The sequence below is a fragment of the Meles meles genome, chromosome 3, assembly GCF_922984935.1.
Source record: "Meles meles chromosome 3, mMelMel3.1 paternal haplotype, whole genome shotgun sequence".
NCBI lineage: Eukaryota > Metazoa > Chordata > Mammalia > Carnivora > Mustelidae > Meles > Meles meles.
Window position 1 is genome coordinate 171,293,086 of NC_060068.1, and position 144,179 is coordinate 171,437,264.

At 41.5% G+C, this 144,179-nt stretch overlaps 1 protein-coding gene across 1 annotated transcript; it reads left to right on the plus strand.

Annotated features, from left to right (window-relative positions):
* Window positions 1-16,239: 16,239 nt before the first annotated feature.
* Window positions 16,240-115,581, plus strand: MARCHF11 (membrane associated ring-CH-type finger 11). Its single transcript, XM_046000639.1, has 4 exons — window positions 16,240-16,782; window positions 18,013-18,168; window positions 93,168-93,360; window positions 115,176-115,581. The coding sequence occupies exons 1-4, from the start codon at window positions 16,240-16,242 to the stop codon at window positions 115,496-115,498; spliced, it is 1,215 nt and encodes a 404-aa protein (XP_045856595.1). The 3' UTR covers window positions 115,499-115,581.
* Window positions 115,582-144,179: the final 28,598 nt, after the last annotated feature.

Here is a 144,179-nt window from a genome sequence, read left to right on the forward strand (position 1 = left end):
AGACAAGGTCTGATAGGGAAAAACTATACTCTAAGATGGCCGACCAAACCAGCAAGGGAATTCCAGTCCCTGTCTCAAAGCCCTTCCAGGTTCTTCTTTCCTACCCAGTTTCCGCGCGTGTGCCAAAGGTATTAAATATGTGGAAGTAGAAGGGTATAAATCCTCCTCCCTGCTTGTGCTCAGGGCTCAGACCTTTTGAGAACAACCTCGTTTGTGCCCACCGGTGTTAATTAAATCTCCGATCCTCCAAAGTCTCTGAGTGCTGCTTGGTTCCTCCACCAGGATCCAGTCCATGTTCCGTAACAGGTCAAGGGCCTATCTCAGCAAGCATAACTACAGCTGCTGAGAAATTCAAAGTTCAAGGTGAAGCTGTCTAGAACATTCAAGAAAAAGAAGACTCCGACTGTATCAGAGGAGAGTGAAGAGAAGGACGTTAAGGAAACAGACGTGAACATTCAGGCCATAGAACTGATCATGCCATAAACAAAAATGTTAAGTGCGCAGACAGCTAAGCCCTGCAGAACCACAGTAATGGCATCGTAGATGCTATTAAGGAATTAATACAACCATTGAAAAAAGTACTCTTACTTATTTTGGTGCTTCAAAAAAGTGACTGTCACTTGGTTTTACACTTGTACCATTTCCATCATTAATATAAATGTGGCTTCTGTTCCAAACTGATTGGCCATTTCGTTGTTATAGAGTGATTCTTCTTTAGGAAATCATCAGAAAACATGGAGAAAATTTTCTGTATTTATGCTTACACAAATATTACTGAAATATGCAAAAACAAAATAACAAGGACAAACACGGGAAAAAAGTGAAAAGAATGAACAATAAATACTCTTAATGTTGTAGGAGAAAAAAATAAACGGGACCTCCATATAATGTAGCGTCATTTTGATGCAGGGTCGTCGAGCAGGGTCGTGGAACGCAGTGGTGAAGAAGGAATTCTTGAGACATTTTATGGTGCAAATAGGTAGTTTTATTATAGCACGGGGACAGGACCTGTGGGCAGAAAGTGCGGCGCTGGGATTGTGAGGAGTGACTGATTATATCGGTTTTTCTATCCTCTGGAGGGGAACTTGACGTTAGGACTGCAGGAAATTGAGTCTATAGGTTCTTCCTGGAGGTCTGGCTATTATTAAGCTTGTGTTTTACCTGTAAGTCATTAAGATAGTTACAGACTGTGATGGAGTTTCATGTCCTGCAGGACCGCGATCTTCATCAGTTTACCATTTGTTTAGTCCGGGCCCTTTGTTCTTGGGCAGTCTCGGGTGCCTGAGGAAAGGCACGTATATTGCACCTTCGATGGGGCGGGATGGTAAGTGGGGTGTCACCTTGCCTTTTGCACTCTCATCAATCTCACCATTAAAAAGTATATTTTAGAAGGATGTGAGAAAACGATCAAAATACACTCTCTATAGAGTGGACTTCCCTTAGCTGAGCCATAGGGTCTGGGAGGACTAAGGGGCTTAGTTGATTCACTAGAGGGGAAATCTCTCTTAAGTATGCATTCCTAAAAAGTAGGCTGTGGAGAAGATTTCATATTCTCTTAATTACCTATTACCTATTACCATATGTAATACCAAATTCCTATTACCATAAAGGTGTTCTGGGTCCCTGTGTCCCCTCCTATAGAACTCAGTCAGTCTCTCTCTGGCCCTACCCTCACCCCATACCAGACCCCCTGGGAAACCCCTCTTCTGTCTTTCCCGAGGGTGTTGAAGAAGGGCTGTGATGCTTCCAGCCCTTCAGAGAGAAGCATTTATGAAACAAAAAGAAAGCATTTATTCGCATACCCTACCTTGCTCTCTTAGCAGAGACCCCTCTTTGGCTTCCCCACTGTTGTATTGTTATTCCAATGAAGATTATGCCTCTTTTCCTGTTCTTACCAAAGACCCTTCCTAGGAAGGGATTTCTGGAATGGACAGAAAAGTTCCAACACTACAAAGGCACGTTTGTTATGCCTGGGTAATAGAAGCAGTGGTCACTGTTTTTTCTATTTTTGTTTTCTGTATTTTTCAAAATTTCAACCAATAACGTGTAGGGAAGGAAAGATAAATTTCCCTCTACTCTTCTAGGTTCTTGGCTGAGAACGCCCCCCACCCCCAAATAAGATTAATAGAAAAACAAACAGAAGTTTAATCCTGTATATACCTGGGACAGACAACCCTCTCCCCCGTCCCCACCCCCCCCCCCACCAAACATCCTCTTAAAGCTAAAGACCAAATGATGCTTTGGGGGATGTGACCAGGAAACGCTCAGAAAATAAGGTGAGATTTGTTATGTAGATCTAAACTGAAGCCTTCTCCATTGTCAAGATTCTCCGGATGGGATTTAGAGGCGTCTTTCCCGGAGGGAAATACCCTTACAGATGCAGATTTCCCAGGCTAAATTATTGTGAGTTCATAATTCTTTAAGTCTGAATTTTAGCTTTTGTAAAGCTAATGTCAAAACCAAAATATTCTTTGAAATCAGTAGGAGGTTTGTTCATTAAGCACTGGAAAAGATGAAAAATAAGCCCAAAGTGACTCACCCGTTTGTGAGGGGTTACCTTTCACACAGGCATTACTTTCAATCTACCTTAAATTAGCTCTTTAAGTATGTGTTCTTGTATTGTGCATTGCTGGTCCAATTAGTCTTTAGACCCTGTCCTTCTTTCCTAATTGTTTGTACTTCTTTCAAAATTAAAAAAAAAATAACTTTAACATTTAACTTCTCATTTTTTTACTTCTGAAAATTCTCAGAATATCCTTCTTTGTGTAGTTTATAATTTCCTTTTCAGGGTTGCTTTTGTTGCGGAACCTGGACTGGATCCCGGTGGAAGAACCAAGCAGCACTTGGAGATTTTGGAGGATCCGATGTTTATTTAACACCAATGGGCTCAGAGGAGGTTGTTCTCCAAAAGTCTGAACCCTGAGCGCAAGCAGGGAGGCCAATTTATACCCTTTTACTTCCACATACTTGGTACTTCTGGCACACGCGTGGAAACAGGGTAGGAAAGAAGAACCCGGAAGGGCTTTGAGACAGGGACTGGAATTCCCTTGCTGGTTTGGTCGGCCATCTTAGAGTACAGTTTTTCCCCATCACTTTTAAATTTTTAACTTTTTCTCCTATGTTACTCCTATGAAAACTAGTGTTTTCAGAAGAGTTTTGTAATTTTTTGGGGTGGGACCTTGGTATTATTGACGTCTGAAAGGTTTTTTTGAGGGAGAAATTCTCTGTATGGTAGGTGATTCAGCAACACCACAGTCGCTATCCAACTCCTCTTCAGAAGCACCACTTGCTGACTGTGACACACCAGCACATCTCTGTGGCATCTCTCCCAATCAGACAGGGGCCCCAAATGTGGGGCGACCCAATAGGGTGGAGGGCAGCAGCACCAGTGGTGAAAGGATTCACCCAAGGCAGAACAAAGGAGCTAGAAGTTTACTGAATCCATCACTAGAGGATGGTGGGGAAGGAAGGTGAAGAGGTATGGGACACATGCAATTTTCTTTTTTTCCTTCCTTCCTTTCTTTTTTTGTGCCTGTGCCTGGTTGTAAGTAGTCCCTTATGGATATTTTGAGTGGGTTGCCTGATGGGCTTGTTTGTATTCAGCTGGGGGGGGGGGGGGGTCACTATGGGCCTTTTTGCATTGATCAAATTTCCATTGCTCAAGCCAGTTGCCTAAAAGCAGCCTCTACAATCTCCAGAATGGACAAATTTTCCATGGGGGTGGAAGATACAAGTGGGCAAAGTTGCTCCCAGTGGAAAACCACAGAACGAGGGTGAGTTTTAGGCTTGTGTTGCCATTTTTCAATCATGATGTATAAATGAATTGTTCTCTGAAACATGAAAGTGACTAAGCCTTTTACTCTTGGATATTTTTTTCAGGCAGTACACAGGTAAGAGCCTAAGAAGTATCATACTTACTCAACTCAATGACTCTTCATTTCTGTTATTTTCTCTCTGCCACTGGCATCAGAACACGATTTGGAAAGAGTATGGCCATGATACTTCCTTCTATCAATCTCAAAAATCTCTCTATCAATCTCAGGCATATAATACTCCCACCTCCCCAGCGCCCTATCCTAATACTCCCTGATACTCAGGAGCAGAGCTCTGAAAATGTGGATGAAAGTCAAGTTTACCTCTGTTAAAAACATCAGGCACCTGGGGTGCCTGGGTGGCTCAGTCATTAAGTGTCTGCCTTCAGCTAGGTCATGATCCCAGGGTCCTGGGATCGAGTTCCGCAGAGTCCCGCAAAGTCCCCTATTGGGCTTCCTGCTCCTTGGGAAGTCTCCTCCCTCTCCCCCTCCCCCTGCTTGTGTTCCCTCTCTCACTGTGTCTTTCTCTGTCAAATAAAATCTTTAAAAAAACAAAACACATCAGGTCCCAAATGGGGGCCTGATCTTATGCTAATCTTATGCTAAACATGGCATCACCAATCTAAAATTTAATTATGGTTTCTGTTCTTCCGGAAATGGAATCCTAAACCTGTCAATCAGGAATCTCCTGCTCAGCAACAGTCAGGTTATCTGCCTGATAGACCCCTGCCAGCCCCTAAGGGAAAGTGACCTTGCAATAACCAACTTGCTCTTTTGCCCAATACAACTTTCTCGCTCCTGCTCCCTCTGCCTGTCAAAATCTTTCATTTCGTACAGCTTCTCAGAGCTCCTTTCTATCTGCTGGATTGGGTGCTACCAGATTAGTATTGATTTTTGCTCAAACTCAACATTTTTAATATACCTCCGTGTATCTTTTAACATTACACTCCCATGTTCACTTCAGCATTATTTATGATAGCGGAGATCTATAAATGGATGGAGAAAATGTGATCTCTATACACAATAGAATATCACTTAGCCTTAAAAAAGAAAAAAATCCTGCCATTTGCAACAACATGGATAGACCTTGAGGATATTATGCTAAGTGAAATAAATCAGACAGAGGAAGACAAATATTTTATGATCTCACTTGTATAGGGAATCCAGAAATGCCCAACTCACAGAAGCAAAGGGTACAAGGGTGGTTAACACGGAGGATCTTTTTTTTTTCTAACGTGGTGAAGCTACATGGATGATCTTAGCCACTTCTAGCAACAGAAATTTTCTTGGTCTGCTATGAATTAGATAGCACGAGACGCATGTAGCAGAGTAGTTCAAAGGATGGGCTTGGGAGTCAGGTGGCTTCTGCAGCTTACTAGCTGCCTGAATGGACACCACTCACTGTCTCTGGCTTGGCTTTCCCCATCAGTTGAATGAGGATAATCACACCTGCCCCAAGGCACTGTGGTGAAGATTCAATAAATTAACACATGTTCAGCACTTGGAATGGTGCCTGACCCTGTAAATGATCAATTTCAGTTCTCATTGGTAAGTGCAAGAGAATTGTTCATGTAGTTAAAGGTTCATTCATTTGTGGCATAAATCTTCTTTAAAAGTGCTACGATCACTTCATTTCTCTTGTTCATTATATAAAATTTTTTTGGCTACCCATTACATACCAATGCACTTGTACTTAGCACTGGGAGCAAATCATAAATTTCATATGTATATAAATGATCTGGCTTCAGTAACTTATGATCTGCCGGTGGAGAGAGACAAGCAGAGAGTTTAGAGGAGGGTGGGCTGCGGCCTGGGCTCCCAAGGGCCCTGCGTGATCCCCACTCCACTCGGGAAGGGGACAAAAAGGGCTGCCCAGAGGAGTCAAGAAAACTTTTTGGGGTGCTGGGTGGCACAGTCAATTAAGCATCTGACTCTTGTTTGGGTTCAGGTCATGATCCGTGGTATTCAGCCCAAGCCCCGTATCCGGTTCTGAGTCGGCTTGAGACTCTATCCCCTTTTCCCTCTGCCCCTTCTCCCCACACTTTCTCAATAAAGAAATAAATAAATCTTAACAACTACTTACTCTGGTTACTTTAAGTGGCAGAATTTTTTTTTTAAGATTTTATTTATTTATTTGACAGACAGAGATCACAAATAGGCAGAGAGGGGGAAGCACGATCCCCGCTGAGCAGAGAGCCAGATGTGGGTCTCAATCCCAGGACCCTGAGATCATGACCCAAGGTGAAGGCAGAGGCTTAATCCACTGAGCCACCCAGGTACCCAAGTGGTAGAAATTTGTAAGTAGCAAAATTGGAAGGGAATCTTCTGAGCACGTGCCTCATCATTCTTTGCAGATTGCCCAAGCTGTAAACTTTTCTTGCAGATTCACGCCCTTTATTACAAATACCAGTGATTTATGCAAGGCTGCAAGGCATACGCACCTCCAACAGCTTAATAAACTGTGTATAGAGCTGTTGGCTCTTAAATGAACTCTTACTGCTATGATCTTTATTTTCATTTATTTTTATAATACCTTATTTAAAAAAATAGTTGTTTATTATTATTATTATTATTATTATTATTTTAAGTAATCTCTACATCCAACGTGGGGCTAGGACTCACAACCCTGAAATCAAGAGTGACATGCTCTTCTGACTGAGCCAGCAAGGCACTCCACTGCTAAGATTTTTAGATTATTGGGTCTGTTTCTTTGGGGGGAGAACTGGAATGTTAGCTGTTGTTTGGTGAAGCTCCTACTCTACGTACACTTCTAAATTTGTTGTTTATAATTTGCTGTGGGTAGGGAAATAAAGCCTAGGTATTAGGATGATATTTAAAATCAAATATAACAGATCCAGTGGTTTCACTTGATAAGAAAGTAAAAGCATTGGTAAACGTGATTGGGTGGGCCGCAGTGGTCTTCTGGAGGCTGATTTGTTTATTTCACGGCTCTAGGTTGCATTTGATGGAATAGTGACCTCTTTGTAATTGAATTACCAAGAATTATCTAAATTCTTCTATACTGATTATTTTTCCAAGAGAAGGAGTGCTCCTCTTCCAGTATTGCAGTATGGAGTAGGTTCACCTTTATCCTGCTTATCACTGCCTTTATTTCTTATGAACTTGAATCGTATCCTCAATCACCCTTCCTTGTCTCTACAGTCCTCATACTTAAGTCTGCCACAGCAGTTTCTCTAGCTTCTTGATTTTGTTAGTTGCTGAGATGGAAGAAAACCTGGCACACTCCTATCTAGCCTTCAAAGCCCTGTTCAAATGACCCACTCTGAGAAACTTTTTCTTAGGACAGTCATCTTTCTTATGCAGATTTGTTTATATCTCTACTTCCATCAGGCTTTTAATCTTTCTACTGTAACTCTTAATTTGCATAACACATTTATGTCTATGTGCCTATATTTTTATTTGGACTATAGCTCTTTTGAGGTCAGGTCCATCCACCTCTCAAAGTCCATTACACAAAAACTTGTCACTTGGTAATTGGTGATTTTACAAAATACGGTGTTTTGTGGTTTGCACTCTGTCCTTTTTTGATAATGCCTATCATTTGTGGGATCCTTCAATTCCCCCATCCTCTTATCCCCCCCACCAGCATATTGAACTCATGCTTATAGCATCAAAAATTATTTTTTAATTGTATTAACTTAGTTCACTTATTCAAAACTCCTGCGTATAAGAAGCCTTGTATAGAACTGCTGTTTATAACTCTTGGTTTTGCATTTCAATATGTTTTGGAGTGAAGTTTCATCTTATTGCTTTAGCTGGCAGGGTAAATTTGGAAGTTCTCTTGGCCAGGAGGGAGGAGCAGACAAGAACTGTATATCGAATGGGCTAGAAATCAAATTCCAAGATGTGGGGAGGGCTGACATCTGTTTGTATCTGTCAAAAAGTCGTTTCCCTGGAAACACACTTCTCTTCCTTTGAGGAGTTCTGTTTGGCCATACCAACCACGCCAATCTGTTTAAGTTTAACTTTGGTGATTGGTCAGCAGCTCTTGATCCAGACTGAATCATAGTCATTTTCTGAAACTTCTAAAAAGTCTGGAAAAGGGGTGGGTTGGGGTAGGGTTGGAGGTGGGACATGGCATTTGTGATCTGGTGTAAACATGGAGTTGTCCCCTCCTCTTGTCTGAACGAGGACCCTCTAAGGGGAATAAGAGCAGACTGGTACCCCTCATGCAGGCAGAGGCCCTGTAGAAGAAAGAGAGAGCTTAAGATTCTTTGAGCAGGGCAAGCAAGGTTCAGGTCAGTATCCAGTGGAAGCCAAGCTCCAGCATAGCATGTTCGTATGTTTGTATGTTTCTGGTTTCATGACTCCACTCTTCTCAGAATGGTGGGAAACTGACTAGGTATCCAGGTGGTTAAGAGAAGTATACTGGGGGCACCTGGGTGGCTCAGTGGGTTAAACCTCGGCCTTCGGCTCAGGTCATGATCTCAGGGTCCTGGGATTGAGCCCCGCATCAGGCTCTCTGCTCAGCAGGGAGCCTGCTTCCCCCCCTTCTCTGCCTGCCTCTCTGCCTACTTCTGATCTCTGTCTGTCAAATAAATAAATAAAATCTTAAAAGGAGAGAGAGAGAGAGAGAGAGAGAGAAGTATCTTGAGGGAGAGTGGGCAGGGAAAGGGAGAAGAAAAAGGAAACGTGGGTGTTTCACTGTCCTTACTTCATTAATTTATTTAATTTTTAAAAAGATTTTATTTTTAAATAATCTCTACACCCCATGTGGAGCTCAAACTCACAACCCCAAGATCAAGGTCACATGCTCTACTGACTCAGCCAGCCAGCTGTCCCTCACTGTGCTTATGAATCTTGGACTGATCCTTAGGGGCTCTGCTGAAGGTATCTGTAGAAGAGTTTGTCTCTCCAGCAAACTAATTTTCTGCTCTCTATTCAAGCATCGTGGAAGCATAGCTATCTTTAAGTGATTCATGGAACTCTATCAAAAACTTTTAAAAAAGTAAATAATCTTTCTTTTGAAATAAGATTTCAGTTAATATACTTATTTGATCCACATTTATTGAGTGCCCACTAGTATCAGCCACCATAGTACATGTTTCAGAGAAAAGGTCCATTTAAACAGACAGACTTGAATTCCAGGTAGCTTACAATGTAGCACAAGAGTGAAAAAAGTCCCGATAAGTGCATACCCAACCACAATGCAAGGTATAATGCGATAAAGGTCATAAGAAAAGCTATCTAATTTAACGTGTGAGTTTAGTATAAAAATAGATGATTTTTAGCTTAGGAGAATTAGGGCTGGCTTTATTCCAGGTTCTTGGAAAGCTCGGGTGGTCTTATTGGGTTATGCTGATTCAACTGCATTCCAGATCTTAGGCAGGTTTAGGATATTCAGTGTATGTAGTATTTCAACATATTTCTATGTCTTCAACTTGTCTAGTAAAAATCCCTTCTGGATTACCAGCTTTCAAGGTAGCATGACCAAGAGAGAAAATAATATTTTGTTTTATAATTTTTAAAATGCAATAAGATTCTTTACAAATCAGATATACCCTTAGTATATTATTTTATTGTTTTTTGAAGTTCTCAGGGTATTGGGGAAGATATAGGAAGGGATTGGGGTAGAATTTAAGAAGCTAATTATCTCATAGCTTTGAAGATTTTGTCTGCAGAGTTTAGGCATCTGTTGAGCATCCAGAGAAGATACCAGGTTCTGGGAGAGCTGACATTCAAAGGAGGTTGGTTAAAAATCAAGGCACCTACGAAAGGTAGAGTGAGGACCAGCCAGTCAGCTTAGATTTGGAAGCCTTTAGGAATGGACGAGCCAGCAAGAACAGAGGACGATGGAGAGATGGAAGAGGCAGAGATAGAAAGACTTGAAGGAAAGTATGGTACTAAACTTACGAGTAGAATTGATGAATGCTAGAATGCAGTTTTGTGTAATATCATGTGGGGTGCATCATGAGTGATCAATTAGACTGGTTAGATATGGAGACTCCTCCATCCATATTCCTTCACTTTCCTTTAAGACCAGTGGCATGCATTTTCAGATTTCTGACGTCTTCGTCTTCATTGAATATCAAGGTGTAGTGGGGGCGATATTTCCCCTTCTTCCCTTCTAGGTTCTTTTGGCTGGTCCACTAATTAAAGTAAGATAAGACAGATTAATAGAGGAAAAACAAATTTAATGAGGTAGGTATGGGAGCCGCATAAAATTAGGACACCCAAAGGCAAGAGAAGCAGTTGTGGCTTACAGGCCATCCTGAGCTAAGGAATGGAATAGGGGCATGGGGCATCAGAAGAGTTGAGGGCAAGTCACAGGACAATACGAAGGGAAGATGTTTTCTAATTAGATATTTTCCTTGCCACCTAACTTTTAGAAAAAAGTTATCTCTGATAATAGTTCTCTTTCTGGGCCTTTATTTAAACTCTTTAGGTAGTTAAGGGAGAGGTAAAAGTTTTTCTTGAAACTGCTGGGTCATCGCTGTCTTCACCCCAAAATAATGCACATGCCAAAATGGCATATTTTGATGTCTTATATTCTTCTGTTCCCCATCAAAAGTCAATCAAGACTTTGATTTCACTTCTACATTGTAGCCAATGACTAACTAGTGACAAATTGCTAAGAGAATAAGAATACAAGTATAATTTTAGTTAATTTGGTTAGGAAATGGAAAAAAATGTGCTATATAGTACCATATATCCTTCATTGTCCTACCGATTGCAATCCCACCTGGAAACTAGGGTTTAGCCGGATGCACAGTGCCTTAAAGACAGAGGCTAGTTAGTGATCACCTGGCTGATTGACTGAATTATTCATCTATCTGTTCCATAAAATTTGGCTGAACATTGCTCTGACCAGGCACTGTTCTAGGCATTGGGAACAAAACAGTGAACAAAAGTCTCCAATGAAGCAAGTGTTTCAGTGGAAGATGATAAGAAAATAAGCAAACAAAATACACACAATATGTAAATGCAGGCATAGCTCAGAGATATCATGGGTTTGGTTCCAGACCACCAGAATAAAGCAAATATCACAATACAGTGAGCCTAATGAGGTTTTCGGTGTCCCAGTGCATGTAATAGTTATGTTCACGCTATACTGTGGTCTATTAAGCATGCAATAGCAGAATGTTTAAAAAAATACATAATTAAAAAACTTTATTGTGTCAAAGTGCGAGCCATCATCTGAGTTTTCAGTGAGTTGTAATCACTGATCACCATAACAAATATAATAATGATAAAAGTGTTCAAAATACCGTGAGAATTACCAAAATGTGAGAAAAACGCTAATGCTGTCGGCAAAAAGGTGCCAACAAACTTGCTCAGTGCAGGATTGCCACAGTCCTTCAGTTTGTAAAACACAGAAGATCTGTGATCCACAATGAAGTCAAGTGAATATTAAGTAGTGGAGGCCCCATTTCCCATAGGAAGGTTAAGGAAGGTCTTTTTGATGATGTGCCTCGGAGCGGCTCTCTGAGTGAAGTGAGGGAGAGAGCCATAATGACTGGAAAGAAGAGTGAAGAGGGAGTATACTTGGGAAACTGTAAGCCTGGGAATTCCATGTAGTAGCACTGAATAACAGAGAGGGGGATGGGGTGGTAGGGAAGGTACAGATATGTCTTGGAGATGTAGCCAGAAGCTAGATGTGAAGACTTGTAGGGCGTGCTAAGGTTCTTGATGTTGCAAAGTGTGATGGGAAGCCATTGGTGTGCGGTGTGCGTGATTAGGCTTACGTTTGAATTGGATCATTTTGGCTGCCACGGAGGATGGATTCAAGAGTAAGAAGCAGAGTGATGAGAGGCTCCTTTGATCTTCCTGAAGCACCATGATGGTAGTTTGAATTGGGATGTTGGGGTGGGGAAAAGTAGTAGTAAAATTTGGATTACATTTTGAAAGTACGTCTGGAAGAATTTTTTGATCCCCCGATATATGATGTGAAAAATTCAAGTCAATGCTGACTCCAGGGATTTTGGCTTAAGTACCTGGATGAACAAACGACTAGCTTACTGGCATAAGGTAGATTGGGAAATGAGCAGGCTTGGGATGTTGTTTGCTTTCAGACTAGGTTAGTTTGAAATGACTCTGTGGCATCCAAGGAGAGCAGTCAAGAAGACACTGTGATACGTGAGTCTGAGGTTCAGTGGAGAGGTTAGAATAGGAGATATAAGTTGTGGACTGGTCAGCACAAAGCACGTGTTGTAGGATACTGACAATGTTTTAGTACTGATGTACAACAAGGCTACACTCTGCATTGAATACTCACAATACACAGAATGCACTTCACTATCCTCTTAAAAAAAAATCACCCTCCCATGATACAGTTTAACCTGATTGCTCTGTAACATCGAGTTCTTTTTTCTCAGACATTTGAAGGCACTTGAGAATTCTGTGTTGTACTCAGTGACCACAAAGACAAATTAGTGCACCCTATCCAACCAAATATTCTCTAAAACATTTTTCAAATATATGTAACCACTACCATGTGTCCCTGCATATATTTATTCATCTTTTAATCACTAAATTATTCAATATGTATTATATTTGCCATGAATGTGTATTTACAAATACGGCATAATCTATAGCTTAAAGAACATTTGTCATCAGTTTGGAAAAGAGAAAAATGTCACCATTAAATAATTTTGTGTAAATGCAAGACTATCTTAAATGTCAGGATTTATGGCATAAATAAAAAATAAAGAAGCTAAAACACCCAAAACAAATCAGTGCACCCCAAAGTTTCCAAGTGTACAATTCTGGAACACCTTGAAGAGCTTAACTTAAAAGAATTGAAAAGTAATTCTGAAGTGCTCTCCAGACCAATTCTCCTATTTCTAACCCTCCTATTGAAGAGCATTTCAAGATCATCACAAACAATGTAGCTTCAAGGTCATATTCTGAAACCATTCTGACCTAGTGTAGCCTGAATTGCTTTCTATCTAAAATCCCTAAAGTGACTCCAGAGGACAGATTCAGGATGTGGTAACAAGGGAAGTTCAAGGAGAATTCCTAAAGATATCCACTAATACTTTTTTTGGACATATTTTTTGAGACATACAACTTTTTGGGACATACTTGCCTGGGCCCTTTCCTCTCTCCTTCATTCTTGGATTCAGCTCAAGAAACTCTGGGTATCTAAGGGGTTTGCAACTTCATAATGAGAGACCTGTTTTGGTGAAGGGTACATTTCACTCTGTGTGTGCGTGAGGGAGGGAGACATAATAAGGGAGATGCCAAGCATTTGTTATGTTATTTTTTTTTAAAGATTTTATTTATTTATTTGAGAGAGAGACAGTGAGAGAGAGCATGAGAGGGGAGAAGGCCAAAGGGAGAAGCAGACTCCCCGTGGAGCTGGGAGCCGCATGTGAGACTCAGTCCAGGGATTCCCGGATCATGACCTGAGCCAAAGGCAGTTGCTTAACCAACTGAGCCACCCAGGCGCCCCTTGTTATGTTATTTATAGCTTTCTTCTCCATATAGGTTGAAGCAGGTTGGATGTCCCTTCCACTATTTACTCAAATTGATAGAATTGCCTCTCCGCTCATTCATTTTTTAGTTGGTAGATGGATTTTGGCTACTGTATTCCTGTCAGTGGCTGCTGGTTCCCTGATGTTACCAGATGTCTGTGTCTCTATCATCTCTTTCACTTGGATGCCAGCAGCTAGAGTGGTTCATCCTTTCTTTTTTTTTTTTTAATATTTTATTTATTTAACAGAGAGAAATCACAACTAGGCAGAGAGGCAGGCAGAGAGAGAGGAGGAAGCAGGCTCCCTGCGGAGCAGAGAGCGCGATGCGGGGGGGGGGGGGGGGGGGGGGGGGGGTCGATCCCAGGACCCTGAGATCATGACCTGAGCCGAAGGCAGAGGCTTTAACCCACCCACTGAGCCACCCAGGCGCCCCTGGTTCATCCTTTCTGTGCTCCCCAATGCTCTATATTTCTACAGCAGAGAATGCTTTCAAAGTTACAAAGGTATTTTCCCTTGATCCATTTAAGATTCACTGAGTTAACTGAAGAAGGATCACACGAACAAATAAATTTCCCTTTTTCAGGAAAGGGTCAGCTTTGGAGGTCATAGCTGGAAAAAATAATGTTCTTATGTGGCTTCTCAGTGTATCAATGAAAATTAATTTTCTTTTACTGGAATTATTTTTCAGAAACAATCAACCAAGAGGACACATCCAGCACTGTGGCTCTTTCCTCCTTTTTCCATGCTACTCTGCTGTCTGAATCGTTCCATGTTGTTTTTATACAGAACTCACAACTTCTAGGCTGTCCTTCAAATAATAATGGACTGTATCACATTGGGTAGAAATTTACTAGATATAAATGGAATTATTTAGGGTTTTTTATTAAAAAAAGACAATTTAGATAGTTTTAATTCAATAACTTAGGATCAAGGCTTCTATCACAAGACTGTGGCAGCATACAAACGTGGCAATGTCATTTTGACAGGTGCAGATTGAAAATGAAAGCTTATCTACAACCAACATTTCTTCAATGTGATAGTTCCCAGGGCATTCAGGGATTATTTTAAAAATATGCTTGCTGCCTGCCACTCTGGTACCAAAAATAAGCTAGTGGGGGGGGGGGGCGCTAAGTGTTAGAGGACATTCCTGGGAACTATTTCATTCAGGACCATTTGTGACAAAGCATTTCTGAACTCTTTACTACCTTCTTTCTCTACTTTGCAGCCAAACCAGTTTATGTCAAAAGAGCTAGGACTGTTCTTTTTGCTGTTGTTGCTGCTGTTGTTATTTTAACAAATACACTTTTTTTTTTTTTTTTACTGCCAAAATGTGTAATGGACAAATTAAGCTGGTAGTTTGTCTCAATCTTTTCAGAGCATCTATTAATGGGAGTCAGCGCCATCAAACATACCATGTACTATAATACTGTTTTAGGAGACACGATAAGGATTGGGGGTTAAATCATTAGGTGTTTTGAGCCAGAAAATCTGAGGTCAGGGAGCTCAGAGGTTCTTGGTTAATAGTCAGGTGACCTTGAACAAGTTACTTTGCTTATCTGATCCTGGGTTTTCAGCTATGAAATGCAGCCCAAAATGCCTGCCCAGAGAGAGCAGATTGTGCCAAAGACGTTAAATTGTTAGGACAGTGAAAATCACCATTGATTTGGATAGGCACATTGCACTATATAAATCCAGTGTTTCATGAGTTTACACTGAACGGATTTGGAAACTACTGCATGTGCACGCTTTTCCGTTCAGTTTCATGCAGGTATGGCAGTTTATTTTCAGAAAAGAACTGAGGGGAAAGTTGCCCTGCCCATAGAGCAGTCCCAAAGAGATTTTGCAGAGTGGAGGTACAGAGGCTTTGGGATGCTTAAAATCCCGACCGGAGGACACAGCCACTTCTCCAGGAGGAGAGGTGTCATTCGAATCCTTTATAAAAGGGCAAGGATGAAAGTGACCACCCGCCACACAACGTGGCACCAGGGTTCACTAGGAGGAACCATTCCAGGAAATGACCCAAGATTGTGACAATGTCACCAAGATATTTACAAATAAGCCAGGATACTCACTGCAGGTAGGAGGGGGCGAGGAGGACGCGGGGAAGATTCAGGGGCGAGACGGACAGAGGGAGGATATAGGTTCCAGAGGCTTCAGTTTTTAGGGCTCTAGTGGATCCGTTGAGAGTGCCCTTGAGGAACAAGGTTCTGAGAGGGCTGGGAGCAATCGCCGGTGAGCCCAGGGCACCAGCTTGCGCCCCCCAACTCCCACGCGGGTCTCGGGTTCGACCATCCCGGCCCCACCCAGCCCGGCGCAGCCGCATCCCACTTGCCTTCCCAGTAACGGTTTCTGGACCCGTGGCCTCCGACCCCTCCCCCCTTTCCAGGCTCCCGAGAGCCGCAGTGCCGCGCCGCTTGGAGAGGGGTAATCCGCCCCGGAACCGACGTGAGCTGCCCCGGGGCGGGGTCCGCGGAGGCGGCTCGGGGATCTCCCCTCCCTGAATTCCGGCCCGAGGTCTCCGCACCCCAGCCGGGGTTCGCACCCGCCGCCTCCACATCCCCCCCGCACTCCCCCGGAACGCCCCCTCCGCTCCTCCCCGTCGGCCCCGCGCCCGCTCCCTCCGCCTCCTTCCCCCGCCCACCACCCCCCCCGCGGCGCGGCTCCAGTCCCCCTCCCCCTCCCTCTCCCGCCCCCCCCGCCCCCCCCCGCGGCGCGGCTCTCACGCGCAGCCGAATTCGGCGCCGCCTCCATCAGAGCCGAGCCGGCGGCTCCGCCGAGCAGGAGCTTCTGCCGCCGCCGCCGCCGCCGCCGGGCCCTCCGCTTCCCCTCCCCGTCCCGCCCCCCAGCCCCTGGCGCCCGGGTCCCCCTCCCCACCCTCCTCCCTCCCTCCACTCCCCCGTCTGTCCTCCCGCCCCCTCCGTTCTCCCTTCGGCTGCCGCCGGAGCCCGGCCCGCGGGCTGGGCTGGCAGGAGGGCGGCGGCGGCACCACCATGAGCTTTGAGGGCGGCCTCAGCGGCAGTCTGCGCCGCGGGGCGGAGAGCGGGGACACCGAGCCGCCCCCGTCGCCTCCCCCGCCGCCGCCGCCGCCGCCGGGAGAGCCGGCCTCGGTCCCCGCGCTCCCACGCTACCTGCCACCGCTGCCCGCGCCGCCCGCGTCCCCCGAGCGCGCCGCGGGACCAGACGAGCCGCCGACGGAGGTGGTCCCGCGGCGCCGGGGCGCGGACGAGCTGCCGCCACTGCCCCTGACGCCCGCCGGCCAGGAGGTGTCCGCGGCTGGCGACTCGGGGGAAGGTCCGAGGCGCCTTCCGGAGGCGGCGATCCCTGAGGCGGCGGCGGCGGTGAAGGGCGTCCCCGGGGAGCCTGAGGCCGGCGCGGGCGGGGAGGGCGAGCGGCGGGGCGCCGGCGACCAGCCCGAGACGCGCTCGGTGTGTAGCAGCCGCAGCAGCAGCAGCGGCGGTGGGGACCAGCGCGCCGGGCACCAGCACCAGCACCACCAGCCCATCTGCAAGATCTGCTTCCAGGGCGCGGAGCAGGTAAGGCCCTGGGGGACCTCAGAGCAGCTGGCAGTGGGCTCTGGTCTGGACTGGACCGGCTCCTGCCCCGGACGGTCCACCTTTCAGCACCGCGGACAGCGCTCGCCTCCGGCTTCCTCGCCAGTCGGGCTTGTCTAGTCCGGCCAACTGAGCGGCTGCTACTTGTGTTCCCTTTTCCCTTTCTGCGAAGGCAGATGAAAATGTCCCGGTGGCGAATGCAAGGTTTAATTTGATCTATACTTATTTTTTTTCCCCCACCTGCTTTGCAGTTACGCATTCCTCAGGTGCTTTAAGGATCATGTCCTAAGTATCTTTTGCAAATTGCTAAATGGATTTTGGTTTATAGAGAAAAACAAACGTATATCCCTTTTTCTACAAATGTGTCCTGAGGCAGAGAGTCTTAGAATACAAACTGGGGGTGAGTCATGCCAGAACCAAAAAGGACAGGGTCTTTACGTATTGCAAATAATGTTAACTTAATCTCACTGATGTGAAGAACATGTTACAGTTTTTACAAGAGAAATAGGAATGTACTTTGACCTTGTGAAAGAAAGCCTATTTAGCTAACAATGTATTTTGTATTTTGTTAGAAACATAAATTAAAAACTAAAATTAAAAACTCCATTAGAGGTGCATGCAAACTTATATGAGAGTAATCATAGAGACAAGAGGATAATTCGTCTCTTACGTGATATGAGAACACATTAGGTTTAATATTTTTAAAAGTAAGGAAATTGCATAAGAATATGCAGGCTTTCAGGAATATAGTGCCCTAAGTCAATATTTATGATGCTACATTTAGAAAAAAATAAAAGCATAATGCTATTGCAAGCTACTTTCTGGGATGCCACGCATTTCTTCTTTAGCGATGATTAAGAATAACTGCAGAGGAAATGCATCTGACCATCCACTTAAAAGTTATTAAAGAGATTTAATAGTACAGCTTTCCCCCAAGGGTATTGGGAGCTATATCTTGCAGACATTTTGTATGTTGGTAGAACATTTATGTCATAAGTCTAAGCAATATCTTTGAAATAGTTTTGCGACTTTAGTTTCATTCCCACCAGAGGTATAAAAATTTAACTTTATTTTCTAGGATAGTTTGATGCTGGTATCCTTCCGGGTAAATGGCTTTGAAAGAAAAGAAAGCAAGTGTTGTGTTGTGTTGTTTTGTTTCTTTTTAAATTGACACACAAGTGTAAATATTCACATGAGCTATTTTCTTTTCAGGGGGAATTGTTAAACCCCTGCCGCTGTGATGGGTCAGTTCGATACACACATCAGCTGTGCTTGCTAAAGTGGATCAGTGAGAGGGGTTCCTGGACCTGCGAGCTCTGCTGTTACAGATACCATGTCATAGCCATTAAAATGAAACAGCCTTGCCAGGTAAACATCCATGACATTTTTTTTTTCCTGAAATGCTTTTGCTAAACATGTGTGCATTTGAGTTTAGTTACTACCAAGGATATTTACATATGCTACTTACAAACATTTTATGCAAATCAAAATAAGCCAAGATTTAGAATTTGTTGAGTTGTGCTTTGAGAAATTTGTGACATTTTTATCTGAGAAACTCAAGAGACAGTTTATTCAAGTGGTTTCCTTTATTTGTTGCTTTTTGGTAAAGTTATGCCCATCTTTGTTTCTAAAAGGGCAAGTTGGTAAACTGCATATGCTTCAATTAAATCAGTTATTATTAATTAGAAATATTACACAATTTATTTTAAGAATACTTTTGTTAATTTAAGCATTGAAGCCCAGAATGGGCTCCATTTATGGGAAACACACGCAAGTAAAGCAGAACTTTACGAGTCTGGAAACTTCAGTGGAATCTATTAGTTTTAATCTGAAAACTCTTTTCACTTAACTGGGCTCTTTTTCATATGATGCTGCATTTGGAAACTTTGGCTACTTTCATTTGCTGTGTTCAACTACATAGTGGATGCAGAAATATTTCCAACAGTTATTCTCAATAATACCACTGAAATTGCGTATATTCTTAAAATTTTTGTGTATAATCACATAAAACACAATACCCATAACCCTACAAATGCCCTTGGAAAAACAGGCTTTGGTTTTTTCACAGTGAAACTGATTCAGATTCCTTGAAAAGACCAGTGGGATGTAAAATTCAACATATTAAGAACGACATATTAAATTAAAGCAGAATAGTGTGTAATTGATGAGATCTGGTAGTAACATGTGGCTGAAGTTAAGCAGACATAAAAGATTAAGTTCAAAATAGAGACCAAGGTTGCAGTAGCAGGAAGAGGGGGAAGGGGACTGAAAAGTTAGGAGGGGAAGAAAGTCATAGAATCTAGTGTCCCTTGTTTCTGTTTAACAAATGTAGTTTGCATTGAGCAGTATAAAATAAGTGACACTGTTAGTGACTGCAGAAAGAAACAGGAAGCTGAATTACTACTGCATTAATAATTTAAATTTCATAGATTTTAATTTGCACATCCTTCGTATGGTTTGCAATTAATTTGCATCTCTGATAGTCATCATTTAAAGCATGATTTGCAGGCATGAGATAAAAATGTGGATTTTTTCAAGTTGACCAAAGGCTTATAAATAGTTTGGAGAGAAGAATAACTCATGTGGATAAGTGATACTATCATGCTGAAAATAGGCACAAACCTGACACTTGTTCCCAGAACCTCTAATTGATTGAACTACCTGGGTATCAATTTATAGATCTATCAAAGTTGTCCTGAAAAACAGATGGAACCATGTCTGGATATAAGGATAAGAGTGGTATCACTGGATCTCCAATAATTCTATGACTAGAAACATGCGGAGATGAGAAGGGGGGAGTTTGGAACTCTAGTGAAAAGTCCCATGGGAAGTGTTATGACCAGAAGTTCAAGAGCTCAAATAGAATGCTAAGTGTTTCAGAAACTTATGGCTATCATATATTAACTCATGTGGGATGATCAATTTTGAAGTCAACAGAAATAGGTCCTTGATATAATTTTAAAACAGAGAAAAGACAAAGGGCTGGGACAAAAAGTACTGTTTGGTAATTCTATAGCAAAATGAATTGACTTGCTATTATGTATTCTTCAATCATAAAACCTAATCATTCAATATCATTTTAACAAAAACATTTCCCCAAAGTGCGTGTACGATATGACCAAAAAATTTAAAAAATTACACTAACCCCCAAACTAACCCAGTGTTACTAATACACTAGAATTAATTTTATTATGACATATGCAAATACCACCCTGATCTCTAAGGTGACCTGTTTGTTAGACTGAATTACAAAATAATATTCAGAAACAAAGTTGATATGAGTGTGATGATGATAGCTTAGATCATGCTCAAGAAAATAACTTTTCAGGACTATGTTATATGCCTAAAAACCTCAGTACTTTGAATGAATGGAAATCAGTTATAAGGTTCTTAGAGTGTGGATTTTCTACCTAGGAGCAATTTATTCTCAGATGAAGTTTTATTAATTGTCTGATGCTTCTCTTATGAATCACCTACAGAATGAGCATTTACTCTGATTTTTGGTTTTCTTCCTTGCTGGTGTGAGGCCTATCAGATTCAGCATTTATCACATGCACACTTTTATGACCTGGCAGAAATCCATTTCTTCACGGTGTAGGATCAAACAGGAAGTATGTTTTGGCACCCCCCTTCACTTTCCTTATCTCTCTGTCCTAAGTATAGAGCCCTCCATAGCTGTGAGTGGGTGGTTCCTTGGATGTAGAACAGAAGAGAGAATAAATAATAATATTAACAGAGAACATTTGCCGCATACTTACTCTGTGCGAGGCACTGTTCTAAGTGCTGTACATATGCTGATACTGATGTTTCATCTTCATAACAAACCTATGAGGTAGGGAATAGTATAATCACTATTTTACACAGATGGAAACTGAGACAGACACAGAAAAGTTACATAACTTCTACGGGTACATATCTAGTCAAAGGCAAAGGCAGGATTCCAAATTTAGTCAGTCTGGCTCTGAGGTCCATGGTCTTAGCCTCCATGTCCCATATTAGAAGGTGATCTCAATCCCATCATGGCTTGTCGTGTGCAAAGGTGAGTCACTCAGGAACCGGTTTTACCCTGGGTCTCTAAAATAGTCTAGAAAGGCTATGACTGTTTATTGTTGTATAACAAATCACCTCAAATACTTAGTAGTCTGAACAACAATCAGTCATGATCTCTCTTCAAAGCCTGGGCTGATTGAGGTCAGCTGGAAGGTTCTTGTCCATATGTGGTGTCAGCGGGGAGCCATGGTCATCCAGAGGTTTGACTAGATTGGAGTACCCAAGATGGCTCACTTGTAGGACTTGTTCTTGGTGCTGGCTGTCGGCTGGAAGCCCAGCTGGGGCTGTCAACTGGTGCCTCAGTTCCCTTTCCCTGTTTTCACAGTACACTGGTGGAGTTCCAAATGCATACAGATTTCTTCAGGCCCAGTCTTGGAAGTGACACAGTTTCGTGTATGCTGCCTTCTCTTGATTACAGCAAGTCACAGGACCAGCCCCCGTTCAAGAGAAGGGAAGATAGACTTCACCTTTGGAGTCTGTCCTTTTAAGAGAAGCGCTATCTTTAATTCACAACAGGAGATAGCTTCTAAAAATAGCTCTATCTACCTACCCTGGTCTCTGCTTCAAGTACTCGTTGGGCCCAGATAGGTCAACAGGAACCATGACGTACCTCCTAATGCTCAGAAATAAGGAAACTTAAAAAAAAATGTAGGGGAGGTCGACTCCATCAGTGAAGCCTGATGCATACCCTGAAGCACTTTCAGAAATGATTACTACCGTGAGGCGTCTCCTGGTGCTCAGAGGGATATGGGGACAGAGAAGGGCAGCTAACCAAAAATTTGTGTGTGTGTGAGAGTGTGTATGTGTGCACGCGCACCTTGTGCTGCAAAGTCTAAAACTAAAGTTTTACTTGTTTTTTCCATTGAGATTAGAGTTCTTTGAGAACTTGGGTCTAAAACTCCCCATTTTAGTGATGTTCAGCAACATGACCCAGTAGAAAACCCGATGTATCCTCTAAGCATATTTAAACCTTAATTGCTGTGTCATTAGCAGTAGGAGTTAATTAAGACATTCCAAGTAATTAACATGCATTTACCCTCCTACCTACTTGTAGAATCTATTTCATTGGTTAACATATTCAAGATGGTGCACTAATAATATTTTAAGAGTAAAAGCTAATTCTGTTTTGAATCTCATAACACGGTATAAAATTAGTGGAATCTAAGTATATATCAGATCAAATTTATCTTGCGATGTTGGTAACATTAATTAAGCTATATTCAAGTTTATGGATGCTTTCAGTACTTTTTCAAGAAATACAGATGTTTGAAGAGATAGTGTTTATTTGGTAACATATTGTATGGGAAACTCAAGACTTGTTATAAAAGACTGAGCGCATTGCCTAAATAGAAAAACACACTATAAATGGGAGGTACTCCTGATGTTACCTTGCACAACTTACTTAACTCTTTGTGCCTCATTAGCTCATTTTTTAAAAGTGATCTCTAAACCCAACCTCAAGCTGGAACGTGTAACATTGAGGTCAAGAGTTTCAGGCTCTACCGACTGAGCCAGCCAGTTAACTCATCTTTAAAAGATCATAAGGGCACCTATTTTATCTACTATTTTGAGGACTAAATATATATGTATTTATTATAACATATTATATATGTACATATGTACATACATATGTACATATATAATATATACTATTATATATGTATATAATATATAATATATAATATAATGTAAAATATAATGTATTGTAGGTTTTGAGGACTAAATACATAATATATGTAAACTGGTTAGAGTAGTGCCCAGCACATACTAGGTGCCATTTTAATATTGGCTCTGATTATTATTACTTGTTTATTCAGCTAACAGATGGGGACCTTCAGTCATTCATGGGTCCCTGTCGTGTCCTTCATGTTACCAACATGAATTTAAGGACTTCTCGTTCCATATCATTCTTTTTCACTAGATGTTTACCCCTCCGCTTTTTCTGGGAGAGCCCATCCCAGTCTGAAAAATTTGTTTTTGTAAATAATGAATGCATCAGCATTTTAAAAACTCAGGGGCGTAATGCGATACAGTGTTCTCAGCACACATCTGTACTTTCCAGATACCCCGCCGCAGGGGTCCTTATTGAAGTCTGCTCGTAAGCGGAGTTACGAGATGCTTCCACAGGTGGCCAAGCACACAGCGCTGCTCAGCTTCTCAAGTGTCACTTGTCTACGCTGAGAAATCTCCCTGCTGGGTGGGACGTGTGTGCATAAGAGGAGGTTGAAGAAGCCTCCAGAGATCCCTGGGGAGCATCCCGAAGAGGCACAGAAAGTGGGCAGAGCATCAGTCAGGGTGAATCGTGGTGTCCATCAGCTTTCCTTCTTCCCGCCTTACTTAAGTACCGAAAGAAAGGACTAGGAAGGATCTTGCCTTGGAGAGCATTGAAAGTTGCATGGGGCCATATATACCTTTGTGAATATTAGGCCCCTGGACATTTTTACTAGCCTGTAACATTTTTATCTGCATTCCCCTTATGGCTTCTCCTTTCAACACTTAGAGTGTGCTGTCTGCAACAGGTCAGCTCATAGCAGTAAGAATGACGGGAAGGTCTCCTGGGAGGGAGAACAACTTGGGAGTGTTTTCCATTGTTATCCATATTCTTAAAACTCTGGGGTGCATCATGACAGTTTTCAATTAGAAAGGAAGTTGGCACCAGATAGGTTCCTCAGGGCTCATGTTTGGGGCATATTTGTAAAGTGTTTATAGAACTTTAACTTCTCGAGGACCAGGGTGTCACGAAAGGGGTGGTCTACCTTCAGAAGTGATGTAACCATTCTCATGATGTAGCTGATGCACTAGGAGAAGTTGACAAGTTATTCTAGAAAACTGAATGTGGTTTTTTGTGTTTTTTTTTAAGATTTTATTTATTTATTTGACAGACAGAGATCACAAGTAGGCAGAGAAGCAGGCAGAGAGAGAAAGGAGGAAGCAGGCTCCCTGCCAAGCAGAAAGCCCGATGCAGGGCTCGATCCCAGCGACCCTGGGATCATGACCTGAGCCGAAGGCAGAGGCTTTAACCCCCTGAGCCACCCAGGTGCCCCCTGACTGTGGTTTTGAAAATGTAGTAAGAAATCATCAGAGCATGAACTTTAGCAGTATTGCATGCTGTCATTTGAAATACTTCAAAGCATTTGCATTTTATGGCTTAAAAATGTCTGCATGCGTACAACCTGGTTGGCGTGGGGAGCCTCCTCTTTTTTTTTTTTTTCCCTAACTGTTGCTATTACTAACATTCTCTGTAGGTTTGCTAGCAAATGGCAAGTTGAGGAGAAGCTTTTCATTACCATGCCTGAACAACCAAGAAACAACATTAAAATGTAATATTTAAATGCATATGTTGGCATATTTTATAGGTAATTAAAAATGTCAAAATAAACAAAGAACACATCATGAGGCAATTTGCTCGCCTTTGAAATTATTTTCGTTTCGTTTGCTTACTAATTCTCAAAACACATGAATCTTCATTTTACTCACTAGAACAGATTAATGATTCTCTGCTGAATAAAATATGTAAATTACACTTTGTGTACTACTTATAAGCCATCTAACTTATTGTATAGGCCACATGTACTGGGATTTTACAATTTGCCTCAAAGCCAGATTGTTCTGAGATGATAGTAAAAAGAGATGGACTCCATTAAGGCGTTGTGTGTCAGCATGGGCCTCGACCCTTTATTGAAAGAGGATTGGGGATGGTGTCGCCCAGATGGGTGAAACTCTCCAGAACTCTCTTCTACACACATTTGCTTTTCTACATTTCCTACCTCTTCTTAAGTGTATTTCCATTTTGATATCTTCCTCTTCTTTACTCTCTTGGCCCCTCCATCGAGTTGCCTGTAGAAGAAAGAACCCCTGCCCACAACCCCCACTGAGATGGAGCTTGGGCAGACGTTTTTGGTCAAAGCAAGTTAGGGTGGCGAGAAAATTTGGGAGTGGTTGGGTAGAGGAACCTTGCTGTAGCTACAAAATGTCTTCGCTTGATGACATTTATCTTGTTATATAAACCAGAGTTTAGAAAATCTGTTCTATAAAGGGCCTGAGAATAAATATTTTAGGCTTTGAGGGTCTAAAATATTATAGTTACTGTCCTAACATGAAAGCAGTCATAAACATTGTATAAAGGGATGAGTGAGTGTGTCTGTGTTCCAATAAGTCTTCACTTGTAGGCCCTGAAATTTGAATTTCATGTAACCGTAATGTGTCAGGAAATCAGACCCTCCTTTTGTCTCTCCTCAACCCCAACCATTTAAAATTTAAAAACCGGGTGCCTGGGTGGCTCAGTTTTTAGGTGTCTGCCTTCGGCTCAGGTCATGATCCCGGGGTCCTGGGACTGAACCCCATATCGGGCTCTCTGCTCAGCGGGGAGCCTGCTTCTCCCTCTCCCACCACCCCTGTTGTGTTCCTGTTCTCACTGTCTCTCTCTCTGTCACATAAATAAATACAATCTTTAAAAAAATAAATTTAAAAACATGTGGACAACACAAAGAGGTGGTGAGCTGGATTGGGCCCACATAGATTTGGCAATAGTTTGCCAACCCCTGATTTAAACAAATTGAGTATCAGTAGGGACAAAGGTGTTTTCTGACCTCTTAGGAAATGAAATGGGTGAAGTGTTCCAAAATTTGTGTTTCTTTGGAGTTTTGAGTGAAATCATCATAAACCCCTATCATTCAGAAAATGGTGGCACTGTAGCTCCAAAAACAAAATGCTATTAACTTTTTAAGACTAAATATTAAAACCATTGTTTCTTCCAAACCATTTTTTGGTTGTGTCAGACTCAACCCTCCATTTCCAAGAGGAGCTTTAGTTAAGTTAGAAGCAGAAGGCAGAGATATCCCAGAGCAAGCCCTCAGCGTCCCTGGAATAGGCAATCTTCTCATCTCCTTGAGTTGTAGAATGTATTTTAGAGAGTGTTCGCAGATCCATTCCTAAAACAAGTCCTTCCAGACTATCTGCAACCCAACGGATATGCTTAGAATACCGCCTTTTGAATGCCTTAAAATAATATTTAGTTTGGTTGGGGTTTCCAAGCTTGCCTTCTAGGAGGGCAAGCTTATCAGCGAGTGGGATGGGTTTTAGAACAAATGTAACACAGCTCAACATAGCTTGGGAAAACTTCTCTTTCTTGGTCACTCTGTGGTCATGCAACCAATACTTGTAGAATGAGTGAATGAAATGAATGAATGCATGCTTAAGCGAATGTCTTAAAAGGTAAACTGAACCATGGGGGTTATGTTCCTATTCCTGTGGTGAGAACGTGTCCTAAGGAAAATAAATTGCCTTCTTTGCTCACACATTAGTCATCTACTGGTTGTTAGTTCTTAACTTGTTCTTAATTTGTCTTCTAAGAATTCTATTCTCAACGTGCTAGGGCAAAGTATGTTCAGTTCTTCAGACCACAGGAAAAAAACCTGAAGGGTAATAGAGGGATCTATTTTTAAAACCTAAAATTAAAAAAAAAAAAAAAGGTTCCAGAGAGACATGTCTGCTCTTTTCACAAAATAAAATGTCATGAAATGAGTCCCTGTAAATGTGGAATTACCCATGTGGAACACACTTGCTTTCTTGAGGTTGTCATTGGTTGAAGGATTTAATCTAAGGTCTGTCCTGAGAATTTGAATAATTTGTTGGAAATTTTGCTGTACGATCATGAGTATAGATCGGCTGCTAAGAATGTGTTCTTGGTAGAACTTTTTTGGCGTGTAATCTTTTCACCTGGCTGAAAACAAGGTGACTTTTTTTTTTCTTTGACAAAAGGTCTGTACAGTTGTAAGATAACTTCAAAGGTGCTTTTCCACTGGTGATAACAGTACTCCAACACAGGGAAATGTAGTAAGAGAATGGACTGTTTCTTCCTTGCTCATTTCCTGCTTGGTGTGTGGCTTTGTTGTGATGTGACTGATAAACTTGGCTTCCTTCTGTCTTTGGACCTCGTAAGAGTAGAATGTGGTACGACTGAGGGCAAGGCGAGTGTACTTCTGACCTTTTGGGGCAGCAGGGAGGGGACTGACAGGAGAGAGTTGCCTACAATTACCAGTAAATGGATGGTGGATTCAGAGTTCTCTCCAGGAAAAACTGCACTGTGGCTTGCGCTTTCTGTATCCTTGGATATTTGACAGCATCTCCCCTGCGAGCATAACTTGTAATTCAACAGCTGTTCAACAAGATTTATGGAAACGGAAGTCCCATGTAAGTAGAGGTGGACGGCCTCAGCAGGAAGCAGTCACGTGGGAAGACGTGCCAGAAACCTGGCAGCATTTCTCTATAGGCAAAGTCAGTAAGGGAATTTACTGAGGAGACATTTCTTATTCCATCCTTCCTCTTGGGTGTGGTATGCTCTGGAAACTACTGTATAAAACCATGCTCTCTCCAGTTTTTATCTCTTCAAGACAGTTGGGCAGTGTATCCTTAACATAGGAATAAAGTGCCCTTGCCTTAATGTGCCTTTTGGTTTTGTTTCTCATTTTGGTATGCTAATTCTGTGCAAGTGGCCAAAGCTTAATTTGGGCGCAGGGGGCCCTCCCATATGCATCTAGCTCTAATTACGGGAACCTTCTGGGCACTCCTTTGTTATATATGGACATGCACTTGTGCCGCAAAGCTCATTTGTGTCATGACTCTGAGTTACAATATAGTTCAAATAAACAAGGAGCTATTTCAAGAAATGTATACAGGCTCGCCTTGGTTTGTTCAGCCTGTTAAAAAAATTTTAAGAATGGTAACATTTCTCACAAGTATCAGGGGATTTTACTTATTTTCTTCTGAAAGAATACTCCAGAATATTCCAGGAAATACTTTTGTTCTTATGCTCTTTTCTTTCCCCCCAATATTAACTTCTTTTCTATGTTACATTTATAATTTTTTACATAAATATGCATGTAAGAGGCATCTCTTTATTAGTATAAAGAAAAAATAACTTAAAAAGTTGTAGAGTTGAAAAGAACATAGGGTTTACTAGGAATATATTTGGCATTCAATAAATATTTTTTTCACACTCATTCCATCTTTCTCTTCCTTTTCTTGACATCTTCCCTTATTATTTTAGTGGGAGAAGTAGATGGGAGCTTGCCAGGGGAAGCTCCCGTCCTTTTAGAGAGGAAAGGTTATTGATCCTTACCCACATTGTATCCTCTAAGACCAAGCTCAAACTTGGAAGTTGAAAGAAAATTCTGAATGTAAAATCACCTTTCCATCCTTCTGAAACTGTTTTTCTTTACTTTTATGGTGGACTCTCAGTCCTACTGCTCTAACTTCTATTAAAGTCATTTTCAGATCTAGACAAGACTTCTCAGTGATTTGAGAAGTAGAAAAAGAAGTGAAAAAATGCTAAGCCAACAAGATTTTAAGTAATGGTGCCAAAATTTGTTGGGTAGCTTTGGATGACATGATGGTTCTTAGACTATGGAGGGAAAGACTATTGGATATTGAGAACTTTTTGAGTAATTTGGTGAAACACGTAACAGTGGGTGACTCATCTCCTACTTCCTGCCTGGCTCTTCTCTCTGACCTGCATTCTACTGTTACAGAAAAGGAAATTTGAGATAGAAGATACTACTTTCATTTTGGACGTGATTAAGCTCTACTACAGTAAACTTTAGGGGGAAAACACCAACCATTCCTTGAATTGCTTGTTGGGAAAATTTCAGTGCTAAGTGATGATGAATGTGTAGAGGTTATTAATATAACAGGGCATAGCAATGGATTAATATGTGTTTATTTTTGGTCTAAATGATGATTTTACTCATGTCAGGGGTTAATTCAAAATATTCCATCTTTGTTATTTCCTATTTAGAATTATATAATCGATACTTTTCTGTTGATTATTTTTTCACACATCCAACAAATTGACCACCATTCCATAGGAGGCACTGTTTTAGGCCCTAGAGCTACAGAGTTAGGTGAACTTTGCTTCTTATTTTAAATTGTTGATGGTGAGAGAGAGACTGTAAAAAGGTAAGCAAATAAACATTAAAAAGTAGGTAATTATAGATTATGTTAATACTTCTACTGGAAATAAGCCGAGTGGTTAAAACAGGGCATGCTAGAGTGAGCCACATGGTCCTGGATTAGAGTTGGAGACATCAGTATAAATTCATGGTTTGCTCAAAATAGATATAAATATTTGTAGATATGTGCTTATGCATGGGTTAGTATACATACCTCCATTTCCTAGCTCTGTCTGCTGAGAGGGCCTAATGGTTGTGACACTCCAGTAATAATAAACTCACCTAGCACTAGATCTTGGTTTCCAATACCATTTTCCAATCAAGGGAACCGGTCACATACAAAATGGTGTTCTTACACAAGATGAGGCCGGAGTACCTCGTACTGGAAAGTGCAGAAGTGTTCAAAAAAACAAAAGGATGAGGAATAGCAATGCAACATAAAGACCAACCTGAAATGGCTAAATCTGGAACACTTTGAGCAATGAAATAAATAATGTAGTATTGGATGATAACGCAGACTATCATATAAACATCCATGAGTGCATATTGATATAAATAAATAAATGACTGAATGAGTGAATGGGGGAGAAGAGACAAATCTCCCTAACTGAAGAACTCCAATTTTTTTTTTTTTTTTTGCATATCGCATGATGGAGTTGTGTTCCAGTTGTACCCTCCTGAGTATGGGATGTACTAAGTGAATTGCTTCCCAAGAGTAGATCGGTTACAAGGTATAAGGAGCAGGGGAGTGACCTTCCAGTAGAGAAGCCTGGCAAATAACGATGTTAGCCAGGTGGTCAAGTTTAACATTGCTTGTGATGAGTCCTATTCATAACGTATGCTGTTGTTATGATGTGAATGAGACTATTTTACCTTTGTGGTCTTCCTCTTAAGAACCTATAACCTGGGTGCCTGGGTGGCTCAGTGGGTTAAGTCGCTGCCTTCCGTTCAGGTCATGATCTCAGGGTCCTGGGATCGAGTCCCGCATTGGGCTCTCTGCTCAGCGGGGAGCCTGCTTCCCTCTCTCTCTCTCTCTGCCTGCCTCTCTGTCTACTTATGATCTCTCTCTGTCAAATAAATAAATAAAATCTTAAAAAAAAAAAGAACCTATAACCTAGTCTAATAATGAGAAAAACATCAGCCCAAACCAAATTAGGAGATAGCCTACAAGTACCTGACCAGGGCTCTTCCACATTGCAAAGAAAAAATAAGGAAAGTCCCAGAAACTGTCACAGACAGAAGGAGCTCAAGGGATATAATGACTGAATGTACTGTTGTGTCTTGGATGGAATGCTAGAACAGGAAAAAAAAAAAAGGACACTGGAGAAGAACTAGAGAAATCCTAGTAAAGTGTGGAGCTTAATTATACTGATGCACCACTGTTATCGTATTGGTTGTGACAAATGTATCCTAACATAAGATGTTAATGAGGAAAACTGTGCGCAGAGTACATAGGAACTCTTTATACTAGTTTTGTAACTTTTATGTAAACCTAAAAATATTCCCAAGTCCATTTTTTTAAAGGAAAAAGTGATGGGGAAGTCTACGTCTATCTAGGTAGAGTGGGTAGAGAAAGTCTTTCTGAGGAGGCAACATCTGAGCTTAGGCCTAAAGGTTGATGATAATCCCACCTTTGAAAAACCCTTTGAAGAGCGTGCTGAGAGGGAGAGCTGCTGAACCAAAAACTCTAAGGAGGAAAGAGCTTGGTATGTTGGAGGCAATAAAAAGAGGACCATGATGGAGGAGAAGTGATATCATTGGGGAAGCAGGAGTGTACCTCACCATGTAGGCTCTCATGAGGAATTCATGTTTCCTTCTAAGAGCAAGGAGAAGACATTGGAGAGTCTGAGGTAGAGGAGTAATATAGTAGTAATAACAGTTGTCTTTGATTGCTTTGCGGAGACTGGGTTGGAGAGAGGCTGGGCTGGGGCAGGAATGCCGTTAGAAAGTTTCCTTGGTGGGTGGATGGGAAGGACATAATAGGTCATCATGACAGTAGAGACAAGGGAAAGTGGATCCATTTGGAAAATGTTTAAAAGTTGAAGCAACAGGTGTGTTTTAATTTTGTTTTGTTTTTTTGTAATTTATTTGAAGGCAAAATATCTGAATTGACTTGAGGCTACCGATGGTCTTTATCTAGCTATCAGTTAAGATCAATATTCATGTGTTTTGTCATAGAAATATTGTGTTTAGTTAATAGGATGTTGACCTAGACCTTGCTGACCATGTGGGAATGTTCCATTTATGTTGAAATGCACCATATCATATTTTAAAAATATGGACAATTTCAAATTCTGAAACATATGTGGTCCAAAGTATTTGGGGTAAGGGATTTTGGCCTAATACATGGTCTATCCTAGAGAATGTTACATGTACTTCTAAGAAGAATGTGTATTCTGCTGTTGTTGAGTGGTGTATTCTATAAATGTGTGCTTGGTATAGTTGATTGATAGTGTTGCTCAAAGATTCTGTTTTCTGTTAATTTTCTGTCTAGTTGAAAGTGGGGTCTTTACATTTCCAACTATTATTGAAATGTCTATTTCTCGCAATTCTGTCAGTTTTTGCTTTTTGTATTTTGGATCTCTGTTATTAGAAGCAAATATATTTATGAGTGCTCTATCTTCTTGAGACTTTGACTGTTTTATCATAACAAAACGTCCATTGTCTCTAGTAGCAGTTTTTATCTTAAAGTCTGTTTTGTCTGATATTGTTGTATCAACCGCAGGGATGGTATAGCCACTCCAGCTCTCTTTTGGTTACTGTTTGGGTATATACCCTTTTTCACCCTTGTACTTGCACCCTATTTGGTCTTTGAATCTATAAAGTATATCCTTGCAAACAACATATAGTTGGATTGTTAGTGGCTAAGGGAGTTTGGACCTGCATATGGTTGTTCCTGGAATAGAGCCTTCCGAAAATCAATAAATGTTGTTGAGCTTAGCTTCTTTGTGAAGTTATCAATTTAGGGAGAGTCTGTGATTCTGCAATCATGGTGATCATGTGCTAAATGAGATTATGTGTTTCAAATCCCTAATCAAATTTTTCTGTTAACCCATGTATTTGTGCAGTTGCCCTCTCCCGCAATCGTGAAGGAACTGTGTGGTTTTTCATTACCTTCTTTTTCCCCAATCACCTGAGACTTGGTGTGAGTAATTGAGGAATTGTGGGACTCTATGCTTTTCAAGTAAGTGGGAGATACTTACTACCATTCATAAATATTCAAGTGCTTCTTCTAAGGTCTCCACAGCCTCCCAAGTATGAGTATGTGGACAAATTAGCTTTTGTAACTTAAGCCCTTTAAAAAAATTTGTTACACATCTTCTAGAGGGATTGAGATTATATGAGGGTCAGTGTGATATAATAGAAACAAGCGTAGCCTTTAGCAATAGGCAGACCAGGGTCCACATTTTAGCTCAGCCACTTACCAAGCTTTGTGACCAACAGCAATGCCATAGGTCTTAATTTCATCGTGTTTTGGGAAGGTTAAATCAAGTAACAGTTTCAGAGTTCTTGGCATGTGATAGTGCTTTATTAATTCCAGACTTCTAACCTTGTTAGAACAAGAGTTGTAACACATGCAATTCTGCCAGATTTTGTATTTGTTGTTTATTGATTCTTTAAGTAATACAACAAATTTTTAATTACTAATTGATAGGCACTGTTCCAGGACTACAGAAGAACAAGAGAGTAAACAAAAGAAATAAAATCCCTGCCTTCAGGGGCATATAATCCAGAGAGGGATAAATAAATAAACTCTAAATAAAATAAAAATAAAATTAGTTAGTGGTAAGTGCTAAGGAAAAAAATATTGGGGGAAGAACAAGAGACATGAAATCTTGGGAAAGGATGGTTAAGTTTTTAGGTAGGTTGGTCAGAGAAGGCTTACCAATCCACGATCTTTGACTTTGATTCTCAGAATTTTTTAATTTATGGCTTTCTAGAGATAGGGTATGCAAATGAATATTCACCATGACTAATTTTCCCACTGAAACACATTTTATTCTGGGTTTCAGTTTTCTGTGAAGTAGCAAGGTCAATATTTATTGCCTATATTTTTATGATTTGTATCAATATATTAAAAGCCTCAATAGTGACCAATCTCCTAATCCATTCTGTTATCCAGGATATCATGGTAAAGATTCAGTATATTGGTTTTAGGAGCAAGGAAAAAGAGTATAATCAGATATTAAAAGAAGGAGGATAGTGAAGATTCTTCTTGAGTTATTCACTGTTCCATCTACAGAATTGTCAAGAGGTTAGGATTTTAAAATAATATCCATGGTATTTGAGAAATTCAGCTATTTCGGATTATAATTATTTTTTAAAATAATCTCTATGCCCAATGTGGGGCTTGAACTCAAGACTCCTCAGTCAAGAGTCGTACACTTCACCAGCTGAGCCAACCAGGCACCCCTGGATTATAATTACTTTTAATAATGATTTTTATAAGTATAGCGATAATAAAATAAGTAAAAAATGAATATCGGTCCAATTTTCTCCTAGTGTTGAAAAACATACAATTTTTGAGATGGATTGTTTTAAAGAGAAGCTCCATTATCTCATTGAATGTCATCTAGGAAACTTAGCTATTTGGACAATGAATGTTTGAGGCTGTGATTTTTAAGATAATATAATTGGGAGATACTGAACATAAGATGGCCACTATGAAAGTCTCACATTGACTTAAAGAGGGGAAATGACTTTTTATGTTGCTTCTGGAGCTACGGAAACTGACATCTGGGCTCCCAAAATCCATTTGAAATAAATGGCTTCCATTCATCGGTGCAACAGGATGCTGGGCAGCCCATCTTTTTAAAATCTCTGCCATTGACAGAGAATATGAATATAAAGGAGTTTTGAAGGGTGAACACTCCATAATATGGAGACATTTTGTTTGAGCTTGTGGTACTTAGTCAACAAAAATGGAATAATCAGTTCTGCAAATTTGATGGGAAATGCCATCTATAACGTACAACCCTTAGCTTTCAAAGGCCATAAGCGAAGTGGATTATTACAAATCCTTTATTCAAGAGAAAAGTGATGGTCATTTCATGGTGAGTAAGATTTGTATTTATCAACACAAGTAAGAGGTGAGATAGGTCATCCTGCGGATACGTATTGCCCATGGAGTCCTACTCTGGGTCTCCCTGAATTTGCTTGATTGCCTTTGTAGTGGATGAGTTCAGGTCATCTGTTCAAAGTTTAAAGTCTTTCAAAATAAGTCAGTTAGTGGCGGGTCTTGTCGATTTGTCTGAGCAGGCATCTGAGTGTAGGTATCCCCAGTGAGATGTCAGAAGAACTTCACTATGCAACTCCGCCCTCTAGTGTTTCCTGTTAACTCCACGTTCCTGAAATGTGTCTTAGGGTGCACAGAATTCCGTCATCTTAGAGACATTTCTCTACTTTTTGCATCTTGTTTGAAAATACATTTGGCCCAGGTTCCATTTACTTAATTGTCATCTGTTATTGGTTCACCTGATTTGTTTAAAAAAAAGCTGTCTTTTTCTATTTGATTAAATCAAATATTTGTTTTCTTTTTTTTACACTTTGCGATTTGAGGGAGTTAGATTTCACTCTGTTCAGAGATTTTGGAATAGCCACTTTTTATAAATGGTTTAAGTGTAAAGTATGTGAACTCGAGGAGAACGTTAAATCCATTTAAAGTGATTTTTGGGAATGCATTCACATTTTGATTGCCCATTGACTATCTAGGCACAAGTTTAAATTGAAGACAATTATAGCACCTAGTCGTCTCTGCCAAAATATTTGCAATATATTGATGATTAAACATTTTATAGATATTTTTGTCAGCAAGATGCAAAAATCCTTTATTTGGGTTCATAAATAATGAAGCAGAGTTTTTTCTTTTTTTTTTTTACGATTTTATTTATTTGACATTTGAGATTATAAGTAGGCAGAGAGGCAGGCAGAGAGAGGAGGAAGCAGGCTCCCCACCAAGCAGAAAGCCCGATGCGGGGCTCGATCCCAGGACTCTGGGATCATAACCTGAGCCAAAGGCAGAGGCTTTAACCCACTGAGCCACCCAGGCGCCCCATGAAGCAGTTTTTTAACTTGAAAAACAGCGAACTGCATTTTGGCTTTTTTGGGAGGGGGGTGTTGGCTTTAGTTTTTTTAAAGAGGGTCTATTTTATTTTACTTAGGGCAACATTTTAAAAGAGAGTTAGAAGAGAAGCAGTTTTCTTGATGTAAAACTTATGAACTATATTCGAAGATGAGGTTTTTAATTACTACTGATTGTTTTACTAATGGCAAGTCATCTTGCTTGAGGGAGAAAATTTTTCCAAGCAGCTTGAGTTCTTAGTTAACAACCAGAGGAACTGTAATTAAGCAGTAACTAGGCACTCACTGGCCATCTCCTGGGGTTCATCCCTGGTGGGAGGAGATGTGGAGAATGAATCTCTCGTTGTGAATCCCCAGGAAAGTCTCAGTTGCTCTGGAAATAACTGGAAACAACCAAGAAATGGAGGAAGGAAAAAGAGATATGTAGAGTTTTCTTTTTCTATATATAGAAATATATATATACAGATTATTTATTATATAATTATATAGATATAATTTCAGTTTAGAGGTATGGGTGTTTTAAGACCACTAACAGTGAACATTAGACAAATATTGTTTGTCTGGACTCACAGGCATGCCCTTTCCATATCAAGGAGGCTACAATTACTCTTGTTTTGATGCATAGAAAATATGACATATTAGTTACTAAAAATTAACAATGCATAAATACTCAAAGAACTTGGCTTGTAACACTGTCCCTGACTCCTTGACTGAGTAACTCTTTTATCAAATAGTCCAGGAGAGCATGGCAAAAGGTATAAGGAATGTTATGTTTGGTCAGGGAAAACCATTTCAACTGTGGTTTCCAAGTGTTGGTGGGACTGGGGACTGTAGGAATGTTAAGCTTCTGTTAGACAGTGATGTGGCCATAATGTTCATTAAATAGTTTTTAAATAGGGTTAAAGTGTGGGGGATTATATGTGAGTAAATAAATACATAAAATAAAAACAGTATCTTTTGCATAAAAATGTATATATAGATCTTCTGTCTTATCAAAAATTGAAATATATTTCTAGGCCAAAATGAATTTTAGAGAATACTTGATAAAGCCAAACGTGATAATAATTGCATACATTAGCATGGTTAATTTGCAGCTCAATATCTTGGCAGCTAGTGTATATTTTAGTTTGGATGGTCAGAAAAATATTCTTCACCAGATTTTGATACAGTAAGAAAATGATTTGTATTACTTATTAAGTGTCTTTTTTCTCTCAGCTGCAAACCATGGGGTACTAAATGACACACACAGTAAATTAAAATTGTTTTGCATGGTCAACAACACGTTTTCAGCAGCTAAGCCTTGAGCAAATGCTGAGCATGTGAATTTTTGTGGCAATATTACAGCAAAGGGTTGGTACAGAATTGGATGGTTTTCAATAAAATAGCATGAAGTTTCACTGAGAGTAAGGAGAGAAATGCTTATATTGATAATGTATCCACAATGCATGTTCTGCATTAACACCATTTCCTAGCAGCTCCCTGCTCACAGGTCACTATTCCCATGAAGGACTAAGAGAATATTGGCTATTGTTGGAGGCGGTTTTAGTTTGTAACTTGAAGACAAGGTCCTTTATGCAGATAAGGGGCTAACTCTACATGGTACAGTTGTATGCTATGAAAAGTAATATGGAATTCCTTATCAAGTATGAGTCCGAGTTCTTCTAGCTCTTCAGACGGGAGCGAGCTCACTGCTCGTTGGTTATCAGAGTCTAATGATGGAATTGCTTCCAGATGTCTGATCAGAACCAAACCATGCCGGCAAAGTGACTATACCATGATGAAATGATACAGTTAATCTCTTTTAATTTCTGTATAGTCAATCCATTCAGAACTCCATACCATGACGATATTGCTTTATTGACTTCTAGCTATTTAAGGATTAAAGCTAGCTTGGTTACATACCAAACAACTATGGAAAGTGATGAAGATTAGACACATGTTTACTTGAAGTGGAACTCAACATGTCATTTCCAGGACTGAAAGAATTTCTTAAGGATGGTTGAGATTGGTTTGGAGTGGGAGGTTAAGAGTACGTTTGGGCACCTCCCCGTGGACACACTTTCTCAGGCTGACCACCCCTGAACCTTGGATGAGCCTGGGAAACAAGCACATTTGTTACAAAGTCTGTGTTGGGCTACAATGGCTGTTTTTAGACATACTTCCTGATAATAGGAGCCGCCATTTTCTCAAGCACTGTGCACCAGCCACTTTGCAAAGTGCTCAAGAGGCATTGCCCTTTGTCTTTCCCAGCCTGCTGTAAGAATGAGCAGTCTAGAAAAATGCATCTTATTCTGAGATGCTTCAGTTTAAGTTGTGCCAAGATTTACACGATCACACTGAAATCAGTTTGGGAAAAGGGAAAGAACGCTTCCCTCTCAGTGATCAGTGAGGAAGGCTGAATACTAGTTCCCGAGCCACCATGCATGACTGTGGAATTTGGAGTAAGTCTAATGATGGACTGAACTGTTTTAAACTGCACAAATAATTCAGGAAAATGTGATATTGTTAAAATGTATTTTTTTTTAAAGATTTTTTTTTTTATTTATTTACTTGACAGAGAGATAGAGAGAGCACAAGTAGGCAGAGTGGCAGGCGGAGGGAGAGGGAGAAGAAATCTCTCCACCGAGCAGGGAGCTTGAGCAGAGTGCCTGATGCGGGGGTCAGTCCCAAGGCAGATGCTTAACCAACTGAGCCACCCAGGAATCCCAGTTAAAATGTATGTTAAAATTTAAATAATTCAGACAGGAAAGAAACCAGTAGAATAAAAATAGATAATCCCTCCTTTTATTTACTTCCCGGGCCCCACCCCTAATCTATTACCACAGTCCTGGTGGTCCCTGTTAAGACTTTCTGTCACCTTCTAAGACTTCCTGAAGAAAGCATTTACACATGTATATTCAAGGTCTGTGTATTTATAGTATTTCTCTTTCCCTGCTACCTGCCTTGTTCTGTAATTTCTTTCACTTGACAGTGTGTCAGTACATATGATCCTCTATTATTTTTTTAAACAATGAATATCTTCTTCACAACGAATCTAACAAGTTATTTAACAGTTTTCCCGTTGTGGGACATTTAGGTGGTTTATAAATTTTCACTGCAGTAAAAATGCTGCAGTGAAATCAACACACACATTGGGTCTATTACTGTAGAGTAGGGTTAGATGTGGTAATGTTGGGCTGTGGAGTGTGTGCCATTAGATTTTTGACAAATACTTCCAAATTGCTCACTATCAGCACTCTATGACTTTCCATCAGCATTGTAGGACAGTGACCATTTCCCCTATTCTGACCAACATGGGACATTACCAGTTTTTAATTTTTAATTAGTTATTAATGTTGCATAAAAGTGATCTCTTGTTATTTTGATTTGCATTTCTCTGATTATTAACGAGGTTGAACATTGCTTTCCATGTTTCCTGTCCATTGGTATTTCTCTGTGCTTGTGAATTATATATTCATATCCTTTGTTTTTATTGAGATCAAGCTTATTAATTTTAAAAATTTATATTTACATCATTAAGATTTCTCCCCCTTTTTTTGGCCAGCTTGATCTTTCAATTTCTGTTATGTAACTTACAATCTAATTGGGAGATAGGAATTAACAAATCATCATGCCATTAATTTTTAAACTCTATATTAGGATTATCCTTGTGTTCTGCTTTCCAGCTTAATTGCCTTGTATCTAGAAAACATAGATGTTATGAATTCATTCTTTCAATATTTGCTGAGACTTGAATTTTGGTCAAGTCTGTGGTTAATATTTACATTTATGTTTCATGTGTGCTGGAAAAGAATGTTTTTTTTCTCTAGTTGTTGGACGTAGTTTCTCAGGTTTGTTTGGATTTCCCAGTAGGACGTGCTCCACCTCTTAAAGAATTCTTTGAGTTCCTACCTAGGGAGAAATTAACATATTTGCTGGACATGAAGCTACAGAAAACCCCTCGCTTTACTTCCTAACCATTTCAGATAAGATCTGCTTTAGATGTCAGTGGTGTATATTCAGACGGCCTGAAACTCAGAGAGACAGGGCTTTCTTTTTTTCATAGAAGTGTCAGATAAAATGCCCCTGGGCTCTGAAGGTGCTCCATGTGTCAGAGTCCAGGCTCTTCCTCTCTTAGTGTCCTGATACATGAGACTTTCATTCCCAAGTTCATCTTATTGCTCAGAATGACTGCTTCATCTCACATCCACATGCCAGCTGGAAAGAAGGAAAAAGAGGGAAAAGCACATCCCTCTAGAAAGGTCTGCAAATATCTAGACGCCATTTCCCAGAAGGTGTGCACAGAACATCAGACTATATCCCATGGGCAATGGACATATGGGCCACATGACTAACGATGATCACATTTAGCTTCAAGGCAAGCTAGGGGGAAGTGTGGGGTTCATTCTGGTCAGCCTGTGACCAACTGAATTTTGGGAATATGACTGAACAAGAAAGGAATGGATAGGCACTGAGCAACAGCTAGCAGACTTTGCCATAACCAATTCTATCAGAGGTATATCCATCAGTTAATACCTAACTTACCGAATACAAGTGTCTTGAAGTGTACAGAATACCACACTTCATTTTGTGTGCAATCTTTGCTAAAATGCTTAGACTTTCACCTTTTCTGCATCTTAAAATACAACATCTCTGGCAGTGCCTGGTTGCCTGCAGAGTGACATTGATGCTCCCAAGATGGCGGGCAGGTCTTACTGGAGCTAGCCACATCTTGGCTACCAAATTATACCCACTTCCATGCTTCCGATAACCTGTGATCCTGCCAAAGAGTTATCCTTATTTCTCCATTACAAACCAGGCCCATCTTAGTTCCTGAGCTGAAGACACTCCTTTCTCATCTAGAATTGCCCCTTTTCTACATGGAGAAGTTCCCTCTTGCTTTCCAAGTCTAAACTAAAAGCCACTTGTCTACCAAGACACCTTCGAACTCTCCACCGTGTGTGTAATCTTCTCCGCCTTGCACAGCACTTTGTATTCTCTGTGCTTCTGTGATGGTGCACACATTTTTATCTTGGCACTCGAGGGCAGGACTGGTACCCAAATTAGTGTTCTATCCTCCACCGTGCCCAGCCGCATATATAACATTGGACAAAACGTCAAGACAGGAAATTAAGTGAATGATCGACTGCTGGTAAATGTGTGCATTCAGTGTCACAATATTTATTTTCTACAGTCTCAATTACCATATTACATTAATGTAACATGCTCTTTGTGATCCAAATGACATGGTTGCTGCTTGATCATTGTAATAAGCTAAGAGGTGCATTTAGTTCAAAGATAGCCCAAGTAGCTGCCGGCGGCAGGAGAGAGCAGGATACCACTTACTGGCACATCTTAATATTTTAATAGACTCGTTCTTAGCCAAATAGAGGAAGCAGAATTTAGAAACAATGCCAGTTCCTGCCATTGGCTTCATCAGGGGACACTTTATTCCATCAACACTGGGAGGGACTGATGAAACTTCTTGGGCTCCATTTGTGTATCTGACTGAGGGTAAGAAATGGATCCCTGATTTTGCTGTGAGAACTGTTTGTAGGCGATCTGATCTTGTGTTCTTTAACCTATCTCTTTTCAGTCGGGATTTCTTGCTCTCTGACTGGATCTGGCCAGAATTTGGCTTAGTTTCTTTAAGATGAATTAATAAACAGGGCTTGATACGGTTTGGGACATGGCTCTTGATAACACTGTTGGTATTCTTAGGCCGTATATAAACTCAGAATGTGAGTTTTAACTATGTTTTTCCGTGTTGATTGAAAACTTGGAACAGGTCCCAAGTTTGGACAAAGAGTGAAAAATTTCTCTGTTAGACAGGTATGCAGGTAGAAACTGACTTGCCTCACACCCATCATAAGCATATTAATGACTGTGTCTTTATCTTATTAAATACAAAATGCATTTAGTAAATGTCATTTGTTTATAATAGAGCCGTGACTAAAATAGAAATAAAAATATAAAGCTCAACTAAAAACCTCTTCAAGCTTAGTGAGTGAGATAGTGGAAACACAGCCAGCACACTCTTATCTGAGGTACAAGTGCTAACTAATGCAGTTAGGAAAGAGAACCAAAAAATGGGCATTGGCATCCATGCCTTTTCTTCACGGTCAACATCAACAAAGAATACCACTCTTTGCCTTCGCCCCAAAAATGACAACAACATCAAAAACCCCCAAAAGTCACTTTTATTTTATTTGCATTCCTTTGGTTAGTGGGAAGATTAGGTATCTTTTCATGTTTTATTGGCAATGTTAGGAGTGAGATATGAAATGTTTACTTGTGGCAATAACTGGAGGCTGGGAGGAAGAATTCTAATTGCCATTGGCCTTCAATAGCTTCCATCTCTCTCTCTCACACACGTACACACACACAGGCTCTTAAGGCAAAGATGCAAGACTGTAAGCTGCCAGGTTTTTGTCCTTCTAGGAGACAAAATAGTGAGTCAGTCTCAGAGAGTGGGGTATGGTGGAGGAGTGATTCTGGGAAAAGGATTTGGGGCCTATAAACTGATACTGTGTTTTTAGAGAGCAGTCTAGAAATGTTTATCTGAATATAAAATAAAATATGTTCAGCTCTTTGTCTTGGCAACCATACCTCAAGAGGTTTACTCTAAGGATATAATTATACAAGTCTGAAATGATGTATGTATGAAGATATTGGTTTCAGTCTTGTTTGTGACAGAGAAATATTGAAAAAGATCTAAATGCTCATTCGTAAGGACTGGTGAATGGTTATGCAGTGGAGTACTGTGAAGCCAATGAAATGTGTTGACGTGGCGAAATTTTCTCAACCTCTTGTTGAGGACAAAGAGCAGGTTACAAAACCTGTGTGTGTACTAATTCCACTTAATAGTTGAATACATAGGTAGACCTATAGCTATATATCTAAGCATATCTGTGAATGTATACAGAGAGCTAGAAAAAAATGCTAAAATAAGGACATTGGTAATTAAAATCCAGCTGGGAAGATACCTGCCAAAAAGAGCCTGTCGGAGAATAATGGAAGATATTTGCAATAACTCAAGGTCACAGCGTTTCAGAGCCAGGAAAGATCAGTGTAGCAAGAGAGATCAAAGAAGGGCTCGCACAGTAGGAAACACTTGAGTTAATTCATTTACCAGAGTCAGGGTTTGACTGGCTGGAGAGGCAGGAGCCGCATCATCGAGAAGGGTAACAGTGTTCGTCCTGCAACGTTTGTGTGAAGTGATGAGGCAGATGCCAGGAATCATGTGTAAGTTAGAGCTCCCGGCCTGGAGGAGCTTATAGCCCACTGCAGAATAAAAGCGGAAAAATTACAATCCAGTGTGGAAAACACATCTCTAAAGGCACTGTGGGGGTGCTAAAAATGGGTACCTGCCTAAGCCTTAAGTGTGATCAGGGTGCACAGGGGTAGACAGCGAGGTGCAGCATGAGAGAACTTTCTAGAAGAAATGAACATGAGTTGAAATTCAGGGTGAGTTAGCTATGTGGAGAGTAAAGAATACTGGAAGCAAACATGAACACTTACCTCAGACTTGATTGGAAAATCAAGTTACACGGAATGGAAAATACCGTCACCAGCTCACCGACGGGTGGTGTGTTGAACCTGTTTGGAAATAGCACTACTTTTCCACTCGCAGAGCCCATGCGGGCTTCTCCGGCTTGCCCACGGAGACCATTCAGTTTGTATGCTTAACACCACATGTCAGGTTGCTTAGGTGAATTGTTTTCTGGGTCTGGGAAGGTGGGAGACATATTTCTCTTCACCTCCATTCTCTCCAGCTTTGTGACTGGCATGGACACAGGGCAGGGTGAAGAATTGGGGCCATACGCTGTAGGAGGCACTGGGTCCTGGGCATATGTATAGATAGCTTCAGTAGAGACTACCAAGAAGTTTTCCAAGTGCTTGTACAATTGATACTCCCACTTGGAGTATAAGAGATCATTTCCATATCCTCATCAAGAAGCATCCATAAGGTAAAAGGGCTCTTTCCTCATCTCAGTTTTCCATGGCTTTTTTTCCTCATTTCATTTGAATCCTAGGTCTTTAAAAACAAGAAATGCAAGTGACTTTCTGGAAAAACTCCACTTATATTTCAAAAGAAAGCCCTGGAAGTTGAGGCCAGTCAGGGCTTGGGGGAGGTATGGACCAGCTCTGGGCTGGGGTAAGCAGGACACTGTGTGAGGAGATGGGAGGGGCCCACTAAGCAAGGTGCCTCGGTGATGGCTGGGAAGGACTCAGTGGAGAACAGGTCATGGAAGGACAGGACGCTTGCTCCCTCTTGTTCAAACTCGCCATTGTGCACGTGCTTTTGGATGAGGGTTGATACTGATTATAGTTGGAAGTTGGTACCAGGGGTAGGGAAAGGTGGCCAAATGTTAGTGAGCGTGTGTGGATCAGAGAGGAAAGAAGGAAAGAGGAGAGGAAAATCCCATGTAGTCCCTGAATTTGGTTGATTTCTGGTAGCCATTCTTTTGTCAGGTGTATGGAAATCATACCTGAGATTAAAAAATAGTGGTACATTTATGATGTGTTTGTAGTTTTACTCAATATATATATTCATATATGTGTATCTTTTAATCCTACATGTTGGTTTTCTCTCAATAGAAACTAAATTAATATCCTCTGTTTCTTAACAGTGCACTTGCTTCATACTCTGATTATTTATCAAATCTGCTGTTGATTGCCCCTCCCCCAATTTTTCCTTAATATTTCCTAAAGCGTGAAGTATAAAACAGGGGCAGACAATGAAGAAAAACTCCCTTTATAGACATTTGCTTATGGCCAAGGGTGTACTGCGTGGCCTTGTGGGGGGCAGAGATTTTTCTGGAATTTACAGTCTTGTAAACCACGAACAAGCTGTTCCTCCTTGGGTTCTGTGGCTTATTCCCTCCATTCACGTGTGCTCTTTGAATGGATATCATATTCAAGACATAGACAAAGAACTCAAATCACAGCAAACCCATGTGCAGAGTGTTTGGAATTGCTGTGTGTGACACACAATATTTAGGTAGCAAAATAGATCCAGTAGACTCCGCTGCCTAGGACGGGCTCCTCTGAGTTAACGGGGGTGGGGGCTGCTGATTCATGGTCACTCGACACACACATTAAAGATCTTCTAGACCAGCCCTCTTTACTGAAAGAAGAGATGAGGGAGCCAAGCTCCCCGAGACAATTAGTGGCTGAGCCGTGTCTAGAACCAGGATCTGCTATTTCTTCCAAGAAGCATTAGAGACAAGAGCATGATTTAATAAGCCCACGGGTCAGGTTTCGAGTCTCCGCGTTTATTGGCTTTGTAACTTTGGTCCTGCTTTTTAACCTCTTGGTGCCCCAGTTTTCTCAATTGTCAAAGGGGGTTAATAATAGTAGTAGTAACTGGGTCATAGCGTTTTGGAGGATTAAATGAGAATATGCGTGTAATGCACTTAGCAGAGTGGTGGAAGGCAGAGAAAGACCAAGTACTGATTCAAGGTGTTCTTGAAAGTCCCTCTAGACTGCCCAGTGAAAACCTGCTCCTTTGTGGCATTGCCCTACTTTAAACGCAGTCCCCTCAAACATGGCATCTACCACTGTGTCAAGTGCAGGAGAGTTCTTTGAACTGTTCCTTCCTTTTGAGAACACTGATGGGAGGACTACGAGATATTTCCTGATTGGACTCTGGTGTACTTCAACACGGTCAGCATCGTCTCTCTTTCTGTTTCTGTGTCTGTCTGTCTGTCTCTCAGTGTTATTTAAGAAGAGCTAATCTAGGATTTCCAGTTACCTCGTCTCCTCCAGAGAACCATGTAATAAAAGGCAAGAGTTGTGTTGCTAACAACGTGTGAGTGCTCAGCCTGTGTTTCTGCACGCGCCAGACTGCTTTAAACTGTTCCAGCAGAAAGCCTACATGGAAGTTATTGGTCTATTGGTCCCTCCAGTTGGGCTCCTGTGCCACAGATTTCAAAACTTGGGAAGAGCCCACCCGGAAGCGTTTCTCCTTCTTCTCACAGTCTTTGAAATTAGGACTTGGGATTAGTTTGAGGTTTTTAGTTGTTAGGGTACCTTAGTCCTCACATACTCCAAACCCCCAGGGTCATGAAGCTGGTAGAGTGAGCCCTAAAATCCTGGCTCCTGGGATCCAGGGGTCTTTTCCTTCTCCAAGTAGTGGTGAACCAGTGAGGGTTCTCCAGTTCTGAGCTGACGTCTCTCTCTCAGCGTGAATACTTGTTGTTGAGACTATTTCAACAAACAGAGCTAAAGAGAAAAGGTAGAATGCTGTTCGCAAATTAAAGGTTTTGCTTAAGTGTACCTTGTTTTTTTTTTTTTTTTTTTTTTTTTTTCATTTGTGATCTTAACTGATGTGTAACAGGCATTAACTTCCGTGAGTTGGAATGATTCGGTGGTAAATATAAAGATAGTGACTGTGAGAGGCCATAAGGAATACCGCCTGGCCCTTTATTTTGACAAGATAGAAACAAACTGAGTCTTGACATTTAGACAGTGAGATTAACATCATCGCTTGCTCATGACTGAGGAGGTTGACCTTATGTTCCAGTTCTTTTGATTATTGACAAACTCAAGCAATTTTCTGCTGTTCTTGAAAGACGGCCACATTTATGAAATGGGGAGAATGTTCATTGAATTTAGGTAGAAGAAACTCAAAATGCTTCCACGCAGAACCCTCTTAAAGATCCAAGGCCTAAAAAAGGTAAAATTATATATAATTATTTCCCTTGGGCAAATATGGATAAATCTTATCTAGAAATGGAAGGCCATTCATTACTAGGACACCCATCTGGGGTCATATACTGTGTGAATATTGAAATTTACAGATAGTGATTCTGTGAAAAGTAGCACTTTTCACACTTCTTCATGAAGAAGAAAATATCTTCCTGCATTTATTTGGTAAATGGCATGTTCTAGAAGGGGAAAAATGGACATGATTTATAGTTTTCCCCAAATATACTTCTGTCAGTATTAACAAACTGATCTTTTCAACATACGTGTCATTTGATGTTGTAATTATGTTTGGTCCTGTATTCTAAAACCACCTTTTCTTTCATAAAGAACTCTATTAGTCTGCTTGGCTGCTGTAACCCACACACAGACTGGGGGTTTTAAGCAACAGAAATGTATTCCTTATAGTTGTGGAAGCTTTGAAGTGCAAGATCAGGTGGCGGCTGATTCTGTTCCTGGTGTGGCTCTCTGCCTGGCTTGCAGAAGGCAACGTTCTTCCTGTGTTCTCCATGGAGGGCTGTCTTCTTATAAGGTCACATTTCTATCAGATTAGGGCCCTATCTTCATGGCCTTTAATCTTATTACCTTGTAAGATCTTACTTCCAAGTATGGCCTCATTGGCGAATAGGGTTTGAACAAGGAATTTTGTGGGGGATACAGTTCCGTCTGCAACGAGAACTTACGTTGGACTGACAGTGAGCACTTACAAAACCAAAGCTGTTTAGTTGTCAATTTCATTGGAAGTCTGGTGAGGATGCTGAGATTTATAAATTATAAACTGAGTTTATAAATTCCATCCAGATGTCTTGGTGAAGAATGAGCTCTCTCATATTCCCTGGGCATGAGGAAAAAAATCCGGAAAATCTTGCTTTGTCCCCCTCCCCCCCATGGTTTATGGGCCTTTCCCTCTTAAATTCATTTATTTGTCTTTAAACATTATTCCAGGTAGCATCATAGATTACTTCAGAGCTGTTGATACATTAACATCAACAAATGAGTCAGCTCTTCCCACAGAACAGAGAGGGGTGTTCAAGGTGGGGATCAGGAAAGAGACTGAATTTAGGGTCCTGTGAGGGACAGCTGGTTGGATAGGGATGGAGGACAAGAAGAAGGTGAAAGTGAAGCCCGATCTGGAATTTGAGGATATAGAAAATGAACAGTAGGACACAGCTTAACCTGTTTTTTATTCCAGCCCTACAAAATGTTTGCGATGAAAGCAGTTAGTTTAGTGTTTGGGACACCTGGTTGGCTCAATCAGTAGAGCACGTGACTCTCAATCTTGGGGTTGTAAGATTGAGCCCCACGTTGGGTGTAGAGGTTGCTTAAAAATAAAGCTTAAAGAAAAAGAAAGCAGTTTAGTTTTTCCAGTTGTTAATGATCTTTGACATGTTGATCAATTTTTTATTTTAAAATAGTTTATGTCTACAGAAGAGTTGCCGAGATGGTACAGAGAGTTCTTGTACACCGCCTCATCCAACTTTCCTTGTTAACATCTTGTATTACTATGGTGTACCTGTCACAATGAAGAAACAAACATTGATGTGTTATTATTGACTAAGCTTCACATTTTGCTAAAATTCCATTAGTTCTCCCATAATATTCTTTTTCTGTTCCAGGATCCTCTTCAGGGTACCACGTGAGGTTTAGTGGTTTGTGTCTCCTTAGGCTCCTCGTGGCTGTGACTGTTTCCAGACTTCTGTTGCTGATGACCTTGACAGATTGTGGATTATTGGTCAGGTGTCTTCTAGTATGTTCCTCAGTTTGGATTTGCATACTGTTCTTCTCTTAGGTAGACCAAGATTGTGGGGTTTTGTGTGTCCCTAGACGATGTGCCACTGTTATCATATCCTACCAAGGGATACTGTCAACATGACATAACACTGTTGATGGTGACCTTGACCGCTTGGCTTGAGGTCATGTTTGTAAGGTTTCTCCACCATAAATTTACCCTCTCTTCTCTCCCCCTCCATAACAGACTCTTGGAAAACCAGTCCGTAGGTATAGCCTACACTCAAAGGGTGGAAGATCTTGAATTTGGAAAATTGAACATATTCTTCGGTCTTTTGTTAACCTGCAACATTTAAGCACATCTCAATTTTAACTCTAACGGGAAGGTTTTGTCTAGTGATTTTCTCACAAGCTCTACATACTATTTTATTTTTTCATTTCTGGCAGCTGTCACTCTTAATTTTGCAGGTTTTCTGCTGTGTGCACATGGCATTTAAATCTAGAGTAAGACTGAAAAAGTTAGTCAGCTATCCCCATGTTCCCACTTAATGTAAATGTTTGCCTAGTAGCCTAAAAATTCAAATAATGAACTGAATAGCATTTCTTAATCACAGTGTTTGGCATTGCTAAGTGATATACTTCCTCTGGCACGGTGAATGCCTCACTCTGCTATGGAACTAGGATATAATTCCACTGGATGTGGAGCTGTGTGACTCATCTGAGCATTCCTCTGTGTGCTTGATAAACAGATTGCAATATGTTGCTTTGATGAGGAATCAAAATGCATGCTTTAACTAAGAGCTGAAACCCCCAGATCAATCAAACAGGCTGATGGAAAAACAAGAGGTAGGATTATAGGATAAAGAGGAGAGAAGGTCAGTGAGCACATGTTTCATAGTTAATGGTAGAGAACGAAGAAGAGGACGGGGCAATGTGGGGCAATGCTGTCGAGAAGCACTGTTGTGGGGAGGGCCATGGGGACCCGCTGTTGATTGTACGTGGAGGCAGATAGGACACTGGGAGAGAATGTATGATCTGGGCATTAAGGAACAATTTGCTAAATTCTGTTTCAAAGAGCACAGCCGTTTTAATGCATATTTAGAGAGTATTCAAGAATACATAATCCACTTTTGTATTTACTAAACTCATTTTACGGTGTTTGTTCTGAGTTTCTCTGAGAAGTAGTAGCAAACATCTACTTCTTGTTTTTTCATGTGTGAAGTGCTTTTGCACTCATTGGCCCATTAATCTCTTAGGAAGAATCCGAGGTGTTAATTTTATCATCAGTCCCGTTTTGCAGATGGGTTCATTGAGACTTACGGAGGTCTCAATTGTTCAGGGATAAAGAACTAGGAATATCACTCTTCCAACTCAAGTCCATTGTGTCAGCGAGGGGGAGGGAGCAGCTTCCCAGCCGAGCCCGGGGGAGTTGTGCACAGGTGAACCTGCTGCAGTCCATTTGTAACTGTCCCCTGAAGCCCAGCAGTATTTTGAAGAGATTTTGCTATCCGGATGCTTAAGCTTTTTTGGTGAAGGGGTTACTTACCCAAACCAAGGCCTGAGGATTCTGACTGCACCTCCCACTCCTTGCTCTCATTCCCTTAGATCTGAACAAAATTCTCCCAAATGCCTGCATCTCTCTCTTTGACCTTGCTCTATTGTATAATTAGTCTCTCTGGCTTAGGTAAAAAGATTAGATTATAGTTGAGGAAAAATGCCTGTGTTCCTTGGAATACTAACCAGAGCCCAGCTCTTGGGTAGGACAGTTGTCTCCTAAGGGCACAGTCTTGTAGATCCGCTGCTTGAGAGATCAACCAAGGAAGGGTTGTCAACATACAGGGGCACCGTGAGCCCACTCCTGGAAGATGGGGGGTTGGTATAGCCGCATTGCCTTGGCCCAGTGGGTCAGATCTAGGTTGTTCGAGGGACAGGGAATAGCTGGGAAATAGAAGCAGAGAGGGTAGGTCAAGACATGTGTCCCCATCAGCTGTCCTCTCCCACCCAACTCCTACCTCCCTGCCAGCCTCCACCTGCATGGTGTCCCGTCAGTCTTCGCCTGTCTCTGCTAAAATAGGAATCAGATGGGGACAGAACAAGGGGAGAAGCTAGAGAAGCTGTGAATAGAATGAAGGTTCAAGAATGGATAAGAGACCTGAGGAACACAGAAAGGAAGAGAGAGGCATAGGATATCTCCACATCCTTTTTTTTTTTTTAAGAGAGTGAGCATGCATGGGGGGAGGGGTGAGGAGGAACACAGAGGGGGAGGAGAGAGACAATCTCAAAGAGGCTCTATGCCCCACGCAGAGCCCAACTTGGGGCTCGATCTCGCAACAGTGAGATTATGACACGAGCGGCAACCAAGAACCAAGAACCAAGACGCTTAACCAACTTAGCCACCCAGGTGCCCCTGCTTCCCCGCTTTTAAGGTCTGATGTTGGTTGCCTGTATACAGTACTAGGTACCTTGCACAGAGAGTAAGCAGTGCTTTCCTTTTGAATGGTGCTAACAAAGGAGAGGAAGGCAGGGTCCTGGAAGCAATAACGGGAACTTCCCCAGGTCCAGCAGATGGCCCAGCACACCACTCTCCACGGAAGCCCTGGCGTCCGTGCCTTGTAGGCTGTCTGAACCCTCAGGGCACAGTCAGGCTGCACTGCTGTTCTCCGTGGTATATTTTTGTCTTCCGGTCACCTTTTGAGCCATCTACTTGGCTGAAGGCACTGTTGAGTTCAGAGGAGGGATTTTTGAAATCTGTCCCAGTTGTCCTAGTGTAAAGTTGTTTTTAATGTCGATATTGTAACAAGGAAAGTGAGCTTGAACGGAGGAGATGATGACATGGGTACACACTAGATTATGCAGAAAACCAGGATTGACTGGATATTCTTGGATGCCTTTGCCTCTTAAAAATCTCACCTTAGAAATGACTTGCCGGGGCGCCTGGGTGGCTCAGTGGATTAAGCCGCTGCCTTCGGCTCAGGTCATGATCTCGGGTCCTGGGATCGAGTCCCGCATCGGGCTCTCTGCTCGGCAGGGAGCCTGCTTCCCTCTCTCTCTCTACCTGCCTCTCTATCTACTTGTGATCTCTCTCTGTCAAATAAATAAATAAAATCTTTAAAAAAAAAAAAAAAAAAAAAGAAATGACTTGCCTTTTAAAAATAGAGTACAATTTAATAATTTCCCCCCCAGATTTAACTACTTACTGATAATCATTTTGGTTCCGGAAATAGGGATGCCAACTCCTTCCAGTGAGGTTTTTAGTCATTTTGGCCTGAGTTGATACGGCGAGACGAAGATAGAATCTGCTGTTTTTCCTCTTAAAAATGATCACAAGGCTGTCTTCTAACTTTCTGGCAGTGAGTCATGTGGGAACCATAGGGTGGCTCTGTTTCGCCTTTTAAAATTTTTATATTAAAGTGATTTTCCAGAAAGATGGAAAAGAGATCCCTCCAAAAATTAGGCAACATCCTGGTTGCTGAATGCCTTGAGGGGTCCTTGTGCCATGACGTAATGAACGTGAACTTGGGTACTGGAAAGTACTTTCCACAGCATCAGTGTTTTGGAGGTCAGGCTACTTTTTGTGCTCAAGGTCAGAATATATCGTTCTCATGTGTTTCTTGGCTCTTGAGTTTCAACTCACATTTTCAAGGTGAATGGAAATTCAAGTTTATGGTTTTTTAAAAAGGTATCATTTTTTCTCCAAAACGTTAAAGTGAACGTGCCGTGTAGACGAGTGTATCCCAAGCTCTTTCTCCTCTAAAGGATGTGTTTCTCTCACATTTCTGTTTGATGACTTTCCAAGGACATCCTTTGATTCTGCCAGTAGAACATGGCTGAGGGATTTGCAGTTTGCTCGTTTCCAGACGGCCTTCATGTCCTTGTGGACACTGTGGGCTCCTCCGAGAACGGCCATGGTTTTGTTTTTATTGCACTGAGTGCTTGAGATCTGGGGAGTGTTTACTACCAATAAAGAGGGCTTACGCGGCTGAATTCTCCCTGCTTTTAGATTTAGGACCAGAAGGAGAGCTGGATGAGGACAGTTTATCTGTACCACTTTAACACCTCGAGCAGCGCCTGGCACCCAGCAGGCACCCAATAAATATTTGCATGCCGAATGAATGTGCCTGCCCTCTGAGGTGTCACACACCCGTAATTAGATGAAGCAGGGTGTTTTATACAGTCTCTAAGGTGTCCTGTCAAGAGCGCTGAAAGAATTCTGGGAGGTGGACTTTGGATGTTTCCTCTTCCATTGGTTTGGCAACTAGATGATTCCTTCAACTTTCAGAATAAATCAAGAGTGTTGGCTGGAGTGTTGGCTCTGGCCACTGCCCCCTTCATTCCCACTGCCCTTGCCTTATCTAACCATGGCTTTAGAAAAAGGAAAAAGAGGGGCGCCTGGGTGGCTCAGTGGGTTAAGCCGCTGCCTTTGGCTCAGGTCATGATCTCGGGTCCTGGGATCGAGTCCCGCATCGGGCTCTCTGCTCGGCAGGGAGCCTGCTTCCCTCTCTCTCTCTACCTGCCTCTCTATCTACTTGTGATCTCTCTCTGTCAAATAAATAAATAAAATCTTTAAAAAAAAAAAAAAAAAAAAAAGAAAAAGGAAAAAGAACAATTTTGAATAGGTACACATCCACTTACAGCAACACCAGGCATGGAACACGCACTTTATAAATGCTCATTATATTACTCATTATATTACATGACTCGTTATTATGATATTAGTGATGTCTCCACATTTTTCTATCTTATTAAGTGTCTTAAAAAATAAAAAAGGGATAAATGTTAAATTTTACTAAATTTTGTCCCATTCTTTCCCAATGTTAATAGAGAACATAGTTTCTTTTTACTTACTAATATGAAGAATTACATGGACATATTTTCTAATGTTAAACATTCCTTGCACACCTGTTATGAGCTCCATTGTGCTGCATAATTCAGCTTGTGCATATTTACTTTGAGATCGTTGCGTTGAGAACATAAGTGAAATTTGCCTGTAGTTTCTTCTCGGGTGGGTGTGTTGTCTCTTTCAGATGTTGGTGTGCATATTATGCTGTATTTTTAGAAGAAATCAAAAGCTGCCTTTCATTTTCTTTGTACATGGTAAATAGCTTTGAAATTATCTGTTCCTTTAAGGATTTGTAGAATTCTCAAGTGTGAAATTGATTAAATCGGGTGCATTTTGGGAGGAGTTATTCTTTGAAAACGTATTTCAGTTTCAGTTGTGGTAATTGGTAATGTACGACATCATCCATTCGTTTAGGTTTTTACATTTATTATAATATTTTGGAGCCCAGTACTTTTTATGATTCACATATTCCATGAAAAATTTATGGTTGTTTCTATATTCTCATTTTTTTTCCCTCTTTATTTTGGTGAACCAGAAGTTTAATCTCATATATTTGCCCGAGGTTTCTTGACTTGAAAAAAAGACTCTTTGTCTCTTATTTATTAATACAAGCAGTGTAATCTGTGAAATTTCTTCTGAGCACATCACAGCTGTATCCCAGAGTTTTTGATCTAGAGCATTCCGTCTTTGCTATTTTCTGCATAGTCCATAATTCTGGGTTTTAATTTTATTTTTGACACAAAGTTTATTTTGAAGGCTTAAAAATTTTCAGATGGTAGGATCCTTTGATTTTCTGGTTTTGTTACAGATTTCAATTTTCATTGCATTGTGAGCAGAAGCTATTTTTTTACTCCATTTCTGACTGAAGCTTTATTTTTGATTTAATTAATGATCAAAATATTCCATTAATTTGGAAAGAAGTCATATCCTCTCTTTTAAGATATGGAATTCCATTTATAAATCAGAACAGCCCTGTGATTTTATTATTTTTTGTTCATGTGATCATTCTTCTGCAGAAAGAGATAAATTTCAATACTTCTGTATTTCTTATACTTTGTTCTTCATATAGGTTTTGCTATATAAACAGTGATGCCATATTTATAACTGTTAGATGTTCATTGTGGATTACAGTCTCTACAGTTTTAAAGTAGCTTTTTCTTATTAGATGCAAATTGTTTTGAATTTAATGTGTCTGAAATTTAGATCAGTATTCCAACGTCTGGTTGGTACTCATCTGGCATGTCAGCTTTTCCGAGTCACTTTATTTTAGGTATTTATTAAATAGAGCATGGCATCTGTTTTTTCTCTCTGAGAGCCAGTCTGAGGGTCTTTTTGTTTTGATTTCTTAATATAGTATAAATATGTTTGTTTATAAAATAGACATGTTTAGTCTTAATTCTGTAATCATATTTTATGTTATTCTTTTATTTCTTGACTTTTTACATATGGTCTTGGTTTCATTGTATGTTTTTTCCCTCTTATTTAGAAAGTTCCTATCTGTTACGACATAACTCTTTTAGTAACAACCTTTATAACTATAGCTCCATAGATAGATTTAGTTGATAATATTTCTTTAGATAGTATCTATTTACGCCCCCAAGACTCTCGAAGAAATAAGTATCATTCCACTTGTTTCTATTTTCTACTCCTTCCTTCTACCACCTAATTTTAAGTTGATTCTATTTTTTTTTAGCTATTCTCTATTTACCTTTATATTTTTCATATACTTATTTTTTTTTTCTTTTCCTTTACCAGATTTAAATGTTATGGTTTTGCTCTGGTTGTAAGGGATGAAATATTTGGTGTTCTTTGCCCCCTCTCTTTCTAACTTCTCACAGTACAGAACATTTGCATTCTGTTCTAGAGTTCTCATAGTGCTTTAACTCTCATTCCTTGTTTAAATGCAGCCAAGGATCACCACTAGTCATTCTGCGAAGGGTTTTTACTTGCCTCTTGAGTTTCTTTGTCTGAGGACTTTGGACACCTTCTGCCATGTCTCAATATTGAATGTTGTTGGGGAGCAGTCCAAGGTTAGCTGATGTCTTCCCCTTCAAGATAAATTTACCTCTTTCACTTAGCTGGATGCCCAAAGGATTGTTCTTTTTCACTGAAGTCTACTAACTTCATGTTTGTTGTTATATATAAAATTTATTTCTGGTATCCAATGTATACTTTCAATCTGTTTCTTCATTTTTTAAACATTTTCTTGTATTACATCACCTCTCTTCTTTTTTTTTTTTTTAAAAGATTTTATTTATTCATTTGACAGACAGAGATCACAAGTAGGCAGAGAAGCAGGCAGAGAGGAGGAAGCAGGCTCCCCGTTGAGCAGAGAGCCCGATGCGGGGCTCGATCCCAGGACCCCGGGATCATGACCCGAGCCGAAGGCAGAGGCTTTAACCCACTGAGCCACCCAGGCGCCCCACATCACCTCTCTTCTTCCCTCCCTCCCCCCGTCCTTCCTCCCTATCTCCCTTTCTCCCCTACTTTCTCTGTCCTGATTACTCTCTTTTCTTACTCTGGGCCAAAATTTGTACAGACACAGTTCCTCTCTGTCTAACTGCTACCACTTTCTCCTTGAAATTTTTAAGAGCATATTACTTAATTTACAGATGAGAAACGGAGGCATAGTAAGTGACAGGACTGGCTGGGATTAAAAATCACGTGTACCTCCCTTCTGTCTTTTCAGATGAGCACCTTTCTTCCTATTTCAGATCCTTCCAAGTTTGTCCCACCTTCCTTCTTTCCCTTCCTTCCTCACTTGCCCCCTGACCCCTCTCTCTCTTCCTCTCACTCTGGTTTCTCTCTTTCTCTGTTCCTTCATTCTTTCTTACTGTTGATATGTTTTCCCACATCTTTGCACCGGGGAACTATGTTCAATATAAAAACAGCTGTTTGGGGGCAGAGGTGGTGGTGGTGAGAGGTAGGGAGATGATGTGATTACCACATGATTGACTCATTCTATCTGGGGGACATTTTTTCAGTAGACCACCAGGCCATTGCCAGCTATGTAATAATTACTTTTCATCTATTCCAGGATTTAAATATTTCAACATTGTTTTTTTTGGGGGGGAGGAGCATGATCTTATTTCCAAAGAATATTATTATTTATGTTTTCCTTTGACTCTTCTTAAATTGTGACTCCAAAAACTGTAGGTGATATTCATAAAAGACTATACATAACCAGTAGGGTGGGGAGGAATTAATCTCATGTTTTACTTGCCAATATAAGTTTCAGTAATGCACTTGATTTTACACACAGCTTTTTAATTCATGTTCAATTTCTGGTCTACTAACTCCTAGATCTATTTCAGGCACACCTGCACTCATTGTCTATTACATTGTGTAATTAACTTATCCTCTGTAAATGACCCAGCAGCTGTCCCTTTTCTACCTCATCCTTTTTGCTTCTGATTACCTCAGCATTTACCCATCTCGTTCTGAATTCATAAAGTCTCTAGGTTTGGTAAAAGACCCAAAGCTGTTAAGTTTATGCACTGTCCAAAGTATAGTCACTGATGAAAAGATTATAAAATGCACCCAGCCAGGAATGACTTCTAAATTCACCCCAAATCGTAACCAGTCATTAAAAAAGTGAATTTATTGTTTGTAATAAAATTAATGTATGCTTACTATAGGGAATTTGAAAACTGTGTGTGTGTGTGTGTGTGTGTGTGTGTGTGTTATCACCCCTAATCCTGAGGGCATACAGATTACAGAGCATGATTTTATATTTCCTTTGCATCTTAAATATGCATATACACATTTAATTTTATTAAATTATAGTCCTGCTCTGTACACCTAAAATTTGGTATCAAGTTTTTCTTTTTCCTATTGCCATGTTATCATCTCATTTTGGTACATATTCTTTACATGTGGTTTTTGTAATGACTACATAATTTTTAAATTATAAGGCTATTATAAGGCTATACCTGAATTTACTTAGTCACTCCCTCATTGTTGAAATTTTTGTGTTACCAAATGCCCGTATTTATAAATATTTCATTGAGCTAAGGTCCAAGAAGTAAAGTTAATGGGTGAGCATGAAGACTTTTTTGGTGCCAAGTTTTTTGGTTTGTTTTCTAAGTGTTTAATTTTGAAAAACTGCACATACAGAAATAAGACAGGAGCGTGAACATTTTTAGTCTCAAGATGTAATGTGAGACTGATGAGAATGGTTGTGCCATTTTATGTTCTCACCAGGAGAACATGTGTTTGTGTGATTGCCTGCCCATGCCAACCTCAGCATTTATGTGAGTCTTAAATTTTGTTGTCAATTTAATATAGTAAAAATGGCATTTCTTGGCTTTAATTTGTTTATTATATCAATGGAGTTGAGTAGATTGTTGTTTGTTAACCATATGTATTTTTTTCTGTGAATTATTTAAAGAGATCTTTGCCAAATTTCACATTATATTTTTTTGTTTCCCTTTAGGTAAATCAGCTACCCAGTGCTGTGTAACAAATCCCCCCCAAAACTTGGTGGCTCACATTAATAATCCTTTCTTGTTGTTTGTTAGTTTTGGGGTAGTCTACATGTTCTTCTGGTCTTGGTTGGATTCTCTCATACCTGTGTGGTCCCCTGTGGGGTAAACCTGCTTCTTCTGATTTTACCTACGATCTCTCACATTTAAGCATTTAAGGCTTTGGCAAGCTGTCCCGACTCTGATGACCTGAACTAAGCCAGTCGGGCATTTTCTCTGTCTCCAGACTAGCATGGTTTGTTCAAATGGCCGGCTTCCAAGAGAGCCCTGGAACTGGTACCCAGCTATTTCTGACATTTCTGGCACTCTTCCTCCTCCTCTTCTTCTTCTTTTCCTTTTTCCCCCCTTGATATTCTTTTTTTTTTTTTAATATTTTATTTATTTATTTGACAGGCAGAGAGGCAGGCAGAGAGAGAGGAAGGGAAGCAGGCTTCCTGCTGACCAGAGAGCCCAATGCAGCACTCAATCCCAGGACACTGGGATCATGACCTGAGCTGAAGGCAGAGGCTTAACCCACTGAGCCACATAGGCGCCCCTTCCCCTGATATTCTTAATGGCAAAGGTAATGTACAGAACCAGACTGATTCAAAGGATGGTGACATGGACTCTAACCTCTTCATGAGAGAAGCTGCAAAATGCACTGTGAAAGACAGTGGGAGGAGTGGTTAATTGTGGCCATTTTAGTTTTCCACAGTAGGTGAATGGTTTTTTGTTGGTGGTGGTTTTCGTTTTTATTTTTTTTTCCCCTGTCTCTTTTTGGGATATTTCTTCATCCTTTTGTTTCAAAGGATGTATTTAAGAGACATTTAAAAAATAATTTTGCTTTTTTTTTTTTTTTTTCTGTCCAGGAAGGCTTTTTTTCAGTGTGTGTTTGATTATCACATCTATTCCTATTATTCATGATCATGCCAATTTCTTACTGCAATGTGAGTTTTGATTTGTCTTTTTATGTCTTATTTCCTTGCAGTTTTTTAATCTTTATCTCCATTGTAGCTGGTTGTTTCTCTCTGTTCCCACCGACTGTTCATCTGAGGGCTTTGTCTCCTTGTTACTTTCTAATTTCAGCATTTGCAGGGCATACATCTTTCATATTTCTTTTTCTTTTTTAAGATTTTATTTATTTATTTGAGAGAGTGAGAGAGAGGGAGCCCAAATGGGGCTTGATCCCAGGAACCTGGGGTTATGACCTGACCCAAAAGCAGACACTTAACCAACTGAGCCACCCAGGTACCCCTTTTTTCATATTTCTGAAGCCTCTAAGAAGTCTTCTAAAATGTTCTTTGTGTTCCTTTCATAAGATGTCAGCTGTCTTACTCTCAGTCTCCATCTAGGCTAGCTCATCATGCTATTAGTATCCTCTGACACTTTGAATAAAAATCACCCACATCCAAATGCAGCCCATTATTTTCGTGTTATTTAGACTTTTTCCATATCCTAGTAGTTTGCTTGTAAAAAACTTTCCCAGTAAAACCAGATTTCCATGCACAGTCTTTCTATCACTGAGTCCTGTTGGTTCTGGCAATCCAGACACTGTAGGAAGGTTAGGGGGACTCCTCTAAGGAGGAAGCAGCCAAAGATGGGTGCAATGTGAAAGCTCCTAGACAAGCAAGAAATGGAGTCCCGAGAGGTCCTAAGTGGGACAGCTAGGACACACAGGACCGGCGTGACGATTGATGATACCAGACCAAGAGGAATGCATCCGAATGGCTGCTCCTCACACTTTGTCCCTTCTCCTTTTCAGATCTTCAATTATTTCCTCTCATTATCTTTGCTCTTGGACCATTTAAAGAACTCTTGTTATACTTGGTTCTGAACGGCAGCAAACCTGCTCTGCAGACAAGAGGAAGAGCTGCGCCCGCTGCCATCTCCCTCTTTCCCCAAGGAGCCTCCCCAGCCAAAGTCAGGGTGCTTGGAGCTCTTTCGGGGGTCTCTCCCTTTCAGGGGTGATAGGAATCCTCTGGGGCCGGCTTGGACTCACTAGAGGACCACAGTCAGTGGTTTTCACCTCTGCTCTCCTTTTCTGTTCGCTCTGTCCATGAGCTCTGCCCTCCCTGGGGGCATCCGCAGCTTCTCTACTGTGCCTAACCCTAAATGGTATCACGTTGCCACTAGTTAGTATCTCCCATCAGAAGAAGTTGGAAGAAATTAGGAATTTTAGGGGGAAAAAAGGACATGTATTCCCATTCCTAAGCACAAAGTAAAGTGAGCCTTCTATTTAAGTCGTCCTTTGTGAAATGGCAGTGTTCCCAGAATATGGGAGTTGACAAGGATCTGATAGATCCTCAGGTTGAACCGGGGGAACCTGAGCCCTAGGAAGTTGGGACTGACTCTTTCATGATTCCGGAGTGGACAGTTGAAGGACAGGATTTACACCCAGGTCCCCCCAGTCTGCTGCCCTTTGTTCTTTATCCATGCCCCCAACAGGTCTTCACACTGCTTTGCCAATAGTATCCCATTTTTAGATGTTTTTCTTCTCTTTCTGCTACCACAGTACACATTTTTTCACCCTTGTCCTAGTATAATTACGCATTTGCCTATTTATTATATTTCAAAAGTGAAATTATTTTCAGAATCTACTACTTGTTGTCTAGAAAATCACAAATAACAAACGGTAATTTACTATTTTCTGTTTCCATTTCTCCATACGAGGTAATTCTGGTGGGGATTATGTTGCTCTGAACCAAATACTGTGTCTTCTAGGATGGTTGTTCACTTTCTTCCTTACAAATTAACTAGGGTTGGGGCACCTGGGTGGCTCAGTGGGTTAAAGCCTCTGCCTTCGGCTCAGGTCATGATCCCAGGGTTCTGGGATCGAGCCCCGCATCGGGCTCTCTGCTCTGCGGGCACCTGCTTCCTCCTCTCTCTCTCTCTCTCTCTGCCTACTTGTGATCTCTGTCTGTCAAATAAATAAAATCTTAAAAAAAAAAAGAAGAAAAAAAAACAAAAAAAAAAACAAATTAACTAGGGTTATCACCATTAGGATTGTGTTCCCTCTCTCACTGTCTCTCTCTCTCTATCAAATAAATAAACAAATCTTTAAAATAAAACGAAGGATCCATCAGATCATATTTGCATTGTAAATTAACATGAGCCTTCAGGTATATGGATTAAAATAAATTTTGCCAGATAGGAAAATGTGGTGCCACCTAAACGTATCTGGAGATAGGCATCCATTTCTGGTTCCAACTCTGGCAGTGAGACTGGGTTGATTTGTGGCTGATGATGATTGTCTTCGACGCACAAACTACAAGTTAGGAGCATATTTTCAGCATCCCTGATGTCCTTTAACAGTGTTTTCTTGGTTGTTTCCATCTATGAAATTGTTATTGCCTTTTGCCCTTTTACGTCTGCTCCTTTCCTGAATATCATCATCAGGAGATTTTTTTTTCTTCTTAAACCAGAATCAAGGATGTTTTATTTTCTAAAGAGTGATTTGTCCTCTGTTTCGGAACACCCTGCTCTGATTATAGTCCGTAACAGCCCACAGCACTGCAGAAGCCTGCAAAACAGTAAAACCACTTCCAATGCCCAGTGTCCCAGGCACAACACGTTGTATCGCAGTATTCTAATTGGTGAACGTATTTAGCAGAGCAGAAGTGTTCAAGTTCAAGGTCTGTGCACACTCATTCTTACTGAAGAGCTTATGATCTTCATTGGTTAGAAACATGGGCTAATCATGGTTAATAAATGCTTAATAAAAATATGAACACACCTATGATATGTGGGTGTTGATCACCTAGAATTTATGGTATTTTCATCTGTACCACAGTTAATATGAATTCTTGACTGAGAGATAAACCAAATTTCTGAAATTGAATACGATATAATTATTAAATTTATCAACATGAGATTTTACCGGTATTTACATGACGTAGTTAGATAAAATCTTAGGCACAATAGATAATTACTTCTCATTTTCTCTGTAACTGACAAAAAATATTTCTGAAAAGGAAAAGGCATGGAAATTTAAGCCATTTTGGATTTCATAGCACAAATCTGACTGCATACTCTTTGTGATTGTGATTTATTTTTTCTTTGGTCCTTGTCTCACTGATAAGTGTTCCTCACTCTGGTAACATCCCCACTGCGTGCGCCATGTACAGATCAAAGGAGGTGGGGACAGGTGTCATGAAACGACCATAAGCAAAAGAATTACGCAACTCATTAGAATGAATGTCAATTGGAAATCCCTGTTTCCCTATTGAAATAACTGAAAACAAACTCAAGCAGGGTGCTGCAGATAACTTCTTCAATTCTACATTTAACTTTTATAAAATCTTTTCTGGAATTGCTGTAACTTAGTATAAAAATAAAGTATTGCTGAGCTAGCAAGTTGTTTGAAAAGTAATTTACTTACAACGTAATGGGAATGTGAAATAACCCTAAGATAAATAATTTAAAAGTCTTTATTTGAACATCTTCAAATTAAGCAAAATTAAATTTCAGGGGTACCTGGTGGCTCAGTTGGTTAAGCGGCTGCTTTCGGCTCGGGTCACGATCTCAGGGTCCTGGTATGGAGCTCCACATCACGCTCCCTGCTCAGCCCGGAGCCTGCTTCTCCCTCTCCCTGCTCTTGTGCATGCTTTCTCTCTCTCCCTCTCAAATAAATAAGCAAAATCTTTAAAAAATTAAAAAAAAACACTAAATTTGACTTAGCTATTTCAATATAGAACTCTTGACTTAAAAATTCAACTTTTCCCTTTGTAAACTGCGACTTTAAAAATGGTTTATAGTAATACATTGCTTTATAGAAAAAAAAACGAAGGGGCAAAAACTATGCTAGAACAAGCGTTCCCAAGCAGTGCCATGAAAATATAACCAGAGAAACACTAGTAATAGTGTGAAGGTGATGGAAAACATTCCTGGCTATTCCACACCTTCAAATACCTATACATGTCTTCGAACCCTCCGATCTACACTGTTAGATTTGTAAGACGGCTGACTCTTCAGAAATGAAAGCAGTGTACCAAGATAACCAGCAGAGTACCAGCTCCTGGTAATCCCATGCCAGGTGCGTGAACTGTGCCGAACAGTTGGTAAGTTCTGTGTTAGCCCAGACAGGACAGGGTGAAGGTAATGAAAGTCGTCTTCTAATCAGCCTGTGCTTCAGGGTGAAGGGGACTTCTTTGTGTAAACTATGAATGCTGGGAGGGGAGTGGTTCTACAGACAAAGTAAAAGAGACTGTCTTGTAAATGAAAACAACGGACACGAAAAGGTAGAGTAAGTGAATGTCTAAGGTTTAAATATCCATCTGGAATTGACGTTTTATGAATTACTTGAATGAACAGATGGCCAAGCTTGCTCACATTTTTTTCTCTTAATTTTTGAATATTGGATCAGTTATTTTTTATGAGCTCTGAGGCACACATTTGAAAGTGGTGTTCTTACACGAGCATGCGTGCGTGCATGTGCACACACACACACACACATGGTTTGGCATGTGACCAGTGAACTCTACAGTCCGTTCCAAGGAGGTTATTTCTTTTGTTAGAGCACATTGCTTGCTCAGAGACTTCTCCACACCACCTTCTCCTGGAAAGATGATCTTCCGGGCCACATCAGCTGAGAATTACATGAGTGATGACTGACCTCAAAGAACATTCGATTCTGTTTCTCTGGCTCTCATCCCTCCTTCCTATAATGGGACCCTGAGTGGCTGCCTACTCTTTCCTGTCTATTTCTGGGTATCCCCGGGGGCTCTCTCAGTGGGCTCGAGGCTGCTGTGCCTGTTACTGGCTGTTCAAGCTGTTTTTGACTCTGTGCAGAAGAACCCAGCTAGCCTCTTGTGCCCATATTTGGACTGCCTGCAGATGGCGCTATGCCCTCACCGCCAGGCACACCGGTACTGCCTCTGCGGGGCGGCCCCAGGGATAAGGGGGTGTTTCTGATAACCTGGCTGTTTCAGATAGTCAGGCTGCATTGTGCCCGAGTCTGAGTAGGAGGAAAACCTTACTTTCTCTGCTTGGTCATTCTTGGTCGGATCGTGCTGCCTTGTGTTTTGGGGCTTACTTTTCAATAAAGATATTAGCCTTTTTAACTACATGTAGCCCGCATCAGCCCTGGTAGGAAACACATGGATACCTTAATGGCTTTTGTGGGTGGGATGAGCCAGGTTAAGAGAATCAAAAAGATGGTAAGCACTGGGAAGTGAAGGGCAGGTGGAGAGCTCCCACAGTGCCTTCGGAACTATAGCCGTGGAAGAGGACAGGAGCTGAGGGTAGAAGAATGTAGCCACTGCCCTGTTCCTGGTCAGGTAGGGAGGGAGCAGGGGGCGCAGACACTCTCACTTCCCATCACTTCCTCCCTTTGGCTTCCTGCGGGCCTATCCCATGGGCCCCATCCAAGAGGAGCCAGAGGGCAAAGGTGCTAATATGGCTTCATAAAGAACACAGAAAAGCCAGAAATGAGATCTGGAGGGGCAACTGTAGAGTGTTTGGCACACAGCCTTTCTTTTCCTCCCTGCTATCCCATGCCACCGTAGCTTATGGGTCTTAGGAGCTGGGTTGGAGCAAGAATTTTTGCATAGGAAGAGAAGAGAGAGAGAGAAAGGGACATATAAGATGACTTTCTGGCCAGGCCTGGTATGGCTGATATCTGGTCACTCACCTCCTGTTGACCACTTAGCCACGTGGCTCTAACCTGAATTCGAAGAAAGGCAGGTTGAAGAGTATGACAGTCCCAACAATGAACATAACCTCGAGTGAACTGGGATTCCTTGACACAAGGTAATTGAACACTCAGCCCCCATGTTTGCACATACCCATTAATTCCTGTTGTCTTATGAGTTTTCAGCATGTCCTGTGAAGTGTTTGACCAGTTACTCTAGACATGTTACCTTAATTATCTAATTTTTAAATTATATGCGACTTCAATTATTTCCACCATTCATTATTTGGAAGAACTGTGGAAGTTGCTTTTTTTTCCTTTTGACTGAGTTGAGATGATAGAAGAAGGTAGATTTATGTTATTAAAGATCTATGGTCCTTTAAAAATATTCCCCAAATATTAATTAAGGCAAATATTAATGCTTTAATCAAGATATTAAGATATTTAATCAAGACTCCTTATAAAATGTTCATGCCTGTTATAAGTAGAGGCTAACAAGTAGCAGAACTTTTGCAGATGCCATTACTTAAGGTTAGAACAAACAGTGAATCACATTATGGGGAACGGTTAATATGGCAAATTGATTTAATGTCAGTACTTTCAGAATCCTTACTCTGCAATTAGAATCTCAACTCTACATGTCTACTACATGAGAAATTTTGAAGCCTTTGAAACCAAATATTTAGGACCAAAGAAAAGTCCAGAGGAAGAATATATCATTTAGCTTTCCTCGCTGTAGGAAATATAGTCCCACAATCTGATGCTATTTTTTCCATTCTTATAAGCAGCTAGTTCTTATTTATAAAATGTTTATGTAAGGCACTAAAAAAAAAAAAAGGAGCTGTTGTAACAATAAGAATGCTATCAAATAGAGGCTTTGCAATTAAGAACTTCAAATCCAGATGCAAAGTATTATAATTTGAAATAAATTACAAAATAATTCATGTGTTAAAAATTAGTCTATCTGCCAACATTTTCTCGTAAATGCTTTAGCTGTTAATTAGCGGCATTTATATGGTACATTCTTGGCATGTGAATTCATGGAATTGGTGAGCACGCTGCAAATGAGAAAATAATTTCTCTTCCTTTCTGATTCTCTTTTTATTAGATGTCAATGTCCTTGTGTGCCCCTTCCATTCACCACCCCAACTTAAAACCATCCCCAATTTACATTACGTTGTTCACTCATTAACGCTTTCTCTGATTTCTCCTCGACCGCAGCAGGCTGCAACCCTTAGTGTGCACAGGAACTCTTGGTTGGAGTGATGTTATTCAAGAAATCCAAACTAGCAAGTATGAAGTTAAGGGATTCATCTGAATCTTTCACAAGGAACACTCAGAACGATCATTTTCTAAAGATGTGCAAGCAGGAAGTTATGTCCACAAATCAGAATGAGGAAATTCTCATCACGTTGACTCAGTGGCTGCAGATTTCATGGGTGTCATGTCTTCACTGTAACTTTCTTCTCTTGAGAAAAGTGAAAATGTAGGTTACCTCAGGCCTACTGGTGTTTATCAATGGAACCTGAAAGCAATTTATATTAAATTCCTGCTGACTTACTTATATAGCTTTTGTCTTTCTCACAGAGCAAGTATAGCTAGATTTCCTCACAATCAGGCCATATATTCTGGGTTTCTTGACAAGGTTCCCTTTGGTGTTGCAGTGAAGCACTGGTCAGTGCAAACTGCAGACAGCCGGGGTTCCCCAGCTACTGAGACAATCTCCCATCCCTGGATGCTGGACTTGGGACCAGAGTCTTCATGGTCGCCCAAGCATTGCTGGACAGCGCTTCCATGCTTTAAAAGCCACTTGGTAGAGGCACCTGGGTGACTCAGTCGGTTGAGTGACCAACTCTTGATTTGGGCTCAAGCCCTGATGTCAGGGCTGTAAGATCCAGCCCTGCCTCAGGCTCTGCAGTAGGCAGGGAGTCTGCTTGGGGTTCTCTCCGTCTCCCTCTGCCCCTCCCCCTGCTTGCGCGTATGCGCTCTCTCTCTCTCTCTCTCTCTCTCGAATGAATCTTTAAAACAAACATTTAAAAGCCACATGGCAGAGGGCCATTTCGGGGGCTCTGCATAGCACTAAGGGCTCAAGGATAGATAATACTAGGATTTATTGAACTGGAACCACATGCCGTCCTGGTTCTAAGTAGTTGCATGTATTATCCCCACTGCACACAACAGCTTTTCCAGCGTTCGGTCTACAGTTGGCATCTGTGCCAGTGCTCAGTTCAAACCTGGGGCAGTCACGAGTGATCGCTCCGCTCTGCCCCAGAGAAGGAGCTGTTGGCGCCCTCTTCCGCCACATGCGTACTACACTTCCGGCTCATGAGACCTATCGCGGTCATCAGGGCCCTGTGAAGCCGATAGTGCAGATTACAGTACATGCTTTAGACAACACTTGCGGGGCACCTGGTGGCTCAGTCATTAAGCATCTGCCTTCGGCTCAGGTCATGGCCTTGGGGTCCTGGGATCGGGCCCCGCACTGGGCTCCCTGTTTGGCGGGAAACCTGCTTCTCCCTCTCCCACTCCCCCTGCTTGTGTTCCGTGTCTCTCTCTCTCTGTCAAATAAATACATAAAATCTTAAACAAACAAACAAAAACTCCATTTGATCCTCACATAACTGGCAAGAGGCTAAAAAATATTCCTGCAAAGAAACTTTTGGTTGATGGAAATTATAATACTGCAAACCTAATCAAACCGTAAGAACATTTCCAAGCTGGCATTTCTAGTGTAGTCATAGTTCTAGGAAAAAAAAAAATTACAAATTTAATCATATCTGACAAAAAGCTAAAAACCTAGAAATGAATAAGAGGTGTTTAGGAATGTGGATTTGCATCTTCTACTATTAATTACAAATCTTTCCCCTAAGTGCACTGTCGTGTACTAGATAAAACTAATGATTGTATAAATCCCTGGCTCGGAAAAGACTTCCCAAGGGCACCAAGAGACCGTAAAATGTCAAGGAAAATACAGCGCCACCTTCCGGGCACTGGGTGAATTACTAGTATGAAGTAGGTCAGGATTTCGGATTTCAACATTAGGTCTTGCACATTCTGTTTGATGATGTCATACATTTGTGAAGCTAGATTTTCAGCATGTGCTGTGATATAATGCAAGTGCCCCTTGACAATTCAGGTGGAACTGGGAATGGAAATGGCAGGGCCTTATTTCAGTCCCAGGTTTGCAAAGATGCGCAGGGTCACACGTCCTGTTAGACATAGTTACAGTCACTTAACAGTGACACTTACCTAAATTATTTTTTCCAAATGGCTACTAAGTTAGGGAATAAATACTTGTTAAGTTGTCTGGCTCCAACTACTCAACAAACAGAACTATAAGCTATTTCTTTTAGGCTAGGAGCATCGTGAGAAAATTGATCATCATACCAAAGGTTCCATGAACCTAGAAAATCTGGGACCCTCAGCTCTAAACCCAAGAAAATTACCAAGACTCTTTCAAAGTGTAATACACAAGACAGGGAGACAAGTCTCTTACGTTGTTCCTGCAAAGATAGTTTCAGATCACATTTGAACAGGGCAGACCAGTTTTATTCACGTGCTTGGAAGCTTTTTGAAAGTCTTGCGGAAGCTGATGTTATTTATTCCTGTGCCTACAGATTTGCATTAGGCCGATCTCAGTTCTCATTGCCCTGAATGACTGCATTTCCAAGGATCATGGCTGCCTTGGACTTTAATTGGATTAGGCAGCTAAGATGAAATGCCCCAAGTACCCAAGCACCTTTATTAGCACTCAAGTGACTATGTGTGAGGCTCCTTGATGCAGCACATTTCGCTGTTCCCAACAGGGGTAGAAAGATTTACTAGAAGAGCATATAAGGTCACAGGCCATGACTCTGGTTTTGGTTCCACTTCTAGAAGACATACTCTTGTCCTTCCTGCATGTCCCCTGTCATCCATTATGGGGCTCCAGATTCAATGCTCTGTCTCTCATCTAACTTCTTGGGCAACTGTTTGCCCCCAGACTCATGGTTCTGCCCTCTCCTGGATTAGTAAAGATTAATTGGGTTACTGAGACCCGCCTTCGAGGAAGTCCATCATCTCAGCCACATTCTAGTAGGCGACCCCCCTTGAGCCATCCTTCCAGACCTTTGTGTGAACTAGCCTTCCTTTTCTGTAAGAGAAACTAAGTTCCGGAAATGCCTCCATCAACCAAGGCCATCCAGTGCTCTCTCCATCCTTTCTCTCCGTCCCTGCCCTTGCTCGCTTCTCCTGGGCTGCTCTGTGTGCCGAGCCCCCGGGCCCTATGTACCAGGTCCTCATTTTCTTTTTTCCTCCTCCTTCCCCTCACAGTGTATGATTAATCCCGGTCCTTAGTCCCAGGCCCTTCATCCCAGGTCATTCTATGCTCAGAAGCTCGTAAAATTAGTGGCTCATTTGTGGGCAGTTTGGCTGGGCTCAGGTGGGCAGTTTTTCTGTTGGTCTTGACTAGACTAGCTTATGCATCTCTGGCAGCCGCCAGGAAGGTGACATCCGACTGGGGCCCTCAGGCAGGATGGCTTGTTTCTGGTCCACATTGGATGCCTCTCCACATGGCCAAGTCCCTTCTGCCGCATTCTATTGGTTAAAGCAAGTCTCACAGCCAATCCGAGACTCAAAGGGTGGGGAACTGACTCTACCCTCTGATGGGAAGAACTGTGAGGAAGCATCAGAGCCATTTTTGCAATCTCCCGTAACGGGAGTGGCATCACATGAGGCCAGAGAGTGGTGCAGCCTCATAAGTTGTAAGTGTAAGTTTCAATTTCATTCATAATGTAAGTTGGAAAGCCATCGGAGAGTCTAGAGCAGAGCTTTAACATGATCTGACTTCGTAATTGAAAACTCTGTCTCTGGCTGGTCTGGAAAAGAAACCAAAGAGCTGCCAGGAAGCTGAATGAGCAGCTAGGAGGCTGGTGTAATCATCCTTTCAGTCTTGGCAGCAGCTTGAACTGGAGGGTAGTGGTGAAGGGAGAGAGAAGCAACCATATTCGAGATGCACATTGAGTGCCTTCCCCTGCTTATTCCTTCTTTTTGTCACCTTGATTGAAAGCTCTTTGTGGGTGAGGAATGTTTCATTTTTCACTGTGTTTTCAGCACCTAGGACCATGGCTGGCACATAGGAGATGTTCAATACATACTTGTTGAATGAGCAGGTGAGTAAATGGATCTGCTGGACTTGTGATTTCCAAGGTCAACTTATGGAAAGAAATAGAACTCCATTCTCAGAAACTCCCTGGGACCCCAGTGGCCCTGGGCAGCCCATGGCTGCTCATGGCGTGCTGTGCTGATGAAGGCCTCTGCTTGTTGTCCTTGGACTGGGCTGCTGGGATGGGAGTGTCCTTGAGTTGAGCAGTTAGCGGCATATATAGGAACTTAAAGCCTGGGGGAATCCATTTGTGAAGGGTTATTTAGTAGTGCATTTTAAGCTAGTTCATTTTGCTTCATTGCATTCTGCATGTTTATTTGAATCTGTGGGTTGAGTTTTTATTACTATAAATAGAAGTAATAAAACACAGAGCCTTGGGTTTTTTGCCTTGGAGGAATAATCAGTGGGATAAACTCAGAATTTGAGCATTCTTAAATGGTGTGGTTAGCAAGTCAGTAAACATAGTTGTTTTGTTGGCTGATAAGGACTTCAGCATCCTCAAAAGATATTGTGTTCACGAATAGGCATCCTTTAGCATTTTAAAAATCTCAAGGCCTCCAACCTGCATGGCTCCAGGAACTTGGAAAAATGAAAATCAAATTTTTCTCGAGTCCCTCATAGAAAGAATGTGAGGGTGATGTTCCCGCAGGTTGTCTCTGCTCCTGGTACCAGAGGAAATGTCAGCCTCTTCAGGGCCCATCCTTCTACTCCTGCTCCAGAGCTCAGCCCCTCTATGGCTCAAGGCTTTTGTTCCTCAGTTGCTTTTCTTCACTGCCTGACTGTTCAGTGTCTCCTCTCCATTAGAATATCCCCAGGAGTAGTTATGTAGAATTCTGATGTCCCCCAGCCCCATTCTAAGAAACAGAACAGAAGAAGCTAGAGGGTGACAAATCCATCTTCCTTTGACTTTTCTTTCCCGGGCATTCCACTCAAAAATATTGACCCCCTCACTGTTTCTGCCTCTTCCCTTCCCTGTCCTTCTTCAGCCCACCCTAAGCTGCTTCTTCGTCTGTTACTTTCCCGAAACTTGTTCTTGCTGACGCCAGTCAGGACCTGGAAGAGAGGTTGGTCTTCAGACATGTCTGAGGAGCACCACGCAGCGAGAGATGCCCTCCTTTCTTATCTTCCTCTCATGCCTTTCTCCTCCTTCCCCTTATCTCGCTTACTGTTCTGTTTGCTTTTGGTTTTTATCTTGGTTCTTCTTTCCCCTTCAGATATGGTAATTCTTTCATTCTCATAAATCCAACTACCTACTTAATGTTGTCACTTGAATGCTTATGGGAATTTCAATCTAAATATCTGCAACCAGACTCTTGGGCTTTCCCATCAAAGCTTGCCCTCCCCAGGCTCCCCATCTCCATGTGCGGCTTCTCCATTCACCTGCTTTACGAAGATACCATGTGGCCCAAATCACAGCCCCCTCCGATTTGGACCCGTTATTGACCTTCTAAATGGATTTTCTGTTTCTGTCCTGCTCAGATTCATTCTCTACATGGTGATGAAGGAAGCATCACCTTCTGCCTTAAAACTCTTCGGTGGTTGGTTCCCCGGTGATGTTGGGAGAAAACCTCAGCCTTTGAAAGGACTCGCAGGCTCTGCCTGACCCAGGTGGTGCCTGAGGCTGGGAGCTCCTCTCACGTCATGTCATCTGTGCGCATGTGTGTGCCTCCATATGCCACAGGTGCCTGGGACTCGGCCCTCTACCAGGCACACCTGTTCCCCTGCTCTCCTCCCAATGACTTCTTCTTACCTGTTCCTCAGGTCTCAGGAGAAAGTGCCTTTAGATCCTAAACACCCAAACCCAAAAGAGCTCTTCCTGCTTTCCTCCTCCAGAGCAGCCTGTGTTGGCTCTCAGGGCCCTTGTCACAGTTTGTAGTTCTGTGCTGACTTACTCGGTGCCATGTTGGTCCAGGGTCTGTGCCTTCTGCTCTTCTCAGGCACCACATGAGCAGGACCTTGCCTGACTTACCACCAACACATGCCCAGCATCAGGCACATAGTGAGCACCGTTGCTGGGTGAACACGTGAATTTTATATCCGACTTTGTTTTGGAAGACAACTGTGTTTGAAGAAGGCAGTCATCAGTTTCTGTGGGTCTTCCCTGGGGACCATGCAAGTGGGGGCCGGACTGTGCTCTGTTGCTTTGTGTAGAGCTCTTCCTAGATGCATGATGTTTTTTTCTGGATGCTTAACATGAAAATTCTTCAGGAGAGCAAAGAAGGAAGCTAGCCCTGAGGCATGCCTCCCCAAATAAATCAGCTTAAGAAAAGTTTGCCCCATTTTATCAGGTGGCTTTAAAAGGTTAGTGAATAAACATGCCGAGTGGGTAGAGTCAGGAATAAATAATTCACAGCATCCCAAATGAGCCATATTATAGCACAGCCAATTCAGTCATATTTTATTTATCTCTATATTGAAGAAAATCGATTTGAGAAAATTTCCAGAACAGTCCTGGTGCTGAGCTGATCCCCTCCGCCCCCCCACCCCACTCCTCCATGTGTAAACTTGGGTGATTCTTTTCAGACAGAACAGTTGCAAAACTCATCCTTTCTCTTGCTCTTATTACTTCTGGTAAGATCCCCACCGCAGTTACCACTGCAGGACTTACCTTCTGTCTCTTTTAGCATGTTTCTGACTTGTTATTTTATTTATTTGTTTGTTTGTGTTTGTTTATGGAAGAGAGAGAGCACGTGTGTTTGCACATTTGCCGGGGGTGGGGGGACAGAGGCGGAGAAAGAGAGCATCTTAAGCAGGCTCCACAGCTTGCTATCATGACCCTTGAGATCACGACCTGAGCTGAAATCAAGAATCAGATGCTTCACGGACTTAGCCCCCCAGGCACCCCTCTGACTTGGAATTTATAATTGCTCTGTGCTTCTGATTGCCAGAATGACACTGAGTTGGGGTTTGGTTCTCTTCCATGGTCTCTGTCGTCCTCAGATGTCCTGGTGGGACAACTTCAGCACTCCGGGGCTTTTGTCCCTGTGCTGCCCCTGCATGAGGGGGTGGCACTGTTTCTGAGAAAACAACTTCTGTTATAAAGGTGTTCTTTGAGGGGCGCCTGGGGGACTCAGTCAGCTAAACATCTGCCTTGGGCTCAGGTCATGATGCCAGGTCCTGGGATCAAGCCCTACATCGGGCTCCCTGTTCAGCCAGGAGTCTGCTTCTCCCTCTCCTTACTTCCTTCCCCCGGCTCATGCATGCTCATGCACTCTTTCTCCCAGAAATAAATAAATAAAATCTTATAAAAAATTAATCTCTCTAATATTGTCATAGGACCTCTTTAAAGGTAGACAAAGTGTAATCAGTAGTGCAGCACTGGTTTTCCCCCCTGAAGTTCATACGGTGGCAGAAACTTTTCTGTATCCCTATAATGACAGTTCTCTGCAATTTAGGAGGTAGGAGTTACACTGAACTAAGCCATTTGACCTATTCGGAGTTGTTTGAGGAAATCATAAGCAGGGAAAAGCAGGCATCCCAGTTGCCCGTTAGGTATCTAGGGGCACCTGTCATTTAGGTAGCACCGTGGGTGCAGGATGTTCCCTAGTGAGGGAGAATGCCAGCCCCGAGCACTGTAGGCAGTCAGTTTGATTTCCCAGGGATCGATTGAATTTTGTGGTTGTCGTCAGAAAGCATCCTGTGATCAAAATGCTTCATTTCAGGACACTGACTTCAAGAATCTCATTCATTGGCTTGATCTACTTAAAGGGGATGATTTCCTTTGTTGCCTGCTGGTTTTCTTCTGACGTTCATGACTAGGTATGTGCATGTTCCAAAGCTTAGAGTCATGCCACACTCAACTTTTCCCCTCTTGCTCCTAGTAATTCCCAACCTCGCTAAATGTGAATCAACCTGAGCTTACAAGAGCATTTAGTTCTCAGAGATGCCCATGCAAAACCAGTCTCAGTAAAATTGCTTATATTAACATTTTCCTAGAAAAAATAATCTAGAAATGTAAATAAGTCCCAAGTTTCAATATAAGTGCTATAAAATTTTTTTTAAGTTTTTTTTTATTTATTTGAGAGAGAGAGAGAGAGAGCATGAGAAGGGAGAGGGTCAGAGGGAGAAGCATACTCCCCGCCAAGCAGGGAGCCCGATGTGGGACTAGATCCTGGGACTCCAGGATCATGACCCGAGCCGAAGGCAGTTGCCCAACCAACTGAGACACCCAGACGCCCAAAGTGCTATGGAATTTTTATATAAACCTTTTTATTCCCTTGCTGCTCACCCAGTGAATGAAAATACTAGATCACTGGTAATGTACGTGCTTTTTGAAAATAATTCCTTAAGAAAATGTGTTCTCCTTTCACGCTATTGCTTCTGTCCTGTTTTCTACAATCTGGGGCTCTTGATTCAGAATGATGAGCTCATTCTTTTCTCATAAACTGACAAGGCTGTGACATCAAGCAAGACTTGGTTCCCCAGGCAAGGAGAAAGCCAGCCTCACACAACACGCCATTCAGGGACACACAGGAAGAGAATCTAAGTGCGAGTGTTATGACAGAAATGGACGAATTAGCGAAGGAGAGGACATGCGTTACAAAATAATGGCTTAAATTAGACTCACAAATTTTATCTCAATAAGTAGATTGGCTAAATATTTCATTTTACGTTATTCTTCTTGCAAAATGCCCTTTGCAATGTTCCACCTCAGTCTTCGTTAAAAATGTTACTGCCAAGTCGAGACTAATAATCCTATTCATGAAGTTCACTGGTGACAGGAATGTATTCACTACAAAAGGGTGAAAGAATCACCACGGTGTGAACCATGATGTGCAGTTAAGTGTTACAGTTGAGTCTTGTCAACAAGCTGAGCTCGGTTCTCATTCCACCACACAGACATTTTATTCTTAAAAACAATAATCCAAATAATCAAAGTAAATTGAATCTTGGGAAAAATACGAGAAACCATGTTGTATTTCATTTTCATATTAATAACGAAGGCAGCCATTTCTTCTTGCTTATGAAAGAAAGACTTCCTGGAGTGTCAGTCCCGGTACTCATGCCAGACACATCCCCTGGTCGTGCAACAGAGCAATTCCGAACATGAAGGAGACACAATCACTCTACCAAGAGTAAGGTTGCTTTCTGTGGGATAAACAAGCTGCAAGCAAGAAAAAAAGGGTACATTGGAAATGATGTGCAAACATAATCAGTACAAAAATGCTACACCAACAAATCTTTTTCAGATTTTAGGGTCTTTCTATGCCATTTATCTTTAGTTGTATAATCTTGGCTTTCATCTTAAAAACCAAAGTCTCTGTGACTCTGTGAAAAAGTAAGATAATGACCATCCTTGGAAAATAAAAATACTCCCTTGATACAAAATATCAGAATTCAGAGGGTGGATTATATTGTTAACAATTTCTCAAAGACAGTGTGGTGTTGAGATTTTAATACATGTCATTCTTTAATTATGCCCTTTTTTATCCTCACTGAAATATATGTATTTTTTTTAAACTGGAAAAGATAGACTCTGATTTAAAACTATCTTTCTAAAATTCTATCTTTTGGGGATGCCTGGCTGGCTTAGTCCATAGAGGCCACAACTCTTGGATTTCAGGGTTGTGAGTTTAAGTCCCACATTGGGTGTAGAGATTACTTAGAGGGGGAGGGGGTTATGGACATTGGGGAGGGTATGTGCTATCGTGAGTGCTGTGAAGTGTGTAAACCTGGCGATTCACAGACCTGTACCCCTGGGGATAAAAATACATTATATGTTTATAAAAAAAAAAAACTGGAAGGGGAGGCAAACCATAAGAGACTATGGACTCTGAAAACAACCTGAGGGTTTTGAAGGGTCAGGGGTGGGAGGTTGGGGGAACAGGTGGTGGGTAATAGGGAGGGCACGTTTTGCATGGAGCACTGGGTGTTGTGCAAAAACAATGAATACTGTTACGCTAAAAAAATAAATAAATTTTTAAAAAAAGTAAAAAAAAATGAAACTTTTAAAAAATAAATAAAATTCAGTCTTTTTAAAAATGGAGCAATATTAACATAGTGAAGTTCTTCAGTATGCTCAGGAATATTCCAAATTTTAGTCATACTTTTCATTTGATCACGAGTTAACATTAATCATGGTTGTTGCATTGAGATGGTTAACAATATGTTAGATACAGATGAGCTCCTTTGGAATGAAAGCCTCAACTCCCCACCACCCAAAGAAAAAGAAAGCATGAGATACCTTGAATATTGCCAATCCAGTATATAAAGAGCTTTCTATAAATTACATTAAGCTGCTAATAATTTTAAGGAAAAAATATATCTGCCAGAGATAAATCTATATTAAATATATCACATATTGCCAAAGCTTTAGTTTACTGGGGATGTTGGCCACGGTGTGAGCAATTTCCTATCACGGATACCGTAACAGTCATGTTTTCTGGTTGGGTCGTTCTTCAATTCCTCAGCTTTTCATATGGAATGAATTATCTTCTTGTTGGACCTGAAGGAATATAATAACTATTACTTCATAGGCTGGAGGTTCTTAATGTAACATCACACCATTTTCTGAGTCTGCTGTTATTAATTATAGTGATAAATAAGATCTGTACTAAAAACAGAAATGATCTGTAACCTCTATTATGTGGGCCATTAACTAGCTGTGTGATCTTGGGTAAGTCACTTTACCTTTGTCTCAGTTTATGTAAAATGGGAATTTGGACTAGATTGTTTCTAAGTACTCTTCTTTTTTAAACCTCTGATATTCTCTGGTCTAAATAAATATCCATTTCCTACTATGTTGTTGGATTATATTGTATCATAGTTTGCTTCACATATGATGCTGCTGCTCTTCACCTACAACTATTAGCCCCTATGTCACTGGTGGAAAAATGCAGAAGTCTAGGGGATGAGTAGTCTTCTTCATTACGTCTGATCCCCTCTGTGTCAGTGACATGCTTTAATGATTCATTTGTGGAAAATGATCTTATTGGGGTCCCAGGTGGCTCAGTCAGTTGAGGGTCCTACTCTTGATTTTGGTTCAGGTGATGATCTCAGGATTGTGAGACTGAGCCCTGCCTTGGGCTGGGCATGGAACTTTCTTGAGATTCACTGTCTCTCTCCCTTGCCCCTGCCCCCCCTTAAAAAAAGGATCTTACAAATACTGAAACTGAATTATGTGAGCTTGGCCTCCCTTAGTATTCTCTGCATTATCATTTTTGTCTTTTAGAGGGGGTCTTTAAAAATTGCATATATTCTAAAATTTTCTAAATTAGTACCAAAATGATGAATATAATTTGCCCAGTTTATCTAGAGAACCAGAAAGAAAACATATTCCCCAAATGGGACTTCACTGATAAGTTACACTGATGGTCCTGGGAAAAAAGGGTCATTGCTGATATTTGTGCATTTGATAAACCATCGCTGAGCTCAGCTGGGGCGATTCTGGGAAGTCCATCCTCTTCGCAGTTAATAGCTAGATGTCGCTCATTGGGCACTTATGTGCCAGGGATGCTGCTAATAAGCATTTTATAAAAATGATCTCTTGTGATGCTCACAGTATTTCTATAGATTGGTATTATCATCCCTGTTTTGCAAAATGAGGCTCTGAAACGTCCAGCACATTTCCCAGGTTATACAGAAAATGGCAGTGAGGACTCTCACTGAGGTCCAGCTCCACTGGGACTTCTGACGGTGACCATCATCAGGCTGGAGGACACAGCACGTGGCCGCGCAGGCACACCCGCATTCACACCCGCATGCACACACTACGCAGATGCTGTCTCCATTAAGCTGCTCACACAGAGCTCCGTTTCTGTGGCTGCAGGAGAGATACTTTGCTCACGGGTCCCAGCTACGTGGAAATATGCTGGCCTCATTCTGTGTTGCCCACTCTCTCACCTTCCTGGAGTTTTAATGTCAGTGGGAGCGGCTTCTAGAGCTCACACCGTGGACCACTGTGGTAGCTGCCCTCCTTGCTGCCCTCTCTCGCTTTGCACCTCCTTCTCTGCCCTCCTTCCCTGTTCCAGGCTGCTGGGGCTTCTGCAAGTGAATGGATGTGAGCTTCTGGGCTCCTTCTCTTCTCCACCTGGAGCTTGTCCTTCCCTGGGAACCCTTCTGCACCCCTGCAGGTCCCCTTTCTTTTCCAAGACAGGACCTTCTTGTCCAGACAGGACCTTCCAAGTTCTGGACCCACTACCACAACCTGATGCCTGCCCTCCCTCTCCTGGTCTCTGCCCTAAAATGCCCAGAAACAGGTTTATTTCTTTTAGGGAGGGGCTCATTTAATGTTATCACAGCTATTTCATAATTAATTAATTATGTGGGATTACAAGTTGCCTTTTTTTGCTATTTGCAAAACATGCTTAGCTCTGGTCATGTGCTCCTACTTTTGGTTGTAAAACTTGTCAAAGAAGTTTGTTGAAGAATAAATTATCCTTCACCAGCGACATAACCTCCTAAAAGACAACAATATGGTAATAGGATTTCCAAAAAATAGCAATAGTGTTTCCCTCAAGCCCTCTTCTTATCTTCAGATCACTTAGTTGTTTTTTGTTTTTGTTTTTGTTTTTTCACTCTACATATATTTCCAGGGAGGGAAAACTCTAGAAAATTTGCTTTCGCATCTTCTAGCAGACAAATTTTGTTCATCAGTACAGTGGCTTCAGAGCCAGTTCAGCTGTCAGGAGGATAATTTCATACTCATTCCTTCAGCGATGCTCGTTTTTTAGGATGTTTTCCAGATAGAACTTTCTTGTAAGAAGTAGGGGTGAAGCTCTGTGAAAACAGTCACCTGCTGTCCAGGGCTCTGGCCGCAGTAGATGGTCATGGGGCAGGAGATTTCTGCCTCCATCGTAAGGAGCTGGCTGACTCTCCTGGAGTGGGAAGGCAGGATTACGAGTGGATCGTACGTAAGCAGCCTGCAGGAATGAGAAGAGCCAGCTAGGAAGGGCGAGGTTTCGGGGTACGTGTGGAGGCCCCGTGCTGAGGACCCATGTGTGATGCTCGTGTTCCCGCTTGGCGGCCGGCTTGGCGGCCTTGCCGTAGAACTCTACTCCTCCCTTCTCCTCCTTAAAATGAAGGGCCTCTGAGGAGAGTTCTGTCTCCTTTCAAATGTGCTTTTATGAGGACAAGTTCTAAATTGTGTGTGTTCAGAGCTGGACTAGGCTGATTTGGGTCCCCAGGAGATACATTCTTCTTCTGTGCTCACCATCTCAGAACCAGAGTGTTTTGCCCTTCTCTCCTGTCTAAAGGGCTGTTCCTTCTGCAACCCAGGAGTTTAGTCTATAGGACAGGCTCCTCTCTCCGAGGCTGAAAAGTGGCCCGGTCCAGGTTGGTACCAGAATATTAGCAGCATCCTAATCTTTTTGCATAGCTTTCTTCCAATTCCTAACCCAAACTAGAAAAGGCCAACAGTTTCCAGTAATCCGGGTGATTACAGTGTATGGAGACACAATGTGGAAAGGCCATACGGTATTACAGATGTTATAGTGACCAAGGCCTTGGCCTTGGATGAGGGTAGCTCAGTCTATCTCTCTGTCCATCCATTCGTCCATCTATCACCCACCTTCCCTTTCTACTTTCCTCCCTCCTTCCTTCCTTCCCTCCCTTCCTCCCTCTCCCTCTGCTTGCTTCCTTGCTTTCTTCCTTCCTTCTTCCCTCCCTCTCTCTTTCCCTCCCTCCCTTTCTTCTATCCATTCCTATCTATCTCTCCCATGTTATAAAGAAATCTTTCCTTAAGCAACATGCCTTTCCCTCCTTCATCAGTGCTTTATTGAATCATCTGTCATACATTTTAAAAATTAGCATGTTGTGCTAATATATACACATAGCTGATTGCCTACAGAATCACAGAGAGTGTGCACTTGAGTTTAGCCGGGCACTGTGAACAGATTGGCACATCAGTCAGCAGCCGACATCATCCTCTCTGCACCATTTCTCACACATTTTCCAGATTCAGTGACCGTGTAATGTGGTTTGCTGGCTGGTATGCTGACCCGTGGCACACCTGGGATGTCTCTGCTGTTCAGTTTCCCAGGAAACTAAGTGCAATTATCTTGAAGAGTCAGCCTCATCCCCTCTCGTTTCTTTTGCTTTGTGTTCAGAAGGGAAACAACTAAAACACCAATGGTCAAAACACAGCATCTATTTTAGTCGTTAAGTGTGATAGACCAGGAGAGCGTTTCATGACCTTGGTACTAGCAAACTTTTGGGCCAGACGGTTTTGTGTTGTGGGGGCTGACTTACAAGTTGTAGGATGTTGGGCAGCATCTCTGACCCCTGACCCCTAGAGGCCAACAGCACCATCTCCAGGAATGAGAAGTGAACATGCCTCCAGATATTGTCAGAGGACCCCTGGGGAGTGGGCGGGGCAAAGTCATCCTTGGATAAGAACAGCATTGGAATGAGAAAGTGAAAGTGACTTTTGGGAAGTCCGGCAGGTAAAGAGATAAAGCAAAATCTGACCTCATTGTTGACCCACTGTTTCTTGAGTTCTGGCGGTGTGTCACTACAGCGCCAAGAGACAAAGACTCAGACATCTGTAAGGTCCAGCCCTGCCTGTAGAGAACTCGTAGTGAGGTCTGTCGGGGACAGATGTGTGAACAGATAGTCACGGACAATAGGACTTACAGGGAGAAAATTAGTCATACTGCTGGATGTTATGCAGCCCGATCCCACAGACAACACTTTTCACTTCTCAAATTGTTTTTTCCAGCGTCCTCCATTCTCAGTCCCTTTTTAACAACTGTGCACGGCAGAAACATCTTTTGCTCATTCTCCCGCCTTGGAGCCTTGCTGAGTTGCTCCTGCCTGGAAGGTTTTAGCTCAGATTTTCACTCCTCCGAATTCTCCCTGCCAGTCACGTGTCAGCCCGTCTCTTCCAGGAAGCTGTTGTGTATTGTGTTAGTTTGCGTCTGTGTCTATCCAGCAACCCTCCCCCCGCCCGCCCCATGAAACTCGCAATTCCTTCCCTTCAGTTTGTGGCTTCATGACATACTGCATTGTTTGTACAGCCTGTTGCCCCCTGCTTACCATCCGTGGGTCTAATCACTCAAAGAAACTCTGGGCTACCTGAGGGTGGAAACCAGATATTATACTGGATTATTCACATTAATGGCTAAGCGAGCCACTCTTTGACTGCCGTTGGCTTGCAAACTCTGTGGAGGGGGAGAACTCAAAACTAGTGGGAACGGTGACTGAAAGATAAGATGAAGGTGAATCAGACCTGAAGCTAAAGAACCGCGGGTCCTTGGGTCTTCCATCTGGCACCTTCTTTCCTGCCTAATGAACTTCTGCTGATGCTCTAAGACCCCAGAGCACACGTTACCTTCGCCTCTAGGCTTTCTGTGGCTTCTGATTATGCAGTGTATCTCTGCTTTGATAGCACTGTATGCACAGATGTGATTGCTGAGGAGTCCCTGTGGTCTTGTCCAAAGTCATATAGCAACCAGGTGGAAATATCAGACCCTGTATTCAAATCTCACCCAGATTCCAAACTCTTTATCCAGTGTGGATAGAGCAGAGTGATTTTGGGTAAATGACCTTCTTAGGGGTCCCCTCTCTATTGGGTTGCATGGGGAATTATATGGAATTAAAAAATTAAACCCATTTCAAGTATTTTATAATAAAAGATAGCACACACTAACCAAGCAAGTAATTGCTGAAAAGATTTCACTCATTTTGCTATTTTAGGACTTTTTGAGGTCTTAAAAAACAGTTTTATTGAGGGGCACCTGGGTGGCTCAGTCAGTTGAGCATCTGACTCTTGATTTTTGCTCAGGTCCTGATGTCGGGGTCCTGGGATCAAGCCCCTTGTCGGACTCTGCGCTCAGTGGGAATTCTGCTTAAAATTCTTTCCATCTCCCTCTGCCCCTCCTGCTAGCGCTCTCTCTCTAAAACAAATAAATATATCTTTAAATAACTTTTATTGAGGTATAGCTTATATATAATTAAAATCACCTATTTTTTAATGCACAATTCAGTGATTTTTAGTAAATACGTTGGCTTATGCAACCATCAGCACATTCCAATTTTACATCATTTCCATTTCCCCCAAGAAATCCTTGTGCTTTTTTTTTTTTAAAGCTTTTATTTATTTATTTGACAGACAGAGATTTCAAGTAGGCAGAGAGGCAGGCAGAGAGAGAGGAGGAGGAAGCAGGCTCCCTGCTGAGCAGAGAACCCGATGCGGGGCTCGATCCCAGGACCCTGGGATCATGACCTGAGCTGAAGGCAGAGGCTTTAACCCACTGAGCCACCCAGGCACCACAATCCTTGTGCTTTTAAAGACAGTTTGTCTTAGGAACCCTAGATGATATGGAGAGAAGGAGACAGATGGAGATAAGAGTGGGAAGGTAAGGTTACATAATAGAAAGGGGTATTTGAGGAAATTATAGAGCAGAAAGGAGTTTTCTAGGTGATTTAATTGACACCTTCATTTTAACAGTGAAGAAGAGAAGGCTCAAGAAGTTGAGGAACTGGAATGAGTTGGTGGCGCACCAAGAGTCTGGTTTTCTGATTCTCAGCCTATTGCTCCTGTAGTTACCATGAGGCAAAGAATGATCAGTGAAGGGAGGTATCCCACTCATCTCTTGCTGTTGAAAAAGCTATCACGATACTTAGTGATTTGAAACCACCATTTTCTTTCGTTCATGATTTTGTGGTCAGAAAGGGTTCAGTTGGGTGATTCTTCTGTGATCACTGTGGTATCTGATGGGGGTCTGGGATTGGAGGAGCCACTTCCAAGCTAGCTTCTCATTCACATGTCTAGTGCCTCAGTGCTCTTTGGGCTTCCTCTTCACATGACATCGTCCCTACCCAGGGCTTCTCATGTCTTGAGATTCTTACACCATGGAGGTCTCGAGATGGTTACACCTCTTAGAAGAAACGCTGCCATGATGGTTAAGGTCTGTGCTTGGAACTGATACAGGGTCACTTCTGCCATATTCTGCTGGTTAAAGCATCCATTACTCAACACAGTGGAGAAATCAATGCTCCTTCTTGACAGGAATGGGCAAGGCCACATAGCAGAAGAGCATATGGGATGGGATACATTGTGTCCCTCTTTGGAAAACACCAGAAGCAAGAGCAGAGCCAGGCAGATAAGCCCCTTGGAGACATCCTGTCATCTTCAGACCTGATTCTTCCTTGTGATTTTTCTAATAGTCATTGCCTGAGAGAATAAAGTGCAAACTCCATAACCAGTCCTGGGATCCCCTCAGGAGTTGGCTCCCACGGCTTGTCCACATGGACCCTACTCTCCAGCAACAATAAAAATTTCACTGTTTTCCAGACCTCGCAGCTCCTTTGCACATGCTTCTTCCTGTCTGCTTTCCCATCACTCCCCGTGTCTTCAGCATACTCTCCGCTGAGCCGACATTCTTGCCCATCCTTTCAAACTCTGCTCCCCCCATTGCCTTGTCCTAAAAGCCTTTTTTGTTTCTTTTTAATACTTAGATAGTGATTCTCCTAAGAATAGGATTTTTCCCCAGCCTAGTAACTGCTTAGTGCCTGACAAGTACCAGGCATCTGGTAAGTATATGCTGAAGGGGGGATACATTTATACACATCAGGAATTTAAAGCAGGTGCTCTTCTATGTACACCTTTATGCTGGTGGTGTCCTCTCATGGTGAGTCTTCCCTGGCCAAGAACCGAGGCGAAGCCCAGTTCCATGTAGTAGGCGCTGCGCATTCAGCACTCAGTGTGATGGACTGCGTCCTCCCTGTTCCTGACTTCATGGTCTTATGGGCACTTGTTCAGTCCCCAGAACCCAATTAAGGAAGGGGAGCAAAGCATGGAGTGTCAGTACACAATAATTCTGAGATACCATGTCAACTGTCATTTTATAGAGAACACTGGAGAGCCTTCTAAGAATAATTCACTTGTTATCAGAGTCAATTCGCAGCTGTGTGTTTGCGCCAGCACATTATGCTGCCTCACCACGGCTAAGAAAAAGTCACTTTGTTAAGACTCCGGATACATCCCACAGAAGAGCTAATGCTCCTCATGGTCTGGTCTGTAATTACCCAAGGACGCTGTTCTAACTACGAGAATATACAGTGTTTGGGTGACATGAGCTCAAGTATTTCAAACGGGAAGATAGTTGCTTTCCATGAAAATTGTGCTCCAAGATCAAGATTGAAAACAGCAGCATCGACTGAGAGTTTAAATAAGCTTTAGCAAAGGTAGCTTTCAACTCTTGGTGGAGAAAACACGTAAATAGGGTTATGACCACTGATTAATTACGTAGATAGAAATCTCCAGGGGAATCTGTGTTTAAACATAATTAATATCAAATATTGAGAAGAGTAATGAACTAAAAATGGATTATATACAGACACACTTTGGATTCATATGGAGCAAAATCTAGTTACTAAGACTAACCCTATCGGACAGTTGGCACTTGGAGCAGATTTCCCTGATTCGAAATAATGGATAGCACCTGCTTTTGTCACAGAAAGAATTAACACAGAGAGAAAAGGCAGTGTTCACAGGAACACTGAAGAGCTAAGTGTATTTTTATCCTAAATTTTGGATAAATGTGGTTTAATACACCTTTAACAATTATGAAAATCTGTAACAATCAAAACAATTGAATAAGAGAGAACATTGAGAGATGTGGTGGAGAACAATTCTGGAAGAATGAAAAGAAAAAATGGGGAGAATCAATATGCTTTATCTTAACGGAAATCCAGAATTTTTGGTATTTCTCATGCAGACGATGTGTCCTCTAGTTGCTGAAGTAATGCTTGTTAGTTCAAAAGTTGTTGTTTCTGTTAATAGTCTTTTGAGAGATTTTTCTCAGACAAACCTTCCAATTAAGGATACTCATCTCTTATAGGAAAACTTTCCACACCTTCAGCTTCTTTGATCTACCATCATCTGGCGAATATGGAGGCGGCCAGAGAGGATATTCTCTAGGACTTAGTCTCCTATTCCAAAAATTTGGCATCGAGATAAGAGACAGCTTTTACTCCAGGGTTTTTTCTGGACACAGGGTGCTTTACAAGACTCCTCTCACGTATGTAGTTGGTGTCGTGGTCCCCAGCCATTCACAGATGCCCCTCCTGTGTAGCGTCCCTTCCCGCGCCACATCTCTGGGCTCCACTAGTTTTACTTCTCAGTAACCAAACCTTGATTTTAGATTCTTTTCCTTCCCTTCCCTCCCCCCACCACCAGAACTAAATTTTCACACTTTGCAGACTCTCTGGTCATATTGGCCTGCTTAGCTCTGGATCTGTGGTCCCTTTGGTGCTCTCCGTGGCCTTGGGTCAGTTTTGTCTTTGTCCCAATTCATCCAGGACTTTGTTCTCCTGACCCTGAAGTCAAAGGTCATCCTTGCCTATTCCTACATCTAGTGCAATCAAGCCTAACTGTCATGAGGAAAACTGGGAAGAACCTCCTCACCAGAGTAAAGTCTTATAGGCCTTCTTCTCCTTCTTCTCCTTCTTCTTCTTCTTCTTCTTCTTCTTCTTCTTCTTCTTCTTCTTCTTCTTCTTCTTCTTCTTCTTCTTCTTTCTTCTTCCTTTTTTTAAAAAATTAACATATAATGCATTATTTGCTTCAGGGGTACAGGTCTATGAATCATCAGTCTTACACAATTCACAGCACTCACCATAGCACATTCCCTTCCCAATGTCCATAACCCACCACCCTAACCCTGCCCCACCCCCCCATCCCCATCTTCTAAGGGGCTTTATTCTGGGGAAAGAAAATCTCCTACTTCACTTAATCCTAGGTCCCAGACACATAGTCCTTGACACTCATCCCAGGATCCCCCATGGTAAACCTCATCTTGAGGTGCTCAGTTTCTTCTCATTGAGCTGCAAACCATATTGACTACAATCTCTGTAGTTCAGAGACATGGCTTGTCAAACCTCTTGGAACTTCCAGGTTTCTGGAAGAAAGAATAAAATTTCAGGGGTGCTGTGAGTACTGCACAATAATATGAAGCCCTCACAACATCCCCTAGTACACATGGGGAGGTGCCCTCCACTTTTTTGCTTTTTTTGGTGGTCATGTGATCTGGTTCCAGGCATTTTAATTAAGCAAAATGATGTTCTGTAGCCAAGACACGGTGCCTTGGTGCCTTGCAGGATATGTGTTAATGACCTGTCAAGGGAACTGTGGGAAAGTTGGCTCCCTACAAGAAAGTAAGTCCAGAGGGTTTTCTGCTGAACTCTTGTGGAGAATGCTACCAGCAATTTGGAGATTTGTTTTTCCTTTTAATCATTGTGAGTTAAAATTAAATGGATAATGTCAACTGATTAGTGATCATTCTAAACCAGTGGACTTTGATTTGAAACTGTAAACAGTAACGAGAAACCATTGTTTTTCTGATACTACTTTCTTCTGATTTAACTGTAGAACCTAAATTTGGGGAGAATAATTATCTGAACAGTAGTAAGTCTTCATAAGTGCCATTTGTTTAGGTCTTCTTTAATTTATTTTAGAGTGATTTGCAGATTATCTTTTTTTTTTAAGATTTTATTTATTTATTTGACAGAGAGAGATCACAAGTAGACAGAGAGGCAGGCAGAGAGAGAGGAGGAAGCAGGCTCCCTGCCAAGCAGAGAGCCCAATGTGGGGCTTGATCCCAGGACTCTGAGATCATGACCTTAGCCGAAGGTGGAGGCTTAATCCACTGAGCCACTCAGGTGCCCCTGCAGATTATCTTTTAAAAATTTTAGTCCTAAATAATTAATGTTTTATGGTATTTTTTATGTAGTTTTTTTTTTTTTTTTTTTGTAATTTCATTTCCCAACTTTTTGCTGTGGTATTTTATACAATTGATCTTTGTTTATCGAACTTTTTTTTGAGGCTTTGCTGAATTAACTTCTTTATTCTGTTAGGTTTTCTTGTAGATTCCCTAGGATTTTCTCGATAATCATGTCATCTGCAAATAGAAATAATTTTATAGTTCTGCCTTTACAATCTTTATGCCTTTTTTTTTCTTGACTTATTCCATTGACTAGGAATTCTAGTTCCCTAGTGAATAGGAGTAATAAGGGTGAACATCTCTGCCCACTTCCTGATCTTAGGGAGAAAGCATTGTTTCTTTCCTCCCACCATTAAGTATGATCCTAGCTTTCAGTCTTTTGTAGATGCTCTTTTCAGGTTAAGAACTTTTCTTTCTATTCCTAGTTTTTATCTTGAATGAGTGTTTGTCATATAATTTTACTGCATCTTTTAAGAGGATCTTTCTCTTTTTTATTTTTTAGTTTCTTAATATCATTAACTACACTGATTAACATTTTGTTGTATTAAAATTTCAACTCTAGGGTAAGTCCCACTCACTCAGGATGCATTAGTCTTTTTATTTACACTGGATTTGATTTGTTAATATTTTGTAGATGATTACTTTTTCATTTATGCTCATAGGGAATATCAGTCTGAAATTTTTCTTAAAATTTTCTTTTCTTTTTCAGGGTTCGGTATCAGCGTTTTGCATTACCTCATAACATAAGTTGGGGAATATTCTGTCTTCTTTTATTTTTGATAGAGTATATGTAACTTTGATTTTTTTTTTTTTTCTGAAATGTTTGACAAAATTCTCCAGTAAAACCATCTGGTCCTTGAGGCATTTGTTCATTTATTTGTTGAAGGCTTTTAATTATAAGTTCAACTTATTTCGTAATGAGTTAGTCATACATTCTATTTCTTCTTGAGTCAGTTTGATAACTTATGTTTTTCAAATAATTTATTTCATCTATGTTATTAAATTAATTGGCATAAAGTTGTTTATTATATTCCTTTATTACTCTTCTTACTTGTAGAAGCAGTCATTTTATATCTTCTCTTTTATTTCTTCATTACCTGTAGTAGAGTTTTATCAGTTTTTCTTAATTATTTTAAAGAAGCAGTTCTTTTTTGCCTATTTATTTATTTTCTCTGAGTTATTTAGATTTCACCTTTCTCAAAAAAAAAAAAAAAGATTTCATCTTTCTCTGGTAAAGCAAATGTGTTTTGTCTGATTTTAATTTCAGCTCTGATAAGTTTCTGAAGAAGTTTTTCTAGCAGAGAGGACCCATACCAAAGCAAGAAATCCTGTTTACTATGCAGCCTATAAATACAACTCTACAAAGAATGGGCATATAATTAACTGAATGTTGTATCCTCATGTCACATTGATTACACACAGAGATGTTTTCTGCTGGCATTTCAAATCCCAACTTACAGTGGTTCAATTTAAACACCATCTGAGATGATTGAAAATAGGTTTTAGCTAAATTCATTTTTCTGAAGAGGACATTTCTTAAGAGCAGGTGTTCCCTTCTGTGACACTGGTAAGTAATCCCACTGTCATACTGTGCAATATAAATCATCATACTACATATCTATTAGCTCATGATTCATATCTGACCTGCCTTTAAAAATAAAGGTGAAACAGTACTTGAGAATGAAGGATTTGATGCACACTGAACGAATCACCTTCTTTGAGTTCAATTTCATTCCCTCTGAGCGTGTGTGATTTTCAGGGAGGAAATTGGGTTCTAAATTGAGAAGGTGCATTAACTGTTTCAGACAATGGAACGACAGGTACATCTTTCTAAATAGCTTCCTGGAGGCCCGATGGAGTGGATGCCTTTCTCCCATTCTTATCTTATGAGCTGGAAGTGATTTATATGAGGAGATGACTTGTTCTTACCTTGGATTGGACTCCCATCATTTCTTTAAAGAAAATTCCCAGCTTATTCTTTCATCCTTTTTTCTCTGAAGGAACTTAGAAATCTGTATCAATTAGTTAGATTTCTTTGGGAAAAGCAGCCGTTTTGCCATGGCTTCAAAGAAGTCTGTGGTAATTATTGGTGTAATTATCTAATTCCTCATGAAGAATGCCACACTGACATGAACCCTCACACACAGTGATTCCCAATTCTGAGCCATGTACCTTGTCTGTGTCTTTTTATGACCGGTGGACTGTGCTTGGTACATCTCTAAACAGCTGTGTATAATGAGAATATTAAATAATTTCCAATGTGAATTTATTTCATTCATTTTAAATTTCAGTAAAACAAAAGAGCTCTGGCTCCCTGAGATTATCTTCTTTGTGTTAATATTCGTTTAACAAACTGCAACTTTCAGACTGAAGAAGTATTCGAGAACGCCATTTAGAAAACAATCGTTCCCATTTCGTTGGCACTCTGCTCTGCTCAACTGCCTTTTGCATATGTTGACTTTTCCCTAGCTGTACAACCACCTTTTCAAGACGTATAATTATGCCCAGTTTGTTTTTGTTTTCAGAGGTAAGATGTGTCCGTTTATGTAGGCAAAGAGAAGGGCATTTTGGAAAGAACTTGGGCTTTGGAAATAGGTCGGAGTTTAAATTCTCACTTCTCTACTCATTGGTGGTTTGGCCAGACCTGGGACTTGATCCCGTAGGAAGGACAGAATGGATGTGCAGAGAATGAGATTGTGGACATCAGAAGGATGATGGGAACTGAAGTCAGAATACCAAGGAGCCAAGCATTTTCTGGGTGAGACTCACCTTCTGCCTTCGTGAAACTTACAATCTGTTGGGGATAGGGAGATAATCATCTGGGATGCAAGAGAGAAATCTGCACTAAACAGAAATATAAACAGTGGATTATGGGGTCCAGACAGAGGGATTCTGCACAAGGGGAGGAGGGGACGGCTGTTTAGAAGACTTGGCATGTGAACCAGTTACAGATGGGTGAGAGATTTCTCTCCATGAGAAAAGGGAGAAGGGCATAGCATGCTGAGAAAGGAACATGCTCAAAGGCAGAGAGGGACCAAAATGAAAAGTATGTGACATTTCGGGTAATATGGGGAGACAGATTAAGCAAAATTGGAGAATGTACCCATCCCTCCCTCTCTTCCTCTCCCCTTCCCCCTTTCCCTTCCTCCTTTCCTTCCTTCCCTTTCCTTTCCTCTCTTCCTCATCATATGCCTCTATCCCTTCCTCCCTTCCTTTCATCCTTCCTGCAAGAGTTATATGCCAGGCACTGACACAGTGCCACATACGCAGCCCTCCTTCACGGGGCTCCTTTCATTAGGAATGTAGACTTGGGGGTGCCACTTGGGTTCAGGGAATGGCTCGTAGCCAGCAGTCCAGCTATTTCAGGACCAAAGAACAGAGACTTGAAGCTGTTCCCAGGAGAACTGTAGTGTATCTGCAAAGACGGATATATGTAGTTGTCATCAGAATGGGATATGTGTAGTTAATTGTCGTCAGAGCTCAGAATTACTGTATAGCACAGATGACCTTTGGACGACAGGTTTCAACAGCGTAAACCTGCTTATACATGGATGTTTCGGATAAATCCAGTACAGTACTGTAAATGAATTTTCTCTTCTCATGATTTTCTTCATATTTCCCCCCTCTAGCTTACTTTATTATAAGAATACAGCATATAATATATAAACTTACAAAATATGACTCCGTTTACTGTTTATGTCACTGCTAAGGTTTCTTTTTAAGATTTATTTATTTATCTGAGTGAGCGTGCAGACACACACAATGGTGGGAGGGAGGGGAAGAGGGCAAGTCTCCCCAAGCAGACTCCCTATTGAGCGCAAGCCCAAGCCCGATGCAGGACTTGATCTCACAACCCTGAGATCATGACCTGAGCCTTAATCAAGAGCCAGATGCTCAACCGACTGAGCCACCCAGGTGCCCTTGTCATTGCTAAGGTTTCTGGTCAACAGTAGTCTATTAGTAGTTCCGTTTTGGGGGATTCAGAAGTTATACATGGGTTTTTTGGTTGTGTGTTTGGGGGATTGGCATCTCTAATCTCTGTGTTGTTCAAAGACATATAAGTATATAATATAAATATAATATAAAAGTGTGAACTTAGGAGTCAGTCTGCTTGGGTTCAATGTCAGCTTTTGTCCTTACTAGGTGTGTAACCTTGGGCAAATTGACCTCTCTCTGCCTCAGGTTACTTATCTTTAAAATGGGGATAATAATAGTACCTTCCTCACAGAGTTATTGTGGGGATTAAATGGATTAAATGAATTAAAAAAAACTCTTAGAAAATTGCCTGGGACATGTCAGCCCTATATAAATATAGACTGTAATTATTAAGTTGCTTCTATACAACAAATGAGGATGAATTTTCAGAAGAGGAACTACTTGGTCCCATTTTTTCTAACAATACAGCCAATAGTTTGTGTAGACGTGAACGTCTTTTCAGGAATATAAAAGTCAAACATATTCAAATATTATGGAAAGATATAATAATAATTTATTTTTTAAAAGATTTATTTATACGTTTGACAGAAAGAGAGAGAGAAAGAGACAGCAAGAGAGGGAACACAAGCAGGGGGAATGGGAGAGGAAGAGAAGCAGGCTTCCCGCTGAGCAGGGAGCCTGCTGCCGGGCTCGACCCCAGGACCCCGGGATCATGATGCGAGCCGAAGGCAGACGCTTAATGACTGAGCCACCCAGGTGCCCAGTAACAATTATCCAGAGTCATTCTGCTTATCGGTATGGTACTTACCTTTCCAAACTTGGAAAGAAATTTAAATAAATACACCCACATACATGTATACATCCATCCATACATCTAAGTTTTAGAGGTGAAAAGTATGTTTGATAGTTGACAAATTCTGTTCAAGATTCAGAAATATCTTGCAGACTGAAATCTAGGCCTTGGATACCATTGGGATGGGGAGAGAAGCCCCGAGAGACTCATCTTCTATTTTTATTGTCTAAGCTAATGGTCCATTAACACAGCTTCTTGAGTCTGAGCCTGCTAGATAATGTGTACCTCTCAGGGCAAAGATGCCAGGTGGGTGTTTCCTACTGGTGGAAAGCAGCATTATTTCTCCTAGGGGAAGAATGTGAACAATCCCACTTTTTTTGCATAATGGTAGCAGTAAGAAAGAGCGTTATATAATGGGCAAAGAAATTACCAAGATGATATCAGCGTTCAAAGGGAAAATCCCTATGTTCATAATCATTTTAATGATTTTGGTTTCAATAATGGTTTGCCCTCATTAGCTATTCAGTGGAATGGTGCTGATTTTAAGGTTCATCAGTGTATGAAGAACATTGATGCACTTTCAGACACGCGTATTTGCATTGTCACCAGAGTGATATAAAACCAGAAATTTCAGGGAGCTTATTATAGATTTTGAGCAGTTTATCCTTCTTGAGAAAGAAGCTTCAAAAATCTCAAATTATTTCCCATCTCTATCACAAAAATTAATTTCTCTGATAATAATAAATAAGCATCTCAGTGTATTGAAATTGAGAGTTTTTCTCTTTTTTTCCCTAGCTTTCTGGGCATAGTTTTAAAACACATTAATTTCAACCTACCAGGTATTTGGATTTTTAAGCCATTTTAAATTTGATGTCCTCTGACAAGTGTGAAACATCTGTGTTTCTTATTCCTGGTAGGTCTGTCCCTTCGCTCATTCTCCTTCCCTGCCAAGGAACAGCCTAAGCCATGCGCGTCAGAAGCTTCCAGGCCCAGTGTGGCTGGCAGTCACGTTCACTCTCAGATGGAAGCCACTGTAATTTCCCATGTCCCAGGAGATAGCTCAGCTGCATCCCTCCATCCTGTCCAGTTCCCCAAACTCCCGAGTGGTTGGTAGGATCTCACCACATATGGCTGTGGCCACCATGTTTTTCTAACTTGGTCTGCAGGCAGTCTTGGATCAATTAATTAGTAAGCCTAACTGAAGCGAAATATGTTTAATTGTACAATATTGAGCTGTCCAAATTTAACTCCACAAAACCTACAGAATGAACGTGGAACGTAAAGGATTTCTGGGAAAGGAAAGTAGATATCAGTAAGTCCATTTTTTTTTTCCCTAAGATTTTTATTTATTTACTTGAGAGACAGCACGAGAGAGAAACAGGCCCCTGCTGAGCAGAGAGAGCCTTAGGTGGGGCTTGATCCCAGGACCCTGAGATCATGAGCTGAGCCAAAGTCAGCCACTTAACTGACTGAGCCACCCAGGCACCCTGTACCATTCTGGATAAATCCTTACTCACTGCTGCTTACCCAAGACTCCTGTGATTCAGGCTTATGTGTTTTGAAACAAATGTGAAAATCTCTCACAAACACACACACATACATACACACAACTTGTGTACCTTTGCCCCATAAATTTAAAGGTATGCTTTGTTTTCATCTATCTGATGTGGTTAATAAATCGGTAAGGAGTAACATAAGCATATGGCATGATAGCACCCGTCTGGGGGGGACGTTAGCTGGGAGTGGTTTCCTGTGCTGCTCACCGTGCTGTTGTGTTTAATGCAGATTTCAGTGAGCACTGAGACCAAACAAAACCAACAAATAGTGACACTTCTTACCTGTTTGGTGACACCAGATTTAAAATGGCTTTAAATTCCAATGCCTGGCTATTTGAAATGAATCTGTTTAAAATTATGTCAGGAGACCAGTTTAAAAAAAAACATCAAATTCATATACATGCTTGAAATAAATTGATTCAGTTGTATAACAAGGTAATATTGACAAATTTAATTATTACTTATCCAGAATTGTAAAAGCAAAAGTCATCTTTCAGTAAATGAATCTGCATATGAAAATCGTTAGAAATACCCTTCTTGTAGAATTCCACCGAGCTGTCATTTGGTTCTGCAGTTTTTAAAGGAAAAATAAATGACTTTAGAGAATTCAATATTTCAAATGCATTTTGACACTTAATTTCTAACAAATGTCGAATTGAACAACATCCATGAATATGCAAGGGAAAGGGCACATGTAAATGTGGTAGGTAAAGTATTTATGATGAGAGACAGAGGCAGTGAGGGAGAGAGGGAAGGGTAGTGATAGACTTGCCATTTGGGATGCATGTACTCAGACTTAAAGGTAAGTAAAGAGTTTTAAGGAAATATCACATTCACCCAACGGATACTGAATGTTCAAGCTCATTTGCTTTTAAAGCTGATTTAAACTGCTTCGGAATTCTTTTGACAAGCCATATGTTGCAACAGCCAGAGCTCTTTCACACAGAATGAAATTGTGCAGGTTGTTTTGAGTTTCATTGTTTACTGACAAACCATAATAGCAATTCTAGTTTTGTTTCTTCTCAATTATGCGAAAGGGAGAACATGACTAATTAATTTTTTCAAGTTGATAACACCCTTGCAAGATTTTTGATCATTTGTACTGTAAAATCCTCCCAAATACTGATACTTAGGATACCAAATTATTCTCCTCATTGACTAGTGCGGTACTTACGCAGTTTGTGAATTTCAAAGATACTCCATTTGTTTACAAATTCTAAATCTTGACAAAAATGGCTTCACAGATCACCCCTTAGATAATTGAAGTACAGTAATATCTGAGTACATGAAATGTACCGACAACAGATAATGTACAATCGTATAGTTCCCTTATAATTCTAGTGTGTTACTTTAATGACTTTTCACTGTTCTTACATACCTTATTTGTTTCCTATGCAGTTTTTTGGTGTACAAACAAGAGACAGTTCCCCTTTTTGCAGTAGCCAAATGTGTTAAAGAGCAAAATAAGTTTCCAAATAGAGGAGTCCTCAACACATATCTTCAAAGTCTATTTAATTTTGTGCATGCGTGAAAGATAATAATGTGATCGCAGGTACTAAATATTCTTCAGCCATTCACTCTCAGAAGTGTTATCTGGAATAAAACTAGATTAAATTTGCAGAATGGTGAATTATGGAAAATAATGAAGCTAAGGCAATTCATTAATCTTTATCTGCTTGTTTATTTTTTATAGCCTGATGAAATGGAAAAATTCATTTGGGGGCTGATCAGGTTGAAAAGGGTCTAACATGATGGAGAGAAACATGGGGCTGAAAATGTGTTCTTTTTTTTTTTTTCTTTTTCAATTAAACACAGCACCTTTTTCTCACATGCCTCTGTTTTTCTTTTAGTGGCAAAGCATTTCTATAACACTGGTTGAGAAAGTTCAGATGATTGCTGTAATCCTAGGATCCCTGTTCTTAATAGCGAGTGTGACCTGGCTCCTCTGGTCAGCCTTCAGCCCCTATGCAGTGTGGCAGAGGAAGGACATCCTTTTTCAAATCTGCTATGGAATGTATGGTTTTATGGATCTAGTGTGCATAGGTAAGACCATGACGTTGAACATTAACTTGTCGGTAATCCATTTCTTGCAGCTACTACGTTTTCACGAGTGGGATCTCATATAGACTGTTGTGGTTCACGTGATCTCAGTTTTCCAGCTACTTAACTGTTGGGAGTGTCACAATCTGGCCACTTCCTTCAAAAAGCATAGTATCTATCTTCCCATGCAGCCTAAAAAATGAACAGGATAATGTCCATTTAAAGGGACTTATTTTGCAACAGAAAGGAAGGAGAAGTGGAGGAAATGACTGGGGGTGGGCAAGAGAAGGACTGTCATTTATTTCCAGGGAATGAGAGCACATCAGCCCCCTCTTCAGCAAACCGGGGAAGTATTGACGGATGCCGGTGGTGGTCTGTGTGTTTGGGGAGAGGACCGACAGTCCCTGGGAGGGCTTACCTTGTGGCAAGGTGACTCAGATTCCTCGAGAACATAAGTGCTCCTTGAAGGGTTGGGGACCAGGGGTCAGTTTTCCTTTCTGTCTTGGGCTTCTTTGTTTTGCTTAATCAATTCAGTGGCTTAGAAGAAAAAAAGGATCAAACATTTTAGCTTAAACAGATTCTACCAGAAAAGGTGACTTACACGTTTCTCTTGGCTGATCTGCTGTTTCCCTAGTACCATGAGAAAACGGAAGTCGGTTTAACTGTGTGAGGGGCCTGGCTCTGGCGCTGTGAATGGTGTCTGGTCGGCTGTGGGGGTTGGGGACGTAGAGGGCCATGGGGTCTCAAAGAGGCTTTCTCTGCTCTGATGCAGCTTAGTAGGCTGTGTAAGAAAGCTGGAAGAGGCAGCCATGGTTGACAGCAGTGGTTCTCAAAGTGTGGTCCCGCTGGGAAATGCACGTTGTCAGGCCCCGCTCCATCTGCCAAATCAGAAATTTCAGGGTTGGGAAAAGTACCACCCCCCCAAGCCCGCCCCGGCCATTTGTGCATCAGAAGGCCCCTGAGATTCTCACACATGCTCAAGCTTGGGAACCACTGGTTTCAGGGAAGGGTGCAATTTGGGATCCAGTGACTTGGTTTCCAATCTGGGCCTCTGCTGGGACAGACCAACTCTGTGTTTCTCTGTGTCCTCTTTCCTCACGCATGAAGACGGAAATAATACTCCCTAGCAGACAGGCCTAAATAAAGGAAATAATGATTCTAAACAATGATGTTATTAATTGGAAATTATAAATGAAAGGCATTTGAATAAGTCACAAATATTAAAATAGTTCAAATCACTTAAATTCATGCCTCTACTCACCAGTGCCTTAATTTAACTAGAAGTTTTAATATTCTCAGTGACTTTTTTTCTAAAAGAACTCTATAAATTTTAAAATAGGATTAGCCTGAATTTCCTCTCCTTTCTTTCCTCCCTTGCCACTAGTACAAGACTAATAGGAAAGAAAACCATCACATTTCAGACCAGGAAGGAAAAAGAATGGGGGGAGGAGGAAATGTCATGAATAATATGTAAACTGAGCAGATGTTGCCTGAATGATTAAGCTAATCATGTATACAAACAATTTGCATTAAATATGATAATGCATTTGTAAGCATTTGGAAATGCCACAACTCTATACAAATATAGTCTCTAGGATATCACTCTAAATAAAGGAGAGTCACAGAATTGTTCTACAGACTCCGCAGTTAAGTTCAGAGATAGATCGTGTTTATTCGGTCCTCCAGCATCAATGTTATGAAATGTGGTATTTCATTGATACGAAAAGGAGAGATGAAAAACAAAGGAACCATTAGGCTTCCAGTCCAACCTGGAGGGAGAGAGTCCAGTTGACTTTGAACTTTGATATCATAATGGCACTAAAGAGGAATACACACACACACACACACACACACACACACACACACACATTCCAGTTAGGAACTCACTTTCCTGGTTTTCACAGGTTACATTTAATGCTGAGTTACTAGGTCTTAAATTTTGATTGCTAATGCCAGTCTTTTAATCAGAATTATTCAACTTTGGTTTTAAAAGCACATACATATGAGCTAATGATTTTTTGGCAGAATATGACATATTCAGGCTTCCTTTTGAAATTTGGGTATTTGCCCATTTTATAAAGATAAGTTTCTTAGGAACGAAAGCCAGTTGATACTTTCCTGGCTTACACTTTGGACCATGAGTTTTTACTGAAGTTTTAAATACTGACAGTACTTTTCATTACATTTTGACTCATTAAATCCAAATCTCATCAGGTAAGCATTTACTTGTATTTTGAAAAATGTTAAAGAATTCAAATGGAATGGCATTGTTCCTGTCACTTCATAATCACGTTAATTGGTCTGTTTGGGCCCAGAGAAAATCACATTTTTTTTCTCGAGAAGTTGGGAAACTGCTACAGTCAAGTTAGCAAATACACATAGGCTATCAGTAACCAGTTGGATCATAGCCAGTAATAGTTCCTGCTGATGTTTCAAATTAATTCAAATGTCTGTTGAATTAAATGTAGACAGTAACAAGATAGATTACACTGATTATACCTCAGATTATCCCTCACCACAGGATTTAAGAGTCTGAGTTAGGGTGGAAAGCATGTCCAGTTTGCTGAGCTCAGATCAATAAATATTTATTGAGAACTTTCTTTGTGTCAGACTTAGTGCTAGGTGCTGGGTATACAAATCAGGGTCAGTCACTTTCCTGCCCCCGAGGAGCTCCCAGCCGCAGAGGAAGACAGGCGGGTGGCTAGGTAAAGAAAAGATGGTGGGATGTACTTGGTCCTGGAAGGAGGAACAGGAGTGGTAGTTGGACAAAGCGGGGAGACATGAGTGCTGGGGTGTTGTATGCAAGGTGGGGGTGGTTCCAGGTAGATTCCAAGGGGGAGTGATAGCCAGGCAGGCTAACAGATGAGTCAGCTTAGCAAGTAGTAGGGAGGTGGCCCCCTTGTCACCATTGGACAATGTCAAGTTGGCTTCCCATTCAGAAGGCCTTAAGGTAAACTTTTCAAACTGGTTTATACCTAAATGAGAAGGAGCAGACTGACAGCTTCATAAATGTTTAAAAAATAATTCTGAAAATCCACAGAAGCTTATACCTGAATGAAAGAAATGTTATAATCCAGCCAGGGGTTGTACTGCTGAGGAAGAGATTATTGATGGATTGTTAAATACAAAATGTAAAGATTTGTAGAAGATGTATTTACCTGGGGAAATCTGTTTACTCCTTTGTACACATAGTGAATTTGTCTTCTGCTTTTATTCATTATTATTAGTTAATACGCTTTCTGCTTTTCCAAGATTCAGTTTTTTCTTGCATTCAACTTTTGAATTCTCCCAGGGGTCAAGGTACTCTTAGGGTTGAGATACCTGGACTCTGGCTGTCTAGTAGAACTTACTACATTCATAAAGATGTCCGTCTGGTGTCCAGTACCACAGACACTAGCCATGGGCTCCATTTGGCTACTGAGCACTTGAACGTGGTTTGTGAGAAAGAGAAACTGAATTTTAATTTCTTTAAATTAACTTAAATTTAAATAAATAGCCACCTGTGGCTAGTGGCTATCGTATTGGACAGCACAGATCCTAGATGATGATTCAAATTAAATATGTAAGGGTTTGATTAGCGCAGTTTCCCTCACCTGTATAAATAGCTTGTGTTTCCTAAATAACAAGCTCTGTACCAAGACGGATGAAGAAAGTAAGAATGAATTGAAGAGGATTAAGAGAAAGGTGTTAAAGGTGTGGGAGGAGGGCAAGAGGTAGACAGAGAGCCATGAAAGGGGGACGGGTCTTAAAGGTTGAAGTGCAAAGAGATAACTTTATATTACACTTGGGGGGCTCTTTTAAATATTTAAACAGTTGGCATTCCAACTATGATTGTGTACCAGGGGAACTAATATAAAGGATTTAAATCACTGAGTTGTGTTAGCCCAGGGCAGTAATTTAGGGTGAATCACCCAAGGTTGGCTCCTCCTGAGATTTGCCCAGGGACAAAGGAAGATTAGCAAACCCGGAAATGAAGAGCAAATGCACAGCAGGAGGCTCTGGGCTCGGGATTTGGTTCTTACCTCCACACTCCACACACTGAGAAAACAGAAGGCTGTCACTTTCACTGGTTGTGTGATTCAGAGGACGCTTTTCCCAAAGGAGACGGCATTTCGTAACGACTAAAATGACTGGAGTCAGCCATGAGGACAGGGATTCATGTGATTAACTTGCTTCTAAAAGGTTACCAAGTCATTTCAGTGTCTGGTAGAACTTGATGAGGAGAGTCCTGTTTCGTGTTGAAGCAACAAAATAAGACTGAAACCCCATTAGGTTAGTGGGATTCCTGAAATAGGGATAGCGGTACTTATGTCTAATCTCACTAACACTATAAATTCGTGCCAACTCCATATCTGGAAAATGTTTGGATCCTCCCTGAGATACCAAGGAAAGGGACCAGATATGCTTATAAAATTTAAAAACTTGGATCACTTTTGTTCTTTAAAAAAAAATGTCTTAATTGTCCACATAGTATAAATATACATGTATTGAAATAAGCCCATTTTATGAATATATAAAGTTTAAAAGAAGGCCACTTCACTCATACTGCTCTGTTGTGTCCTCCCCTTTGCGGAAAGGTTCCCGCACCCCAGCGTTTTGGTATTCTGCCAGATCTTTCTTATTGGGTTTATATCCATGTGGGGATACAGACATGTAGGTAATTATAAGTGGGATCATATTATTCATTGTTTAAAAAAATCAGCATTTTCATTCAATGACATGATCTAGAGATTTTTCCCTGTGTTATGTACAACCGTTTACTTTTCTTCTACTGATGGACATCCTGGTTGTTACCAATCTTCGCCATTAAAAGCCATGCTGCCAATGAGTATTTCCGTAGGCAAGGTTCCAAGAAGTGCAAAGTCTGGGCTGACGAATAAGTACCTGCCCCATTTTTTGTTCTCTAAAAAAGGCTTTGCCAGTTTGTCCTCCCCTCATTGTATGACAATTCCCATTCCCCACACCTTGACCAAAATGGATATCCGTCTTTTGATATTTTCATTGGTAGTTTGAGCTCTATTTAAGTGCTTTCCTTAAAGTCTGTCTTGCAACTGTTTGCAAGGGGCAATTTTACCTTAAGAGAATAAGAACATCCGTGCGGGGCCCCCTGCTCTTAGGGCAGTTCATCCTGCCTGGTGTCTCTTGGGGTGTGGTGGGCAGGGGCCCAGACTAGCTCTGTCCTGTAAGTACTCCACCTCTTCTTCCTGAGCATGAAGTCAGAAGACAGGATCAAGGTCAGAGATGACGCCTCTCAGACACCCCGCATTCCCCCACACGTGCAAGGAGCTCAGGACCAGTTTCTCCTAGCTCTGATACCATGAAACACTCCAGGAGTTCATTTCTCTGTCTCTCTTTTCATGTAGAAAGGGCTCCCAGAAATTGCTTTTAGGAAAATTGCCTCCCTCTGTCACTTGGGTCTGTGGCTAAAGCACTGAGGCTATTATTGCCTGTTCTCCCTCTTATTCTATTTCTCAGATTAAAACACAGGCGCACCGGATGGAAGAGACATGCACACGGACCCACTGGGAACCAAAAATCCCTCTTGGGGCTCCATTCAAATAATGCAATAAACTATACTAAGATTGCTTATGTCATCCTGCCTTTGAAAACTGCAGAGATTAGGGAATTTTAAAAAATAACCTGATACATACACTTGAATGAAGATCAGATCAAAATAACTTTTCCTTCATGTGCCAATTATCGTCAGTAGTGGGGGAAAAAAACAACAACTCTCCTTCTGCAGAAATTTCGTACCTCCAATGTCAGGTTTTATTTTCCTCTAGTCTCAATCTAATTAATTTTTAAAAATTCATGTGAATTCTTACAGCCATTAGTTTTGAAAAATCTGTTTTTCATACTTGATGATCTGTCTAGCTCAAGGTTCTTGGGCACACTCAAACAAACCAGGTAGAATTACCTGTTGGTAATATATTCACATTTTACTATAGAACTTCAGATAAATAAATACCGCATATTCCTGCAGTCCTTGATTATATGAGACGTATGTTTACATGTTAAAAACCAAGGTAATTTCTCTCATGCTTTCAATATTGCTTCACTGTGCTATTTTCTTCCCACCAGGCAAAGCAGCTAAAAGTTACACGTGATCGAACCTTTTACTGACACGGAGCTTAAAATGCAGCTTTTCTGATTCTGTGATATTATATGAGGAAAAGTAAAGAATTTTGTCCAAGAATTTCAGGATAATTCAACTCTTGTTGACCACAGATGAGTTCTTCTCACAGCAGAGGGCCAGTGGTCGTGCCCGGGTTGTTTTGTTCCTAAAATGATGCTTTTAGATTGTCTTCCTTCCTGTGGCTCGCTTTCCACAAATATAAACCAATTAGCATAAGCAAAGCATGATTAAGAAAGTAAATCAACTCGGGAAAAAGAATTCTAATGCATTCCAAGCAAATATAAATGACTTTTGGAATCTCTCTTGTTTAAAAATTTCCATGCTCTCTGGCACTTCTCAGCATGATTCAGAAGTTGACAATATTTCCTGAAGGAGTTTCAGTGAAAAACAACATATTTACTTAAGGAGTTTGAAAGAAATTAGCATTGGAAGTTGGAAAGTGCCATAATTTAGGGCAGAAAGAAAATGGGTTTGCTGGAGACCCCAGTAGAGCCTTTGGTTCTCGCGCTGTCAGGCAGGACCATCAACCACATGGATGAGTGTGTTTAAAGAGAAATTTAGGCAAAGTTCATAAAACGTTCATTTAAAAAAACAAAAAACAAAAAACCCTTGGGTTATTGCAGAGAGACAATATTGGGTTATTGCAGAGAGTCTAGCAAATGGTTCCGAGTGAAAAACGTAGTTACCACGAGAACAGTCCCGTTCCTCACGTTCTTTGGGGCCCGTGTAGACGCTGTCCTGCACAGAGGGCTTGAGGATGCCTGATGAACAGGAGAGCCACGACCCTAGAATCCAGAGCGACTGGGCGGGCCTCCTCTACGGGAAGTGGGGAGGACAGATGTCCACCACCGACACCCCCACAACCTCTTCTCAGGGCCCCATGAGCCGGGCAGCCCCACCCCGTTCAAAACTGTCAGCAAGTTTGATGGCAAGACTCCAAATAGATGTAGCTTCTTCTTTTTTTTTTTTTTAAATCGCAGAACACTGGAAGCCCAGATCCAGGCTTTCATGGGCCTTGCACACTCTCCCACCCCAGTCACACCGGCACCCGCACCCCCAAGTCTGGGGTCTGAGCTGCGGAAAGCAGCTGCCTGGGAAGGAAAGCCCCCTCGACCCCCCCGTACAGTCGTCGGAGATGGCATTGCGGGAGGCTGTGCAGTGTCCTGGGAAAGGCTGATGTGGAAGCATCTGCCCGAATCCTAAGGCATGTGGAAAAGGCGGCTCCGCTTAAACAGCGGTTGGCAGAATAACTAGGGAACTTGACTAGGCCCGTACTTCCTTTCTGAGTCTTCATATCACAGTCTTCCCTCCCGACGGATAAGACGATCAGCCCCTTCTGCTCCAAGAAACGCTTCCATTTCCGGAACGGTGGCTCGACGAGGCATCCGTACCCCTCCAGTGCTTCAGTTTGGCGACTGAGCAGAACGCGGTCCAGCCGCTAATGCAGGGAGGACAAAAGCCTCCTTCTACTCTTGCCCAGAGCCTTTCTGGGATTCCCTTCCAACATCCTCCCAGGCCGAGGCTGGTCTGTCCGGGAGGGCGGCCGCTCTGCTGGGTCGAGTACCACCATGGCCATCCATGACCGCTACCAGACTTGCGTGCTCTGCTAGCTCATTTGGAATTATTTCTTAAATAGAGTAGAACTCCTTGGCAGGCATCGATCATTCCTTCCTGACTTCAGCATGTCTGAGCAGGCACCATGCCCCAGGAAATGCCGCGGCTTCCTTTAGACAGAGTCCGAAGCAGGAGTCCGTCCTCTGGTCCCTGCATTTCTCGCTTCTGAGCACATCGCGGTCAGGCCCGTCAGGGGAGGAGCAGAGTAGAGCTTTGTAACTCAGAACTGTCGGAGGAAAAACAAACCTTCACCTTTTCTATGCCTTGAGAAGTGCTCCACTATTAGCACTTTACTCTGGAGGTACAAATTAAAGGCGTTTCTATGCCTTAATGATACTGAAGTTTATGAATTTCTCTAAAGGTTATGATCATGGCTGATTAGTAGAGACATTGCTGCCTTTAAACCCCAGGAAATAGAAGAGAAGGACTTGTTTTTGCTACTTGTCCTTCAGCGCAGTGCCTGAAGTGGACCCTCAAAGCAAAGTAACTCTTTAGGCTTCCTCATGGGGGAGAAAACACAAGCCATTGCCTTCCTCTCCCTTGACCTGGTAAAGTTCAAGCTCTTTTGGAGAAATGTTGAATAGTTAGCAGAGCAGCAGACCAGCCATTCTCATGTTGTTGACTTCTCTTTCCTCCCCAGAAAAGATGACCCTTTCACCATCTCTCTTGACTGGGGCCAGCTGAGCCGAAGGGGCACCAGTCATATATGAAGCCCACATTTGCTGGGTGTTGACTGTGTATTTATCGCCTGGACTGCAGGGTAGAGGTATTAATAGAACAGGGTCCAGGGCCCGTTTTTGAACAGCCCATGATCTAAGCATGGTTGTTACATTTTGAAATGGTTTAAAAAATATTGAGAGAAGAATATTATTTCGTGACATATGAAAATTACATCAAATATAAATTTCAGTGCCCATAAATAATGTTTTATTGGAACACAGACCTACCCATTCATTTATGTGCTGTCGATGAGTAGTTCCAATCTCGTCAGTGAGAGACCATAATGTTCACATAGCCTTAAATATTTACTGTCTGGCCCTTTCCAGAAAGGGTTTGTGGAGCCTGGAATGGAACATGTTCTCTGCTCTCCAGCTGCTGGCGAGAGACAGGGAAATAAGCAATTGAAATGGGAAATGGAAGGTGTCGGGAGACAAATACACATGAGGCAGGTGTGAGGAGTTTGGTTCGACATCTTCACGGGGCAGCAGAATCCATGGGGAGGAAGCAATCTTGAGCTACACTTTAGCTTATTTGAGCTACGCTTTAAAGAAGAGCATGAAAGGGGCCAGAAAGAGGCAGCTGCCTGAGCCTATCGACACATGAAAACGTGTATTTTGGAGGACTCCTAGGGAATTTGGTGTGACAAGAGCAAAAGATGCTCGCTGGGAGAGTAGCAGAGGAATTGAGGTCTAGATTGTCTAGAGGAATCCTGTGGGTGGGACATGGGTGTGGGACCCAACCCAGAAAGCTCAGAGAACCCCTGGAGGGTGGTCTGCTGCACGTGACTGGGCAGCATGATGTTAAAGAAAGAGCTTTGATAGCTGGGAGTGGATAGAAGGGAGTGGATAGAAGAGGGTGGCGGGTGCAGAGGACAGGCCGGGAAGGCAAGAAGATAATAAGCCCGGCAAGGATTAGGCCCATCATTAAGGTAGATAGACAGCTGCTGGAATTAAAAGAGGTTGATCACAAGAAAACAGCGATGGAATCAGTGGAGGCTGGGCGGAAATGGGGGGGCGGAAATGGAAAAGGAGAGGGGCCATCAGGGGTAATTCAAAGAGTCTGATTGGCAGATGGGAGGAAAAGATGCTAAGTTCTGTTCGAACATTTTCTTTTTGCAGAAGTTCTGAAGAATCCAGTGGAAATGGCCAGGAAGTGGCTGGATATAGGAGTCTGGAGCGCAGGGTAGAAATCTGAGCTGGAGATGGACATGTGGTAGTCGAAGCCGCGGTCTGCAGGGAAAAGTGGTCTCGGCAAGATGAACAGCAGTTTGAGGAACACAGAGACTCAGAACAGGCAGCGGGCATGACTAGGGGAGAAAAAAGTGGGTCAGGCACGGGGAGGAGGAAGGAAGGAACTTTGCAGGGGGCACCCCGCCAGTATTGCCAGGTCCCAGGAGAGCCGGTGGATGAAGCCAAAACGTACTCACTGTATTTGGCAGTGTAGGTGTTGGATGACTTGACACAAAGGTTATGGTGGCCGAGAATGGCTGGGACAGGCAGAAGGGGGCTCGGAATGTAGGTTCACCAATCTTGGCTGAACAAGGACCCAGTCAAGTGAGAGCAGAACCTGGAGTTGGGTGTGGAATTGAGAAAAGTTCCTGTTTATTTGTTTTAATGGTAGAGCCAGGCAGGGACAAATGCTGAGAAGAAAGATCCAGAAGAAACCAGAGAAAAGATTGAAGAATGAACAGCTCCATGCCTATGTGAATGCAGAACTGGCACCCAGCACTCAGGGGAGGGGTGACCTTGCTCAGGAGGGGCGTGGTGCCCCGGAGAAGGGCCAGAAGGGGGAGAGTGGGCACAGCGGGGCATGGCTGACTGCGCTGCTCCTGGAGAACAAGGTGAAGGGCTTCCTGGCAGAAGACCTCCCGTTCTCAGTCCACTTGGTAGTAGGGTCAAGGCACAGTGTGGGAAAGCATCTAAGGGGAGCCTTAAAAATGAAAATCAATGCGGGAGTCTTTGGTACCTGCCGTGGGCAAGATAGAGCGCCCCCTGGAGGCTGGAATGAGGGTGGCCCCGACTTGCAAGACCGCGTGGCTCTTTTTCACTCACTGGGGACAAGGAGCAAGTGGAGAGAGGTGAACTTTGAGGCCGGGCTGAGATGGGGTTTGTAATGCAGAGTTGCAGAGAGCTGAGCAGAACTGGCGGTCTTGACTTTCATCTCCGGGGCTGGTGGCGTGAGTGGGGGGGGGGGGGGGCGATGTTTTCTTGGCGCTGGGGAAGGAACCAAAGCCAGAAAGAAATGGCCAGTTGGGAAGGAATGTGCTGTCCAGGGGCTCGGCCTTCAGGAGTGGAGGAGGGTGCGCAGAGATTAAGAAAGTGGGTAAGAAGCCTGGGAGGCAGTGGCTGTTGGCACCCCGTGGGAGAGTCCCGAAGCTTGCAGCTGGAGCAGTTTCTGGAAGGGAAGGGCCCAGATGGGAGTGAAGGGGGGGGGGCAGCAGAGGGCGAGGGTCCTGCACCTCAGGTCATGGTTGGGTCATCCACAGCAGCCTGAACTACAAAGTCGTGTATGTCAAGAGGGCCAAGGGGGTCCGGGAATCAGGGGACAGAGCATCAGGGATGGTTGAGAGCGGCCAAGGGGCCAGGAGGGGCTGTCTTCGTGGCTACCCTGTGTGCTCACGTGATCACACGTGTTTTGTGCAACTTTACCCCTTCTTTTGTGTGGCTTTACTGTTTTCTGGAAGAAGAGCTGTGGGAATTTAAATGTGTGAGGCTCCTGCACAGCCAAGCAGCCTTTGAGGGATCTGATTGTGTCCCTAGGCCTGTGGGAGACGTGGTTGGTATTGAGGCCACCAGCTCAGAACGGGAAGTTTTCCTGGGAGGACAGATCAGAGTCGATTGTGTGGCAGAGGGAACCATGATATGAAGAGGCAGCTCCCGAGCCTAAAATCCTGGAGATGGTTCTTCCGAACCTGCCTCTCTCTGGATCTCCTGGCTCCAGACTATTCTACAGCCAAGAGCTTTATTCACCAAAGAGAGTGTGAATATGATGCCTCTTCTGATGATGTGTCCATGCGCAGCACAGAGGCTGGGGGCCTCGGGGGGCGCCAACAGGGAGCCGGAGACAAACTCAGGAAGCAGAGAGAGGGGCACAGAAATGAAGCTTGTACTTGTCTTCGGCGGCTTCCAGATATGTAGGAATAAGGTTTTAAAGACCACACTGTGATAATGGCTCAGGTTTTGTTTTCTAATACAAGTTCTATACAAAGGGATTTTCCATTTCACCTTCATGACACTCCCCTGCCAGGTCTAAGTGCTGTTGCTGTTCCTGTCTCAGAGATGAAAGCACTTGAGGCACCATTAAGGAGGACCACCCCCATCCCTGCCCAAGGTCACACAGAGTGGAAGAGGGACCCGAGACTGGAATCCAGACCTTGTCCTCCAGAGCCTGTGTTAGAATATTTATGTGATTGAGTTAATTCAATTTATTATTTAGTAAATACCCCTTCATGTATGCTGAGCTTGAATGGTTCATTTGCAAGATGTTGTTTATTCAGGAAGTGAAACCACCATCAGTTGGTGTCTCAAACACCTGAGGCTAACAATGAGAATAAATACCTTTTGGGGGGGTGCTGAATTTAGATCAGAAATGGGGGAAAAAATTTCCTCCCAAACCCAAAGTAATGTAGCCATTTTATGAAACCTTTACTCATGTATTCTAAATTAATAGAGCCATGCAGAAATACTAGTAGAGAATGGAAAAGACTTAAGACAGCATTCCAAGAGCAATCGCTTTCCACTGATCTGAGTGAGACAATTTCCAAATAAGAATTACATATGTAAAGAATTACATCTAAATCTTGAATTTTGTTGCTAGGTCACCGAATAGAATATTAGGGAAAGCTGAGGTCTGAGCATTTTAATATTCAGGTTAAAAAATCCATTAATACTTTTGATTAAAAAAAAACCTTACTGAGGTTGTGTGAATGAAATCAAAGAGTTAGAAATTTTATTTATGTTTAGGTAGTTGCTTCTGTTCGGAATTTTTACCCACTGCCTGTACAATTTAAAATAAATGAAAAACAAAGCCCACAAAGATGAAGTAGCCCATTACAGTCCTAAAGATAAACAGGCTCTGGATATTTTAGTTTAGATCTTTTTAAGTATTGTTCTAGTCCTGAAAAATAGAACAGCTAATACATATATGCTTTGCTCTAGAGATGAATAAAATCATGTTCTGTGAGTTTGCAGTAGACGGTTTATCCATTGGAGAAGAAGGCAAATTAGCTGGGTTTCTACGTGCCACTAGAAAAAGCCCACTAACAGTCTCCTAAGAATTGTGTTTGCTCTGGGACACCTGTGTGGCTCAGTCCTTTCAGCAACTGTCTCTTGATCTCAGTTTGGAGCCTACTTAAGAAAAGCAAAAGATCTGTGTTCAGTCCGTATACTAGAATGTGGGGGAAAGAAACGGAAATCTACCAAAGTAGATCCCCAATTCTAAAAACTTTAATTAATAGATAAAAATGGACACTGATAGGGTTTTAACCCCATAGTGCTGTACTGGGGTTTGCAGAGTTACTTCTATAAATTGTGAGGGTCACTGTAATCCTTCCCAATGCTGCACTGTACTCTTTAAGATAAAGACCAGAGGAGAACTTATCATTCATCCCAGGTTTGGGTGTTACTGAAGAGACTGTGATTCTATCTCCTTCATGGTATAGTATCTCCTGGGCCATGGAGACACTAGTGTGGACCGACTTTGGCCAAGGATGGCTCTTGAGGTCTGAGACCGTGCAGAGTATAAAGCACACTGGACTAGGCATCAAAGGTCTGGCTCTGACCCTGGGCTCTAGCACTAACTGTGGACCCTTGGGCAAGCCATGTCACTTCTCTGGGCCTCAGAGTCCTCATGCCCCAAAACAAAGGGATTAGATGAAATCATACCCAGTATTTTCTAATTTTGAAATTCAGTGATTACGTCCACTGCTGATTGCTGTGATAGATGACATCACCCCATTGCTGCAAGGTGTTTCATCTGCTCATGACTCAAAGGACAGACTTGAAGTTGTATTCAGCAGAAGTTAAACTAGTTCTAGTCCATGCTCCCAGATATAGGAGGACTCTAGGATATCTTTGTCATCTCTAAGGGCAGTGGGCTTATTCCTTCATTTCTTTTATTGAAAGAATCATGTCCATAGGTGACTTTTTTTCCACAGACACTTTTGGGTAGAAACTTAGATGATATAACAATTCTTCTCTCCTGTGAATTCTCTTAATCCTTTAAAAAATTAACATATCATGTGTTTTGTAACACTAACAAAATCTGCAGCTTTTGAGGAATGTTCTGTGACTGTGCCAGAGGTAGATTTGAGAGGCAGGGCTAGTCATCGAAAGATCAGGAGTCTCCTATCTACTAAGAAAAGAAATCATTACAATGATTGATTGATAGTTTGGCTTCTTAGAACAGCAGATAGTCGAATGAATGGACAATCTCTTTTATGCTCCCTGTTTTGCATGGAAATAGCAGAGAAGAATCCATATTGACCTCTTGGGCCTTAGGCCTGACTGTAGTCATTTTGTGACTAGCTGGGTTCGTGACTGCTGGATGCGGGGTGACATTTGATGACGAGGGAACAATACCATGGAGGAGTCGCCTACAGTTTACTGGGACTGAAAATAAGTCCTTGCAAAGGAATTGAGCTCTTCTAGCCCCTGCCAGGCCGTGTGTATGTGTGTGTGTGTGTGTGTGTGTGTGTGTTTGTGTGTATGCATACATATGCTTATATATGTATGAAACATGGGCCTTGATTCCTAAGCTTTTTTCATCTCTAGTCTTGGAGTGCATGTCGCGTGTCCCATTGTCTTAGTTTGATATCTTAAGGTAGTACTTTACCATTTTAAAGAACAATACTTTAAATTTAATTTAATTTTGTGTTCATGACACCCTCATGACTAGACTTAAGTTGACCCTTGTCATCCCTTAAATCCCAGTGATGGCTACTCTTCTGTTTCTCATTCAGTGAAGATTTTTGAGTTTCTGCTGTCTTTCAAACATTGAAGTAGGAGTCGGGCTCCTGTCCTTAGGGAGCACACAGCTGATTGAGGTCATGGGCATAGAATCAAATTATTCCAGTACAGGTAATAAGGAAAACAGTGCAGGTATTTCCTTTGTGGTGAGGTAGAAGGTAGGAGAGAAGGATTAATTTTGAGTGGGTCAGAGAAGAAATTATGAGAGAATTTGGACCTTGAAGATGTTTAATAATAGTTCATCATGAAAATGTAGGCGAGTGATCATTCCAGAGAAGTCTCTGTCTTACAGCTTTACCACAGATTTTCTCAGAAGATAGAATTAGCAGAATTTTGTGCAAGAGGATTGAGGAGCCTAGGTGATTCCAAGGTTTTAGCCTAACTGACTTGGGGGATGGTCAGCAACTGAAATAGGGATAGCAGATCAAGAAACAATAAATAAATAAATAAACAACAACAACAAAAAAGAAACAAATTCAACCTTTGTCGGGACCTTTTGGAAAAGAGTGTCCTTCATTCCCTGCCATTCATCCCTGTCCTTCATTCCCCACCAGTGAGTAAACTATTATACTCCTTATTAAAATTTGGCTTTGCTATCTTCTTCAGTCGCCAGGTGGTGACATCATCAACATGAAAGATCTAGTGCCTGTGTGCTCTTTGCATCCAGCCTGATGACTGGACTTTCACTGAGCAGACAGGAGAACAGGGAGAATGGCAGAGTCATAGGACAGACACCATCAATTTTCTTTTTTTTTTTTTTCTTTTTTTAAAGATTTATTTATTCGACAGATAGAGATCACAAGTAGGCAGAGAGGCAGGCAGAGAGAGAGAGAGAGAGAGAGGAGGAAGCAGACTCCCAGCCAAGCAGAGAGTCCGATGCAGGGCTCGATCCCGAGACCCTGGGATCATGACCTGAGCTGAAGGCAGAGGCTTTAACCCGCTGAGCCACCCAGGTGCCCCACCATCAATTTTCTTTTGTGAACTCTCAGAGGAACAATCACTCAGGGTCTTCACTATTGTAATGGGTACTCTTGTGTACTCTACTTTGGGGCTGGGTGGGTCAGATCATCAGTATTTGGAAATTAGCCAGCCTCTAGTTGCAAGAGTTTTTGTGCTGTGGGAAGTTTGTGAATAATTCTTATTCTTATTACATTTCTTGCACAGAAGATTTTACCAATAGTTTGACTGTTTAAGTCCCTGGACTTTATGCTCTCATGATTAGCCTGACATTCTCAACTTAAATCTATGAATTAATATATTCTCAGAATGATATATATATATATATAATTTATATTCAACAATGGAAAAATCAACTCATCTTTTTTAGATGTAAGTGCATTTTATGTGGGCTATTTCTTAACATTATTTGTTATGATATGGGCAACACCAGAAATACATTTTCACAAAAATCACCATACATAATCAGGGCATTGTAGGTCCCAGAGACTTGACTTTTAAGATACCAGTTTATGATGGCCTTGTCTTGTGAATCTAGGGACTTCAGTGATGGTATATATTATATCGTCTTTCAGTCTTCATCTTTGTAAGTTTTATATTTTTGCACTTTTGTTTTTTTCTTTAAGCTGTGCATATAGTTCATTTCAAAAAAAGCATTCAGTGTACAAAGAAAGAATCACTCATGATTATTTCTTCAAGGTTCATATTAACAAGATTCAACTTTTTTTTTTTTAAGATTTTATTTATTTGAAAGAGAGCGAGAAAAAGTGAGGAAGGAGCAGAGGGAGAAGCAGATTCCCAGCTGAGCAGGGACCACCCCCTCACCTCCCACCAACTTGAGGCTTGATCCTAGCACCCTGAGATCATGACCTGAGCCTAAGATAGACACCTAACCAACTGAGTGGGATTAAATGGGACCCAAAGTCCCCATTCTGCTTCTGGTGCACACTGACTTCTCAGAATGACATCGGTTGTATTTTGTAGAGTATGTGTAAATTTCACTGTTTGAGGTGGGGAGAGAGGAAGAGACCGAAAGAAATCTTGGCAATGGACAGTGGTGAAATTTAATCTAGAAATCTTGGAGTTTTCACAGTCAAGAGCCTTTTCTGCCAAATATCTGCTGTATGTTGCAAATTCTTCAGCTCTCGCGAAGGTCGTTTTGATTGAACAGCACATAGGGCTTTAGCCTTTATCCCTTTGTGGACCTTGTTCTTCTTGGGAAAGCTCAGGGTGGATGCAGTTTCCCAGAGGAGGCTCTCACCAACGTAGTGTTGCCCTCAACAACTTTCTTCTTGTGGGTAGGGAAGGAGAAAAGTACTGTTTCATTGGGCCTCTTAGAGATATAACAATGCCAGTGACACACAAGGATATTAAAAATGGCAGCTAATTATATAACTTTGCCCAAATCACAGTCTCCAAGGCTTAATTTACTCATATTTTAAATGAGAGTGTTGTAGATCTACATGGTCTGTCTTTGTCTGTTCAAGTCTTTATAGCAAAATACCACAGACTGGATGGCTGAAACAAAGGACATCTATTTTTTACAGTTCTGGAGGCTGGGAAGTCCAAGGTCAGGATGCCAGCATGTTCAGTGTTAAGTCGGGTCTCTCATTTTGGTTTGAGGATGGTTGTCATTCTCATGTGTCCTCACATGGCCTTTTCTTGGTGTCTCTTCCACTTTACAGAAAGGCATTAATCCTATCGTGAAAGCTTCCACCCATGATTTAAAATAGCCCTAATAACGCTCCCGAAGTTCCTACCTTGAAGTACCATCACATGAAGGATTAGGGCTTCAACAGTTATTAAATCTCTCCATGTCTCAATTTCCTCAACCATGAAATTGTTCAATCACGGTATCTATTTGTAGAGTCGATGTCAAGATTAAGTGAAAATCATGCAAATAAAGCACTTAGTACAGTGCTTGGCACAAAACAGATCCTTGATAAAAATTTAAGTTTTGAAAAACAGCCAAACTTATTTGAACAAGAGCTGAGACAGGTAACACAAGAAATGAAATTATTTGATCAGTAGTTTGGTTGTTAATATCAAAATTTATTTGTTTTTGACTATAAATTTGGCAAGTCTCTGTTCATTATAACACATCATTTCTTTGTATTGAAATAGACACGAACAAGTGGTGTGTGTGTGCACACATGTATGAGCATATATGTACCTTGATAGTCTCTCCCATCATTTCTTTGGGCAATTCATTTTCTACTACCATATAAGAATTTCAACCAACACACGACTTACAAATCTGGGAGATATTTTACCTATACACCAATACTGTGCTTTTATTTCAGTGAAACCAGAAACATTTAAACTTGCTCTTTTTAAAGAAGATTATTCCTAACAAAAGTGTCCCTTTTGCACATCAATAAAATGGTGCTCCAATTAAATGTTACTGGCAGGGAAATGATAACCACACATACACACACATAATTACTGAACTCTCAAAACCCCAAATTCCTATGAATCATACCTTGTTGACATCCATGCTATTAATAATGTAGCAAGTATCCTAAAATATTTAATATTTACATTTTACGGAAATTATCATTGCTTTTCCCTTCACGTCTGGTGGCTCAGATGAAAAATATCAATCTAAGAATAAATCTAAGCCTATTCTTACATGACCTGAAATATCAAGGTGACAAACTCATTTAAAGCTTAATTTGAGGTGTTGCTCAGATAGTGACGCTATTAGAGGAAGTGAGTTTCTCCGTTGTGAAACAAGAGGAGACAAGATCGTCAGTAAGGAAGTATGGCAGCGTGATTTTTAATTGTTGGATTTTCAGCCTGTGGGCTAAAGTCAAATGAATCCTGACTCTTGAATTTCAATGATGGGAGTAGCCATATGTTCTCATTACCTCAAGTACAAAAGGCATTTGCTGCGATTCTAGAAGATTCAGAGAAGAAAGGGGGAAATGTACCTTCCGGAGGACAATGTTGGGGTGGAGTGCATTCTCCTGTTTCAGGAAACTTTAAGCTTCTAAAGGGCAAGGAATAATTCCGAATGCTCATGGAGGAATAAAACAAAATCTAAGCATCATTCATAACTTGAAATGCAACTAAGAAGCAGCTCGTGGAGCTGAAAATTCAAGAGGACTATGGCTTCATGAAACCTTCAAGTAACTCTCTCAGTTCCGTTCAAAATGTCCTATAAAGACCTGTGGCATTTATTTGTGCACATTGGGTACACTTATGTATTTAGAAAAGGGCTACCAGGAATGTATTCCCAGAAAGTGACTGTAAGCTCTAGTAAATGATCTGATTTCTGGCCTCTTAAAGGAAATCGATAAAAGAAGAATAGAGTCCTGTGAAATGAGTGGTTTCCTGGGGTGAAGCCATCCCCCATCACTGCACTTCTCCAGAATGAACCTGTTGCAAACTGTAATGGTTTTGTGATTAGTGTGAATGAATGTTTCTCACCACATAGATTCACTATTGACTTTTTAGTTAATAATAATGTCTTGTGTTTATAGAACCAACATCTCGAGGAAATTTGAGTGCTTTATAATTGATGAATTTCAATTTATATTCATACTATCCTGCTGAAAGTATAGATTAGGTACTCTGATTGTGTTTTAATGAGGAAAAATGAGCCAGAAACGTTAAATCATGGCCCACAGAGATTTCAGAAGGCTAATAATAGATTCATCAATTAATATCTGGTAGTCTTTCTTCTAATTCTGGCCGTTTCCCAAAAAATATCTGATCAGTTGTGTCAGTCATTGCTTAGGAAACGCAGCTGACCAAAACACAATTTTTGCAATTGGTATGATTAACAGAAGTTTCCATTCCTTCTCATTATTTTGGTGATATTCCGCAATTATCTATTTTTATTTATTGGACCACATGCATGTTTTAGTGGCCTATGTTCACCTCCTGGGAATACCTTAAAGCTACATGTGTCAGAAGGTTATCTCCTGGAAAGGGAGCGATATAAAACTTAAGTTCTGGTATTAGACAGTTGTGATTTAAAAACAAAAACAAAAACTGGGTATCTCCATCACCTACCTATCATTGTTTTAGCTGACAAAAAAAAATGAAGTAATCCTCTCAAAAAAAACCCATGTTCAGAACACTTACTTATTGTACCTATGGGAAGATAACTATCATCCTTTCAATCACCCATTTATGCAGCCGTAAAAATGTGAGACACCGATTCTTCCTGCTTCTTGCATTACTATTTCTATCAATTTTTTAAAATCTGGCAAGTTTATTACTTTGTCCCTCTAGGTTTTCCTTACTGTTTCCACTCTGCTCTCCACGTGCAATGTGGTAACCTCCCTATTTGTCGCCAATACTTTAGTTGTCTATCCCTCAAGACATCTTAGGTAAATTTTCCTGATCAATTCTCTGACATTTTAAACATATGAATTATTCAGGCAGAAAAAAAGTATACAAAGTGACATTAGAGATACAGTCAGAAGGTCTATTTGAAGCCTCTCCTGGACCTTGTTTCTTTTCTTACCTCCCCACCATGTCTTTCATGGTTATTATTTTTATGCATGTTTTTATACTTTTTACATAGATTCACTATTGGCTTTTCAATTAATAATGATTTACTAACCCCATCATTTCTTTCTGAAACTTTCAGGGTTTTTTTTAATGTGACTTTGAGATTTCTGCTCAAAATTTTAAGATTTCTCCATCTTCGTGCATTTGACCTTTGTTCCCTTCACTTGTGTGGCTGTGATCCAATGAGCCACATAATACAGTTGATCCATTCTTCTTAGAACGCACTTTGAGATTGTTTGGGATTTTCCCCCTCAAATGCGAATGATTATGAAATAAGCATTTTTTAAAAGATTTATTTATTTGAGAGAGAGAGAGAAAGAAAGAGGGTAGGGGCAGAGGGAGAGGGCAAGAGAGAATCTCAAGTGGATCCACTCCCACCCTCCCCCGCCGCCCCGCTGCCCCACTGCCCCGTCCAAGCACAGAGCCTGATGCAGGGCTCCATCGCACGACCCTGAGATCAGGGCTTAAGCTGAAACCACGAGTCAGACACTTAACCGACTGAGCCACCCAGGGGCCCCTACATGGTAAACATTTTTAGCGCACTTCCTTGTTCTCATTTGTGAGCGTTTCTCTAGGCTCTGTACTCTAAAATCTAAATACTGGGAGGTAGATCCGCTCACTTTCAATTAAACAGTGCCTGTAGCCACCTGAAGTGCCGTATTTTTTTTTAAGAGTTTATTTATTTGACAGAGATCACAAGCAGGCAGAGAAGCAGGCAGAGAGAGAGAGGGAAGCAGGCTCCCTGCTGAGCAGAGAGCCCGATGTGGGGCTCAATCCCAGGATCCTGAGATCATGACCCTGAGATCATGACCTGAGCCGAAGGCAGAAGCTTAGCTCCCCTGAGCCACTCAGGCGCCCCTGACCTGCCGTATTTACATGCCGTCTTCCATCTAAGAAAAGATGCTTACTGATGTCTCTACCGACTTTCAGTGGAATTTGAGCCTCATAAAGTAGAGTTCCTTCTCGCTTCTCAAATGAAGGGACCTCCCCAAGGAATTTCTTTTTGTGAGGGGTCACCAATTCAAAAGCTCTTGGACAAGGCTGAATGTAACTGTGAAAATGCAGGGTGTGGCGGCATCTGGGCAGGATGGTGGAGATGGAGCCTGGTGTCCCAGTTACAGGCTGCCAGTTAACGATCCCTGAGGTTCTTTCTTTGTTTATTTTCCTGAGAGCCTGTCTCAGAAATGTGTAATCATCCCGTTTACTGTATGGCAACAAAGAACAAGGACTCTAGAACAAGGCTGCCTGGGTTTGGAACCCTCCTCCATGGCTACTCGTTGTCAGCTCTGGAGCTCCTTCCTTGTTTGTAAAATGGGGGAGGGGCTCATGGTGAAAACTCAGTGAGGCGTAATATACCTGAAACTCTCAAGTAGGTGCTACATAATTTTTGTTGAATTACTGAAGAAAGTAAAAATAAGAAAAACGTGTATCATACCTCCTGTGTGTCAGACATTGTTTTAGGAACCGGGAAGATGGTAATGACTTGAATATGTATTTCTTTCCTAAATTACCAGTTGAGATCAGAGTCCCCAGTACGTTGCTTGGCCCACAGTGGGCAGTCAGAGGTGATGAATGAATCAATAAACCTAATGATTCTCTTATGGCAATGTACGTGCCCAAGGTATGTTCTCAGCCGTAATGGGGCAAGTTAATTATATTCATGAGAACTTTGCTCTGTGCTTGTTAGTGTACTTATTCTTTGGAGACTGATTATTCCTGTGTAATCTGGAAAGTAACTTACCATTAGCCACAATATTTGAGAAGTCAGGATACCATATTTTTTGACGATGACGAGTAACAGAGAATTGACTATTTTTTTTTCCATCCCTTACCTGTATATAAAATAAGATTCTTAACTTTTTTGATCATGACGGGCTTTTTTATTTTTCCATGAATTTTAGGTCTCATTGTCCATGAAGGAGCTGCAGTTTACAGAGTGTTTAAGCGCTGGCGAGCCGTTAACTTACACTGGGATGTATTAAATTACGATAAAGCCGCAGACATCGAAGAAAGTAGCCGGGGAGAGTCTTCCACAAGCAGGACTTTATGGCTGCCGTTGACGGCTCTGCGGAACAGGAACTTGGTCCACCCAACGCAGTTAACCTCCCCGAGGTTCCAGTGCGGCTACGTGTTGTTACATCTGTTCAATCGGATGAGGCCCCATGAAGATTTGTCAGAGGATAATAGCTCAGGGGAGGTTGTGATGAGAGTGACGTCTGTGTGACACAAGTGTAAGGCGGCGTGGCGCAGACCACCCTGCACATTCGGGAATGTAATTGCAACGAATGGCAAAACCATAGCACTTCTAAAAACACACATCTATGAACTTTTTAAAATTTATGCTTTTTATATGAACATTTGAATTGCAAATACATTTTTCTGAAAAAAAAAAAAAAGAGTTCTCTGGTTCTTTGTTTTCTGACTTATCACATCTTTTATAAGTTGGTACTTGAAATCATTTTACGTATAATTTAACTCTACTTGGTTAAAAAGAATGATGAAAGTTATCCTTAAGGCTGAAACTATTTTTTCTTGCTTGTTTTAAATATATTTTTGTCAAACTTTTAGCTCCCTGTGTAGTTTTTCAGGCATGCTCCTAGCGGGAAAGCGTTTGGAACTCTGTGGGCAGGTGCCAAAGTGCCAACTGGCGATGCGATGCCGCGTACTGGCCCTCTGTGTGCCTCGCGCTTGTTGGCAAATGTGAGCGGGACTTTTTTGCTGGGTTGGAATAATCTGTCACCAAGAATGCAAGTTCTAGGAATGATGGCCTGTTTTCTAGCTTCTGAAACAGCACAGAGAGCTTATAAAAAGTTAAAGATGAGTGGAAAAGAATAGTTTTACTCCAGTATGTATGACATACTGTGTTACATACAAGGAGGCAGGCACTGGATACTCCTATAGCCCTAAAACCCACCAGCACATTGCGTCATTGCTCATGCATAATAATAACACCGCCTCACATTTGCATAACCTCTTACAGACCGATCATAGTCACTTGGGTTAATTATTAGTGTCTTGATTTCTGTGAGCCCTATCTTAATTAGATTTTCTTTTTGTAAAAGCTTATATACCTACTTAATCATTTAAACACTGATTCTATTACTTGGTTTAATGAAGTCCCTGGAAATATATTCACCAGCAGCGAGAAATGTTTCTCTTTCGCTAGATAAGTATTTTTAAATGAAAAGAGGAAAAGAAAAATGAGGCTATTGATTCCCCAGGAACAGTTTGCTAACTAGTGGCACCTGGAGATTTTCCACCTTTTAATCCTCCTAATGGAGGGAAATGGCACAGTTTAATGAGCAATGACAGGATAAATGAAGAGGCAGGCAGTCATGCTTTCCTTAGAAACAGGAGTGAACACGTAAGTCATTTGAAGTAATTGATGATTAGATTTTAAAGCATACGAAATAAAATGCTTTACATTCTATTCTCTAAAAATGACCTCTGAACGATTAATGATAGAACAGTTAATGTGAATAGGTAGCACTGTGATTCCAACATAACAAATCCCACCAGTACTTGAAATAATATTTTCCCAGTTAAACTGTCACAAAGGAGTTAAGGATGTGATCATTTTGCAGAAATGGGAAAGAATCCAGAAGTCACAGAAGAAAGAAAACAACTACTGTTTAGGGGCAGACATAGGAAGAAAGAGTGTTACACATGCTCATTCTTTATGTTGTTTCTGTTTTTTTTTTTTTAAAGATTAATTTATTTTAAAGAGAGAATGCACGAGTGGGGGAGGGGCAGAAGGAAAGAATCTTCAAGCAGACTCCCCACTGATTTTGTGCGGAACACAACAGAGCCCAACACGGGGCTCTATCCCACGACCCATGAGATCATGACCTGAGTGGAAACCAAAAGCCAGATGCTTAACCTACTGAGCCACCCAGGCGCCCATCTATGTCATTTGTTTTAATCTATATTAATGAGCACAATCCTGGGTGAGGCACTGGGTATAAATTTGGTCCCTGTCTCTCAGAATGTGGCCATCTGCGATCCGAGCAGATCATGGAATAGAGATACCAGGAATGCTAATCTGTTGTCAAAGAAGCAATCCATTATTTGGACCCCTCAAGTGTTCATGTTTGTCCTGGACTGTTCAATCACCAAGAGGAGTCTTCAACAACACCACGTTTGATGGAGAATCATTGTAGGCACTGTTCAGAGCCTCACATCAAAAGTACTAGACAAGGAGAGTTAGACACAGACTAGACGATCACTGCTCTGTATTTAGCAAGTCTGCCCTTCTAATTAGCGTACACTTTTGTATTCACATCAACTCACTAGAAACAAAAAGGGGTAATGGATGAGAAACGCCTCGCTGTAGCATCAGGTGGGTGCAGGAAGTGGAGAGGTCACTTTGAGAGTACAAAGTGGGTTTGTCAACCTGGAAGGAGTATGCGCCCCTAAGCTCTCCTGCTTTCCAGCACCTTGCCCTTTGGATGTACATTTTGTCTACACCTGCCATTTCACCACTTCACCTTCACAACCCCCACCTCCTAACACACCCACACATAGTCACGTGCCCACATGTGACCGAGTCAAGGTTAAAATAGGATGTGGTAGAACTACCACTCAATGAAATGTACCATCAGTGAAATTATTACATAGAAACTCAAAAGAAGCACTCCAGATGGGGAGGGGACATGCATTTAAAGAACTGAATTCACTGCTTAACAATTAAAATTTTAATACACAATATGAGTTATGTAAACAATTAACTTTCAGCTATAAATGCTGTAATTCAAGCTTGGGTAGCCTTAAATATCAAAAATATTTATGCTAAGGAAATAGTTGGAAATATTTTCATTATTTTAAAAATATTTTCCAATAGTTTGGAAAATATTTCCGTACGTAAAAATGTAGACCTCTAGGCCCTCTGTCTCTTTTCAATCACTCATCTGAAGGACAAACATTTACAGAGTACATCCCGTGTGCCAGAGGCTGTGAGCAGTGGGCCACAGGATAACCCAGCTTCGCAGGGAGACTGTGGGGCCATGCTGCACTGCAGCATATGTGTTGGGATAGACGTGAACAAAAGGCAGTGGCAGGCCAGAGAAGCAGATTTCCCTGGGGTAGCTGGCGAAGGCATCACAGAGGCGCTGGCATTACTTGGGTGTTGAAGCACGAGTAGAAGTTTGCCAATGGAACAAATGGAGAAGAACATTCTGGGAATAGCTCCTTGTGGGTAGAAGATAGGCATGTTTCAGTAACGATGAGAGATTTCACGTTGCGGAGCAGAGGATACATGCGAAGACACGATCCATTTCTACGGGGTTGACTGCAGAGCTGGGACTGAATTCCACAGGGAACCATGCAACTGGTAAGACTGGCAAAGTCATTTTTGGGAGAATAAATGTCCTTTAGGCCTGCACCTAAGGGCAGCGCTCACTTCTCAAGATGGGACTAAAATATAGTGGATTGTGGTCATACCCTCAAAAGAGTTTGGAGAAATCCTATGAAATGAAATAGTAGGCAGCGATCATACAGAAATCTACTGCTATAAATTAGATAATGCAGTAGAAATATAGGGGCATGGAATGGGCTTTCCTCCCTCTCCCAGAAGAGAGCAAAATGCATAATTCTGAAGAGGAAAGCACAATGTAAATCTTGTGAGGTAGAAGACAGCATCTCCATTACTGAAAATACTCCGAAACACTTCCCAGGATAAAGATTATCATCCGATTGCTCTTGAACATGATTAATTATTTTTTATTCTATATGTCTCATTAACTAAATAGATACCAAAATTAAACAAGCTCTCTCTGTTGCTTCTGTTTTGGAGTGGGACTGCCATTCTCCTTTTTCTTTTTTCCCCACATTGTTAGCATAGCCTAATATTTTTGATGATGTGCTAATCAACCCTCCCTTATCGATGGAGTGAAATAGCAAAATGAGTATATCTTTGCTAATCCAGAATTAGATCAGATCAGCCATCATCTAACAACTGATGTGTCATTTTAAACAGAGGTCACAATTTGTATTTTTCTTTGTAGCTTATTTTTTTTGACTTGCAAATTTTAATGACAGTAGGTTACCAATATCTGATCCACAAAATTTTTCTTTCCAAGTTCATCCTCTGTCCAAATTCCGTGGCAAAGTTTGTTTTTTTATTTTCAATTTATATTTGTATAAATGACCTAACATAAATGTAATTTGATACTCAGTATATTAAGAAATAATTGGTTTAAAACCTTAAGACGATACTTGAGGCAGTTAGTTCAGTCCCAGTAATCACTTCAGAAAAAATGTTCCCATCGCGTGTGTGTGTGTGTGTGATACAGAATTGCAGCAGGTGTCATAATTTACAGCAAAGCTCAAAGTTCCAGGCCCCAGTGGAACGTAGAGATTAATTCATTATCTCGTAAAAATGCCATTTTATACACAGTGGATTTATCTAGTAAATTAGTCAAAGACTTCAAAGTTATTTTAAGGGATGTTCCCCTTAGGAAGTAGAGACGCTGAGAGCTAGAGGGAGAATGAAAGTTATGCATGATTTCCTGCAAAATTTTGGTGATTTTTTTTTAAACCATCACAAACTATACCCCAAAGCATTTTTACTGATTTTCCAAAACAAGTTAGTGGTCACTTAATTTTCTTGTAGCTTTTTCAAGTTTCTGAGAAGTTTTTCTATATGCAACATGGCCTTTCAGGGGAAAATTATCTTTTTCCAGGGCTGCAAGTAGAAAAAAGAAGTTTGCTCCAAGATGCATAGGGAATGGAGCCTAATGTTTATAGGTAGATCATGGTGACCTGGATGTTTTCAAATCCTGCCCTATGGAGCTATGAGGCAGGAATCTTTGCTGAACAACGGAAGGGGCATCAGCTGTGGGTGAGTAGAACCATGGGGAGAAACGTCTTATACAGCGGTACTTCTAGATCCTCATCACAGCTGTACAAGGGCTTTGGGAACACAGGACATCTGCCCAGAAGCTGCTATGATGACAAGAACTATGTGGATGGAAGCTGGAAATTCTCTACAGGGCACACTTTCCATGATACTCTTGGGACTGTCAAGATTTAATAATAAGAAGAAGCCAAACCAGGAGAAGAAAAAGTAATTCCATTTAACTATGCCCTTCACCATGTGATTGGTTTTGTTAGCTGCAGTCCTCAAGAAACTTACTTCTCTTCCTCCCCCTCCTTATTTATTGTTCTTGGTTTAAGACAACAAAGGAGCATGATCACCCTTATGCCATTGTTTACAGTCCTGTGACCCAGACACGCAATGAGGTCCGGGGCTGCTCCAGTTAGGTATATCGAGAAGCACCAGCTCCCCAGATGGGCTGTGGAGGCTGCTACCCATAATGAGATAAGGAAGAATTCAGAAGAGACAGTCATAATGGAGGGACAAGAAAAAGTGTGGCACAGTGGCAGCAAACCCAAGGGGTTGCTTGAGAGGTGATAATGAAGGAAGGCTGCCTGGGAACAGGGGATAAGAGGTTGATTTCACAAAGTTTATGATCTTGGGGAGGATGGTGTCAAGTAAATTGGCAGTTCAATGAAGTGGTTTAAGCACTTTGATGCTGTTAAAAGACTGCATAGAATGAAACAAACGACCCAAACTGAGTGTTCAGAGAGAGCTTCCTAAAGAAGATAACCAGGATGGCGGCAGAGGTTTCTCCCAACTTTGCTCTCCTTACAAGCAGAACAACTAACTACTATTGAAGAACAAGACACCCCTGAGAGAATCCTAAAATATGGGGTGAGGCTGAAGCACCCCCCTGCCCCACACAGACCAAGATAGACTGCTTTGGCCAGCAAGCTGGTCTCTTGCTTAAAATTCTACTGGAGTTAAACATGAAATTAGGGGCAAATATGTGTAACAGGATTGAATCTTTCAATGCATGGACATTTATTTAGGATTTCATTGATTTATCTCAATCTCATCTTACAGCTTAAAGGATGGAGTTCCCTTACTTCTCTTGTTAAAGTTATTCTAAGTATTTCATATTTTTATGTTTTTTGTGAATGATCTTTTATTTTTATCTCTCTATTGCTAGTAGGTGGAAATATATTGATCTTTCTACGTAGACCTCGTATCCTGAGACCTCACTAAATTCTCTCATTATTCTCCAAGGTTTTTGTTGTTGTTATTGTCCTGGTGTTCTCTACATACACAGTCAGATCCGTATCTGTCAATTATGACTGTATTTTTCCTTCATTCTTTGAAATTTGGGTTTCATTTTTTCTTCTTTGTCTAGCTTCTTAAGATGTAGGTTTAGATCAATGGAATTAAAAGCTTTCTCCTTGTCTAATATAAGCCCATGAAACTACGAATTTCCCTCTACGTGCTGTTTTAATTGCATTCTATACATCTTGACTACTGTTTTCCCTATCATCCTGTTTAAAATACTTCATAATTTCCCTTGTGCTTTCTTCTTTGATCCATAAATTATTTAGAATGATGTGCTTAACTTAAAAATATCCTAGATATCTTTTCATTCTCAATTTATAATATTTATAATTTAACTCACTGTGGTCAAGAAAATACTTTGTATCATTTAAATCCACTGAAATTTATTGAGATGCTTTTATGGTCAAGTATATGGTCTTTCGTAAGAGTATCACAGATCTACTGCTTAATAACAAGCTACCCCAAAAAACAAGCCACCTCAAAACTTAGTGGTATAAAAACGGTAATTTATTATTTCATGATTCTGTTGGTTGCCTGGGTGAGCCTTATGCTAATTTCTTTTGATCTCACTCTGAGACTGTTCATTTGGAGGGCTGGCTGGGGCTGGGCACGGTTGGGACACTGGTGGGGCTGGGCTTCTCTTTCAGCCTCAGTGGTTAGCCATGGCTCCCTTGCAGCAGCATTGCAAAAGGGTGGGGACAAAGTGTCAAGGCCTCTGAGGTCTTGACTCATAAGTAGTGTAACATCAGCTCTGCCATACTTCATTGGTCAAAGCAGATCGTAAGACCGGCTCAGATTTAAAAGTGGGAAAATGAATTCTGCCTTTTAATGAGAGGAGGGACAATTAATTTGTGGTTGCGTTTAATGTATTGCATTTCATGAAGTTTCCATGAACTCTTGAAAAAATACATGATCTTGCAATTGCTGGGCATGATATCCTATAGATTTCTGTTACGACAAATGGGTCAATAGTGTTCAAATCTATATCCTTACATATTTTTCAAAAATTTACATGTTATTATCAGTTACTTCCTTATGATTATGGATTTCTCTATTTCTCTGCTTAGCTTGTAAGTTTTTGTTTCATGTATGTGTGTATATATATATATATATACACACACACATATATATATATGTATATATATATATAGGTTATTGCATCTTGACCTTTTCTTCATCATGAAATGTTCTTTATCTCTGGTATGGGAGTTTACCTGGTCAATATTAATTTTGCCATACCAGTTTACTTAGTTTTTTATTTACAATGGTACACATTTTCTCCTCTATTTATTTATTTATTTATTTGAGAGGGAGAGAGAGAGAAAGTATAAGAGAACATGGGGGGGGGGGCAGAGGCAGAGGGAGAGAAGCAGACTCCCTGCTGAGCACAGGGCCCGACCTGGGGCTTGATATCAGCACCCTGAGATCATGGCCTGAACCAAAACCAAGAGTCAGACACTTAACTGTCTGAGCCACCTAGGTGCCCCCCCACTTTTTACTTTTAAATTATTTGTGTTTTGAGGCACCTGGGTGGCTCAGTCATTAAGCATCTATCTCCGGCTCAGGTCATGATCCCAGGGTGCTGGGATCGAGCTCACATCGGGCTCTCTGTTCGGTAGAGAGCCTGCTTCTCCCTCTCCCTCTGCCCCTCGCCCTGCTTGTGCTTTCTCTCTCTCTGTCCAATAAAAAATAAAATCTTTAAAAATAAATTATTTGTGTATCTATACTTAAATTTCATCTCTTGAAAACAGGATATAGCTGAAAATGTTTTTGTTTATCTCCTTTGCCATAGAAAGTGACACAATCCCCTGTTTCAAGGATTCGAATTTGGACACATTTGGGGGCCGTTCTTTCCTTTCCTGTATCTCTCACCTCCCATCACTTCCAGGACCCAGTGTAATTCTCCTTTGGAAAAGTTATAATTAAAAACATAATAGTAATAATGGAAGAAAAAAATTAAAACAAAACAAAAAACTGTTCACAACAGGAAAAAGAGGCAAACATAACATTGGGAATGAGGGAATAAGAATCATTCTCTTACATTTTAGCTTTCTATGGACATATGGCAGAGAACAATTAACTAATAGTTAATAATTAATAAGTTAACCTCTCTATGGTTTACCTTTTTCCTGGAATTCATGAAACTCTCTCAAAATCTCTAAAGAGGAGAGTACCTTTTAGAACATCAATTTATAGGAGCACCTGGGTGGCTCAGTCAGTTAAGCCTCTGACTCCTGGTTTTGGCTCAGGGACGGAACCCTGCCTTGGTCTCTGTGGTCAGCGAGGAGTTTGCTTGAGATTCTTTACCCTCCCTCTCCCTCTTCCCCTCTGCTCTTCATTATCTCTCTTTCTCTCTCTCTATCTCTAAAATAAACGAATAAATAAAATCTTTAAAAAGAAAATAAATAAAACAATTTATATAATTCTTTGTTGACATCTATGCCCAAAGCACCAATCATGAATTTAGGCAGAAACGGGTTTCTTGAAGTGGATGGACATCTTAAATGTCAGAAGACTATTCAGGAAGAGAGTGTGACATTTATTTCTCACAGATTTAATCTTTGCTGTTTGCCTCAGACCTGATAGCCTTACAGGAAACAGAATCCAGAGAGCACGTTTGAATTACAGCCTTTGGGAATCATGCCTGAGCAATTTCTATTCCATTAGAAATCTTTACCTAGCCATGTTCATGAAGAATTTGCCTTAACACCTTTCCAAATAAAAGCCAAATAAATTTATTGACAGAACTTTGGGCTGAAAATGTTCTTTTATTTCTTTTTCCCACTTTTACTAAAAATACCCTGGGGTATAACTTACGTTGGTCTTTTTTTCTGAGGCTTGTAGAATGAAGTTTCATCAACAAGGCAGGCAAACTATTTTTTTATAAGACTTTCGGACTTGAGTCCTTTGTATTTGGACTAAAATGGTATTAAAACCCTAGCTCAAATGAACGAAAGCAACTATGTCCATGGGTGATGATTTTTCTGGACGTAGTGGAGAATGCACTTTGAAACGGCTCTCAGACAGAGTAGGAGGGTTTATGTCTATGACATAAACACGTTTAGAAGGTCTGGGAAGTGACCGTGCACCATTACCATTACTAGGGCGGGGTGGGGGGAGTGGGGGGTGGTGGCGTCCTGGAAGGCTGTTCTACAGAGGCTACTCTGAAGAAATAATCAGGCCCAGTAGTCCTATTTAAATAAATATCCTAAATGCTTAAGTGCTGCATTTTACATCCTTAGCTCCAATCATTTCCTTGCTACTTGGTTGTCATTACCAGAAGAGTATGTGTACTTGGGGAGGGAGGTGGGCATGGGTGTGGGGGAGATGAGAGCCATTTGTCAGTGTAGTGGAAAATTCACCATCAGGACAAGAGGTTGGGACAGTCAGTGCTCAGGGTTTCATTCCCAGGTGTCTGGTGCTTGTTTGTGTCACCATTCATGGAGCCCAATCTAATTCTCACCCACCATGCCTGCTCTTGGAGTCACTTAGAATCAATTTTATCTGTGCTCAGAGATGTGTGGGAGTCTGGCTCCTGTTCCAGCTTTATGACCTCACTCAGGGCTGACAGTCTTAAACCCCAGCGGCACCCAAGACTAGAAAGGTAAAATTTGCCTTTGGGAACAAGGTTGCTTTTATCTGGTAAATATTTATTGATCCTCAATCATGAGCTAGACATGGTGAAAGACGAAAGACGGTGGGGGAGAGGGTTTGGAGGTGGAGTTAGTCCTGTCCTGAGAGCTGCGAAGAGACACTCCTGTCATGTGTCCCTCACTAGCAGTCCCCTCTAGCTGCATGGCACGAGGAGACTCAGTCAAGGGTACATGTCCACCCAGAGTCCAGCCAGAGCCTGCTTCTCAATTTAGAATCCATTCTAAGCACTAACATCCCAGAAGTTTCTACCCAAATTGCACATATCTACTTCCTGAGCTCGCATAGACCTCTTTCCTGGGTATATTCTTCTAGGGCTGACTGTCCTCCCGCAGGACCATCCCTAGGACCTGGGCCTGGCCAAGAGGTGGCTGAGAGGGCAGGAGGATGTGCGAATGAAGCCGGGTTGTATGAGCTGGAGGTCACACACCTGTGACCAAAGCCCTTCTGGAAAGGAGAGAATCCAGGGGTAAAAAGAAAAGGGTATAGCCATGGCATCCACGAACTTAACCCGAAATTTAGATTTCAGGTTAAGAGGATAAAACTTATTTGAGAGTTTTTAACTTCATTTTGAACTTTTAAAGATTAGACCTCGGGTATTTGTACTCCTGCCTTGAAGCCTGTAAATATTAAGAGCTTGTCTATAAGCATGGAGTTAAGAAATCAAAGCAAATTATTATGAATGATCAACTGTTATATATGGTTTAGTAATTTTGGGGGGGTGGGGAGGATTTAGTTATATAATTCTGAATTCAAACTGTTGCATTCAAAGCTCGGCTTTAGCTCTTAATCATGGAAGAGTTACACAGGACGTTTACTGTAGTGAGCAGACCCACTAGTTGATCTATGTCCTCCATTCCCTCTGCAAAACATACTAATGATACCCAAAACACTCATTGGAGTGATCTACTGCAGCACAGCAAACTACTTAAACCGACCGGCTTCCAATAAAGGTCTTTTATGTTGTTCACTAATCTGTAATTGGGAAGTGCTTGGCAGGGAGGGCTCCTCTCTCCACACATGGTGTAATGTAGAAGAGGGTCTTGTCTGGGCCTGGAGGATCTGCTCTCAGTGGAGCTCATTCACATGGCTGACAAGCTGGTGCTGGCATCAGCTGGGGGTTCACTCAGGGCCTTGGCTCCTTCCCATGTTGCATCTCTGTAGGGTGCAGAACAAGGTAGATGTGCGTGGCATTTTTAGGAGTTATGTTTGGAAGTCACAAAGCCTCGTTTTTGCCATACTCTGCCAAGGAAGTTACCGATGCTCCTCTGGGTTCATGGGGAGGGCCATAGATTCTACAGGAGCAACCAAGATGGTACATCGTACATCTAGTTGCCGCCATATTGGAAATAGAATCCTTTGTAAGAAACATACACATTTCTGCTTTTACCAGATGAGTTTCCAAGAATTAGTTCTTACATCTCTTAATATCAATATCATCACATAATTTAAACAAATGTAACTAATGATGAAATGGAGTATGAAAAAAGGTAGATGCCTTTTTTCTCTTGGTGAAGATTAGGCTGAATGCTTTGGAAGGACCAGACAAGAGTGAGCCTTGCAAGTTGGATGTTGGAAAAATATCTGTAAAAGATTATAGAAAGCAGAAAAGAAATCAAGAAAGATTCTTTGTTAGATTATTTCACATGTCTCTAGGTTTATTTTGCATCAGAGAAACTGAAACCAGAAATTGTTACACATATATTATATGTGTGGTTTCTGCCAAAAAAACAGCCTTGAATTCCATTAGCAACTTCTACCAAAAGAAAAGCCTTTGTCAGATTGACATACATTACACATTTAAAAAAAATAGAATGTTTAAGGTATGCACAACATATAATGTGTTATTTGTTATTTGTTTTGGGGTACAGGTCTGTGAATCATCAGTCTTACACAATTCACAGCACATACTCACCATAGCACATACCCTCCCCAATGTCCATCATCCACCCACTCTATCCCTCCCTAACCCCTCCAGCAGCCCTCAGTTTGTTTTCTGAGATTATGAGTCTCTTATGGTTTGTCTCCCTCCCGGGTCCCATCTTGTTTCATTTTTGCCTCCCCTCCCCCCACGAACTCCTGCCCTTCCTCATAATAGAGCAATCATATGGTAATTGTCTTTCTTTGAATGACTTATTTCGCTTAGCATAATATCCTCTAGTTCCATTCATGTTGTTGCAAATGGTAACATTTCGGGGTTTTTTTATGGTTGCCAGACCTTGGTTTTAAATCTTGGCTTCTTCACTAGAATCTCTCTCTGCCCACAATCTCTGTGGGTCTCTCTCTGTCTCTATCTCTCTTTCTCTTTCTCTCTTTCTCACACACAAACCGACACACACACACACACACACACACACACACACACACACACACACACATTTCTCATTAAAATTGATGGAACTGGAGGGTATTATGCTAAGTGAAATAAATCAATTAGAGAAAGACAATTTCATATGGTTTCTCTCATATGAAGAATATAAGAAACAGCACAGAGGACCATAGGGGAAGGGAGGGAAAAAGGAATGGGAAGAAATCAGAGAGGGAGACAAACCATGAGAGACTCTTGACTCTGGGAAACAAAGTGAGAGTTGCAGAAGGGGAGGTGGGTGGGGGGTGGGGTGACTGGGTGATGGGCATGAAGGAGGGCACGTGATGTGATGAGCACTGGGTGTTATACACAACAAATGAATCACTGAACACTATAGCTGAAACTAATGATGTACTATATGCTGGCTAATTGAATTTAAATTAAAAAATTACTCCTAAAATTAATCTGAAATAAAAATCATTTATTATCATTGCACAACATTTTCAAAGTATGTACTTGGGCAGTGATGTGGCTAAGTCATCCTGCAAATTTATCCTGTAATCACTACCCTATGAGGATTGCTGTCTCTGACGTGTCATGGAAGCCCCAAGAAAAATGTGTCATAGAAGCACCAGGAAAAACAAAACAAAACAAAAATGAGAACTGAAACAATTTACCCAAAGTGACACCTGAATACAGCAACATTTACCATCCTTGTTGCTGAGTATTTCAGCATCCTTCAATCTTCGGTGAATATGTACCTTCTATCTTTAGAACTCATTTAGAGAAGATAATTCCAAAAATGATACAAAGAGGATCCATCTGGAATCAATTGTTTAAAATACTCGGCAAAACTCTCCTTCTCTTTGGAACACTCCAATCCTCTAAATAGAGTTAAGATTAAAATAACTCTCCCATATCACTGCTGGCCAGAAAGTGGGGGAAAGGGATGTGCCAAAATAATGGAGTAAGAATTCCCACATAAAGATTCCTTTATGGTATTAACCAGCAGTCCATCTAGCTGCTTTCTTCTGGCCTCACACCTCCCGACAGCCACTCCTAGCTTACATGAGCCTGGCAGTTCATTTCCTTTCTAAACAGAGTAGAGGGATAGTGAAATCACCCTAAGAAAGAGAACTTAGCACCAGGAGGTACAAATAAAATGATCAATCACCAAGTGGGCCATCTGGCCATCACTCCAACCTCCACTGACAATATCCAGAGTGTTGTTCCATGGCATGCATTTTATCACTTGGGGCGGAAGGAAAAATGTCTTTCTATACAGGCCAGGAACAGAAGATCCATTCTTTAATAGAAAGCCAAACCCACTCACCCTTCCCAGCTTGCACCCTTAAGATCCCTTCAGAGTGGACTTCCTGGAGTGTAGTTTTATCAGAATACGTTTTGTCCTTCTTGCGTGCACATTTCAGGACATAAATAACGGACCAGACTCTGTACGAAGTGATTTTCCAAAACACCAGGAAAAATTGGTTTCCTCCCATCAAGTGGCTTTCACTACCCATAATCCCAAGCTTCACATCGCCTAGTGTCTCTTTTTATTCATCCTAATTAGCAGTAAGTGAATCCAGTCGTGTTCTGTGGTCAGCCAACTCACAATTGGATTTTATGTGCACTTTAGACTCAGCAACCTGCCGCTCTCTGGCTCCAGACACCGCCTCATCTCTGGTCAAGGGAATTGTCTCCTTTTGATTTATTTCTACTAGAAATCAAACAGTTGATTCTGTGTGTATATCCGACACACGACGACCATGCTGGTTTTCTCTGCTTCTCATTTTTGAGAAGTTTAAAGTTTTAATAGGCAACAACGAATTGGTGCTGCTCTGCTGAATGTACAGGCTGGTCACTGGGACTCGTTTGGTAAGGTAAAGCTATCCCAAGGTCACAAGTGGTGGCGTAAAGGCGAGTGGAATGTCAGATCACAGAGAAGGACAAGGACATTGTCAGCTAAGAATGGGCTTTCTGAGCAAGGATTCAAGCTCAGTCCTTTCTGATATAAGGCTGCCCTAGTGGGTCACCTCTTGGGCACGTTCTCTGTATCCCTTTCTCTGTGTTGCATTGGCCCTCCGTAGTTAGGACACTCATACTAGGATGTGAAGAACAATAAATGGGGTTTGAACATGTAATCAAATTCCAGATCAAAAAATCCCAACATCAGTGATTTGCTATCCAATTTTCATGGATTTTAAAAAAGATTTTATTTATTTATTTGACAGAGAGAGAGATCACAGGTAGGCAGAACAGCAGGCAGCAAGAGAGGGGAAAGCAGGCTCCCCACTGAGTGGAGAGCCCAGATGTGGGGCTCGATCCCAGGACCCTGAGATCATGACCTGAGCTGAAGACAGAGGCTTTACCCACTGAGTCACCCAGGCGCCCCACATGGATCATTTTTAATGATATAACCCAGACCCTGCTCTCTTTGGAGAACTCTTATTTATCCCATCCTGGGCTCAGACTGGGCCCCCTGGGGTTTCTTAGCTGTTTCTTAGAGTGAAAGGGGGCAACTTCAAAGCCCCAAACACCCCGCAGGGGGCAGACCCAAGAGCTGTGAATACAGACATGCACTGGTCTCTCCAGTGCATCCCCCCCAAGGCTCCCGTGACCCCACAGTGTCCGGTATCACACCCATAATACAAGTTGAAATCTCCCGGCGTTATTCGTTGTAATTAGTGATGGGTGAAGCCCACCTGGCATTATGCCCTCAGAAGAAGACCGGGAGGGAAAGATTTCCTATGGGTTGGCCAGAATTTGACCTGAAGTTTCAAACTCTGTTACACAGCCAGTCAGGTCAGATGCCTCGGCAGCTTGACCACCTCGAGTCATCCTTCTAACAGCCAACGTGATTCTCATGGTTTGAGGAAGGTGTTTCCTACTCTGTCTTAGGTTCCACGTGAAACTCATGACCTCAGCACCCTCAGACCGGGCCTGGCCAAAAAACTTGCCATCTTCACTGAAGGTATTTGCTGACACTGACTCCTCATAGACCATAATGTCCATTACCATCCCCAAAGAGCTGCCTTACTAGAGGCCCAGGAAAAGGGCTCCAGGAACCCACCTTGTGCCATGCTTTTTATACTGGTCCCTCTAGGGGGCGCTGCTGCACACTCCCAGGTACTCTCTCTCTATTTAAGGTAAACTCGTTTTTTAAATAAATTTTTTTTAAAGATTTTACTTATTTGAGAGAGAGAACAAGTTGGTGGGGGGGAGGAGCAGAGGGAGAAGGGAAACAAGCAGGCTCCAAGTTTGGTGCAGAGCGGGATGTGGAGCCCAATCTCATGACCCTGAGACCATGACCTAAGCTGACATCAAGAGCTGGATGCGGAACGACTGAGCCACCCAGGCACTCTAGCTCACCCTCTTAAAAGATCTAGTATGATCATTGGTTATGCCTTGTAAGCTAGTTGTTTGCAAATCATCTGTACTTGCAAATACACTCAGTGGGAGGAGGGAGGAGCTAGACGCAGAACTATGCATTCATTCACTCCAAAAATATTTACTGAGCACCTATTATGGGCAAGAAGTGATGAGTGCATAAATTACAGTTACATAGAGGACAATCCCTGACCCCAAGGACATGACCAATATATAGCCAAGGTCCCAGAGAATATGATAGGGTCTTGGAACAACAAGCCCTGGGGACATGTGGGCATGGTGGTAGTTAGGCCATGCCTTGACAGGGCAAGGACTGATATCAGAAGAAGTCTACACTGCTATGTGTTGTTTCAGGTGTTGTTTATGGATCAAATACATAATACCTCCAGTGTATTATCTTTTCAGGCGTATAGGATTAATTTAAAAGCTTTGCTGGATGTATATGGAATCTTCTTGTCCTCATGTGACTTCTGTCCTTCTGTTTTGCAGTGAAAGTTCACCTACAATTAGGAGAAAGGATAGCATAGCTATTAAGAGCAGGGACTGTAGAATTGGGCCAAATCTCAGGACCCCTTTACCTGTGTCATAACTTTGGGCAAGCTCTTTAACTTCCCCTTACCTTGGCTTTCTCCTCTGGAAAATGCCATGATACTATTTCCTCATAAGGATGGAATGAACATTAACAGAATCAATACACAGAAAGCACATAAGCAAGGCTTGGCACATGATAAAATGTTAGCTACAGTTACAATCATGGAGTTGTACTTGAAATGCTTTGTGGTTAAAATGGGTTCCTAGGGTGTCTGGGTGGCTCAGTGGGTTAAGCCTCTGCCTTCGGCTCAGGTCATGGTCTCAGGGTCCTGGGATTGAGCCCCGCATTGGGCTCTCTGCTCAGCAGGGAGCCTGCTTCCCACTCTCTCTGCCTGCCTTGTTGCCACCTTGTGATCTCTCTCTCCATCAAATAAATAAATAAATAAAATCTTTAAAAAAAATGGATTTCTGGTAACTGGAAAAGTTTGGGAATGAAACTTTTCTTCCAGGGAACTGGCTGGGGGAAACGGAGCCAGTTGCCATGAGTGAGCATAAATTCTTTTTTTTTTTTAAATATTTTATTTATTTGACAGAAAGAAATCACAACTAGGCAGAGAGGCAGGCGGAGAGAGAGAGAGAGAGGGAAGCAGGCTCCCCACTGAGCAGAGAGCCCGATGCGGGGCTCAATCCCAGGACCCTGAGATCATGATCTGAGTCGAAGGCAGAGGCTTTAACCCACTGAGCCACCCAGGTGCCCCCAAGTGGGCATAAATTCTATAAACTGTTGTCACCAGTCCCAAGTCAGCAACATGTTGAGTCACTTGTCTGGTTCAAACTTGTCATGTCCATTTCTTGCACATGCCCTCCGTGCATTGATAAAGGCCAATGAGGACACTGTTTCCTGAGACTCTTTCCTTCTCCAGGTGCAGGGGAGACACCAATTATTTCAGGGTATCCAGTCTCAGTGGACTTTGCTCTACCCAGCTCTTTCTTCCAAAAACCTATGCCTAAGCAGACTCTATTCCACTTCCCCTGTGTGAACCTTAGCACTCCTGGTTTCCACATAAACAGGAATTTTAGTTACCTCCCAGCTACACATAAAGTCTGAGGTCATAGGCACAAGGGGCAGGGGAAGGAGGTACAGAGAGAGGGGAGGAGGCCTTTATTGAAGTCATGATGGAGATAGAGGGTTGAAAATGTACAGCTAGACTGGGGAAAATATAAACTCTTTGTTCTCCAGTTTTCATTTGTGCTCATTTTTATCTGAGTAGGTTTAAAATTTTTTCTTCCTTCCTTACGGCCTCCATTTTCCTGCAATATCTCATTACTCAGTAACAAAAAAGAAATAGAAATCACCAGGATCTGCAGCAAAGTCTCCCACGTCCAAATGCCATTTGCAATTACCCAGGCTTCGGATTTAGAGGGATTCCAAGGTAATGTCTCTTGGAGGTGGGGGTCAGTCAAGAACAATTTTTCAATTCCCTATCCATAAATCCCCATCTATCTTCCCATATCTCTCTCTCTTCCTTCCCCTCTCTCACTTTAATTTCTTCACGGGCTTGGGAGGGGGTGTGTCTAGGTGGTTCACTCTGGTAAACGCCTGGTTCTTGATTTTTGGCTCAGGTCATGATCTCAGGGTCATGAGATTAAGCCCCATATCAAACTCTGGGCTCAACAAAGAGACTGTTTGAGATTCTCTCATGTCAAAAAATGAGCAGAAGACATGAACAGACACATCTCCAATGAAGACATACAAATGGCTAACAGAAACATGAAAAAATGTTCATCATCACTAGCCATCAGGGAGATTCAAATCAAAACCACATTGAGATACCACCTTACACCAGTTAGAGTGGCCAAAATTAACAAGACAGTATACAACATGTGTTGGAGAGGATGTGGAGAAAGGGGAACCCTCTTACACTGTTAGTGGAAATGCAAGTTGGTGCAGCCACTTTGGAAAACAGTGTGGAGATTCCTTAAGAAATTAAAAATAGAGCTTCCCTATGACCCTGCAATTGCACTATTGGGTATTTACCCCAAAGATACAGATACAGTGAAAAGAAGGGCCATCTGTACCCCAATGTTCATAGCAGCAATGACCATAGTCACCAAACTGTGGAAAGAACCAAAATGCCCTTCAATGGACGAATGGATAAAGAAAACATGGTCCGTATATACAATGGAGTACTATGCCTCCATCAGAAAGGATGAATACCCAACCTTTGTGTGAACACGGATGGGACTGGAAGAGATTATGCTGAGTGAAATAAGTCAAGCAGAGAGAGTCAATTATCATAGGGTTTCACTTACTTGTGGAGCATAAGAAATATCACGGAGGACATGGAGAGATGGAGAGGAGAAGTGAGTTGGGGGAAATTGGAGGGGGAGATGAACCACGAGAGACTGTGGACTCTGAGAAACAAACTGAGGGTTTTGGAGGGGAGGGGTGTGGGGGTTGGGTGAGCCTGGTGGTGGGTATTAAGGAGAGCATGTATTGCATGGAGCACTGGGTGTGGTGCATAAACAATGAATTCTGGAATACTGAAAAGAAATTCAAAAAAAAAGAAAAAAATAATTTCTCTGTCTCTCTCTCCATCTCTCTCTACCCATCTCCCCTTTGTTGCCTATCATCTATCTAGTCTCTAGACTGAAGAGATGACTATCAGTGTTTCCAGGAGATCTGGACTTTGGGAATCAAGACAGTTGTGAATGTGTCTGTTCAGTATGAAGGAGAGAAGCACATTAAAACTCACCCAGAAAACAGATAACAAAGCAACTGCTCTGTGCCAAGCACTGTCCCCAGAGGCCTCACTTAGATCATCTCATTTTGCCCCCACAACAGTGCTCTGGCAGCTTAGAGTCTTTCTATTTCCCAAAAGTGGAAATAGGAGGCTTAGAGAAATTAAAACTTTTTCTCAGTGTCCATAGTTAAGTAGTAAGTTTGTCTCTGTTTAACACACCAGAAAATGGATTCATGAAAAAATAATTTTAAAACAGTTACAAAACTAAATGAAATAAAAACAAGGCCTACATGCATGTTTTGAGGATCAAAATGGTCCCCAGATGCACATCGCAGTTGGACCCAGCAATTCCACATCGCTCAGCCAGGTCTCTGCCACACCTGTCCTTTCTGTCTTCCGCTAAACGCGCTTTCAGTCCCCCCCACTCCTTCCTGGATGAACTTCCTTCTCTCTCAAAACGGAGCACCTGGCCCATCAGCTCTTGACCTGTGCCTCAGCCATGCCGGCTGTGGGGTTGTTCTCAGGCCATATTCAACAATGGCCTTCACTGGGGCAGAAGACCTCTGGAAGCTCCCACGACATTTGCTTCTTATGCTTCCTCCATTCCCCCAAGTCCTCACACAGGAATGAACGGGGAGTGTCCCATTCTGATGAGACTTCAGCGAGGTGGGATTTTCCAAAATGCTAAATATTTCAGGTAATTTTCCTGTTCAAGGCCAGTGAGCTAAAAATCTGCTGGGATACACTTTTAGATGCTTTTGTCAAGTTCATCCACACCTATTGTGCTAGGCTGAAACTGGGTCGTGGGTGTTGAACATTTACCCCAAGAGTGGAAACAAGTCAGCCAACAACCGAAGATGTGGGTGGCATGGTGAAAAGAGTGTGGGACAAGCATCTGCCGCTCCTGGCTTAACTAGCTCTGTGACCTTGGTTACCTCTCCTTTACTTCCTGTAAGATAAGGCTCGAGAGGCATGTCTTGCTGATCCCCGGGATGCTGGGTCAACAAATGAGATAGTGGCTGTGGGAGAGTTTTAAAAAATCTTTTATATGTACAGGAATTTAAGTATGAATCTAGATAACATGTATATATATTTTATTTATTTAATTTGCATATAAAAGTATTTATTTATAGGTATATAAATTATTGGCATAGACATAGATACGGTGTAGTCCATTCTAGATAATCGCCCCTTCCATTAAAGCCAACAGCTGAGTCCCTCACACTGGCCATGAGCAAAGGAGGAAGAAGAAAAGATCATGGGACATGGAGATGCAACACGGAGCTGAGTCATTCTCTGAGGCCCTCATTACATTGTGGCAAGTCAGTGGAAGGTAACACAGTGGAGGGCACATCGGGTGAGCTCAGGAGAGGGAAGGAGGTTGCATTTTTGTCTGTGAAGTGGCTCAGAGGACAGACGGTGAGTGAAAGGGGAGAAGTAGATTGGCAGCTGAGGACACTCCAGTGTGAGCTTTTATCACCCCATTAATTCATTCAATGAGTCAGTCAGTCTTCTCGTAAGTATTGAACACCTGCTGTGTAAAAGGCACAGGAGTAGGTATTGTGGGGGAATTAGGCTGCATGAGAGATTCTTGCCCTCTGTCACGCAAGTAACAAAAGCCCAGTGAAGTGCAAGATAAAATAGAGGTCATAAATGAGGTAGGGTAACCCTTCCCCAGTCATGTCTTTTCTCTGTGGGCAGCTCAAACACCACCCCAAGAAATTCATGTAGGACTACATACAAGAAAGTATGTAGCACTAGCCCTTCCTATGTATGGGAGAGTTGGGTATTCCCAGTTAGGGCCTGGGCATGTAGCGGTCAACCAAATGGCAATGCTAGGGTAGAGGTTTTGTTGTTTTGTTTTGTTTTGGGGGGTGAGGGGGCAGAGGGAGAGAGAGAGAGAGAATCTTAAGCAGGCTCCACACCCATCGTGGAGCCCGACACAGGGCTCCATCCCATGACCCTAACATCATGACCTGAGCCCAAATTAAGAGTTGGACACTTAACCAACTGGGCCACCAAGCACCACCTGAAGTTTGGTTGTTTTGAAGGAAGACCTTCAAGGGATTAGGATGCTGAGGGATAGTGCTGGGTCACCAAGTATGGTGTAGAATAGCCTTAAGGTTGGGCTACTAGAAAGAAGTCAAGGGACAGTTCTAGTCCTGCCTCCAGAGCACTGATGTACCTCAACCCACTTATGCCCTCTGTATCTGTCTCCATGTGCAGATCATATCCATTCTTTTGGAGCACTGTGATGATGAATATGGTAATAAACGTCAATCTCCAAACACAGTTCTTGGTAGGTAAAGGCTCAAGAGAACTCAGGGCTCCTCGTGCCAGCTTTTCCTCAGGAGTAAATACTGCCTCAGTTATTGGCTTCTGGAGGTTGATGTGGTTGGAAGGGACTGGATGTTAATAAAACTTTTCCACTGGCTACGCAACTTCATTAAAATGTCATATCGATTTCAAACTCCTCCTCCCCCTGCTTTTTGGTTGGTCTCAATCTATAGAAAGGACTCCTTCCAACGAGATGGAATGTTATGCTAGACTGGCAGTCTACAGGATAGGCTGTATACCACAACACAGAGCCTTGTGGCCTTTGCATTTGTCCAAAAAAAGGGGCACATTCTTCAGAAGCATAATTTTCAAGGATATTATGAGACACTTCTCTGAGTCTGCAGTAGGCCACAGCGGATGGAAATAATTTCACCTGCAATATTTAGAGCTGGGACTAATGAATCTTCATATCTTTTCAAACTCATCTATTCTTATTTAAAAGTGATGAATAGTGGCAGTTTGGAAAGATGTACTTACTTGTTCATTGGCGCAATAAAAAATAGATGGCATTGCAGCGCAAAAGTTCTTAATGTCCTTTCCCAAGGGGAAAAAATAATTGCTATGAAGAATTAGAATTGAACTCCTGGCTCATTCCTTCAAAAGGTTCACCAGCATTTATATTTACCCTTTGCACAACTTCCTTTCCCCTTGTAATTAGCTTGGTTCACATGCAGAACATTTGGTGTTTACATATATGGATTCGTATTTTCTTACCTATGTTTGGCATATTGATAACAAAAGAAATTTCCGTTTTTGAATTTTTTTTCTAAAGAACTCAAAGGGCTTTACTAGCTTAAATTTAACATGCAGAATTCAGACTTTGCGTATCACTCTTCCCAATTCACAGAAGAGTAAATAGTACCTGGAAACAAGCTTTATCTCTTATTTCTTTTTCTCTTCTAGTTTTTAAAGATTTTATTTATTTATTTGACACAGAAAGAAAGAGCACAAGCAGGAGGAGTGGCAGACAGAGGGAGAGGGAGAAGCAGGCTTCCAGAGGAGTAGGGAGCCGGATGCGGGGCTCGATCCCAGGACTCTGTGATCATGACCTGAGCCAAAGGCTGTTGCTTAACCCACTGAGCCACCCAGGCACCCTTATCGCTTATTTCTAACATGAAAAGGGACTCAGAAGAAAAATATCTCTAAGTAAATGCAGAGTAAATATGTCCTTGAGGGAAGAAGGGATATGTGTGTGTTAGGGAGGGGGGGGGGGTTTAATACTTCTATCTTGATTATGGTTTCGTTAGAGAATGAAGACCAGTATTATTACCTGAAGGGGAGAATTAAGTTATATTCAGGCAATTAGGATTTTTTTCGTTGATGTGGTAGGAAGGGAGTCCGGATGTATTGATTCTGACTTTGGCTTTTTTGCTAACTAATTATGTGATCTTGAGAATATCATTTAAAGTTTTTGGAGCTCAGTTTCCTTACCTATAAGAAGAAAGGATTCAACTGAGAGACAGAAAATACTTAGTATGTCTTTCTTTTTTTTTAAGATTCTTTAATTTCTTTGACAGAGACAGACAGTGAGAGAGGGAACACAAGCAGGGAAAGTGGGAAAGGGAGAAGCAGGCTTCCTGCTGAGCAGGGAGCCCAATGTGGGGCTCCATCCCAGGACCTTGGGATCATGACCTGAGCCAAAGGCAGCCACTTAATGGCTGAGCCACTCAGGTGCTCCACTTAGTATGTCTTTCTACAAATCCCCAGTCTTGTGCCCACAATGGACATCAGCATCAACCTTGGTATTACCTCCTGCTGAACCCACACTTGGCTTTGGCACAGTTTCAACATCACCCTCTGGGAAGCCACAATCAATTGATAAGAGTTCACAATTGAAATTATATTTATTTACCACCCCTGGACTAGAATAATTCAAAGTGCCATCTAAAATCCTAGGCTTCTCTTCCTTCCATGGCCTGCCTACATTTAATAACAAGGATTGAAAACAACTGAATATTTGGAAAGCGTCCATAATACCCTTTGTTAGACGGACACCCCAGGGAACATGGCCCCAGACTAATGAAGTTCTTAAAACGTCACATGCCTAGCCCACAGCAGTCAAGTGCTAACTGATGGGCTGTTGGGGTCTGACCTCAGGATACAGAGATATCATCTGGTCTCTCACAGCACTACATGATTTTAAAACTATGCCGCAAGCAAAGGAGAAAGAGAACACTTAGCAATAAAAAGATCCAGATATTGGCATCAATACGCTATTAGATCTCTGTGGAATTTGGGTTGTTGAGATGACACGGCAAAGAAATAGAGCTCCGAGCCTAATTTCCCTTAGCCTCCTGGACCTCACTGCAGAATGACATACATTAGCACGCTGGGTCTATACTAAGGAATTACAGATTTGCATACATTACCCCACTGACTCGCCAAGAACATATTGTTTAATGATTGCACCGATTAGGTCCCTATGAGCAGACGCGGATACATAATGTCCTGGCTTATTTTATTTTATCTTGTACTCTAACAGTCTCTAGCCTGGAGAAATTAAGACGTTCGTAAAAGAAACAAAGCATTTTAAAAATGCACTGTTGGTTCATACGTGCAAATGGTCAATAGTCTTGTGGGGAATGGGAGCTCCTTTTGTTTTGTGCGTTACTTTGGTATGATTTGAAGCCCAGTCTCCTTCCAAATGAGTCTATAAAGTGATATTGATGAGGAGGCTCTGCTTTTTCTCTGCCTGCAAGCAGCTGCAATACTTCCCAGAACTTCCTCACTGACTGGAGAACACAATCCAATGAGACCGCTCAGGTGCCGGAAAGACCGGGCTCCTTGAGGTCGTTGAAGGGTCAACCCACAGCGGAAGTGGTAACTAACCACATCCGTTCTTCCACAGTGCCCTCTGCACCCGTTCCTTTCCCGCCCTCTGCCCTTCTCCTCTCTGTAGAGCAAGTACATACTGAGCACTTTTATTAGTCAGCTCAGGCTGCCATAACAAAATACTACAGACTGCGCAGCTTAGAAGCCAGAAGGTAACTTCCTTGAAGTTCCAGAGGCTAAGAGCTTAAAACTGGGGTGCCAGCGGGGTTGTTTCCTCTGAAGGTCATGAGGGAAGGATCTGTTCCAAATCCCCTCCTTGGCTGACCGATGGCCATCCCTCTGGCACATGCACCCCTGGTGTCTCTGTGTGTCCTAATCTCTTCTTGTAAGGACATCAGTCATATTAAACCAGGGTCCACCCTAACAGCCTCATTTTAACTTCATTACCTCTTTAAAAGTCCCTATTCCTAAATATTGTCACATTCTAGGGTACTAGGGCTTCTGTACTGTTGAGCTCATAATAGCACTCATGGTTTAGGGTCTCCTAAATTCTTGATGCCCACTATCTCATCCAGTCCTCATAGCAAAACCATGAATTAGGTACTATTATTGCCCCCATTTTACAGGTAAGGAAATAGAGGTCCAAGGAAAGGAAGAACTTACCCAAGATCCCAAGAATATATACATGCAGTTGCTCCATTTGATATTCATTTCTTCATTCTTTGAAGAGTGCTATAAAGAAGCTTTATTATATTGGCTAGCATAAAAACAATTATCTTGTACTTGTGTGTATACTTTAACAATTACCCTTTCAAACTTTAACAATTATCTTTACATGCACCTGTATTCCTTATTGTATTCACAGCCTTATATTTTTGATATGCTCAGTAGTTCATAATTGGACTTCAAGTTTTTTGAAGTCAGAAGTAGAATATAGAAACTTCTAGAAGAGGTTAGAGTGACAGGATTAACCAGATGGCAGTTTAGTCTGTGATGAGAGGTGTCACATGCGTTATCAGGACTTGGAAACTGATCAATATGTATTTTTGAAAGTTTGGTGAGTATAAGGAGATGTTTCTTTTTCTTTCTTATTATAGAACACATTGATTGGCATATGGATACCAATGGCTCCCAAAGAGCTTGAAAAACTAAAACATAATTGTATAACTTTTTCTAGTAATTATTTTTATGTAACTGGCAGAAAGAAGTACAGGAAGGAAAAGTATTACTTCCCCAAGGTCACGATGCAGGTGTGACGCAGAGGTATGGCTGACACCCAACACAGTAAAGTATGTGGATATGTATTAAATATTTATCACCATGGGGGATTTAATCTGTGATGTCTCAATTCATTATGCAGTCACGTTCCTTCAATTAAAAGATCTGTCAGCACAGACGATGTTTCCTGCCACTTGCACATACCTCATATATGTGGAAAGGCACATGATAAACTCAGCTGGAGAATATTTACATAATCGGTGTGTAATTGTTATTTTCTTGGTTCAAATTTGAAGTCTCCATCAGCTGCACTGTTCACACACAATTCCACACCAAAATGTTTCTCACTCTTTATTAGAGGAAAATTCCTAAGTCATTTCAAAGACAGAATTTGCTTAGGCGTAACTGAAGCCTTCCCTTTGTTCTAAATCCACAGCCCGAGGACAGGAATCCCATCATGTTATACTCTGGATTTTCTTTGTTCTGATCTTGTCTCCCTTTTAGTTCCCACCACGGTGCAGCAGTGAATACCATCATGTTTCATTCCGATTTTTCACCCTCCAAGCTCATTAGAAGGGTAATTCCTTTAAAGATGAAGACCTGGAAAGCAGGGTGGCCTGCTCCTGGACTTACTGCTTAGTGCAAGGGACAAGAAAATGAAACCCTAGTGGAATTTTGAACCCTATTCTCTACTTTCCAGACCTTCTCCTTGGAGGGATGCAAAATGACTAGCGATCAAACAGCCCAATATAAAGAACCAGATGAGTGGAGGAGCCTTGGCATTACACAGTGTGTTCTGTGGCTGGGAGACTTGGCATAACCTTGAAATTACCCAAACTTTGATGGATGTAAGCCAGGACCTTAACTTTATTTTAATGTGGTTTTTGAGCCCGAGACCCAAACTTCCATATTGTATACAGCTGTGGCTGCCTACAGAAGCAAACCTTTGTGATAATGGTTTGGTTTTGTTTTAGAAAGAAATACTGTATGGGTATTCCTCAATAAAACTCTGAACATCCACCAGCATAGCCTTTGAGTTCTGAGTTACGTTTGTGATTTGGCCCTAATGTGACGCGGATGTCTTGCTCAGACGTTATTTCCTTGAAAGCCATCATTTGTCTGATTCCACTGTAAAGAGATGTCTCTATCTGTTCCTACCTTGTGCTCCAAAGTCTATTTGTGGGTCAAAGACCTGAGTCTGTCTGTCTTAAGAACACAGGGGACTATGGGATAACTATCCCCAAAACACCCCTTTATGGCTATGGATGCCAAGAGTTAAATGAGAATGCTCCTCAGGGTAGTGGGTACGAAAATGTGGCTTGTGTATACATCTACGCTGCTTTAAGAAACCTCACTGAGAGGCGGTCACAGCTTTCCTCCGAATGTAGAACTGATCTGTCTTAGGTTACAGCTATGTGTCTGTTGTATTTCAAAAGTCCAAAAGAAGCCAACAGACAAATAGACCTATTATATTGAAAACTGTACGTTAGCAAAATAATGCTTTGCAATATCCCTATATTTCCCCTTTAGATAATGCAGCCTTTCCTCTATTAAGTCAAGGCCAGGAGACTAAGGCATATTGCTCAGGAGTGGTGGATGGCTACCATGTAAAATAATAACGTTGATAATAATAGCGGTGAATGCTTATAAAGCGTGTATTATTTGCCTGGGGTTGCTGTATAGTTTGCATTAGCTGTTTACTCTTATCCCTTATGCAGAACAGGCAAACAGATACCTCTGGGCTCCCACGTGGACCATCTTAGACTACTGAAATAGGAAACACGATGGGAACTTGGGGTCTAAGTCTTATTTAGCAATAAAATAATATACTTCCCTGACATTTTCTCTATGCATATAAAGAAATTCTAGGGATTTTCATATAGAGACCTCAGTGCAGATAGATTCCACTAGGAATCCAGTTTGGAAATGGGAATCTGGTCATGTTTTTCATCAGACATTCTGATCATTTCATGGTACACATGGATATACTCAACAGTAACCTCTTCTGCCCCATCTTCAGGGTAACACCAGGAGTCTGATCAGATAGAATAGGCATTGAATTCAGGTAAAAATTCATATTTTCAAACATCTTCTTAAGGACCAGCTCTTTGTTCACATAAAATAGAGGCATAAGTCACTCAAGAGAGGTCTAGTGGTGGTAGGAAATTCTGTCAATTTTTATTCTACAAAATGGCCATTTTCTTCACAGAGTACCTTAATATCTTACAATTATTTTGTTCCAGATTTGTTCATCCTGCATTCAGCCTGAGAAAACATGACCAAAAAGGAAAAAGTATATCCTTTATCAACATATACATCAATGAAAGCATCGTGTTGTACATTTAAGTATCTTACAATTTTTTTGTCAATTATACCTCAACAAAGCTGAAATAAAATGAAATAAAAATCAAATAATTTAAATCCAATTTGATTATTTAAAGACTCCATTTAGATACTCATCAGTCTTTTTTGTTTTTTTCAAATTTTTGTTGTGTTATGTTAGTCACCATACAATACATCATTAGTTTTTGATTCAGTGTTCCAAGATTCATTGTTTACATGTAACACGCAGTGTTCCATGCAATACATGCCTTCCTTAATACCCACCACCTGGCTCACCCATCCCTACCCCCTAAAATCCTCAGTTTGTTTCTTGGAGTCCACAGTCACTCATGTTTGAGTCCCCCTCCGATATCCACCGCTTCACTTTTCCTTTCCTTCTCCTATGTCCTCCATATTATTCCTTACGCTCCACAAGTAAATGAAACCATATGATAATTTTCTCTCTGCGGACATATTTCACTCAGCATAATCTCCTTCAGTGCCATCCATGTTAATGTTAGAGACTTCAGAACTCCAAAGTCAATCCTGAGAAAGAACAAAGCTGAAAATATCACATTTACTGATTTCAAACTGTATTACAAAGCTTTAGTAATCAAAACAGTCTGGTACTGGCATAAACGCAGACACACAGACCAATGGGTCATAATCAAGAGCCCAGAAATAAACCCTTCCATATATGTTAAATATATGTCCATATATGTCAACTAATATTTGACAAGGGAGCAAAGAAAACTCAAAGAAGAAAGGGGAATTCTTGGGAGGCACCTGGGTGGCTCAGTGGGTTGGGCCTCTGCCTTCAGCTCAGGTCATGATCTCAGGGTCCTGGGATCGAGCCCCACATCCAGCTCTCTGCTCGGTGGGGAGCCTGCTTCCCCCTCTTCCTCTGCCTGCCTCTCTGCCTACTTGTGATCTCTCCCTGTCAAATCAATAAATAAAATCTTTAAAAAAAAGAAGAATGGGGAATTCTTATCAATTGTTATCAATAAATAGTACTGAGAAAGTGATATTCACATGCAAAAGAATGAAATTGGACTCTATCTTATACTACTCACAAAAGCTAACTCAAAATGGATTAAAGAATTAAATGTAAGATCTGAAAATGTTAAACTTCTAGAAGAAAACATAGGGGAAAATCTTGAAATTAGTCTTGGCAATGACACCAAAACACTAGTAACAAAAACAAAAAATAAACAAGTAGGACTATGTCTGAATAAAAAGCTCCCCATCATTTTGTTAATTTCAACAAAATAAAAAATAACCTACGGAATAGGAGAAAATATTTGCAAACTCTCTCTGATAAGGAGCTGATATCCAAAATATGTAAGAACTCATACAATTCAATAACAACAAAACAAAAACCCAAATGATATCATCAAAACATGGGGAAAGGACCTGAATAGATATTTTCCCAAAGAAGACATACAAATGGCTCATGAACAGGTAATCGATATCACTAATCATCAGGGAA

What these genes read in the sequence shown, in the direction of transcription:
- MARCHF11 (XM_046000639.1), top strand. Translation starts at nt 16,240, where the DNA reads ATGAGCTTTGAGGGCGGCCTCAGCGGCAGTCTGCGCCGCGGGGCGGAG. An exon ending in GCTTCCAGGGCGCGGAGCAG is followed by an intron (nt 16,783 to 18,012) that starts GTAAGGCCCTGG and finishes TTTTCTTTTCAG; the next exon opens with GGGGAATTGTTAAACCCCTG. An exon ending in AAATGAAACAGCCTTGCCAG is followed by an intron (nt 18,169 to 93,167) that starts GTAAACATCCAT and finishes TTTTTCTTTTAG; the next exon opens with TGGCAAAGCATTTCTATAAC.